At 51.2% G+C, this 117104-nt stretch overlaps 3 protein-coding genes and 1 long non-coding RNA gene across 12 annotated transcripts; 2 read left to right on the forward strand and 2 right to left on the reverse strand.

Moving 5' to 3' along the window:
• Positions 1-2750: 2750 nt before the first annotated feature.
• Positions 2751-23865, forward strand: FGF1 (fibroblast growth factor 1). 3 transcript variants are annotated; one of them, XM_039559615.1, is made up of 4 exons: positions 2751-3026; positions 18989-19181; positions 22453-22556; positions 23265-23865. In XM_039559615.1, exons 2-4 carry the CDS (start codon positions 19013-19015, stop codon positions 23454-23456), a joined length of 465 nt encoding a protein of 154 aa, XP_039415549.1. In that variant the 5' UTR covers positions 2751-3026; positions 18989-19012; the 3' UTR covers positions 23457-23865. The 3 variants fall into 3 exon arrangements, with proteins under 3 accessions (XP_039415549.1, XP_039415547.1, XP_039415548.1); XM_039559613.1 differs by having other exon boundaries at positions 2753-3026; positions 23262-23865; XM_039559614.1 differs by lacking the exon at positions 2751-3026 and adding an exon at positions 5512-5617 and having other exon boundaries at positions 23262-23865.
• On the reverse strand, positions 14178-64826 carry LOC104689476. 7 transcript variants are annotated; one of them, XR_005603052.1, is made up of 8 exons: positions 64707-64826; positions 42823-42950; positions 42216-42298; positions 34148-34327; positions 29823-29959; positions 21229-21347; positions 14973-18042; positions 14178-14888 (listed from the first exon to the last, which is right to left on the reverse strand). It is a non-coding gene; the product is annotated as an uncharacterized LOC104689476 (long non-coding RNA). The 7 variants fall into 7 exon arrangements; XR_005603053.1 differs by adding an exon at positions 42623-42707 and having other exon boundaries at positions 14178-18042; XR_005603054.1 differs by having other exon boundaries at positions 14178-18042; positions 34148-34312.
• Positions 64827-64940: 114 nt separating this feature from the next.
• Positions 64941-79020, forward strand: SPRY4 (sprouty RTK signaling antagonist 4). The gene is made up of 2 exons (XM_010399595.4): positions 64941-65129; positions 74667-79020. The coding sequence occupies exon 2, from the start codon at positions 74713-74715 to the stop codon at positions 75607-75609; it is 897 nt and encodes a 298-aa protein (XP_010397897.1). The 5' UTR covers positions 64941-65129; positions 74667-74712; the 3' UTR covers positions 75610-79020.
• A 20463-nt stretch (positions 79021-99483) lies between these two features.
• On the reverse strand, positions 99484-115390 carry NDFIP1 (Nedd4 family interacting protein 1). Its single transcript, XM_039559749.1, has 8 exons — positions 115112-115390; positions 106029-106116; positions 105150-105280; positions 104213-104300; positions 103921-104045; positions 102209-102275; positions 101543-101648; positions 99484-99631 (listed from the first exon to the last, which is right to left on the reverse strand). Exons 1-7 carry the CDS (start codon positions 115373-115375, stop codon positions 101545-101547), a joined length of 867 nt encoding a protein of 288 aa, XP_039415683.1. The 5' UTR covers positions 115376-115390; the 3' UTR covers positions 99484-99631; positions 101543-101544.
• Between the last annotated feature and the right edge of the window lie 1714 nt (positions 115391-117104).

A 117104-nucleotide genomic window follows, 5' to 3' on the forward strand; every position in this document is an offset into this window, starting at 1 on the left:
GCTAATGCCCAGCCGAGTAAACAACATTGGGTTCAGTGTCTCAGGTCATTTGTTAAAATACAAAGGCTGGGAGCCATTCCTCGGGAGGAGGGGCTCCCTCCGGGGAAACAGGGACTGGGAAACACCGAAGGGATCCTGGCGAAGGAGCCGGGACTGAGAGTCATGTTCAAGACCACGGCAAACAGAATTACTGTCCTGTGTCTGCCTGGGCGAGCGACAGGCTCTGGCAGAGATCAGGGTGAGAGGATCTTAATGAGGCCCAGGCTCCTGCCTGGCTTCCAGGGGCAGAGCCCCGACTGCACCCGTGCTCCTGCAGGAACAGAACCCACGCCTGGGGCAGCTGCAGCTGCTTTCAGGAGCCCCCAGAGGTGCCCTGGGCCGCCAGATGTGCACGTGGGTGTGGCGCCAGATGTGCACAGGGACAGCTGTGCCCACTGCCACTGGGCCAGAGCGCACGGCTCTGCTGCCACCCAGACGTGCCTCAGCTGTGGATGCTGCACTCTCACCTGCACCTCAGATGCCTCGTGGCTGCTGGATGTGCCACAGCCAGACCAGCTGTGCCCCAGTCCAGCTGTGCTCCTGGCTGTGCCATCGCCCTTTGCCCTGCGCCCCAGCCGTGCCCCTCCATCCAGCTGTGCCCCTCCATCCAGCTGTGTCCCTTCATCCAGCCGTGCCCCTCCATCCAGCTGTGCCCCTCCATCCAGCTGTGTCCCTTCATCCAGCCGTGCCCGCCCCATCCAGCTGTGCCATCCAGCCTTGCCCCTCCACCCAGCCGTGCCCCTCCATCCAGCTGTGCCCCTCCACCCAGCCGTGCCCCTCCATCCAGCTGTGCCCAGCTGCGCCTGCTGCGGTTCCGCGCCGCCCTCTGGCGGCCCCGGAGCCTCCCTGCGCCTCCCTCTCCTGCAGGATTTTCCCGGCTCCGTCATTTTATTCACCTTTTCCTTCACTGAAACCTCTCTTACCTTTATAAAGCGACTTTTTCCCCCCTCTTCCCTCTTCAGCGATTGTTCCAAAGGGGAAAAGTGGCTTTGTAGGAGTTTCTGGGGTCCAAAATTCACCTTGTTATGGTAAACACCCTAATTTGGAGAGACTGCAAGAGGAAAGGTTTGGCCCTGGGGAGAATTCCCCCAAAAAGAGAGCACTTAATAAGTGCCAGAGATCAATTCCTTGTTTCACATAAAACTGGTTAATGGGAAGCAGGAATAAAAAAAACAATTAAATATATATTTAATATAAATAATATTTTTTTATTTAATAGTTTTACATATTTAATATACATTTTAAAAAAATAATAAAGACTGGGAAATAGGCTGGGAAAAAAAAGTGACCTCTAATTTTTGGACCCGAATTTTTCACATCTGTAGCACACCTCTGGAATGACCCATTTCTCTGTAACCACACCCACCTCTGTCTGAAGTCTCATGTGGTGGGTCCTGTCCTTCACCTGTCCCCTGTTGCCACGTGCCACCTGCCCCCGGTGTTGTGCAGTCAGTGCCAAATCAGCTTCTCCCACAGCTGAACTGGGGAGACTGGGCTGAGGGAAATTCAGGTTCCTCTGAGACTCATCACAGGGACCTTTAACGAGTTTTAGTCATGCAAAGACAAAATTTAGCAGCCAAACACGCCGCACCCACTCCTCCCACCACCCACCGTGAAAGGGCACGATGTGACACGTGCACGTGGGGACAGCCACACAGTGTCACACCCCGACATCCCTTTTCTGCCCCACATCTGCATCCTTTGAGCCACAGAGCCAGGCTACCCTTCCCCAGTGCCCCACTGGCTCCCTTCAGCTTTCATTCAGAGGTTCGAAAGACATAAATGGGATAAAAATAGTCAGCCCCGACAGCACAGAGCATGTGGCACCAAGATGTCCCCAAGGATGTCCTCAGAGGAGCCCCCGGGGCAGGCATGGGCAGGATGCAGCACAGGACTGGGACTCCTGCACATGGAGTGGAGGGACCCCCAGAGCCCCCCGGCTCCCCTGTCCCTGCCTGTCCCTCTCCTCCGGCTCCCCGCCTGTCTCTCCTGCCCTGTCCCCTCCTGTCCCTCTCCTGCCCTGTCCCTGTCTGTCCCTCTCCTGCCCTGTCCCTGTCTGTCCCTCTCCTGCCCTGTCCCCTCCTGTCCCTCTCCTGCCCTGTCCCCGCCTGTCCCTCTCCTCCCGGCCCTGGTGGCTGCAGGGGGACGATGGCAGCGCGCCGGGCCGGGGCTCGCCGCGGTTCACTCCAAGGCTGCTGCACGCTCCGAGCATATTTTTAATGTATTTATCTCCCGCCAGCTTCCTGCCAGGCTGCTCTGGGGGGAGGAAACGGGCACAAAGAGGCAAATGGTGCTGGGAGACTCCGGCTCTGCAGCCGTGCCCGTGCCAGCCACAGCCCTGGGGACGCAGGGAGGGGTGGCCGTGGGATGCAGGGACGGCCGGGCCCGATGTGCTCGCCACAGCCGGCTTCCACCAGCCCTGCATCGGCTGCACAGGGCAGGCAGGGACAGAAAGGGCTCTGCAGCAGGAGAGGGACAGGGCTGGAAGCGGGAGGGATGGGAGCCGGTGGCAGGGTTTGTCCCCGTCCCGCGGGCGGGCAGGCAGAGGTCCCGGGAGGGTTTCCGGGAAAGGGGGAGGCTGGATTCAATCCTTGTCTTTCACCTGGGCTGGAGTCCAGCCCCAAAATAGCCGTCCAAAAATAAGATCACATGAGAGGAAAAAAATAGCAAGGCGAAGGATTATCCATCCATACTTCCCTGATCGGTGCGGGTGCAGAGCCGCGGCCGGCGCTGCCAGCCCGGGGCCGCTCCGCTGCCCGCCCCGGGGCCCGGCTCATTCCCGGTGCCGGTGCCCAGCGGCGGGACCCTGCCTGGCTCTGGGGCACCCGGGCGTGCTGCGAGGGGCGTGGGTGTGGTCCTGTGGCTCCGAGGGGTGGAGCGAGGGCCAGGGTGACCCCAGCACATCCCTGTCCACCTCCGGGCAGGTCAGTGGCGCTGCCGCCCAGCTGCCCCCAGCGCTCAGCCCTGCACACCTCGACCCTCCTCAGGTGAGTGCCTTTTCCGGCATCCTGCACTTCCCACCCTGGCACAGCATCACAGATTCCCGGGGGCTTTGCAGTCCTTTCCCAAAGGGTTTGCAGCACGTTCCTGTTTCCTGAACTCCTGGCCAAGCTCACCAGCTCGTCCACGTATGTGGTGCTGAGGAACAACTGGGGTTTCCTTTTCCACTGCCCGGCTCTGGGGCAGGGAGCTGGCAGGAGGCAGGAGGGGGTCTCCACTTCGGTGCTGTTCCCAGCTCGTACTGGGCTGAGCGGTGCCCGCTGAGTCCTCCCAGGAGTACCACCTCAGGAGGGATGGAACCAAAGCCCAGGACTGGGGGATCTCGTGGGTCTCCCTTTAAACGTGCAGGAAGTTTTGCTTCAGTCGTCTCTGCTGTGGGACCGTGGTTTGGGAGGATGAGGAGCCGCCGGGGCAGCGGGGCTGGGACTCAGCTGCCCTCACGGGCACTGTCTGTGTGCGTGGGGCCAGGCAGGGAAGCACCTGCAGCTTCCTCGGGGCTCCGTGGTTAATTATTCACTCTGCTTCCAAACAAGCCCGGGAAGTGTCTGTTATTGACGGCACTCAGAGCCAGGGCACTGCTGAGCGCTCGAGGCACTGAGGTGAGGAGATTCCTTATCACAGGTGGAGGCAGGAGCAGGAGAGGAACAGGAGCAGCAGCCAACCATCAAATTCATCCCGAGAGCCTGGGAAATACCACAGGCCCCTGCTGCAGGTGCTGCCGGGGCTGCCCAGACAGGGCTGGCCTAGGGAGGGCAGGGGGGAGGCAGAGCTGCTGCCACGGCAGTGCCCCCATCCCCACAGTGCCCCCATCCCTGCAGAGTCCCCATTTCCACTGTGTCCCTCATCCCTGCAGTGTCCCTCATCCCTGCAGTGTCCCCCATCCCTCCGGCTCTCGGTGCAGGGCCCGGGGCCACTGCAGCACAGTCGGTGTCTGGGTTTTGGCCAAGCTTCCTCTCCCCGTGCCCGGTGCAGATCCTGCTGCCCAAGTCCATGTTTGCTCTGTGTCTGCATCGCTCCGGCTCTTGGCTCCATCCCGGGGCCACCACCCCTCGGGACAGGCAAAAGGACACAAAATTGGCAGGACACCGTCTGCAAAGCACCGCACCAGGGCTGCTGAGTGCCAACCACAGACAGGGGGCAAGGGCAGCAGGGCAAGTGGGGAGGGCTGGGGTGCAGGGAGGGGGCAGCCCCCTGCAGCTCCGAAACAAGGGGGTGTTCCCTTGAGTGAGAAAACGGAGCAGCATTTCCTAATCCTCCCCACATCCTCACAACCCCCGTGCCTTCCATCCAGGAGAGCTTGAGGCAAAGCCAGGCCTGCTCTTCTGTTAGATTCAGGAATGTTTGGCCATACCTATTTTTTTATTTTCTGAAAAAGCAAGAGGAAATATTGGGCGGGATTATTAAAAATAAAGAAAAAAAAAAAAGTAATATTGATATGGCCGGAAAGCTCCGAGTCCACCTGCGCTGTGGGGAGCGTTAGGAGCCGCCCCCAGCAGGCGCTGGTAACCCCAGTCAACTCGGGAATGTTTTATCCAAACGTCTGGGCTCCGGGCATTTCCAGCCCGGAATGCCTGTCCAAACACACTGGCTCCATGTGAGCCGGGACTAAAAGCCTATTCTGAGCGAGCCTTAGATAACGCAGCCTAAACATCTCCACATCAAAGGGCTCGTGGAGCCCGGCCAAGCGCTGAAATCATCGCTCGGGCTCTGTCAGTGCTCCATTAGTGCTTCATTAGAGCTTCATTAGTGCTGCGGCAGCGACCGCGGCCTCGCACCCCACACAGCGGCACCCCAACCTGCTCCCACCCGTGGCACCCCGTGAGCCCCGAGCCCACCCCCGGCACCCCACGAGCCCACCCCAGGCACCCCGTGAGCCCCGAGCCCACCCCTGGCCCCCAGCAAGGGCAATGCCCCGGCACAGCCCCTACGGCAGAGCCAGCACCGCCACCAGGCTCCAGCGCCCATCCTTGGGGACACGGAGCTGCGTTTTGTCCGGCTGACAGCGCTCCCGGAGCACTTCGGCTTTTAAGGCCGAGCTCTCCCGGTGCCAGCGGGAACGCAGCCGTGCCCGGCAGAGCCCTGTGGCTGTCCCTGCCCCGGTCCCTTCTCGGCAGTGCCCCGGGGAGGGCAGGGACCCCCGTGGGGAGGGCAGGGGCCCGTCCCCGCTGCCCGGGGCACTCGGGCATGGCTGGGATGAGGGAGGTCATCGCCTTCCCGGAGGGTCCTGAGGCACCCGGCGCCGCAGGAATGTCCTGTGCCGCAGGGAAGGGAAACGCGAGGGACAGGAAGGCCGATGCTGCTCCGGCTCCTGGGGGGTTTTGTCCGCTCCTGCTGCCGGGGGGCTCAGCCCCAGCCGCTGCCCACTGCGCTGCCCGGGGGTCGGGCAGGGCGGGCAGGTGCCCGGCCCCGCTGTGGGGGTGGATGCGATCAGCCTCCCCCTTCCCCCCCCGCATCCTCCCGCCGCTCCCCGCCCCGAGGCAGCTCCTCCTCATCCTCACCATCCCCGATCGCTCTGTTCCACCCCGGTTCTCCCCGCGCGCACTCGGGAGCCGCAGCCGGGAGCGCCGCGCAGCCGCCGGTAGGTGCGGGGCGGGGGTGGGAGCGGTGGGACCCGCACCCGGGGCGAGGCGGGCGCGGGCTGAGCCCCACGGGGTGCCCTGACAGCCCCACGGAGACCCTCGGGATGCTCACACATGCCCCACGGCACGGATTCCCACTGGAGGTTCTGGGATCCCCTCGGGATGCTCACACATGCCCCACGGCGCGGATTCCCACTGGAGGTTCTGGGATCCCCTCGGGATGCTCGTAGATGCTCCACGGACACCCAGGGGATGCTCTGCCACCTCCACAGATCCCCACGGGGTGCTCTGGGTTCCCCATGGGATGCTCTGCCAGCCCCGAGGATCCCCACGGGGGGCTCTGGGATCCCTATGGGATGCTCTGCCACCCCCACAGATCCCCAGGGGATGCTCAGAGAGAGGGGGCAGAGGGAGGTTCTGAAGCGCAGGGTCCGGCTGGGATGTGGTGAGGCAGCAGGTCCCTTCTGCAGGACAGCTTTAGGGTGGCAGGGTCTGCTCCCCTCAGTTGAGACAACCCCCCCCCCCCGAAACCCTGCAGGTGCCCCCAGACCCTGGGAGACAGGAGTGGCTCAGTGATGATGGCATCATTCCAAATGGCAATCTCCAAATTACTGCAAATTCACCTGGAGCTCTGGGCAGAAGCAGAAGCCCAGATCAGAATTTGAACTGAAATACATAAAACCACAAACATTTAAAATGGCAAAACACAATATTTGGGCCATTAAAAAAAACCAAACCAAACAAACAAAACCCAGCAAACAGAAAGGAAAATCGTTGCAGTGACACAGCACTATAAATGGTTCATTTTTGATGCAAAATAAATAAATCACAGAACCATAGAACGGTTTGGGGAAGCCACAGCTTCTCTGGGCAGGATTAGGGATGCCCCATCCCTGGCAGTGTCCAAGGCCAGGTTGGACAGAGGTTGGAGCAGCCTGGGACACTGGAAGGTGTCCTTGCCCATGGCGGGGGGAGGGCACTGGATGAGCTTTAAGGTCCCTTCCCACACAAACCATTCTGCGATGATTCCATGATTTATGACTGAAATATCACCACGGGGATTATCCTGATGGACTCGACAGCCCAAACGCCTCATCACCACCATGCTCTGAGCTGTGAGCTGCTCTCTCAGCCAAAATAAAGATGCCAAACACAAGGACAAATTTCTGCAGGCTCGAATCTTCCTGGCTGGGGGTGCAGGTGTCAGGCTGAGACACCGCACGGCCCCAGGGCCACACGGCCCCACTGCCCCCTTCCCTTGCCAGCACCTGCAGCCTCTTGGCTCCTTCGGGCCGTTCAGCAAAGGGGGAAACCCTGATGGAGCAGCAACAGCTCCCTGTCCCTGTTCCTGTCCCTGTCCCCCTTGATAGCAGCAGGTCCCTGTCCCTGTCCCCGTCCCCGCCGTGCCGGGGGTCCCGGGCGCTGCCGGGCTTCGGCTCAGCTGGTCGGGAATAAGGGTAGGGAGCCAGAGCCAGCTGCACGATGAGCTGCCTCAGCTGGGAGTAAGATCAAGGTCTCAGCAGTGGGAGGAAGGCCAAAGTCATTCAGGGAGCTTGGGAGGAAAAGTTCATCCCCTGGGCTGGGGTGGAGCTGGGAAGGAAAGTTTATCCAAAGGGCTTGAAGAGCTCTGGGTCTGGCTGGAGACCTCGGCAGACCCGACCTCCGTCCAGCCCAAATCCAAAGTGTGTGTTCCTGCAAATCCCAGGCACAGAGGAAGCTGGGCTGACCCGGTGTGCAGGGAGAACAATTGGACATTGTGCTGCCTTATCACCACTGAGCCCTGTCCTGCCTGAGGAACCCATTAAACTTTAGACCCCTCTTTGGGCAGCCCTTCCCGTACATCTTGTGTGCCTCTTCAGCCTCCCACCCCTTTTCACTCTCCACTTTTTCTTGGTCTCTGCTTTTCCTTTGGCCTCCCACTTTATTTTGGCCTCCTGCCCTTTTCAGCCTCTGCATTTCTTTCCCCCTTCACCCTTTCTTGGCCCTCTACCCTTTTGCAGCCTCTATTTTTTCTGTCCTTGTTTTTATTTCTGATCAACCTTTTTTTTTTTTCGCTTGCACTCCTCAGCCTTTACTTTTTTTCCTCCCCAGCCTTCTTTGTGACTCCACTTCTTTTCCAGACTCCTCACCTTTAGCCCCCATTTCTCTTTCAGCCTTCCTCGCTTACTCCATCTCCATTCTGTTTTGCCCCTTCATCACTGCCTCAAAACACGTTAGCACTTGCACTGCATCTTCCAAACCCTTTCAGGAAATATTCTCTGGATAAAAGAAAGTATATTCCAGGGAGGTAAAGGCTGCCCTGACCTCCCAGGCTGCCCCTGGGTACCAGCACTTCTCCCTCCTGGGCACAGTGGGCACTGACTCATGGCTGGGGCATTTTTAGGAATCCTGTGTACATTGTCTGGCAGTGCAGAGCTGTTGGGGATTATCGTGGGGGCTGGAGGCCTGGCTGGGTCTGTCTTTCAAATAGAGACTTCACAATAGAAATCCCTTTGCAGAAGAATTTGTTGAAAACCAGTTCAGCGAGGGATATGATGGCTTTGTCATGGTCTCTGCTGTTGATGCAGCAATCCTCCCTCTCCCCCTCTGGTTTTGGGAGGTGCCAGGTTCAGTTCCTGTTTCTTCCCTTGTTTCCAGCATCAGTATCTGTTGGTTTAAAGCTGTTGGAGAACCAAAGTAGAGGCTGGGGCCATGCAGAGCAGCTGCAGCAGCAGTCAGTGACTTGCAGGTTTTATATCCCCCAAAATCTGTCGGTGCTTAACAGGGCAGGTAGCACTGCCCACCAAGGCATGGGGACTTGTGCCTCATGCCAGGGTTTGAGACAGCTCTGGCCTCCAGGCCTGAGGAGGCAGAGGCAGTCTGCACCTGGCACCTGCAGTGACAAAACTCTGGCTGCCACAGGTCCTGCTTTTCTCTCTAAAACCTGGAATAACAAAAATGCTTCATTTTCATCTGCTGAAGGTGGCAGAGAATGGCTGAGACAGACCCTCACAGTGCCAGGGTTAATATTTAGGAATTCCCTTCAAGAACAGCCAATACACAGCCAGTGCTAAATAAAGCTCTATTAACCCCAGCACAGCAGCATAACACACACCCGTGGTCCGGCTGAAAGCCTAACCTCAGTTTTAGTGAGGTAACAAACCCCATTCTCCTGGGCCTTAACTCAGAAGTGAGCTCAGAAAACCCCCTTTGACTGAGCTCAGAAGAACCCACTTCCCCTTCTGTTTGTGCTTCCTGACCCCCCCAACCACCCCCCTTTGCCCAGGGAAAGCACTGGACAGAGGAGGCTGCTGGGGAAAGGACCGAGCTGAGATCCCACAGGCAGCTTCCCATGCCTGTGGCATCAAAGCCTGGCAGCTGTCCCTGAGGACAGGGCAGAGAGGGGTTTCACAGGGTGTGGGAACCAGGCTGGCTGCTGTGCCCAGGTACCACTGACTCACGGCATGGCATCTAAAACCCTTTTGTTCCCTTCAGACTCCTTTTGGGAGTGGTGCTGTCTGCCCTGAGCCATCCTGCCAAGGATTTGCCCACTGCCCACAGCAGTCTGGACACACAGTTCATCCATGACTCACGGCCCACTGTGCTCACAAAGTCTGTCCTTGCTCCTGGCTCTTAATTTAGATCTGGGTCTCAGCCTTGATCTTGGCTCTTTCCTTCCCACAGCTCTGGGGCTGGTAAATCTGCCTGTCTCACCTGCAGACCAGCCTTGCCAGCTCTCACCTGTGCAGGGACCCTATTTCTGCAGAATCACAGAACTCGAGAGCTGTTTAGTTTAGAAAACCCCTCTAAGACCATCGAGCTCAACCCTTCCCCCAGCGCTGCCAGGGCCACCACTAGCCCCTGTCCCCAGGTGCCACATCCACACAGCTGTTACAGCCCTCCAAGGTGGAGCCAGCCTGGCAGTGACCCTGTGAGGGGCATGGTTGCCCATCCTGATGGATGCTGGTCCCACAGGGCATTCCCAGCCCAGGGGGTCAGGCAGGCAGCTCCCCCAGTCTGCATGGCCACCTTGGGGCATGGTCACCCCCACCTGCTCTGGGGGCCCCCAGCTGCACACTGAGCCTGTCTGCCCCGTGCTCAGGCCACGGAACAAGAGCAGGAGCCTGAGGAGTGGTTTCCCTTCTCCGCTCTCATCCTCGCTCCAGGGCAGACAGGAGGGGGAGATCTTTACCGTGACAAATCCCACTCTGTGCATCCCAGGATGAACTCCAGATCCGAGCTGTCTGCTTATCCCAACACTCTCTGCATGCCATAAACCCCCTGGAAATGATGTTGGTCACAGGAGCTCAGTGCCAGACAACCCATCTGCTCCCTGCCCCTCTCCCTGGCACGCGCTGCCCGGGACAGTCGCTGCGGGCACAGGGACCTCCTGCATCCCTGTGCCATCCAAGCGGGACAAGGACAGCCCTGTCGCCCTCCATGCATTTCCACACCCCCCAGACCCGGCACAGGGCCATTCCTGTATCCATGACTCGCAGACCCCAAGGCTGCCCTGCTTTCCCCCGCTCCAGTTACGTGTTCCCCAGAGAAGTTCCTTGTTTTTCCCAGAGAGATCCATCGCTACTGCTCCGACAGCTGCACAGCCCCACAGGACATGTGGGTGTTGTACACAAGAGTACCCAAATGTGTACTTTTTCACTGGAATTTCCATCTCCCTTGATACTTGATTCTCTATCGAAGGTCAAATCTTGGACATAAAATGCAAGTATTTAACTTCAAGTAAAACACCCTCCCTTCCCCTTCTTTAGTATTCCCATTGCTGCCAGGTGTTCACAAAACCTTCTGACTGACGGGAAGAGTCACTGGCTGCCAGACTGCAAATGGGGATCTTGGAGTTCACACCTACCCTGGTGTGGACGTGATCCTCCACAAAGCACAGGGGATGCTCACTGACTCCCTGGGGATCCCAGTGCAGGGCTGAACGTGCAGCTCAAGAGTAAGGAGAAGGTAAAAACCCATTGGGGCTCTGGGTGTGGCACGCCCAGCCAGGCAGGGGGCACAGCAACTGCTGATCCCCAGACTCTGCCTGGTTGTCCCAAAGGGCTTGGTTTAGTTTGGCGTTTTTTTCCAGTTAGACAGTCCAGGACATCTTTCTGTCTCAATCATCACAAGCATCACAGCAGAGCAGCTGGGGCTGCCCCTGGATCCCTGGCAGTGCCCAAGGCCAGGTTGGACACTGGGGCTTGGAGCAGCCTGGGACAGTGGGAGGTGTCCCTGCCGTGGCAGGGGTGAGACTGGATGGGCTTTAAGGGCCCTTCCAACCCAAACCATCCTGTGATTCCATGATCCTTGTCCACATCCCTGTGGGCCAGCCTGGCCCCCCAGCTTTCCCCTGAAGCAGCTGTGGAAACACCGGACACAACAAACGCCGCGGTGTCTCTGAACTGCCCACTGCAGAGCTGGAAATAGCCAGTGTGGGTGCCAGCTTGGGGCTGAGGTTCAGCAGGTTGTTAAAATTGCAGCCTTCTGTCCTGCACCGTGCCCTTTGTGGTGCTTTGTTGTTTACAGAGGTGAGAAGGGGCAGAAGAGCTTCCAAAAAACATCCCCTTCCCTCTGAGGGTTCTGTAATGGAAACCCAAGGCAGGGCTCTGTTTTCCTTGGAGCAGCACCGCCTGCTCCTGCTGCTGTCACAGCCTGTGGCCACACGTGTCACAGCAAGGACCAAACAGGTGCCCAGCTCTGCAGGGAGACAGGTGTCTCATTGTGTCCCTGTCTGGGACAGCAGGACCAGAGTTAGGGCTGTACCTTCCACAGGGTCTGGCAGGTCCCGGTGAGTGACTCACGCTCCTTCCCAGGCCAGAGCTGAGGGTGACAAACAGGGCTCAGTGTCCATGGCCTCCAGAGCCACCCACTGCCACAACTGAGAATTCCCCAGTTTTTGCCTGAAGAGCACAGCTCAAAGCAGTGACCTGTCTGGCTCTACAGACCACAGGAGGTGGAGATGCACAGCTGCTCTCCATAGTTTACTCCAGTGACTACTTAGCCACACTGATTCCAGTTTTCTTGCTGACCTACTCATCTGCACTTAACAAGATTCAGCTCTGAGCTTGCCTTGCTCCGATCTTTCATCTGAAACACTCCTTGCACACTCCTACATGCTGCAGCTTTCACTGGAAGGCATTTTCTCCAGTCCCAAAGTCATGCAGATAAGAAAATTATTATTTATTGGAGGATTTTCCTGGTAATAGCCATTATTAACTCAAGCTTTTATTGCACTGTTAATGAGCAACAGCCTAAGCTCCTTACTCAAGCAGCCTGGAGGGAAAAAAACCAGGAGTTGGCATCCAGGGGTACTAGAGACTGAATTTAAAATAAGACTTTGGGCAACAGAATTAAGAACAGGATTCTCCCAGCCAGTCTTACTTAGATGTTAAAAAGAGCAGCTGTGCAGCCCTTCCACAAACACTGCAGGACGAACACCATCAAGTCCCTGCACAATTTCTTAGGAAATCACTGCTGAGCTTATGGTCAACCCAGAAGCCAAGTGATTTTCCTTGGAACAGCCCAGACCGAGGCTGTGCTGGAGGAAGTTGGATTTCTGAGCGATGATATGTCTGCTGATGGTTAACCACCAGGATGGATGTGGGGTTTCATTTGGCCTGGAGATGAAACCTGCGATTCCAGCATCCTCTGCTTCTCTGGGGAAGGACAGGGAGTAAAGGCTGAACCCAAACTCCAACCCCAGTTTTGAAGCTGGAGCCAACCCTCGGCTGGGCTTGGCCACTCTTCAGAGGGCCAGCTGCAGGAAGTGCTGCCCGACACCATGAGAGCATTCCTGCTTCTCGCTCCCAATCCCAGCCCCGTGAGCATCGGCAACAGCCCCGGAGATGTCGGACCCGTCTGAGCGCTGAGGGGGTGGCGAGGGCTGGCGGCTGGCGGAGGGTGACCAGGACACTGAGTGACAGGCACGTACCTGGACGGGGCCTCAGCACAGGATTGGCTTGGGGTGGGACTTGAGGGCTCAGAGGGGACATGGTGTGACAGGAGAGCCAGATCACCCCTTGGATTAACAGCATGGAGAGAATTTCTGGGGCTGGAGTTTGTCATTTAGCGTCATCCGTCCGTCCGTCCATCTGTCTGTGGGTGTGTGGGGCAGCCACACCTGCAGCGCCAGCCCAGACAGCCACAGCCGGGGCTCTGTGGTCTGACTCTGTGCCCAGTGTCCTGCACGGACGCCGGGGGCGGCTGGCTGGGGGATGGGGACACTGCAGAGCCGGCTGAAGTGTCACAGGCCGCACATCCTGCTGCGGGAACTGGGCAGCGGGTCCTGGGCAGGGAGGGATGGGACCCCACTGCAGGGCCCCCCCAGTCTGGGGCTGCCGAGCAGGAGCCAAGGGGCACACGGAGTGCCCCCTGTCCCCAGGGGCTTCCCACATCATCACAGAACACTTCAGCCAACACCTTATCAGTGGTTTCCACTCCCTCCAGATGCCTTTCCCTGGGAAGCCAAGCACGGGCAGAGCCGGGGAGGAGAGGTGCCCACAGCCCTGCCCATAACCGAGGTGGCAAACCCAAAACAAGGCACCGGTGCCTGGTGCATCGGCCCTGAGTCCTCAGCAGCCTCGGCAGCACGGAGCCCCCTCCTCGGGTGACAGGGATGAGACTGGTGTCACTCGTGGCGCGTCAGTGGCTGCTCCCAGCCAGCTCCACGTGCTGGAGCAAGGCAGCAAAGCGCTGGAGCAGGAGCGATGCTTTGCACTGGTCTCGGCACAAGCCTGGGAGAGGGAAGGGGCGCCTGGGAAGGGCCGACAGGACCCGCTGCACCCGGCAGGGAAGGGGAAGCCCGGGGTGTTTGCGTTGCCTCTGCTGCAAAGCCCAGAGGTGTCCCCTGGGAGCAGCGCATCCCGCAGCCCATCCTTGGCTGGAGGGACTGAGCGTTGGTGATTCTCTGTCCGGGCTGTTCTCCCCATCCTGCAGGTCCCACGCACCCGGCTTGCTCTGGGAGACAGGGCTCAAATCCGGGACGTGAGGCACAAATCTGTGGGATCTGTGTGTGCAGCCAGTGCTGCTCGTGTTTGTGTCCCGGCTCTTGGTCCGAGCCCAGACAGGACACAGGGGCAAGAGCTTCCTGGCAAAGCTTCTGCTCTGGGCTGGATTGACTCCTGGAGCTGGAACTGCAATTAAGTTAATCACCGGATGGCAAAGGGCCGTGGGTGGGAGGTGGGAGAGGCGGGAAGGGAATTAGAAAGTGCAGAATCTCCTGGTTTCCTGTCTCCCCACGGACACCACCAGTTCGGTGGATGTTGCACTGGCTGTTCCAGTGAGAAGCAGCAGCTGGGCTGCCCCGGGCTCAGAGCTCTGAGGAAGCCATACCTGGCTGCGGGGAAGGAACGGAGCTTCCCCTTGGGCATCCCTGAGGGCACAGGGCTGGGATGGGTTAACCCCGTCCCTCCCGTGCTGCTGCTGTGTTTGTCATCGGCCATTAGTGACACCCACTCAGGAAGCTGCTGAAAGTTTCAGCTTTACACCCCCTCTGTTTTACCTGCCACAAATCCAGCGTGACTCAGTGGAATGGCTGTTTGCTGGTGGAGAGCAGGAGATGATGACAGCAGGCATTAGTTAAATTGATTTCTATGCTTTTGGTCACACTTCATACAACATATTCCACTTGCAAAGGGTACAACCTGGCTGATAAGTGTTTCATTAAGCAGTTAATCACATCGCTAGAGATAAAATCACCTGGCCATAAACAAGACTAGAAATGAGCCAATGCATTCCACTGATACTCACAGAACGATCTATTGCATATTTATCATATGCTTTGCCTAATCATTTATTAAGTCCCTCTAAGAGGATGTACAGTCCAAGGAATTCAAGCTGTACCTTGCACTGCCAGCCCCCGGGGGGGGAGGCAGCCCTTGCAGGCTGCCCATGCTGATGATAACCCCAGACCCACCGAGCTGATCCTGCAGCAGCCAGAGCATGAGGAAACCTCTGCCTGGTCTCTAATCCTTTCCTGGATGAGGAAATCCATCCCACACAGTGGTTCTCTAAAACTTATGATGAATAAAAGCCCTTTTTATCTGAGAGATGTTTATCCCAGGTAGTTCTCAGATCACCCCAAAGCCCACAGGAATCCCCAGAGAGGCAATTCAGAGCCTCAATTCCTTAAAAATATTCTACCTGTTGTAAATGCTTTCCATTCCTATATGGAGCATCTGAGCTGCCTGGGAAGTGACTGTTCTGTTCAGGTGACTGCAGTCAGCAGTGGGAGTGGGAAAGGAGCCCTCCAGGAGGTGATGCTGTCTGATCCCAGCTGAGTCACACGTCCTGGAAGAAACAGCATTTCTGCTTTAATAGAGAAAATAACACTTTCCAAAGTGAAACCAACTGGAGTGTTTCCACTGAACTCACCGGAGCCAGGTTCAGGAGACACTGATCTCATTAACTGAAGTTGGGCAAAACCCCAGGAGACTCCTGGGTTTAGCAGCTTCTCATCTCTCTGGAGTTCTCTGTGTGATCTTTAGCTGATATCTAAATGACAATTGTGATTAACTGCACTTTTCAGTACCGTGGCCACTCAGAGGCCATGCAGAACATTTCTTTCCAAGCCTACATAAAGGATTGTGTCCAAAGCCAAGGACAATTTTGATGTATTTGAATCAATCCAATCTGGTTTTAACCCAGTAGCTGAGATACTTTGGCTTTCCTCCGTGTAGTAGCCAGGTATTTTGTACCTAAGGAAAAAAGGCTCACCTTAGCTGGCTGCCTCTGGGTTGAGCCTTTGCTGGCCACTAAATTTGTGCCACAGGAGCCATAAAAAAAAACAAAACACAGAAGTTCCTGGCAATTCTGACACAAAAAAACCTTTCGGACCATTAGGAATCCCATACGTTCCCATCAACACCACCTTTGTCATGCAAACAAGTGCTGTGTAGTGAAGTCTGAATCAGCTCTAAAACAGACAGAAAAGGTCCCCACTCCTTCTATGGCTCCCAGCATGTGCTGTTATTTCAGAGCTCACATGCCTGATATTGGCAGCACGACCAGCCCTCGATGCTCAGAGTCAGATGCTTGCAGAGTTTGGGATTTCACATCAAAGCCACTGGTCTGGCCAGTGATAAAGTTTGGAACCAACCCCAAACTTCTCAGAATTTCACAGCTATTCCAGCCCGGCGCTGGGCTCCTCTGCCTCGGAGCTGTAGGGAGCCAGCACCGCACAGCCACCACGGCTCAGCAGGACCTGGATCAAATGAACATTCAGGTTTAACTCACTTCCTAAGTCTTTTTTTACCTTCAGAAATTATTTCTGATCCTTTGGGGCGCTGGCATCTCCATCTAGGAGAAAGAGCTGGGTGCCCTCAGCTCCCCACACCGCAGACAGAGCTGGGGCTGTCCTGGAGCAGGTGCCCTGGGCGCAGCTCCCAGGGATTCCTCCTCAGTGGGGTTTTCTCTCAGGCAGCACAGCAAAGCTGTTACACAGGGCTGGAGGAAAGAGGAGCCACAAACACAGCTGCTCTTGGACAAACAGACCCCAACTCAGCTCCAACTCCCTGTCCTAGTGCGACCAGCGGGGTCAGCGCTCAGCAGCAGCCATTCCCCTCTTACAGCAATCTCCTCTTGGAATATTTTCCTTTCTCCATGGAGCACCAAGTAACTGCTGGAGTGTGGTGTCTCTCAGCTTTGCATATTTGAGAGAGCTTTCCGTTCTGCTTTGAGTTATTTAATAGCATTGTTGGGCTTCTACCCAAAGAAATAAGGCCCTTTATGTTGTCTTTGGTTCAGGTTCTCTCTCTCACTCGTGCTTTTTAATTCCCATAAAAACCTAACGTGTTCCTGCCAAAAGTGTAATGGTAGGGCCATGAGTGGTGGTGTTTGTAGAGGAACAACTCCACGGCCATAAAGTCTGAGAACAGCGATAGTATTTAGCATGGGGAGGCAACAGGAGTGGAAAAGTGTTCATTGAGCTTTGCTGGGGCAGTCAGGGCAGCTGGCGAGCACTGGCGTCTTCCTAAAAATAGCAAAAATAACCTTAGAGGAAATAAGTGATGATGAAGAAGCCATTTCCAGTTGAGCTGCTCTGGTTAAGCTGCCTGGAGATGCCCTCAGACCTTGAGGTGACTGTGGGGAGCCCCCAGCCTGCTCCTCACCCCTGCTGGCTGCAGAGTTTGCTGAGATCCTGATCAGAGCTCTTGGATCTGGGATATTTGCTTCTCAATACCATCCATTATCAACCCAGGAGACTGCTGAGTGCCTTTCACCCTCACATAAAGGTTCAAGAAAAGCTTTGGTTCTAGGAAATTACCCAGTGCTGCCGTCTTGATGAAAGCTCAGTGGAGGACAGAGCCCTGTGTGCCACCCTGCGTGACGTGGGGGCTTTCCTTCAGAGAAGGCTGGCAGTTAGCAAGGAAAACTGAACTGCTGCATGAAAAGTATGATGTCTTGGGAGAAAAATTAATTTAGGGACCAGACTCTCTAAGAAATACTTAATTGCACCTGACCATGGAGTTAAAAATAAAGATTTTGAGTCTGTATTTGGCAGGTCCATCACCTGCTTTGGAAACCACCAGGAGCCACAGAGCTTCTGAGGCTGCATCTCCAACCTCATGGCAATAGGTGGGAGCTGGCCTGTGTTGGCACTCCAGAAAGCACTTCCCAAAATCCCATTCTGTGTCAAAGGGGGCATCTGAGAGCAAGGGCTGAAGTCTGTACGAAGCAGAGTCGGTGCAGTGGCTGGGGGTGCTTTCAGCAGCAGCCACACAGGCTTTATCTCCAGGGGTTCAGCTTTCGGCAATCCAGCTTCCAGAGGTTTTTATCCTCTGCAGGCATCTGGGATCCATTGCCAGGAGTGGTTTCCCCTTCTTGCAGCTGCATTTGCAGACTTTTTAAAATACTAAAGGGTTTAGAGACAAATGTTTAGAGGTTCTCTGTACATGTGCATGTGTGTGAGCATGTCTGTTGCAGAGTTGCCACCCTCAGTATCTCCCAGGGCCCTCCAAGCCCCACAGCAAACCCACAGTGTGGCCCTGGCTCCATCCCAACGCACCAGTAGCACAACTCAGTGCTAAAGAGACATTTTTACAATCTATAAACACATATAAACAGTGACTATAAAATATTTTCCATAATACAGCTGTGGGAATACATGACATTTAAAGCAATTTCCTGTATCTAGATTTATTCTGTGCCATGTCTTTTTCTGTTCATAAATCCACTTCTCTCTAAGCACTACGGAACTCTGTGTATGAAAGACAGAATGAATTCATGGCAGATTTTAAATGTAGTTTCTAGGCAAAAAGCATGGATGCACCTGTGGGACTCTGGCCCCCACCTGTGGCATCTCCTGATGCCACGTCTGCGATGGCACTTCTGTGATGGCACTTCTCACCCTCCAACATCCACAGCATCTTTCTTTTATTGGACTGGTGATGCCTTCAGGTTTTGGCACAGCATCTGCTTAAATACGGACTGTGACCACAGTCTCCTGCAAAATGAGGTTTCAGGATGATCTTCCACTGTCCCAGGCTGCTCCAAGCCCCAATGTCCAGCCTGGCCTTGGGCACTGCCAGGGATCCAGGGGCAGCCACAGCTGCTCTGGGCACCCTGTGCCAGGGCCTGCCCACCCTCCCAGGGAACAATTCCTTCCCAATATCCCATTTATCCCCGTCCTCTGGCAGTGGGAAGCCATTCCCTATGTCCTGGCACTCCAGACCCTTGTCCAAAGCCCCTCTCCAGCTCTCCTGGAGGCCCTTTAGGCATCGGGATGCTGCTGGTTGATTCATGGCATATCTTAGACTCAAAATTCCCATTTTCCATGTGCTATTGATCAGTGTCTGGGTAAATCTCCTGCTCAGCCCAGGCAGGGAAAGCTCCTGCCCCCTGCTCATCTGCCACCCGACCCAGCGTGTGTCCTGACCTTTTCTCTGTGTGTTCTTGGGCCAGGTGAGCTGCAGAGTGCCAAGAGATGAGCAATATTTACTACCTGACATGCAGCGGGTGTTGCAATTCCTGGTCATAATTGTGTTTGAGCATTATAATAGTGGATAGAGAGTTATTACCTGGGCTCCCTTCCCGCCTCTTGCGGGTTCCAATCAGACACTGGGTGTTTTTCAAACTGGTTTTCTGAGTGTGTAATTTTAGCACGTACGTCAATAGAAAGGAGAACAAAAACAGAATTCGCTGTGATAAAATTAAAAGGACAGAGTCCCTCCTGGCCAGCCCCACCCGGCGAGGAGACAGCCCCCCGCCACCTCCCACGCTGGGGGAGCATCACCTTGGGCTGTGTCACAGCGCTGTGAATCACCTGCCCCAGCCAGCCCGGCCACCGGGACCCCCGGGCTCCCTCCCTCCCTCCCTGCCTGCCTTTAAAGCCTGGCAGCAGCAGCGTGTGCCCAGCACTCGGTGTCACCCCTGTGTCACCTCTCTTGCAGCCCGGCCCTGGGAGAGGCTGCGGGATGGCCGAGGGGGAAATCACCACCTTCACCGCCCTGACGGAAAAGTTCAACCTGCCCCCGGGCAACTACAAGAAACCCAAACTCCTGTACTGCAGCAACGGGGGCCACTTCCTGCGCATCCTCCCCGATGGCACCGTGGATGGCACCAGGGACCGCAGTGACGAGCACAGTAAGCAAACCCCGGGGGCTTCTTGGGGCGCTCCTTGCCCTGTGATTCCATCAGCTGGGAAGGGAGGAGCTGGGGAAAATGGGGTCTGGACCAAGGTTTGTGTGACAACACAGCTCCCAGGGGCCAAACAGACCTGCAGCTCATACACGGAGCAGGGGAGGTGTCATATGTGTGCTGTCAAAGTGTAGATAGAAAGGATATAAACAGATATCTCAAATGTGAAATCTGACGCTGGCATCGTCTCCTGGCAGGTAGGCAGACACAGGGGACACAGCAGGGCTGGGCCACACACGGGCAGCTGGCCCTGGCAGGAAGGGCCCAGGGCAGCCTGGCATCCCACACACAGCATCACATGGAGCTCTGGGCTGTCTTTGCATTGTCATCTGTGTGCCACAGCCGTTGAACAGGTCACTCTTGCCAGGGTCTCCCCTTACCTGTCCCCACCCCTGCAGTTGGTGACCGTGGTGGCTCCAGCCCGTGGGACACTGGGACCTGTTCCTGGGAGGAACTGCTCCCACAGATGCCACCACTTGTCCTAACAAGGAATCATTGGAAATTTTATGATTTTTGGGCTCTTGCATTACCAAAAACTCTTCAGAGGACTTTTTAACCCAATGCCCAGGAGAGCTGGACAGGCCACACAGTAAAGCCCCTGCAGGGCTCCGTGGGCAGCGGGGCTGGGCTCTTCCCCTCAGCTCTTGGCAGCAACCTGTGGGTGCACCATATCCTGAACATTTACTGGAATAGGACCGGGACCTGCCAGGCTCCTATCTGGTGAGAAGGAAGGGCTGGGAGTAGCCAAGCCAGCCTTACAAAGTGCTAAGAAAAGCACTTTTATTTTCTTCAAACCACAAACGCACATGTGGCTTCTCCCCCAAACTTAACCTTTCCTCTCGCTATTGTTGTTTTAATGACAGGCAGTTTAGAGCCGAGTTTTAATTACAAACATTTTCTCCCCAGCACGAGGCAGTGCTGGGGGATGGATGAGGATGAGCTCCCTGAGGCTGGATAAACACAGAGTGGGGCTCCAGCCTCCAGCCAGGAATAAACATGGCACGTAACCCCCAAACCCCCGGGAAAGGCAGCATGATGACCTGAAGGATCTGAAAGACAGGACTGGGCTCACAGACCCACGAGGAGAGGTGGTGTGAGCTCAGGCAGTGTCTCTGCAGCATTTTCCAGAGTTTTGCTGGAGTCAGAAGGGTAGGTCAGGATGAAGATGGCCTCTCCTGGGACACGGGGAGCTACCGAGGACAGGAGCATCCACTCCCCGTGCCCCAGCCTCAAGCTGTTGTCTCACAGCATGGATGCTGTCACATGGCCCAGCCCTTTTCCCTCTGGAAGAGCAAATCCTTCACCTTGGAGTGGTCCCCATGGCTGCGCCGTGCCTGTGGGCAGTGAGGGCAGGCAGGTCCTGCGCCCCGGCTCGCTCACACCTCCCTGGCTGCTGGCCTGGGGCCACGTGTTTGCAAAGCTCTGCCAGAAAGGAACCTCCTGTAAGTGATCTCATAAACTCAGATATAGGAATGCACTAATATTTACAGAGGAAACTCCTGGAAGGGCTGTGTGCCAGTGGAGCAGCCCTGTGCAAGGTGCCCTGCTCTGAGCACCAGCGGCTGCCACGCTCCTGCCCCTGCGCCTGGAAAATGATGGAGCTGCTCAGCAGCATTCCCTGGAGTGCAAGAGGAGCAGGCCGGACCATGACTGGCACTCTGGGATATTGTCACCCAGCTGGGACAGGCACTGCCAGCCCCAGGGAGGGACAAGACACAGAAACACCCACGGTTCATTGGGAAGACAGCAGGGACAGCAGCATTCCAGCCGCACTGGCACTCTGCAAACTGCCCATGTGCATTTTACTCCAGACAAATACCAAGAATTCTTATTCTTCTCTTAAATGGCCTCAGAATCAGGGAGGATCTCTAAGAAGAGCAGAAGGAGTCGCTCTCTCTAAGCCTTTGTTGTCCAGCCCTTCGTCAGGATCCACTTCCTGCATCCTTTGCGTGGGCATTCCAAGCTTGCACCGTGGAATGGAAAGAAAACTTACCTGGACACTGCAGATTCTTCAAGATGAAGCTCATGCTCATTTCTACAAAAAGTCTCCTTTTCCCACTTTAATCTCATTAATCCATGGAAGGAAATCTCTGTACAGACCTGGAACAGAACCTGTAAGAATTTAGTGCATGAGCTCCTTCCCCAGATCCACCATTCTCCCTCCCTCTGTGGCCAAAAAACTCAACAACCCCATGGGCAGCTGGAGGGACCCTCGCTCCCCTCTCTCAGGGACAGGTTTAGGACAGTATCATCAGTTTCATCCCATTTCCCTCCTTTCCCCCTGGACTGCTCCTCGACCAGGTCCCGAGCCTGCAGCACCTCAGGGAATGCAGGTGGGCTGGGGCTTTCCCAGATTCCCAGCCTAAACCAGACCTGCACTGGGACTGAGTGTTCCTGCAAACCTGCACCCACACAATTTCCTAATTAACCATCATTTACTGAGCAGGAAATGCCAAAAATGAAGAATGTGAACCATTGCAGCAAAGATTTCACTGAGACGGGTGTTCTGCCAGGCCAAGAGGTAACATTGCCTTTTACCTCATCTAAATAAGGATAAATAAATTAAATATAAACAGGAAGGAAGGAGACATCCGTTCATACTTCATTCAAACCAACCTAAATATTGTTGTTACAAATCTTATGGAAAAAAGCTGCCTACAAGATGGAAATGATCCCTGGGAAGAACTGGAATTTGCAAGGCACTGTGACTGCAGCCACAGCCTTTTCTATTTCCCCATTCCCCATCTACAATGCACTGGATAAATCCAGCTGCAGCACACGGCTGGACGGGATGCTTTGGATCAGGGGTTTGCAGTGCAGGCATCTGCAGGCTGCCCATCCCTGGCTTAGCTCTCAAAATACTTCTTCATGTGTCACTCCTTAAGTGTCTTGTCAAACCACATGAGAAATTCGTAAATTAGAGCCAGAATTAAAACCCCAATCTCCTGTGTCCCATTCCAGCGTCATAACCAAAACGTTGCCCTTCCTTTGATGCAAAATAAGGGAAAAATTGGTCTTTGGTTCCTAAAGGATGGCTGTGGGGTTTCTTTGAAGAAGAGGGTACAAGGAGACACTTTTATTACACGCTGTACTGCTTCCTATAAACTCCTTATAAGCCAGGCTTCAGAACAAAACACCCCACCAGCCTTCCTGGCAGCTCTTTTTCCCCCCTTTTCCTACTTTCCTTTCACTGTCGTTGTTTTTTTTTTACTCCCAGTTCAGCTGCAGCTGAGTGCAGAAAGCGTGGGGGTGGTGCACATCAAGAGCACCCAGTCGGGGCAGTACCTGGCCATGGACACCAACGGGCTGCTCTACGGCTCGGTAAGTGGGAGGATCCCGTGGGATCGGACACGGAGAGGGCTGGAGGTCTGCAGAAATCTCGCAGCCCTGAGTAATGCAAACCACAGGCAATAATTAGGCTCTGTTTGTGATTCTGGCAGCTGCACGGCCCCTCTGCATCTGGCTTTATTTTGGGGGGAAATAAATAAATTACCAAATAATGCTGTTTACTGCCCTGCCTCTGCCAAATATTGTATTTCCTATCTGACACTTGATAAATATTGTGCTTCATACCTGGAGCAGCAGCTGCTCTGCAGCCCCTCGGCAGCTACCACCTGGTGTAGGTGTCCCTGCCCATGGCAAGGGGCTGGAGCTCAATGGTCTTTAAGGTCCCTTCCAGCCCAAACCACTCTGGTTCAGTGCTCTGAGCCTGCAGGTGCCACCACACAGCTCAGGGCAGAGCAGGAGCCAGGGCCAGGAGCAGCTTATGGAGCACGGGGCTGACTTGTCACTGCCAATGAAGATTCTCAGGTCACAGACACCTTGCTGCAGGAGTGGCCCAGGGAACTAAATCAAGGCCACTTACCCCACACTTTAAATATGAGCTTTGCTGGGGTGTGGGAGTCTCAGAGGTGGGTCTGGATGGCACCTTAGCGAGGAGAGCTGAGCTGGGATTGCCACGGCAGGAACATCCCCCTCTCCCCGGCACCGCCCCGGCTCACTGTGCTTCCCCGGGCTGTCTTTCAGCAGTTACTGGGTGAGGAGTGTCTGTTCCTGGAAAGGCTCGAAGAAAACCATTACAACACCTACGTCTCCAAAATGCACGCGGACAAGAACTGGTTTGTGGGGCTGAAGAAGAACGGGAACAGCAAGCTGGGCCCGCGGACTCACTATGGCCAGAAGGCAATCCTCTTCCTGCCACTGCCCGTCTCGGCCGACTGAGGCCGGCCCAGAAGCTCCGAGATGACCCCAAATCCCAAAACCCAACTGCTGCTGCCTCCTTAGAGCTCGTCAGAGCTCCAAGCTTTAGGTCAAGGCTTTGCCAAATCTAGCCAAAGCAGAGTCCCTTTGCTCTGCACGAAGCTTTGCAGAGATGAGGGGATGAGCCCTGACACCCCCTCAAGGTCCACGGGGCCTCCGTCCTCCTGCCCCCAGCCATGTGCCTCTGTGTGCCACATCCCTCAGCTGTGTGCCCATGTGTTCCATGACCCTCAGCCGTGTGCCTGTGTGTGCCATGACCCTCAGCCGTGTTCCCGTGTGTGCCACATCCCTCATCTGTGTGCCTGTGTGTGCCATGACCCTCAGCTGTGTTCCTGTGTGTGCCACATCCCTCAGCCGTGTGCCTGTGTGTGCCATGACCCTCAGCTGTGTTCCTGTGTGTGCCATGGCCCTCAGCCGTGTGCCTGTGTGTGCCATGACCCTCAGCTGTGTTCCTGTGTGTGCCATGACCCTCAGCTGTGTGCCTGTGTGTGCCACATCCCTCATCTGTGTGCCTGTGTGTGCCATGACCCTCAGCTGTGTTCCTGTGTGTGCCACATCCCTCATCTGTGTGCCTGTGTGTGCCATGACCCTCAGCCGTGTGCCTGTGTGTGCCATGACCCTCATCTGTGTGCCTGTGTGTGCCATGACCCTCAGCCGCGTTCCTGTGTGTGCCATGACCCTCAGCTGTGTTCCTGTGTGTGCCATGACCCTCAGCTGTGTTCCTGTGTGTGCCATGGCCCTCAGCCGTGTGCCTGTGTGTGCCATGACCCTCAGCTGTGTTCCTGTGTGTGCCATGACCCTCAGCCGTGTGCCTGTGTGTGCCATGACCCTCAGCTGTGTGCCTGTGTGTGCCATGACCCTCAGCCGCGTTCCTGTGTGTGCCATGACCCTCAGCCGTGTTCCTGTGTGTGCCATGACCCTCAGCTGTGTGCCATGAACTAGGCAAAGCTCCAGCCTCAGACCTTGGCCTCCCTCACAACATCAGTAGTGTGTGTTTCATGCTCGTACCTGCCATATGTTATTTGTATTTATTTATTAAGTAAATATGTCTCTTCTACAAGCTGCTCATAAGTAATTCCAGGCACCCTGACGCTGTCCCAGTGTCCCAGTGAGGACGGGGCAGTGGCACCGACTGGCGTGAGGGTGTGATGTATAGCAGCAAGGGGCTGCACAGGAGTGGCAGAGCACCGCACCCATTCCCAGAGGGATTCCTCCCACTGCCTCCAAATCTGGCTAAATGGGGCTATAAAAATGGCACTGAGGCCCCTTGGTGGCTCCCAAACCCTCTGTGAAGCTGAGTTTCTCCATTGCTGGCACAATGCAGATCTCCCAAGCAGCTCAAGAGCCACTCGCGCTAGGTGAGAACATCACCAGAACACCACACTGCCATGCTCCACCCAGAGCATCCACAGCTCCTCTGGAAAACCTGTGCCAGGGCCTCACCATCCTCACAGGGAAGAATTTCTCCCTAATATCGAATCTAAATCTACCATCCTTCATCTTAAAGCCATTCCCCCTTGTCCTATCCTGCCACCAAGGACAGGGACAAGAGACAAGTTCTCCCTGCTCCCAGCAAACCCGGGATCAGCCATCCTACATGGAGGAAGGAATAAAAGGCACCCTGCCTTGCATATTTCTGCAGCAGCAATTAGCCACTAATTGCTGCACTTTACAATTGCTCTGCTAATTATTCACTCCTGAACTTCTGCACTTGCTGGTTCCCAAATCTTCTCCCCGGCACTGACAGCATCTCTGTAATCCCAGTGCTCCCAGACAAACTGGAAGCTGGCATGGGAATGGCAGAGCCATGGCTGGCAAGGAGCACGTGCCAGGTCCTTGCACCTTCCCTATGGCCTGTCAGAGCTGCTTCCCGCCTGTGGGATCCATGTGGAAATCGAGGGGAAAGGTGGATTCTGCCAATCCTGCAGGTCCCAGCTGCTCCTCTTGGCCAAGGGAGGGACCCAGCCACTGCCGATGGCCCTGGCTCAGCTGCTCTGGTGGGGCCAGCACGATATTCCAACGGCAAGCACAAAGCCGGGCTGGACAGAGGGGTGTGGACAGACAAGAACACCCACACTCTTCCTAAACACCGTGGTCACTTTCCCTGCGAGAGGCTGGGCCGTCACTCAAGTCAAAAAGTGAATTAATGCATGAGCGGGAGACCCAGGTTTCTAATTAAACTGGAAAGTTGGACCGTGTAAAGCTGGATTTAGCCGTGCTGCCTTGCAACACCTCATTAACCCAGGGCACTCTCTCGTTAGGCTTCTGCCGCTCCGAAACCGCCCCCGCAGGTACGGCTGACACCCAGCTGGGGAAAAAGTCAGCACCTGCTCTGAAAAATAATCGCCAGGGAAACCACAGTAATTGCTTCAGACAGATGGACAGGCCAGCATTGCCCGGAGAAACCACGCTCACCTCGGGGTGTTTGTCCTTAGGGTGAGAGGCAAAAAGGGAGAATTATAAGATTTCATAAAATCGTTGCGAGTGAAGATCTTTCCCGGTAAGTGCTGGGAGCCCGAGTGTGCTGTGAGAGGGGGCTCCTGGGCAGGGCCGGAGACACCGCGCAATGAAGACAATAAATAAACCCTGCCCCGCAGGCTCCGGGCCGGCAGGCGGGAGTTGCGCGTCCCCTCCGGGATGCCCGGGAGGTGGCGGTGCCGACGCGCCGGGAGCGCCGGCGGGGACCGGGCGGGGACCGGGCGGGGACCGGGCGGGGACCGGGCATCCCCCGCGCTGCCGCTGCCGGCGGGCGGACACGGCAGCGCCAACATCTGGCTCGGCATCTGGCGCACAAATGCAGCGGGAGGAGCTGCGGCGGCCCGGGACGCGGAGGGTCCCCCCTGTGCCGCTGCTGTCCCGCTGGCCGGGACCCCCGTGGGGAGCAGGGCTGTAGAGCGGGGTCACGCTCCCGGCAAAACCGCTCAGCCCACGACGTGGCTTCTCCTTCCTCTCAGCCCGTGGCTGCTTTGCCCGTGAGACAGCGCCCGGCCCCGGCCCGAAGAGCCAAACCAACCCGAGCGAGGGAGCCTGGAACAGTCTGTTATTAAAGTCTGGGAACTGATGGGAATCCAAGCAAGAGGAAAGCTTGGGTTTCTGCTGCTTTCCTGTGGTTGGCATTTTGGAAAGGCTGCCGGAGGACACACACGTCTTGGGACGGGAGCTGTGGGACACAGTGCTGGCCGCCACGAGGTCGTGCAGCATCGTCCCGTCAGAGGCTCCGGCAAGGACCGAGGGATCCCCGCAGTCCCGGCCTGGCCCCTGGTGATGCTCATCCCTGCAGCTCTCCCTGGCACTGGGGTGTCCCCCCCCTCCACACGCCCACCCCCAGATGTGGTGTGTGTGATCCACACACCCACCTCCGCTGCACCCCAGAGCTCCCTCCCCACTGGCCCGAGCTTTCCTGGAGCACAGGTTGTGCCAGACCCCTTCAGGATGTCCTGACTGAGACAGGCTCTTGGGACAGCACATCTATTTCCATTTGTGCCATGACTCCGTTTTTAGAGCCAGGATCTCAAGAATTCCCAAGCTGTGGAGGGAGCTGGGGTAAACCTCTGTCCAGGGTAGAACAGTGTAAATCTGTTTGTTAAAAAGGAGCGATTTCCATGAGGAAGGTCCCGTTGGGAAGAGTGGGGAGATTTGCCAGAGCAAAGCCTGCCAAACTCCTGCCTCACAGCACCACCACGGTTCGTGCAGGTTGGGCTCTCTCTCAGCACGTGCAGCAATTTGTTCTGGCTAGAGAGGGCGGCTTGTGGCAAGTGCTAATCCCAGCTCTGGGATCGAGCCCCTCAGGAGAGAGGAGGGGCCCCCACTCCCAGCCCTGGCTCCTCCCGAGACACTGCCCATCCAAAAGCAGCAGCTTTGTGTAATCCCTACACAAAGAGGTGGTCACTGCTAATGCATTTACCTGCTTAATTTTCTCCCTGGCCCTTCCTGCCTCTCAGGGTTTTCCCTTCCCCACTGGCTCGGAGCTACAGGAAACTCTGCTTCCCACATTAAGCAGATTGTCTGCAGCAGGACAGGCAAATGCATTTATCCCGCTGAATTCCCGAGCTGTGACACCACGGCGTTTCCGGGATATGAATCCTCTGTCACTCACATCCTTCCCTGCCCTGTTTCCGGAGCGGAGCCATGACACGCTGATCAATTTATCACCCGAGGCACGGAGCATCTCCAGCCCCCCTGGCTCCCAAAGTGCTTCCCCTGGGACCATCTGCTGTCACCACCAACCGCCCAGAGGAACGCTGCTGCTTGTGGTGACCACCAAAACATCTCCCACCCCCCTGCCCGGGCTCATCCCTGCCCAGCACAGCCCCACATCAGGGGGTCCTGGTGGTGGGACAAGCTCAAACACTCCCCACCACCCCAGATTTACTGCTTTCTGCAGAAATTGTCCCAGCATGGGTTTCCTCGTCTTGCAGGAGGGAAGGTGGGAAGGACATGCACACCCACGTGTGCCAGAAGAGCCAACCTCTGCAACGTGCCTCAATTAAAAAGGGTTTCTAGGCTCAGATTAGCAAACGTTGGCCTAATTTGGAAAGGAAGGGCTCTGTCACAGCACTGCTGGGTGGGACACTGGGCAGGAAAATCATTTCCAGGCACAGCCATAAAAGTTACAACTTGATAACTCAGGCTGCAAGGTTTGTGCTCCTTAGAGAACAAAGCCTCGAGCTCAGGTCCAAACCCTGCTCTCCAAGGACAGCTCCAGCTTTCCAAAGCAAATCCAAGTGCAACTCAAAGCCATCTGAATCCAATCGCTGCTCACTCGAGCAGATCCCCCTTGTCACTGAGCACGGAAATTCAATATATGGGAAGAACTTGCAACAAAAAACCGAAATTCTGTTTATTTTCCTAGCAGGAGTTTGGCCTAAACCCTTCACTTTTGGAAAGAGAGTCAGTAACTCTGTCACTTCTTTTTTTACCCTCCTTTAATTACTTTTCTAACCTAAATGAGAACCAAGAGGAAGGCTTGGGGCACCACCACAGCATCTTTGGCCAGATGTACCCTGGCCAAAAATGTGATTCCAAAATGAGACACTGCGTAATGAATTATAACTAAAACACTGTTTTACCAATTTTCCTCAGAATCTGGACAGGTTTTCCCCAATACCAAAAAAATCATATTTTCTTCTAGCCAAACAACCTAAGAAAGAGCTTGGGAAGGGCATCCACGAGGATTGCAGATGTTTTGCGTCCAAAGGAAAAGGGACACGGACACCGTGCTTTGGCTGTAGCTCCAACACCGCGAGGAAACCCTCGGCCCAGCTCAACCCACACTGCTGTGCTGGGTAACTCAGCTGCTTCACACGTCAGGCTTTACCTTCTGTGTGCACCATGCAGTTTACATTGTGTTAAGCCCACCTAGACACAGAACCATTTCCTCCTGTTAACAGCCCCGCTGCTCCTCGCCGGCACCGCGCACGCCGCTAAGCCCCGGCGATTAACGCTGTCTCCACCGAAGAGCAGAGAGGCCCCCACGGCTCCTGAATGCCCTCTGCTCCCCCAGCCTGCTCTGGGCTGGGGTTCTGGAACAGACCTTCCTCCCTCCTGACGCTTGTGACACATTAATTCATTCTGTGCCCATGGGATGGGTCCCAGCGTGCGCAGAGCAGCTCCATGGACCAGCCTGCTCCCCCAGCCAGGAGCAAACCCTTTAAAACCACCACCTCTCCTTCCTCACTGAACTGCAGGCTTTAACCTCATTTTTTTTAGTAAAATCCTTTCTCTGATGTCCCTCACTGCTCTCTCAGCTGCTGCCCACATTCCCAGGTCCTGCTGTCTGGCACTGCCCTGCTGCTGCCCACCCCATCTCCCAGCTCACCTGCCCCTGTAACCAGCCAGAACTTACACCCCACAGAAGAGTTAAACCAGCCTGGAAGTTGCTTCTGCCCCACTTTGCTGCCTGAACACCATCCAAATGCAATTCCACAGCACAATAACCCTGGTCAGGAGCAGTGAGGTTCTGCAGGGACAGACGACGCGACAGCAGCAGCACCGGCCACCCTGTTCTCTCCAGGATTTTCCCCCAAGGCCATTTCCATTCACAAACACAAATCGGTTTTCTTTCCCAAAGCTGCCAGCGCTGAACCCCCAGTCTGGGCTCTCCCCCCTCCCAGGCTGTGCTGCCTGGCCCTGTCCCCACACTTGTCCCCTCAGGGCACAGGGACCCCAAGGAGGCCAACACAAACTGCACTGGGACGCCACACATAGCACTGACAAATCTGCAAATAAGTGTTGAAAATAAGAAGAAAAGAAGAAATAAAAGGACCCAGAGGAAGGAATCTTCTCGGGGAACAGCTCCATCTGGGCTCGGCACCAGGGCGCACTCACCACATCACTGCTGAAGGGTCGATGGGTTCTGGCCAGCGACAGAGCTGCTGGCCCCGGCCCCGCAGGGATTCGGCCAGTTCAAACGCTGAGGCTGCAGGAATTCTCTGCTGAAACGGGGGCCACACAGCCAGGGATTCCTGAAAAAAGAAAATAGGTGGGTGCTTCCCTCGCTTCCCTGCCCTGGCCAGGCTGGGAAGGGTCCCCAGCAGCAGGAGCTGGGGGCTGTGAGCAGCATCACCTCAGGTCTCTGTCCCACAGAGTCACCGCTTCCTTCCTGTGCTTTATTTATCCCACGTGTTTGTTTTCTATACAGTTTGTCCTGAAATATGGCAGTTTGGACTTTCGAGGCTTTCCTATTCACTGGGGTAAACCCCACATGTGGGATGACAAAGAGATGGAATCAGCCAGTGCTGATTCTGTGCTCTGGCTTCTGCCGGCTCCACAGAGGCTCTGTGGGCTTTGGGGGGTTTTGTTTCTTGGCATTTTTTTCCTTTTTTTTTTTTTTTCCAACTGAACTGGTGCTTTTAACACTTCCTAGCTTAAATCTTTTCAAAAGTTAGAAATAAAAATTAAAAGCTCTGCGGAGATCTACTTTTCCAGGTTGTCATGAAAATAAGAGAATCTCTCAGGATGCCCCGGGTGATTGCTGGGATGTGCCAATAGAACAGCCACCACAGGTCCTGTTCTGGGGGTGTAACAATGCTCCCCCACCTCACCAGGACCTTAATTCTGGGTATTTTGGGACAGAGCTTCTCTGTGATGATGACAGCAGGATGCTCAGCCCCAGCTGAAGCAGTGCCATGACCATCCCCCAGCCCAAGGATAAAGAACAAGAATTTAAAAAAAGGGAAAAAAAACCTCTTTGAAATCGGTTTTAAGTAAACAAAAAATTGATCTCACAAGCTTCAGTAACCACAAGCATAAATTTGGGGTTGGCTGGGCTCTGTTTTGCTTGGGTTCCTCTGCATCACATATGAAGCCTATTTTAGGATGATTTGCTTGAGCGGTTCAGCACATCACCAGGGCCAGCAAGTGCTGCACAGTCACCCAGGAGCCACTGCTGTCCCCATGGCCACAGGGAGAGGCACAGGCACAGCAGGTCTGCAGGGCAAACAAAGTCCCTCATCCCTTGGGCTCCTACTACCATGGGCAAGCTCTGGCACGAGCTCTCCCACTCAGCTTCTCCTGCTGCTGGCCACGCTCTCGACTACACTGAGCCTGCTGCCTGTTTTTATCCACAGCCTGGAAGGAGGCCCTGGACGCCTGTCCTTGCCCCAAGACAGGCAGCGGTGGCAGCTGTCACCTCCCCAAGTGCGGGGACAGAGGCAGAGCTCGGCCAGAGATCTCCACACTCCCACAGCTGCGACCGTGCGAGCTCGGCTCCAGGGGAGGGAAAGCAGAGCCCTGCCCGGGGAGTGGCAGGAGAACTGCAAAGCTGCAGGGAACAGCATCTCATCACGGCCTTCCGGAGAGATAAGGGCCCGGGGGCTGCGGTCCTTGGCCGGAGGGAAGGCAGGGGACTGCTGACAGCCTGGCCCTGGACACTCCTCTGCTTCCCAGCCTTCCATCGGCTCCAACAGCAGCTTCTGCCTGCCCCGAGTTCCCTCAGCGCTCCCAGGCTCAGGACACACTGCCATGGTCAAAAGTCCCTCCTTCCCTACCTGCTGGCAAAGTGGGAGCAGGCAGGCAGAGCTGTTCCCTCATCCTCACAGGAGAGGGGAGGTCCGGCTTGGCTGGGAGCAGGACCCCCAGGGAATGGGGCTGAGGGGAGCAGGACCCCCAGGGAATGGGGCTGAGGGCAGCAGGACCCCCAGGGAATGGGGCTGAGGGCAGCAGGACCCCCAGGGAATGGGGAACGAGCTCAGAGCTCGTGGGGATGGATGGAGCCCAGTGCAGAAGCACGAGTCCAGCACAGAGCAGTGCAGGCTGTTGTGAAATCCAGGTATGAATTGCCAGGGCTGACACATCACTGCTGAGGCTGGAGGCCACATGCAGCTGGAGCTTTACCTGCCCTGACAAAACCAGCAAATCAAACTCACACCTATAAAACACCGGCAGCTCATCCCCAAGTATTTTGCATTCAAAGAATGGCTGCTGTTATCTTCCAAAACTCTCTGATTAAAATCTCTGTCTGACTGGCACGACTGCAGGTTGGCTGCATTTATTCATTCACCATGAGTGAATTGTTCAGTTTCCCAGAATCCCAACGCAGAAACCCTCCCCACTGAGATGAACAGGACGTGCTTTTCGTGGTTTAGCAACTGTGCATCCTGTGTGTCCTTCGTGACAGCCATGAGCCCCACCACAGCTCCCTCACTGCTTTAAGCACATCTGCACTTTTGTAGTAATTCAATATAAATATATATTTATATCAGGTCCAGGAGTTGGACTCAACGATCCCTGTGGGTCCCTTCCAACACAGGATATTCTGTGGTTCTGTGATATATTTGTCATACGTTCAGGAAGGCTGACTTTTCAAAGTCTTGCAGGGCTTGGAACAATAATCAGGGAAGGAGAAGAGAGAGACATCTCCCATCTTTTTATGGAATATAAGTCCCATCTCTATAATTATAGGGATAGGTCTGATATTAAACTCAAGCTACGTGAATACAGGAAAAAAAAATCAGGATTCTACAAAGAAAATTCCATACTATTGCTGTCAGATTTTCACATTTCAAGACAGATAGGAAAAGTATTTCTCAGCTATCACAGGAAATCATCTGGAACTGGCTCAGGTGTGAGCACCACCTTGCACAGAACCTGGATCTCTTCCCCTCAAAACAGCAGCTCCAACCCTTGTGTGTTCTTTGTGCATCCCTGGATGGAAAGAATAATTCCAATTATCCATTAGCTGTGATTATTTGGAATTAGTGAGGTTCTGTATTTTGCTGCTGGTTCTTAAAACCTTGCATGGTTGGCTGAGGAAGCCTGGGGATGGCCCAGGAGGTTTCTTAAGTTCAGTTTATATCAAGATATTTAACTTTTTAATAAATTTTTTATGCTTCTGCCAATTTTGTTCAAATCTAATAGATCTCATCTCTCTACCAGCAGCATCTGGACTGCTGTGGAAGAGCAGCATCTCCATGGACAGACGTGAGGGGGCACAAGGAACAAACCCCCTGTCCCCTGGGCTTGTCCTCCCACATGGCAGCCTGCAATGTCCTACTCCAGAGCACAGGGGCTTTAGCCACCTGCTGCCAGCGGGAAATGACAGTGACAGGGAGAAAAGGCAGATTTTATTGTGTCTGGAGAACTGCAGCTCCGTGAAGCTGAAGTATTTAAATAGACAAGAATCTTTTGTCCAGGAAACTGAGCACTAATAATAACATTTCCTCCTGCAAAGAAGGCTTCTTCCCAGCTGCTTTCCACGGTCTCTGCCTCCTCCTGTTCTCTGGCACTGTCCCAGACCTTGTCACCCCCCTTTCCCCTCTCAGGCTACAGAACACCCCACGGTTTTCCAGGCTGCCTTCACTCCACTCCCCAGCTTTCCCTCCTCCACCAAACATCCGGAGTTTCTATTTGATTCCCTGCTCTGTTTTCTCCTCCAGGCTGTCTTGGCAAGCACACACCAAGAAGAGGAAGCCTCTCCTCTGGCTCTGGTGCCCAGAATCATGGCACACCCCAGTTCCCCCATCCTTACTGGGAGAGCCTGGTGCTGCTCATACAGACATCCCACTCAGAGAGCACAGGACACCAGCACAGAGCCACCACCAGCATCTTTTCCCAAATGCCCACAGCTTCCCAAAGCTATAGGGAATTTTAAGAGGGATGAAAGAGGACACAGCCCAAAATTCCATCTGCTCATCAACTTTCCAAACCCTGGCCAGAGCATGGAGGTTCTCCAGCTCTCCAACCAGCTACAAATTATTGAATTATTCATTCATTTCCTATGGGCACTCTTCCCAAGTCAGCCCTAAAGAAAATCCACCCCAGGACACCAGTGCAGTGTGTGGGTGTTGGGATCCACTGCTGTGGCAGCAGAAACACACTTGGGGTAGCTGGGTACCTCATCGAGAGAAGACAGGGAATTTCCTGGAGCAGGGACCAAGCCCTAATTGGTTCCTGCCAGCACAGAACAATGTGCTGGAGGAGCAGCAGCCATCCTCTGGGAGAGCAGTTGTGGTTCCCATCCTCTCCTCTGGAATGACATCCCTGTCCCCATGGCTGGTGTCAGACACCAGTGGGTCCCAGGAGCCAAGGGCTGGGGGTCCCCTGGGCCCATCCCATGGGAAAGGAGCTGGCCTTGCAGCCCCTCACTGGGACAAAACAACGAGAAGAAAAGATTGAGTGGTCAGAAATGAGATCTTTTGGAAATCAGGTCTTACCTGGAGGAAATGTAGGGCTGAGGGAGCTGTGTCTGGGGTGGAAATGAGGGGTTAGAGCAGGGGGTTGTGGCTGCTCAGAGATCTCAGCTCAAATCCTTCCATATCCTGCTGCTGTCAGGGGAGCAGAGGGTCTCAGCAGAACCATGGCTTTGCAAGGTGACAAATCTGAAAACCAAAGTTCTGGGTGACAAGAGGAATAGAAAGAAATGAACAAAAATAAAGGGGTTTAATGAAAATGTATCTTGTTTTGATCTTAAAGAAGTTGAAGAGGCAGGACACTTCTTACCCATAACTCAACAGATTTACTGGAATTAATTTAAGAACAGAAAATTCACAAATAGAAAAAATATCGTTCAGTCAAGACTGAAGTGTCCTGACAGTGTTGGTGCAAAATCTTGGTTGGTTCTACTAAAATAAATTGGATTTAATGTTGGTTTGATCTCTTGAGTTCCACAGGACCACAATCCTACCCTGCCCTCAAGCCAGCCTTGGAGCAGAGGATGGCAGTGGAGTCAGGAAAGCTGCAAGATACTAACAAAAATATGGAAATTGGGGTCCAGGTTTCCATACACAAAACCCTGAAGAAACTGGATCCCAAGTGCCAGTTTTAATTAAATACCAGCTTGAAATATTATAAAAATCCAGGAAGTAACATGTAATTATGCATCTACCAAGCTGATGACTCAAATTATTTTATTGATTTGAAATACAGTGTGTCCAAATGCATTTTACATATGTAATAAACTTGTTAGCTTAACAAACATGTGGAGACAACACTGAAATCTGTGTCTGATTTTAGAAACAAGTGGCTAAATCCCTGACCCATTCATCTGCATGAGAAAAGGGAAACAAAGGCTTCGCTCCTTTTATTTTATTTTATTCTTACACAAGTAATGATTTAGAAAATGTACATTATCATCAACACTATAATCACCATCCCGAGCCTGTAATTCCACGAGGGAAGCCTGCACTGCACATAAACTAAATCTACTGGGGGCTGTTGAAGCTTAAGTTCCTTAAGAATTATTTTTAAGTTCCTCTCCATCAAGGATGTTGTAAGTAATGAGAGCAGCTGCAGTTGTGCCTTTTTAGAAAGTGTTCTCCCAGCTTGTTCTCGAAAAGCTGCTTTAAAGGTCGTGATGCTGAGCCTGTGGTGCCTGGGCTGGCTGGTATAAAGGAACTGCATTTTAGCTGGCATCTGGCTGAGCTTATATTTTCATTTGTAAAAACTGAAAAACTCTTAGAAGAACTCCACAGCCTACCAAAATAAAATGTTCTTCTTGAAAACTAGTTACGAGTTAATGATAATTCCACTTTGGGCAGGAAGGAAGGGTTTAGGCTGGACATCCCCGGGTGAGTGGGGAGGATGTTAAACCACAGCCTGCTCAGGTCCCGCTCCCAGCCCAGGCTCTGCTCAACGGGACAAAACCCCCCATTTCCAGGAGATTCATTAAACATCTTCCACGGAACCAAATCACTTTTATAAGCACTAAGTAATTCTGGATATGGGAAAACTTTCTGAATGGAGTTCAAATCCAGCTTTTCCTTTGATACATTCCTAGAAGGAAACTCAAATATTAAACCCTGAGAAATGTAGACCAAACCATGTAAAAGCTGAGACATCCTTGGTAAGTACAACGGGATCCCTTATGCCAGAGATACAGGGAAACAATCACAGACATCACAGCGAAACTCAAATTCTGATTTATCCCCACATTTACCTACAGCCAGGGTACAGTTCTGGTTAGAGTGTCTATGTGTGTAAAATACAGATATTTACCAACTTTAATGAGCTTTGGAGTGATCCTGTGTTGGGAAAAGAAAAGGTCATTATTTGGAAGGACCTGCTGTAGCTCCCACATGAGAAACAGGCTGCACAATAACCAAAAGGGAGCTGTACAAGGACAGAGTACAACCTCTCCTCTGCATGGAAGGAAAACTCACAGTGTTATTCATTTCTTCCCAGTAAATGTCCAGATTTAAGATGGTTAACATGGATTAGCAAAGGTTTAGAATCTTGGAATCCTAGAATCCAACTTTACTTTGCCTGTTTCTTCACTGACATAAATCATAGAATCCCATAGAATCAGGGAATGGTTAAGGTTGGAAAAGACCTCTAAGATCAGGTCCAACCATCCATCCATCACCATCACCATGTTCACCACCAAACCATGTCCTTGAGTGCCAGACCTGCGTATTTTTTGAACACCTCCACAAGTGGTGACTCCACCACTGCCCCGGGCAGACTGTTCCAATGCTTGACAAACCTTTCCAGGAAAAATTTTCCTAATATCCAACCTAAACCTTCCCAGGGGCAATTTGAGGCCGTTTCATCTTGGCCTCAGGGACCCCAGGGCAGGCACAGGACTTCTGCAGCTCCACAGCTTTATACCAGGACTTATGTACCAGACAGAAACAAAGAGCTCATGAGAGCCAGGCAAAGCTGGAGAGCAGAGCAGTGCAGCACCTCACCAGCTCCTGCCCTGGAGTTGGGATGTGTCCAGCTCTGCTGGCCCTCAATCAGGGTACCTGAGGGATCACCACCTTGGAATAGGGGAATGAAAATGAGATAAATGTGTCCTGCTAACTCCTTTGCCAACAGCCCACATTAGCTGGGACGTGCACATAAAAATCCCCGACTGTCCCTCGTCCCCTGCAGAGCTCCGGAGCTCCACCACGTCCTGTACTCATAAATGTTTCATTGCACTTCTGGAAAACAGGCGCTGCTTTTGAGCAGTCTATGAGACAATATTGTAAACAGCTCAGCTATTCTCCCCTCTGGCCTTGGCAGAGCCCAGAACAATGCGCATTCAGGGATGAAAACCCTCCACCTTGGGCATCCCGATCCAGGGATGCTCAGCGTTGCCTTCCCACCGCGCCAGGGAGAGGTGATGGGGCTGGATGGAGGGTCATGGTACAAAATGAGCCAGGCAAGGGAGAGGGCTTCAACTGAGCAAGCCCACGGCCAGCAGGGATTGCATGATTTAAGCTGGAGCCAGTGAACACCCTGGGCTGGATGCGCCCGCCTGGAAAACAAAAAAAAATCCAATAAAATGGGCAGATGGTCCTGGAGACGTGGGGGGAAGGGGACCTGGAAACAAGGAAACCAGATATTAAAAAATGTAAATGAGAGGGAAATTATAAAAAGCATAAAGCTCCTGTCCCTGAGGGAACAGCTGTGTATGCTAATCCCTCCTGGGCTGCTCCTTTTGGATCTCCCTTCCTTCCTTCCTCCGTCCCTCTCTAATAGCTCCCTTGTTCCTGCTGGACAAAACCGGCCCTTTGTGGCTGCTCTCAGAACAACATTAAAAACAGGAATAGGGAAATTGTAAACAGGAGGCTTTTGGCCTACAGGCCAAGGCACACACCGGCCTCTGAGGTCTACTTCATGCTAAGCAAAGAAACAGATCTTTGTTGCTAAAGGGATTAGGGCTGCGGGATTTCGGAGGCTCGGCAGAGGCATTCAGCTGGCCTGAAGTGGGGGCTTTGTAAAGAGATACCTCCATTATGGCCCCGCCAGCGGAAACGGCTCCCACTCTTTATGCACCGGGGTAATGCGATATTGTTGGGGGCTGAAGGGCTCTCCTGAACCGGCCCTATCTGCTCAATGGCAAATTCTTTCCCTGCTAAATGGATGGGGGGTAATTACCTTTACTGGGGGGCAGGGAAAATGCCCATCTTTAACCCTTAGGTGCTTTAGTAAGAGCCACCACAGCCAGAGCCCGCGGTCGCGATGATGAGCATCTACCACCCGCCCGACTTCTATCTCCAATTCCTCCTCAAGCAAGCAAGCACACGCCATAAAATATCCACCACCTGCATTATTCCAAGGCTCCCTTAGCCCACCTTGGCTCCAGGGTGCCAATAACCCACACCACAAACCCCAGCACAGCCCTTGAGCAGAACCATCCATAGTATCACATTTTCCCACTGCCCAGGGTTAGTGCCCTGCGTGGGGTTTGTGGTTGGGGTTTTGGCTGGGGGTGGCCTTTTTCTCTTTTTTTTTGGCTTTAGAAATATCAACCAACTCCTTCCTGCTGAACAATAACCTACATTCAGGTTTGCATTAAGATTATCCCTCAGCTGCACACAGCCCACACCACCTCTATGTGAGTATTATGGATTTTTCCATAGTTGACTTCTAATTAAATTCCCCAGCTGAGCTCAAGAGCCATGGGAAGATAGGCATGCTCACCAACAGCATGGTGCTGCCAGCCCCTGTGCTTCCAGTGGGAATCTCTCCTGGAAAAGAAAGCAGGGAGCACTGAGCCTGCCACAGCTGAACCGTCTCCATCGGCACAAACGAACTGCCTTCATGTTTGTAGGGCATGGGACATCTGGGCATGGGTGGTCACACTTCTCTTAATGGTGACTAAGAATTACTCCTTCTTTTCCCCCAAAACCAAGAGCATTTGCAACTGGAATGTGGCTCTGGTCTGGAAATAGAACAGAAGTTCACTGCAGAATTTAGAAAGGAGAATAAACACAAAATAATTTTCATCGGGGGCTGTTGGAGATGAGATTTTGCTCAGGCTGTACCAGCGTTGCCAGTGACCTGCTGCCAGCTGTCACCTCTGCCACCCACCCTTCTCCAGTGCCACCAGGGCATCCTGGGACCATGTGGGGAGAGGGAAGAGCTGGCTTTGATGGCACTATTCTAAGCCATTCCAATTTTCAGAGACACAAACTGGTCATATTGGAATGAAGTTCCTTAAAACCCATTAATGTGAGGTTTACAGGTTTGCCTGACAATAAAAGCTGACTAGCATGCAATCCATCTTTGATTTTTTGTTCAGGCGCTGCCTGAATTTCAGTCTTCTCTTTTTTGGCTCTAGTTTCAGACTCTCTTCCCAGGAAAATGTTTGTAAAAATAATTTGCTATAATTAGAAAAACATTTCATTGGAAATTCATTACTGGAAGCCTGTCCTGCCAGTGGGAGCAAAGCAGGCTCCAGGACACCTCTTCTGGTGACATGTTCCTGCTGAACTGACAACCCAAGTGACGCCCATGTTTGTGGTACAAGAGCTGGCCTTGGAGTTCCAGCTCCCAGAATCAAAGGATTATGTGTGGTTTGCTACATCTATTAAAAAGATCTGTTGACTCCAGTCCCTGTGCCTGGTGAGAGTCCTGACTCCCAACGAGAGTGGGAATAACAAGAGCAGGATATCTGTTATTTTGAGGGTATTTCGTGTGGTACCTGCTCAGGTGTGGCAGTGCCACTGAGATCTGGGGCTGTACCTGTCTCTAGAACTCAGTGTTTGGCCTCAGAAACACAGACAGAGCCTCTGCATCCTGCCCTGGGTAACCTGGGAGCTACCTGCCCTTGGGAGAAGGGGGAACATCATGGCAAGGACCAAGTGAATTTGGATGATGTCACTTAGCCCAATTGATGCCTGAGTTTTTTGTGCCAGAGCTCTGAGTGAGGAGCTCTGTTATCCCATGCTCCCCCTGGGGTCACCACAAAGGCTCCCCACAACTGGGGAAACCAGAACTCCAGCCAGGGATCAGCGTTCCCTTCACCATCCCTCTCTCCACCCCTTTGCTCCGATGCAGAGCCCTCCGGATCCAGCATCCCACCCACGCTGCTGCAGCACAAATCCCTCTGCTCTCCCCAGCCCAGAGCTTCACTCCCAGCAAGGAAAAGCACAGCTCGCTCATGTTTGTTAAAAAGGGAGATGGCACAAAAAGGCAACTCCTGATCACATCCCTCTGATCTGGGACTCGGAGCTTGGAATATCCCTTCAGGTCCGGGACTTTCCAAAGGCAGAGAGCAGGCTGAGGGCTGAGGGATGGTAACTCTCTGACCAATTACACAGTAATTAAAAGACCCACCAAGAAAGCTTTGCATATGGACTTTAATTATTACACCACAGTCCTGCCAGAAACACACAAAAGAGGATCTTGGGCAGCTCGGAGGATGCATATGGCTTGTGTAGGTGGAGAGACCTAAGAGACTGTTACTTTGGGTAGGAAGTGGATTTTCCCTCTCCTATAATCTTGTTAAATTACCCTGGTTTTAAATCAATGATTTATATCTCCCTCTTCAAATCCAGAGGGGGAAAAAAACCCCAAACCCTCTCTAAACAGCCAGTGTGTGACAAGCAATACATTTTCACTTTCATTTACCCTCACACTGCAAAGTTCACTCAGCAAACCAGAAGTGTTAAAGGAAAATACTGGGAAGGACTGGTTAAAAAGAAAACCTTGGCTGAAGTGAGATGGAAAACAGATTTCCCGGGTGAGGTAAGTATCAGAAAATAATACATAATGTTAGACATCCGAAAAGGGAAGTAGGAAAATATTTAGGAATTTGCATAACCATTTGCAGCCTAAGAAAAGCACAAAAACCCAGTTTCATTAGGAAAGGACACTGCAAACAGTGCCAGGAGGTGCCATGCTCCAGGATCTTCCTGGGAAATGGCCATATCCTGTGCCCAGCACTGGTTTTCTGGGAGTGCCTGTGTGGAGCTGGCTGAGGATTCCCAAACAGATTTTCATTTGCCCTTTGGGTTTCAGGGAGCCTCCCTCCCTCCTCAGCCAGTTTGCATCTGTGCAGGTCCTGCAGCTTCCAGGGGAAATCATCTCTTAGCAACACCCACAAAAATAAAGTAAAGTAAGACCCGGCACAGACCTGGAGCTGAGGCCACGCTGCAGCCCACCTGCAACAGGGAGCACTCCGAGTCTATCCAATTAACTTCTCTTCAACCCTCCAGCTTTGTGGAAGCCCCACTGTGCTGCCATGGAGCACCAAGCCTTCGTTATTTGAAAGCCAACCCGGGCTGCACTAAAAGAAGGGTGGGCACAGGTCGAGGGAGGTGATTCCCCCCTCTCTTCCACGCTAGCGAGGCCCCACCTGGAGCACTGTGTCCAGCTCTGGGGTCCCCAGCAAGGGAAGGACCTGGACCTGCACCAGTGAGTCCAGAGGAGGCCACAGAGATGCTCCAGGGGCTACTGCTCCAGGAGCAAACAGCCCCATGCTACAGCCCGAATGCCCCGGGTGAGGTGTCACCAGCGGTGACAGCGGGGAGGAACCGCGTGTCCCAGCGCCACGAGGAAGCACCGACATCACCCACAGATGTCTCCAGCTCTGCTGACTCACTGCTCTTCCCCCCAGCAGGAACATCATCCCAGCCCCGGGAGCGCTCCCAGCGCAGCCGTGTCCCTGGGGCTGCATCCGGGGCTGAGCAAGAGGGGAACTCAAAAAAGCCCCTTTCTGTTTCTGGTGGAGGTGGATGGAAATCACCAGGCTCCCAGTTCCCATGGGAAGGCACTAATAACCTCCTGGACACTGCCACATCCTTTAACAACCGTGCTATTATGGGGTGCTGAGCGAGCAGCCATGGGGCTCCTTCCCCACCAGGCACTGCCAGCACGGTCCCACCGTGCCCTGGCACGGCGCAGGATGGGACTTTGTGTGCCTGTCCCCACTGCCCACGGCGTGTTTGGAAAGGAAATCCCCCCACGTGGCCTGGAGCACCGTGAGGGAAATAAAGCCATCTGTTCCCTGAGACAGGCCAGCTTCAAACCAATTAATGTAAAGAGCCTGTATTAAAGGGTCTCTCCTCGATGCAAATCCCCTCTTGTAAACAAACCTTACCGGTCCCAGCCCCGGTCTCCAAGCCAAGTTCCAGTCTGATTAGTTACTCCACATGCCTTAAATTCCCCCTTACTGTTACCAGTGAATAAAACTATCTTTTTGCTGAGATGCATTAAACACGGACTGAATTTCACCTTGAGGTGTCCTTTGCAGCAATAATTAGTGAAACTGGGACTTCTCTGGGTGAAAAACAAGCAATTTAATTTGTTTCTTGGCAGTAGTTGTCCTCCAGACCACCACCCACACAGCTCATCACACACTGAGTTTTATCTCCCATATTTGCACCATTCTGGACTATTTTTGGGTGCCTGCCTAAAGCAGAGCACAGAGGGCAAGGTGTGTAGTTCAGTATATTAAAAACAGGAGAATGAATTAATGAGAAGGGAGTTCAGCAACAGTTTTGTGCCATTCTCTGAGCAGCAGCCCTGGAAAGCACCTGTGGGGAAAGCACTTGGTGCGGGTGAGCTCACCTGGGCAGGACAAGGGCTGAGAGTTCCTGCAGGAACACACACTATGGACTCTGGAAAAGCACTGGGATGAGGAAACAGCCCCCCTATGGAGGAAATGCATTTGTTAACTGATGGTTTAAACGTGGGAGCACCAAACTGGAGCCACAGGCTGCTCCTGCACAGCCCAAGGAACCCCAAGGAAACTTCACGGCTCCTCTGAGCAGAAGCCTTCCCTCCCTCCACCAATACCCACTTTCTTTTCTCAGGTAATTAATTTGTCTTCTCAGTCTTTCCATTTAAAGACACGAGTCTGAAAGCTCCTCAAATTGTATCAGAACCTGGGAAAAGCATAATGTGCATCCCAGTCCTTCCCAGCTTCATCCCTGCCCCACTCTGCTCCCCACAGCAGGGATGTGGTTCCAGCTCACCTCCATCCAGCATTATAAAGGGTTTGATCCTGAGTTGCAACCAGCCTGATTTCTTTCCCTTGCTTTGTACACTTTTCTTCCTATTCTGTTTAAAAATAGACAGGAAACTGATAAAATCATGAGAGCTACCTAAATATGAAGCTGTTTATACCTCACTGATTTGCGTTTCTTCCCTGTAAAGCAGAGTCTGTAGATGTTACCTGCGACGTTCACACAGAGGCTTTGCTTCTCATCTTGCTTCGAGTCAGGTCCCACAGTCTTCACTCAGGAGAAGTCCCTTTCCCCCAGCAGTAATGGAAATTTCCCAAACATGGACAAAATGATGGTGCTGCAGTAGAAGACAGTAAGAGAAGAGAGGGAGATGCATTTCCTGAAAGCAAAAAAAATAAGCTTTTCATTAAAGGTGAGCTCTGCTGCCAGCCCCAGGACTTCGAACCAGTTCAGAACAAACATCTCCCCGTTGGCCTGGAGGAGCAGAATGGGAAGTTTTGGTCTTAGAAAAAAATTCATGAAAAAGTGAAATTGTGGATGCCCTGTGTCTGTATGTGGGGCTGAAGCTCCCGGGAGCTGCTGAGCTGCCCTGAAAGCAGTGCAGGTAACCAGGGAATCTGACAGCCAGGGAAGAGTCAGTGCTGGGAACACTTGTGATTTTGGCATTGAAAGTGTTACGGAAAACTCGCCATAAAGTTCCTCTGAGGCTTTAATTTCCTCCCCCCAATCTTCCTTTGATTTTGATCCCCTCCTTTCCTCATGGCCTTTGAACTCTTAAAAAGGCACTTTGAAGAGATGTCATAAAGCAGGGGTTTATTCAGGAGCTCCCCTTTGATGCTCCTGCTCCGCGTGTGAAGTGCGGCCCCGCAGGATGCGGAGCCAGAGGAGCCAAAAGCCGACACAGAAAGGAAAGGGCACAAAAGTAAAAGTGTGGATGTGGTGTTTGGGAACAGCTCACGGACACAGGCACAACCCCACCCTGGATTCTGGGCTACAGGGACCTGGTGTGGTCACACCCAACCTGCTCCTGCAAGGGGGAAGCGATGGGGATGAGGGAAAGGGGCAGTGGGCTGGGAGTCCCTCATCCCAAAGGCCATCCCGATCTCCCCACAAGGTTACAGGTGTGTGGCAATCCCCCCATGCCCGTGTGATGTCCCCAGCTGTGTCAGTGTCACTTGGAGTATCTCTGGCACCCAACCCCCAGGGCTCAGCTCAGCCCAGCAGCTCCAGGAGTCGGTGCTGGGATCACCCTGCAGCCCTTCCCATCTCCAGCTGTCCCAGCCATGAAAGGTCCTTCTGTCAAACACACAGAACAGTATTAAATAATCAAAAATGTAAATAGTCCTGTGCACACAAGCTACCAAGAACAGGCCTGCAGCTTCCAAGCCCAGCCCACGGGAAGCTGATGGCACCGCCAAGGCAGAAGGCAGGGTGCAGAGCTCACCACCAGCACCAGCTCTTCAGACCTAGGGAACATGAGCACTCCAAACACCCTTTCCATACTGGACTAGCTCAGAATCACAGGAGCATTAAGGCTGGAAAAGCCCTCTAAGACCATCGAGCCCAACCCTGCTGCAGGCCAAGCTTAGGCTGGGTGACTTTCTTCCCGTCCTGAGCTTCTTTCTGAATTACAATGGGACATTTCCAGAGTGCAGCTGTTTGTGCAGCACAGGCCCCGTGGCACGAGGCCACCGGTCGGAGCCTCTCAACTTTGTTTAACCTTTGCATAGGGAATTGCATTAACTCGTCCAAGGGAACCTCTCAGCAAGGGAGAAACAGATGTTCAGGCATTAGATAAGCTACGAGCAAGTCCAGGGTGTTTATCAGCAGGGACGTGGGGTTGAGTTTGGGTTTGTTATTTTTAATGGGTGACCAGTGGTAGGAATTATTCAGGAATAAGTGAAAACTATCCTGAAAACTGCCTGAAGGGCTTCTGAAAGGATTTTTTCCTCAGTTGCTCCTTCTTACCTGCAATATCAATTTCTGTTCTTTTTTTTTTTTAAATTACAGCCAAGTATCTGCTTCCAGGACTGAATGCAGATGCAGCTGGAACAGGAAATTTTAACTTGCTTCCAACCTGGGAATTTTGCACTTTAAACTTGAGATAAGGAGGGAACTTGGTTTTAAAGACACACGTCCCCTAACAAAAGACAACTGTAGTTCCAGAGGGGCCACCCCACAGCCCTCCTGAGAAACCAGTACTGCAGAAAATGGCAACATCTAAAGAGCTAAGCATCCCTAGTGTGCATTTATTAAATTATCCCCAATTAATACACTCCTAGAATCACAGAGACACAGAACAGTTTGGCTCGGAGGAGACCTTCAAGATCACCCAATGCCACCCCTGCCATGGGCAGGGACACTTCCCACTATCCCAGGCTGCTCCAGCCTGGCCTTGGACACTGCCAGGGATCCAGAGGCAGTCACAGCTGCCCTGGGCACCCTGTGCCAGGGCCTGCCCACCCTCACAGGAATTAATTTCCTCTCAATATCCCATCTAATCCGGCCCTCTGGCAGTGGGAAGCCATTCCCTGTGTCCTGTCACTGCTTGTCCAAAGTCCCTCTCCAGCTCTCCTTGAGCCCCTTTAGGCTGCAATATTATATGCCCATATATACACACACTCAAAGGAGAAGGAGATTTGGGGACTGACAAATTCTCTACACTTAGAATTTTCCTCCCAAAGCATTTGGAAGAAGGACCAGCCCCTCTGTGGTGCCATGTGTTATCACCACCCAGGCAAAGCCACAGCTGCACTGGCACTGCCCAGAAGTTCTGACAGAGGACAAGAGAGACAAAGCAACCACAGCTTTTCCTGGTGCAGCCAAGGAGCCTTGGGAAGGACCACGGCAGCCTGGCTCCTCCTGCAGCTGCTCCCTTCACACGACCAGCCTTGAGGAAAGCAAGCAAAGAGAAAAAAATGAGGCAGTGAATGAAAAATGAGTATTTTGTGACGGGCATTTTGTGTTACCAACCTGTGGCAGATTTTTTTAAAGGCACAATCAAACATCTAAAGCTGCAAATATAAAAGCTGGCACTATGGAGAAAGCCAGCACCCAGCTACCCAAACATCACCCAAAACTCAGGGCCTGAGGTTTCCATCCTCCTTAAGCCCTGCTCTCTCACTCGCATGGAGCATCTCCCCAAGGACCTTCCCCAAGAGGAGGGCAGGGAGCAGAGAGCTGCCCTGCCACAGCCAAACCCACTCTGCAGCAAAGTAGGTCAAACTGAAATGCTTTGCTCTCAGCTGAAGGTCACCACTGTCTCCCCAGCCTGCTCTGGGAAGTTAAGTGTATTTACATTGAGAAGATGTGGAGAGGTTTTGGAGCTGGAAGTGGTTAGAGGAAAAACAGGCCATTAAAGAGAGCAGGAGCATGAGCCTGCATCCGAAATGGTGAACGCCAAGGGAGGAAAGAATGAAAAATCCCAAATAACAGACATTTCCCTCAAAGGGCAGGAGTGTTAGAGCTGCCTTCCCCACTCATGGGCAGGCACTGGGAGGTGTTCCTGTACAAACTACAGCACTGATGAGAGGTCTCGGGTAGCATTTGCAGAGGGCTTTGACATGGAAAGCCCAAATTCCCCTTTACGGAGGCAAAGTCTGACAAAAGCATAATGGAAAGAGGCTTCACACAAACCCACGCAAACTTTCCAGCCTGCCCTCCAAGTGGGAGCACTGGTGTTTCCATTAAGTGCCTGGAAGCTCAGAAAGCTTCCGGAGGAAAAGTAAACTCATGATTAGACTGAGCGCGACTTTTTCCTTGGATTTCTGCAGAATTTTTACAAGGAGTTTTGCAACAGTAGCAGGGATTGCCCCAGTGCACTTGTGGGTGTCTCTTCTGACTGCCCCACAAGAGGAACACAGATGTAGCCATTTCAGAGTATTTGTCTGAAATCATTGTTGGGGAGATCTGTCAGATGAGACTCCATGTAGAGGCAGAATCATAGACAAAGTCACAGAACTATTCAGGTTGGAAAAGCCCTCCAAGATCATCGAGTCCAGCCATTCCCCAGCATTGCCAATGCCACCTCATGTCCCCAAGTGCCACATCCACATGGCTGTTAGATCCCTCCAGGGATGAGGACTCCACTCTTCTTTCAGGGAAGAAATTTTCCCCAGTATCCAACCTAAACCTCCCCTGGTGCAACTTGAGGCCGTTTCCTTTTGTCCTGTCACCTGTTCTCGGGAGAGGAGACCGACCCCCACCTGGCTACAGCCTCCTGCACAAAACAGGTAGGAAACAACCCTGGATCTGAAGCCACACTGAACTTTGGGAAAGCCCAAACCTAAAGCAGGCTGCCTCCTCTGCCCCGGTCTCCCCAGCACGATCCCACCGCCCAGGGGGACTCCTGGAAGCATCAGGCAGGGGACACATCTTGACACAGAGGTTGCATCATGGCCATCATTCACACATTGTACAGACCATCTCCTCTGCTCCTGTGAAAGCCACAGCACTGCCTGCACAGGAGAGTTATGTTAGAAGACTAATTAATGTATTTTGGCTGTCTCCTAATGAAACTCGGCAGCTGGAAGCAGGCACGGTGCCAGCACCACGTGACCGCTCCGTTCTCCCTTGGACTCGGTTCAGGAATCTCTCTGCTGAAGTATCCAGTTGTCCTGCACGACTCTTTTTCCCCCCAAACTGAACTAATCAATGTCTGGCTGCGAGTTACCATGGAGGGAGGGGGAGAAACATGCCTGGAAAAGCTGTTGTACATCACCCACGGTATTCCAGCCCCGCTGCCATGCGGCCATACACAGGATTCCACTCCTCCATTTATCTTCCCGCGAGCAGAACGGCTGGAAGCGGATGAGTGCCTGCCATGGAGGGCAGTTTTGAGTGAGGTTATTGCATTCTTGACTTAAGCCCATTTTTCTGGTTTCCGTGCAAACGTCAATGAATTTTAAAAGGCGGCATTCAGCCCCGACGTTCCGATTCAGACCAAATTCAGCATCTCTCTGCAGGGGGATTATGCTCCTGCCTGGCAGAGGGGAATCCATTGGATTTCTTCTCCTCTCACCATTACAACCCCTGACTGTCCCACACATCCCAGTTACCTCCATTTGTTGCTGCACCATTCCCATGACTCCAGGCAGGAACACGCACTCTAAAAGCACAGGAGTATAACTGCTTGCACCTCATACACGAACACACACACGCGCACAGGTGTGTGCCGGCACCGAGCACGGCAGGAATGTAAATACATTTTACTCCTAATTATGGAAAGTACTTTGGCAGGAGGCGGCCAGGGACACAAAGAGCTACTATTGAGGTTCCTCAGGCTGTGGCCCCCATTCAGCACACAATTGACAATATTTAGACAGCATGGGCTGGTTCCTTCCTTCGCAAGGTAACTTCCTCGTCTGGCAGCCCCGGGCGGGCTGTAAACGACCTTGTGTTTGAGGACAGTGTCAAATCAAATAAGTGGGCGAAGGCAGCGGCGCCTGCTCGCTGCTGCTGCTCCACCACCATCCCCTGCTCCCTCCTCTCCACCCGCAGCCCCTCGGGCTGAACAGAGCTGGAAGCTCTGGCAGGAGATGCTCCCATGCTGCCCAGCAGGGAGGCAGCAGCCAGGGAGCACCAGGCGATCCTGCTGCACAAAGCAGGGACAAAAATTATAATAAAGACTTACTTATTAATTCCAAAGGAATTTCATCTGGGGGGTTGTCTGTCTCATCTCTCCCCTCCCATTTCCAGCCTTCCCCTGGCAAACTCTCACCTCCAAGATGCTCAAAGATTTGCTGGTCTTTCACTGGGCAGCTTCACTTCCAATCCCCTCCACCCTGTCCGTGCCCTGTTCCAGTCTGGCTCCCGTAACACAGAGGTCCAGACCACAAGGCACACTGACTTCTGCAAGTCTGGCTCTAAAACCAAATAAAAAGCTTTTCATTGACACTCAAGTGTAGGTGCAGCAAGTCAAAAGCCTTATTTTCATGTTTTACAGAGCTCCCACCTGAATAAATTCATTTTAAGTGCCACTTTTCCATTTGTGGATTATGAAAGGTTGGGAGGTCTGGATGCCATCACCAGGGACCAAAAGGCAATATATCAACTACTGCAGGAGCCTGTCAGTGCTGCTGTACCCCACGGCCACGGGCACTGCAGAGCCTTGCCAAGCACTGCCCCTGGTGACTCCAAGCACGACCAGAGCCCTGCCTCGGACACACGGACGGACACATGGACAGATGGACAGCAGCAGGTCTGCTGCTCACAGGGTAGGACAGGCACATGGCCATAAAGCAATAGTGGGACTTGAATGTGACATGGCTCAGTGGAAGAAAAATCCCTACTATAAAATATTTCCTAATCCACCCACCTTCCTGCTCCCGTTTGGAGCAGAACGGCTCCATTGTGCTCTGGGGTTTGCTCAAGGCAGAGCCTGCACAGGGAAAGGAGGGGCTGCACATCCCTCAGCATGAACACACCCCCCAACCCAACTGGGGCTCTTGCAAACACCCAGTTTAGATCCAGGTGTAGCCCATTTCCAGCTATAATGCACAGCATCACCTTAAATTACAAATCACATGTACCTGTGGGTGTAAGTGCCTGAGGCAGATTTGGCACACCAACAGCTATGGGAGAAATCTGGAGAAATACAGTGGCATGAGATTGTTGGCTTTGCATATATTTAATTTTCCAGCCATTTTTAATCATATGGAACCACAGCTTAGGGGTGTTGGAGCATCACTGCTGCCAGCCCAGAGGACAGAGTGGCTCTGTGTGTCCAGCCATGAGATTTGAAGCTCTGTCCACAGTGGGAACATACACCATCCTATCGAACTCACAAAACATCAGCAAGCTCAGCATCTTCCAGGGAGAAGGATCACCAGGTTTAAAATCAGACCAGAAGCAAGAGGTGCTCCCTGTTTTCTCCCACTCAGCACACAGAAAGTTTTCCCCAGCCCTTGGTGGGTCTCGAGCAAACCAGGGAAGGTTTGAGTTTATTCCACTCGTGCAAGGAAACTCCTCTGACAAACCAAACAGGGGTTTGGCAGAGGAGCTGCAGCACCATATGGTTCCTCACTCCTCACACACACAGCCCTCCACAGTAATGCAGGGACAGAAGCACTAGGTGGCAAAAAAAGCCAACAGGTCCTTATTTGTTACAATCTGGAAATGAGCATTAATGTCTCCATGAAATTCTGGGAGTTTAATAACAACCATGATGGGTCTCAGCCCAGGACCAGTGTGTTTTCTTGTTCCCAGTGAAGGATGGAAGTGAGGGCTCACAATCAGACAAAGAAAAGGGGGAGAAAGGGGTTAAACCCCAAATTGTTACTAAATAAATAGTACCAAAGTAGAAAAAAACATCTTGCTGGATTTCTGAGCACCACTTCCTTCCTGGCAATGGCCATGTAATAAAGCATCAAAATAAACAGTAATCGAAAAAATAAATATCTGGAAATGGTCTGTATTCCAGATGAGAAACATCTGCAGGGGTAGATCAGCAGATCTTTTCTCTTTTTCCTGGGCAATTAGTTGGACAATTCTGCACTCTTATAGGTAAAATTATTCTCCCAGCCTCTTCTATCACCTCATAAATTAAATCAGCATTTTTGCAAAGGAAGGTAAAATCAATAAATACCTCTGGATAAATAAGAGCATAAGACTCCCTCAGATGTAGCTGAGCCATTCTCCTTGGGACCGTTTCCTGTGCAGCTCTGCTCATTTCCAACTGCGCTTTCTCAAAAGGATGGGGGGAAAACAACAACCCTCAAATGCTTTAAAATTTAAAAGTAAGATTATAATTTTTCCTGTGCTAAAACGAACATGAGGTTAAGGGCTGGATTAGACCAATGGATCGACTGTGTGACTTGTTACAGACCATAAACAGGGACAGTCCCATTAATTTTGGAACCACCACTGCCAATTATGAAAGCATTGTGCTTGCCATACACATCGATTAGAAAAGCTGTTTATTTGAACTAATAAAGCAGTAAATGAGCTGAAATTGTCTTTTCTTTATTTTTAATATGATAAATGGAATAAACTATGAGTACATCTGTTCCAAGCTCCTTCTCTAAAACATGTTATGTCTGAAAAGCCTGAAAAATGTTCTTTTCTATTCCAACATTTCAAAGTAATGATTTTCTGCAAAGCATCACCTACAAAACATCCATCAGGCTTACACAGTTTAATCCTCATTCTGCATTTAGCTCCCTTTCTGCTAAACCACATTACATGGGGAGGAGAAAATGGGCATTAGCCTCCAGATAAATCATGGGCAGCTCTGGCTCAGCACCCCAGGGTGCAGCTCTCTGAGATGCCACAGAATCGTGGAATCATTTAGGTTGGAAAAGGCCTCCAAGATCAAGTCCAACCATTAAGCCACCACTAAATAAAGTCCCCAAGTGCCACATGTACATATTCAAAGTGCCAGGGTGATCTCTTTCAGACAAATCTGTATTACAACAGTAGGAAGGAGCCAGAGGGCCAGACACAAAACTGTCTCTCTTTTAGCCACAAAACTCTTTTCCCTCTCCCATTATCACTATTTTTTTAAACCTTGCTGCTCTGAGCCTCTCCCAGCAGGATAAACCCCTGGTCACCTTGAGCAGGAAAATGCACACAAACCTCTCGGATTTTAAAAACATTCCCACCAAATAGCAAGGAAAAGTCCCTCCAGCATCTGTGCAGCACTGCAGCAGTCCTTCCTCCCCTGAGACACCACACCATTATTCAATAGAGTAAATGCTGAACTTTTTTTTTGGCCAGGCACTGAGATGACACAGCACATCAAGGCAAATCCATATTCCAGTTTTGGGATCTCCCAGGATCAGTCCAGCTGGAGCTGGGAATGCAAACCTGCTCCCTGCACTGCCTCAGAATGGGAGCTTAGTAAAATAGCAGAGAGAGGAAAAAAGTGTCACCAGATAATGAACACCTTATTTTAGGCTGTGGTTAAGTAATTTGCTTTTCTGAGAAGGGAGGTTTTTTATTGTATTTAGTGGGGTTTTTAGGGCAGCCATGGTGAAGTTTCTACATAAAGGAAAAGCAAACAGCTGAAGAGCCCTCGCTGGGCTTTGATCCTCCCTGCAGTGAGCAAACCATGAAGTGATTGTTAAATCCTAATCCGATTTAAAACTGCTTTTGAATGCTTTAGGGGAGGAAGTGCTGGCTCTCACCATCCTGTCCAGCCCAGGGGTTTAAAGCTGTGTCACTGTGCCTGTGCAAAGCCAGGATCCCCCTCCCAGGCAGCTGCTGCTTCGGCCCAAAACACCCACCCTGAGATAAAGCACATTAAACTAGTTATATTTTTAATTCCAGAAATACCATTCAAAAGGAGTCAGGATTAAGCAACCTGCAAAAATGTAACACAGCAACTGCCAACCAAACTTCAGCTGCAGCATCTTCCCCGTGAGAGTCTCTCATGACATGGTGGCAGAGGAGTTTTATGCCACCTATTGTTTGTGCCACTACCCTGTTATTCTCTGGAGCCCTCTGGTTTGTAGCCAACAAGGAGATTATCTCGAAATGCAGCTGGGCACAGGTACACCTGTAGCCCAATGACCCCATTATTACAGAGTCAGAGAGGTGTAGGACCCTGCCAGACCAGGGGCTGCACAGCCAGAGTGACAGCCCTGGTTTCAAAGGGTTCATGAAGGAGAAAACCGGGAACACTGAAGATTTAGGATGCTCACATCTGGATTCTGTCACTGTAGCAGGATAAAACAAAGCCATGATCCAACCGTCTTTGGTCAAGTGTGGATCAGAAGATGAGCAAACACATCCCAGCTCAGCAAGTCGTTATTTTCTGTGTGTTCAGTTCACCAAGAGCCTGGTAGGAGCAGAGATTTCAACATGAAAACCAAGGCCCCAGGACACCAGGATTAGAAATGTGCTGGCAACTGGCAAGATATCAGAACACTTTCCTTGGCTGGAGCCAAAAAGCAGCAATTTTGCCTGGAACTGGTTATAAATCCCAGCTCCAGAAAAGCTTAAGAGACTGAGTGTGATCACTGACACAGGAGAACCAGGACACGGGTGTTGGCTCCAGGGACAAGGGATAGCATGGATCTTCAGGGGAAAAACAAGCTTCCATGTGCCAGTGCAGGATGGCTGCAGCTCTCCTGGTACTGGATCCCAGCTTGAACATGGCCTGAGAGCTGCTTCAGCCCCACAGTGAAAGACTTCATGTTCTCCAGGACGTTTCAAAAGGCAGGAACAAGGAAAGGCAAGAGCAGGACCCTCCCCTCCCTTCCAAAAGCAACTTCTAAAGAGCAAAATGACCTTTACTTCAGGGGAATGTGCTTATGTAGCAAGACTGTTACATTTTTTGAAATGATCTCTTTTCAAACAATTAAAATCCACGACCCACACCATGTGCAAGGCCGCGAGTCAAATCCCTGCTTTACATCACACACGGCACTTTTAAATGACATCTCCTTTTTCCGGGGTGGAAAATCACAGTCAGCATTTGTATATAAATATTATTACACAGCTTGAATGTGGAAGCCAGGAAACAGAGAGTGCTGCATGACAACGTGCTAAAAATTCCTTGCTGCATTTTTTTTGCGTGGAGAAGCCAGCACTGTTTGTACAGGGATCCCATTGTCACCCACGGCGCTGTGCTCGCGGCAGCTCGCCCAGGACCAACACGTCCTCCTGCAAGCAGAGCGAGCAGCATGTAGGAAATTGTCTCCTGGGCTCCTGATACTCATTCACTGCTCTCCCAAAAATTACAGATCCATTTAACCTGTGCATACATTAGATGCCAGGCTGTTGTCATGCTCTGACTACTCACCTGCCTAAGAACAGGAACACAATAATTAGGAGGGTGAGCTTGTCCTCCAAAGAGAAGCAGATGAAGAAACTGCTGGCACACATTCTTTAAAGTAATAATAGCATTACTTATCTTATTAATATTGCTGTATTCTAATGAAAGTACATTTTATTAGACAGATTTTCAACCTCAACAGTCCCCTTTCATAGCTCACAAGTGGCTGACAGGGCCAAAGGCTAGGACTGGACTTCGTTTTGGGCTAAGATTAAGCTTAGGGTCAGCTTGCCATGCAGTAGCTTGAGCGTGTCTGAGTGGCACCAGATCCTAATTTCTCCTGGGACACTTTAACTTGTTATTCCAGGGCTAGAGAGACAGCAGTTAAATAGCCCAGGGCTTTTCCATCTCCAAGGAACAAATGACAACACCTGAAACTGAAATCGCCAGCCTCCAGATCATCAAACCTTAATCCCTCCATATCAAATGGTCAAGTCCTTGCTGCTAAAAATACCCCAAACTGGCCAACGCCGGCTCTTCAAGCATCCAGAAATAGTGGTTGGTTTTCTGAAAGCCACACACTTCCATGTGTGCACAATGTGCTGCTTGCCTTTGAAAACAAAAACACTTCCACAGGACATACACACTGTTCCACTAGAGCAGTCGATCCAACCCTGAGGCACAAAAACCTCCAACAGGGAGAAGCCACGTCTGGCACACACCGATCACAAACAGCCAACAAAACACGGGGCACTTTGGGGCTCCTGAGCACTGACATCAAACTATTCCTGTCGGGAAGCACCAAGATAATGAAACACGAGCCAGGAAAGACACGTGGCACGAACACAGACACCACGGCACGGGCAGAGCGTGCAGCCCCTCGCCAAGGCTGTCCTTAAATCATCTCTTCACTTTCCTGCTGGACAAAGCAAAACCAACTTGTCAAAGGTGCTGAAGCTACTTCAGACTTCCTAAGAGAGCCTGGGACAGAAAAGGGACACCTGACACTCCCTGGAGAATATTTTAAAGAAAAAAACGTGGTTTGAACCGTAAAGTGCCTGGGATGGGGAATACAGGAAAAGTGGACTAAGGTGGGGGGTTCCATTCAACCTGTTGTTTCACTGCTCTGCAAATCTCCCTAAAATTCCTAAAGATGGCAAAACCTTTCCCTTGGGAGCTTCCAACCTCAGAGCCCGTCAGAAGAGCCCACAGAGCTGGACCAGGGCCTCTGGCCCAAAATACCCCCAGGGTCAGATCAGTAGGACAAATCCACATAATTTCATTATTCATATCACTGAATTTGTTGAGATAGGACAAAAAATTTTGAAGGTTCCCTGCCTCTTTGGCTGCCAAGTTCCTGTCAGGGATATCAATTCACAGATCAGCTATCAGAATTTAACATTCCTGGCAATTCTGGGGGCCAAGATTTGATTTGATTATGAAAATTCAGGGTCATTTCCAAACTTTATCCATTCTGGTTCTAATTACTTCAATAACTGAGACAAGTTTTGAGGTGAAAACTCAAGTCTCTTTCAACACATGGTTTAATGAAAAAAAATTCACAAAATCAAAGGTCAAACAGGTCAAAATAAGTACAAATAACTTTTCCCTTCTAACGTTAACCCTTACAAAGGGTACTGGACATAACTCGATGGACATGGGAAGTGCTCCCATCCATTAGATGGACAGAGGACTTTGCTTTAGAACGGAAAGAGTGGGGGTTTAGACTGGACTGAAAGATAAGTCTCGAAATTCCCAAAATTTCAGACCAGTAAGGCATAAGGCTTATTTTCACACCAGTTTCTCCTCCCTAGTTCTCTGTTTCCCAAGCACTGTCCGTTTGTCCCCCAGATAAGCAAAGGCCCTACACGGCTCTGCACCAAACGCCAGCGAAGACGTGCCCAAGGACTCGGGAGTGTTTTCCCTCGGAGGAACTCGGCCGTCACATCCCATTCCATTTGGAACTTGGGCTATTTTTGCCCTGTGCATCATCCAGTGCTTGTCCTCGCTGGCTCTCGCCTGCCAGGACGATGACTAACTTTCTCCCTCCCCTTGTTCCCTCCACCCCTGAGAACGTTCACATCCATCTGGTGTTTCTCACAACAAAATATTTTTCAGAGAACCAAAACACCGTAAAAGAGGATCAGCCAGCCCCCCACGCCCGGCCCGGCGCCCTCCTGGCTCCTGGCAGAGCTGGTGCCCTTCACCCCGGGCTGGGGAGGCTCCCCCCGACCCCAGCAGGGCTCTGCAGGGTGCCCAGGTGAGGAACCCTCCTGCACTGCACAGGCCTTTCCTTCATCAATTCGATCCTGTTCGTTGTCTATGGTTTAATTTACTTCCCATTTCAAAAGAAATGCAAGAGAATTCAAGGACAGTTTGGGTTGGAAGGGACTTTAAAACTCATCCATTCTGACCCCCTGCATGGGCAGGGACAACTCCCACTGTCCCAGGCTGCTCCAAGCCCCAATGTCCAACCTGGCCTTGGGCACTGCCAGGGATCCAGGGGCAGCCACAGCTGCTCTGGGCACCCTGTGCCAGGGCCTGCCCACCCTCCCAGGGAACAATTCCCTCCTATCCATCTAACCCTGCCCTCTGGCAGTGGGAGCCATTCCCTGTGTCCTGTCATTCCATGCCCACCTTTCCACCTGTTCCAACCACACAGCCTCCCTTTCCCTCCCCACCCCAACAGGAAAAGGAGACTCTGGAGATGCTTTAACCAAACTACCTGGATCCTATTTGAAGATCTGAAAGCTAAGGAGAGACAGAAACAACAGGATGCTATCGAGTGAATTTGAATTAGTCACATTAATTTCAAATACTATCTGCTTTTGTTCTCCAGCAGCCAGGGCTAATCACTGTGCTAAGGAAATGCATCCCCTCCCAGGTGTTGAGCTGGTGTTCTTTGTGCTGCAAGTCCCTGACACTGGTGAGCCCCCCACTTGTAGGAAGGAAGAAAACTGAAGGGAACCAGGAACAGCAGAGAGGACGAAGGTGCCTGAAAAACAGCTCATGAGGAAAAAAGAAAAAAAAAAGGCAAAAAAGAGATGCTTTTGAGATCCATTAAAGGCAAATCATTTAACATTTACTTTTCCTTCTGGTGCTGTTCTAAGTTTCCACATTACTGCACCATTAATTAGGCAAAACTACAGGAAATGATGGGTATTTTGACAGAGCATCGACTGCTGGACTCAGCCCAGCAGAGCTGTCATAACATCCTGATATACAGCATGAGGGGCTGTGGGCTGGTGGGGCTTTTAAAGAAAAAACTAAACCACAACAGAACACTAAACCCCAGTAATTCTGTCAGAGGCAACAGGTTAAGGCCACAAAGAAAAGTGGGGTTTAAGTGCAAAAAAAAATTTCCTTTGAAATTGCATATTTTCCAGTCTGTAACTTTTTAATGGATATAATCTGGGTATTTTCAAAGCAGAGACAGGAGGAAATTAGTCAGGAAAATATTTAAGTGTTAGAATATGGTAATTACAGACAATTATGTGACTCTGTAATACCCAGTGATACTTCAAAGAGGGAAGGGTCGGGTAGATTTTGTTCTACTGCTGTGCCCTGTGGAGGAGTAAACACATGAGGGACGGAAAACCAGGGGAATCAGAGCTGATCTTGCAGGGAGAGACAGATTCGCCCTCGTCCGTGTGGGGCTGGGGTGAGGTGCAAGCCCCCCATAAGCTCCATCAGGGCCCCACAACCACCATCAGCCCCCTGGACCATTCACACCAAACCTTAATCTGGGACAAACTCACACCAGTTCCTCAAGGAATGGCACTTCCCTAAAGGAACTTTAACTTGGAGGAGTATTTTCGCTTGCAATTTATTTTAGCAGTTATAAATCATGAACGAAACGTTACATTCCAGCCTTTTCCGTTGTGATGTGTGTTACAGATCCACCAAAAACCAAACCCAGTTAAAAACGACGGCATGGGGCTGGAGACAGGAGCCCCACAAACCAAATCAGTGTCACAGGGCCCAGAGGAGCTCTGCTTAAAATATGCAGTTAATTAATCCTCACCCATCCAGCGAAGAGCTACAACCCAGAATGATTTTATAGCATAAAAACCCCAACCCAATTGTTTCCCACCAGCACAGCCCCTGCCACCACAGCACACAGACATCATCTCAGTGAAGTCTTTACATTTTAAACCTTAACCTCAGAAAAAACAGAAATTACTCCACAGGAATACCTTTAACTACTGCAGCAGCTACACTGGGATTAAATATGTGCCTTTTGGTTCCAAGTTTCATAAACTTCAGGCCAGAAATGCAAGAGGAAAAAGACATTGGTGGTGCCTCGGTGATCAAACCACTGTCAGCCCCAGGGATTTATCCACTGGCACTGCAGGACTTCAGCTTTTCTTAAAGAAACAGCCCCAACATCTTCCCCAGCAAATCAAAACTAATTGGACACAAAAAACGTTTGAAGGCTGACAACAGATTATTTACCTGAAGAGACCTCAGAGATCGTTTGGACATAGTTTGGTTTTGGGGAAAGCTCAATTCTACAGAAGGAGGAAAAACAAGAATGTAACAGTAATTTATTTGATCTTTTATGCTGATACATTAATTCAGCATGGCTGTTACTCATCAGCATCCCAGTCTATCTCAGGTGGGAGATACAGACCTTATTCCTGCCAAAATAAAGATGGATTTGCTGTCTGCTTTTGATCACTTCAGTATACGTTCAAAAAACCGGTTGATATTTAAGTGTTTGGTTTGCTGTTCATTAATTACAGCATGAAGCCATGCAGTGAAAAGTTATGTGGCTTTTGAGGAAGGAATTAGAGGGTTTTCTGACCAAAATGTAGCTGGATATCAGCTGGGGGTTTCAGGGATGGATGCAGCATTTCTTCAGGCTGCTGTCAATAATTTGTAGCTCGGTCCATGGACTGGAGAAGCGAGAACAATCCCAATACCCGGATTTTTCAGGCTCAGACTGGCCTGCCACAGCAACACAGACACCAAAAGACCTGTAAAGCTCATGCTGCGTGGTCAGCATGACTTTTAAGGTCAGGACTTTTCCACAATGCTGCTTTGTTTGCCAGGGAACACCATTTCCTCCCTGTGAAATTTCATTTCTCAGTCCCAGGTGAAGTGATGGCTGCTGAGAGCCCTGAGCCTGCAGGTGCTGCCTGCTGGCATCAGTTCTTCCCTGGCATTGGAAAAACAGATATCCACCTATCTTGGGCCCAGAAATCCACAGGAAAGACAATTCCCAGCTGTGCCAGACCGGCAGAGAGAGGCTGTGCCCTGCCAGGGTACCACCTGGGGCACTGGCCACACCTGGGGCCTTTCCATCGGCATTATTAAGCTGCAGATGGCCAAAGTCGCTGTGCCTGCCCTGGCACACCTGCCAGGGGCCCCAGACAGGGATGCCCCACAGAAGGGACCTCTGCCTGGTCACACCCAGGGGTCCCAGGCACTCGGAGGGAATGTGGATAGCAGCACTTCCCCTGCCCTGAAAATACGTTTGCATTTGTTCACTTAGTTGCTAAAAATGCTCGAGTCACATGGGAACGCCTGGGAATGCAGCCCAGGAATTTCGTTTGTAAGCAGAATTGTGTTTCTGGAGACTATTGACCTGAACCGTAAATAAATATTCAGGAAAAAAAATATGGGCATATTCACAATTTATGGTCCTTGAGATGATCGAGTCGATCAGAAACAGGTGAAATATTTCCCTCCCTCATCTACTATCAAGTGGCTGAGTCCTGCAGGTTGGAAAACAACCCACAGCCCTTCCAAGAAGATTGAGCAGCAGGTCCAGTCTCAGACCTGGAGCCCACGATGGGAAAATCCATATCTCAGACTGAGAGCCTTGGCCTGATAGCGAGCGCTGCTGCTCTGCCAGCTGGGCAGCAGGAAGGATCCCAGCAGCCTCAGAACCCTGCTCATCCATCACAACCAGGCTGGACCTGCTCTCTCCCTGAGGAGTTCTACCTGTGCAAAGCACAGTTCTGCAGAGCAGCCAGTCCAAAATCCCAGCCCTGGTCAGGTCCCAGCTTCAGAATTCGCATTTATCTCAGTGGAATTTTTTATGCCAGGGAAAGGCAAATTGCTCTGATATACTGAGTTCAGCTTTTGAGACGATGACACAGCCAGCACACAGCAAACATTAACCAGGAAACATCTTCAAAGCAGCAAAACTCCAAAAAGCAAGAGCAAAAGATGGGACATTCAGGTGGAATTAAAGTTGCCAGATAAGCCAGATATATTGCAAAAAATTAACAACTATAACGCCCTAACCCTCAAAAAACCCTTATATAATCTATATGCCCAAGGCCAGGCTGGACGGGGCTGGGAGCACCCTGGGACAGTGGGAGGTGTCCCTGCCCATGGCAGGGGTGGAACAAGATGGGCTTTAAGGTTCCTCCCAACCCAAACCATTCCAGGATTCTATGATTTGCCATTTTCCGAGTCCAAATTTGCTGCACAGACCTTTGTTCAGGTTTGCTTCAGGTTCTTTTATACCACTCACAAGGAATTGGTGCAGAATTCCCACCACAGGCCGTGGCTGCAGCACTAGTTCAAGACTAAAGAGCATGCCTTCCACCTGACTAAAATCTTCCCAAGCTGGTGCTCCCAAATTTCCATCGCTTGTGTTAAAACCCAAAATAACCCTGAAGGCTGCTCACCCAGGTGAGGCCACAGAGCAGAACTGCAAGGGGAGGAAGGAAACAAAGCAGTTGGTGTTAATTATGCAAAACAAGATGTGACTCCAAGGATGTGAGTAATGTCTGGATACAACAACAGGTGCCTGATAAGAGAGGAGGAAGCCCAGACCTTTCATGTGTGCCGCAGAAGCGGCGGCTGCGAGAGCTCCATCGGGAACAGAGATAACGATTCTTAGCCACCCCCGGGGCAGCTGGCAGAGTTTATGAGGTGATTTCATAACAGGAGTGGACGTGCTGCCCGTGCCAGGGGCCTGGCTGCCAGGGAGAGGCCCCTGCTGCGTGCCAGGGCACTTCAAGGCAGCAAGATAAAGCTCGGGAACACTTCCATGGAGCAGCCCCACATGGATGAGCCCAGCAGTGCCCTCCACCCACACGAGCTACAGCGAGGTGACATCCAGCCATGACCACCCCTTTCTGGGAAGCACTGGGCTTCTCTCTTACTTCCCACAGAGGCTGCGATCTAGAGGGAAGCTCCTGAGAGGTGGTGCTTCCCACAGGCTCCATCAGTTCCCATCCTCCCGGATTCTGCCAATCTCACACACTCAGCCCTGTGAGAGTTGCACCCAGTACCTCCACAGCTCAGCAGGCACTGCTGGTTTCTGTCTGGCACCTCTTTTGTGGCACCTGACTTCTGTTTGGCATCTCAGCACGCTCCCATTTCAGGCTGTGCCCGAGAGCCCACGATCCCACTGTTTTCCCAACACTTTTGTGAATCCACAGCAACCCCCTCTCACTCATCTCCATGACAGAGCAGCACAGTAACTGCTGGTTGCAATGCACAAGGGGAGGAGAATTCCTATAGCAACATCCAAACAGTTTCTCTGACTTATGTATGACAAGTATTTGGCACAATGCCCCAGCATTTATCAGTAGGAATGATCCTTCCTACTCTGCCTATGGCTGGAGGCATCACAAGCCTCAAACACATCGGGAATATGGGATGCTGCCCCAGATGGGTTTTGCAACAATGCATTTCCACGCAAGGAGCATATTGTGTCAGTGGATTAAAAGAGAAACATTCAGTTTTCCAGGTTTTATCAATTATTTCTAAGAGGTGATAAAACCTGAAATTCTCTTTTTTCATTTTTAATAGGAAAATTTAATCTACAGCTTCCATCCTTATAACATGCACAGGAATGGTCAAGTAAATAATGAGAAGGAAAAGGCTCTTCTCCTTCTATCACCCCAGATAGCAAAACCACCCATGTGGGCATCCTTTGGTTCCGAGAGGCCAGGCCAAGGTTACAAACCACCTCCTCCACAACAACCTGCGCCCTCATATATGCCAGCAAATCAGAAAATTCCACAGGCAGGATCAGCCGGGACAGGGAATCAGCTCCTTCCTCGCGCCGCAGCGCTGCTTCCACGCCGAGCTACCGTGAGGCTCCGACACCAGCCAGAAAGGATTTGGAGGAACACGAAAACCTCAGCAGATAAAGTCTACACATCTGCTCCTGATCCAGCTTAAAGATAGCAGAATGCCGAGCGGCCCAAGATGTAAGACAGAACATGGCTCCACATTCCGAGCGCCTCTGAAGCCCGAGTTACGCGTTCCCCAGGGGGTTGCACTTTCACTTTCCTAAATTGCCTGCATATTTGCTTTTTTCTGATGGCAGATTAGGAACCATGCATTTCCTTAAACCGCCAGCTTTGGGCCAAGACACACACGCCCTGCCTGGAGCTCTGCCAGCCCACACAGCAGAGGCAGAGCTGGAGAACCACGTTCCAGTGCGAGCCGCTCCGAGGGGAGCCCGGCAGCTGGTGACTGCCGGGCACTCACACAGACCCAGCTCTCCCGGGCCAGGCAGGCTGTTCCCAGGATGTACAAGAACTAAATTAAAGAACTTTAAAGACAATGCAAGTGTGGCAGCGCCACAATTCATCCCAGGGAAGAAATCACTATCAAAAATCTGCAGCCGTTTCAGGGTTTAAACGGGCATGAAATGAGCGAGCAATTAATTTCCTGCACGAGGAAGGAGTGCAGAGTTCAGTATCAGCAGCACTGCCAACATGTATAAACTTCTTACATGTCCTGGGATAAGTGGTACTTCCCTTAAAGCCTCAGCTTCCAGAATCCCACGGTGATAGCACAGTGTTCCTCCCTGGCACTGCAGCAGCCCCAGAGCCCTCACAAGGAGCCTCCTCCCCAACAGGCACGACCTGCTTTTTACAGCGGCATGAGGAGATTTGGGAAGCAGACAGAGCACCAGCAGAGGTGGGGAGACACCATCCCTCATCCCTCCCCTGCTCATCCCAGCGCAGCAGCACAGGCATCATCGGCTCCTCCTGTTTGCAGAGGGACTCCACAGGAGCCAGGAAGCCCCAGAGTGCCGAGCATCCACCACCCTCACGCTGGGCTTTTGCCTCAGTGACCCCCAGCTCAGCTTCTGGATCCTGACCCAGAGCCAGAGCAGAGCCCGCTGGTACAGACGGGAACGGCAGCTTGGAGGAATCCATACACAGTTCCAAATCCACACACAATTCCAAACGCAAAGCCTTGCATGCCTGAGCACAGCAGCCAGGCTAAGATCTAGCAAGAAACACCTTTGTCCATAGGGGAGAATTAGTCAAATAATGTTTACAATACATCTTAAGGAAGAGGAGAATTAGCTCCAAGATTTACAGTCTTGTAATTCTCTGCCTGAAAAGGTTTCATCAATCCACAGCCATACCAGCAATATTCCCAGTTTTCTCTCCCTAGAACTACACAGCCAGACCCCATTTCCGCCTCGCCCCTTCACACATGGATAATAATTTTTGTTTCCTCTTTTCAGTTTTATTGCTGGGGGGTTTCAGGAAGGCAGGGGCTGGCAGGGCTGAGCCTGGGGCTGCTGTGGGATTACAGCCTCGGCCAGCACAGAGCAGCTCTGCCGTCACCTGCCGGGGGCTCCTGGGGAGATGCTCAGCGCACTGCAACAAAGGACTTCCCCCGGGTATTGTGCCCGTGGCCCTGGAACACAGAACTCGGCATTCAGAGATAAAAGCCTTGAATTCAGAAGCGCTTGACTCTCCCACTGCTGCAACGTTACAGAAACTGGCAGCACTCAAATCAAGGTGCAGAATTTATCCCCTGCCAATGGTGTAAAATGATGGGATCAGAGATTTTTGTGCTCAGGAATTTGAGTCTCTCAGCTTCAGGCTGGTTTCCAGCACTAAACACAGCACGATGATTTTTTTTTTTTTTTCATTTTTTCTTCTATACAAGCTTTTTTAAAGTCTCATTTTCTTCCATTATCTCTTTATTTGCCAATTTCCAAAATCACAGACATCAAATTTCTCTGCCTGCCTGTCCTTCCAGCAGCATTTCACTGCAAAGAACACAACCACTAACAAAGCAACACTTTCACCAACCACCTTCTCTTTATTTTCAAAAACACCCATCTGATAGGTCTGAAGACCAGTAATATTTTATGCAACCCCCTGGAAAAGCTGTTTTTTAGGGCGTCCCCATCTTCCGTCCCTTCCTTGTTAAATTGCATTTGCCCGTGACCCATAACACGGCTCCCACTCGGAAACGTCTCTGTCCTCAGAGACAAACACAAGTAAGTAAATGATCAGCCTCAGAGCACAGCTCTTGGGGGGAGAAATCTTCTCTGGAGAAAGAAATCTCCCTTGTTTTGTATCTGCGGCAACATACGTTGTTTGTATTAGCGCTAAATAAATAAATAACGGGGGATTTTTCAGTGTTGTGCAAGCTTTGAAATATACACGCCATAAATACGGCAGGAAATGAGCAGGGCCTTGGTTTGTACTCTGCAGATGACTCTTCACAGATATTAAAATACATCATTAACGCATTTTCAGGAAAGCAACCTGTCTGGGAGGCTCCTGGGGGACCGCACGCCCCGAGGCTCCACCTGCAGCCGCTTCCGCGCCAGCTGGGAGCGGATTCTGCCTTTGCCGAACGGAACTGAAGCACGGAAGGACATTTCAGAGCTCTCGGCACACGCTTCGGGCAGGGCTTTCAGGGAAGCCCGACACGGAGCAGGAGAACAGCAGCGCTTTGCTAAGGATGGTTGGAAAGTCCGGCTCCGAGGAGCTGCGGAGCGCGGGGAGAGGTTCCCCAGGACGCCCCAAAAGCTGAACAGGGGCAGAACTGCAGAGCTGAGAGCAGCACATCAATGGCCTCACGTCCATGGAACGGGAGCAGCTGCTGGCGCTCGGTGGGTGCGGGTAACCTGCGCAGCTCTGTCCCACCTCCTCTCCTCCTCAGGAGATAAGAGCCATAGAATAAACCCACAGGTTGCACATACAACACGCAGTGGGGTTTGTGCTCGCATTTCCACCCAGATACTGCCACGAGCCGCCAGGCACAGGGGACGGACACGGGTGTGTGACGATGCTGCAGTGAAAGGAACGAGCCACAGCTCTCAGCACCGGGAAACGAAGCCGGGCGCTAAAGGAGAACCATCCTTTCATTCATGCTCACACACCCCAAAACCGGGGATCGCCGGAACCTCCAGCCGAACGTGCCCCTGTCCCCCGCCCCCCACTCCCAGCGAGAAGCGCTCCCCGCGCTGCTGCCCCTCGCCCCGCTCCCGGCGGGATGCGGCCGCCCGGGGGGGCGGCTGGGGATGCCCGAGGGGCCGGGGGCACCCTCCCGGCTGCTCCCCGGGATCGGGCCCGCAAAGGAGGGGCTCGGCGGTGCCCCCCCGGCGGTCGGGAGCGCGGTGCCCCCCACCCCCGCCGTTACCTCCAGCCCCGGGCGGGGGGCGCGGTGCATGCGCAGCTGCCGCTGCCCTTCATTCATAAAAAAAAAAAAAAAGAAAGGGAGGGGGGAAAAAAAACCCCGGGAGCCGCATCCGCGCTCCCCTCCAGCCCCCATTCATAAAAGGCAGCGGAGCATGCGCGGTACCGCCGCGGTGCCCACCCATTCATAGAGTCGGGCGGCCGCGCATGCGCAGGAGCGGCTGCTGCCCTCCCATTCATAAAATAGCCATTTTCCCAGGCAGGCGGGTGCAGCGCCGCGGCCGCCGCTGACAGCGCCGCGCTCGCAGGTCCCTGCCCGCAGCTCCAGCCGCTCCTGCCAGGATTCTCCCAGGTCCGGCCCCCTCGTCCGCCTCGCATTTGGGATTAACTCGCCTATGGAGAGATGGTCTTAGCTGAATTATTTAAAGTAAGTACGAGATCGGCGCTTGCGAGCAATTGTTAAATGTTTTAAGTAGAAAAAGCCAAGCCTGCTCCCCGAGGGAAAATCCTGCGCTCGTTCTAGATGTGTTCGGCTGCTCCTTACAGATCACTGATCATGAGCATATTTCTGGCTATGACTTTTCTAACAGTGATTAGCTATAATTATATACAGGGGAGAGCTGCCTGGTGCTTCCCAGCCTGAAGGAGACTTGGCATTCTGGAGAAATATCCTGTTTCTTGCAGAATTTCCATTTGTGTCCCTGCGTCTCTGATTTATACCTCTTTTCTGCGTTCTCCCATCAACATCTGCATTTGCTGTACATATATGGCAGGCAGGTTTCAGCACACTTGGGTCGGGTTTGTTTGCAGGCTTTTACAGCAGAATAAGGCGCTTTTTTCTGCTGATGGGATGTCTTCTCCTCCATCCCTTCTTCCATCCCCAAAAAGGAGCATAAATACATGGTCACCTGGGCTGACAAGTCAGAATTGGGTATTTCTTGCTTGGGAATGGATTATCCTCGTTTCCTCTCTTTTCCAAAGCCCTGTCTTGTGAGTGTCAAGTAGTTTTTAGCTGTCTCCATAATAGGACACTTCAGAAATCAGCCACTCGTGTGTCAGACCCTTCCTGCATGACCCTTGCTCTTCAGCATTTTATTTCATACAAGTCTTTTTTTCATTTTTTTGGCCTCAGTGCCTTATTCCATCAGTGTTCTCTTCTCTGTCTTGCTGTACACTTGTTTTAAATCCGGATGGATGATGTATTTTAAAGGCTAGATGAGTAATAAAAATGTGTACCTGGAATAACTTCATCTGATATATGAAATATTTTATATATGGAGGAAAAACCTGTGCTGGCTGCTCCTCTCTACCAACTGCGTAGCAATGATAAGCCAGGATTTTATTTTCTGGTACCAGTCCTGGCGTCACAGGAGAAAGACAAGCCTGGAGACGACATGTTCTGAAAATTCATTATCAGGAGGGGAATGGAAAAAGCAGAAAGGGGCACATAAAAGACACAAAGGTCTTAGAGGAAAGCAGGACTGGGAATGCAGAGCTTGGAAATGGCAGTGCAAAGGAATATCACGGGGGGAAAAGGCTTCCCTCTTTTACCTCCAGTTACCAAGGGTCTGATTTCTTCATTTAAACCTTTTCTAGCCCCAAGTTTTTCTTTTAAAAATGAAGGGGAGAAAGAAAGAGAAAAGGAAAAGCACCCCTGCATTATCCAGAGTGGAAAAGGCACGTTCTAGATTCTTTAAAACTTCTCCAGCTGATGCCTTTTCTCCATACCATGCCAAGGGGACAGCATGGCAAGGAATTGCTGTTTAATTGGCTAAAGAGAAGCGCAGCTTTCCCAATATTAAAGCTTCCCCTCTCTGCCTTTATTTTGGGTTAAAGAATAAAGCTCCAATTTGTGCACGGAATCACAATGATCCTGATGACTGGCTTCCCCCTTGTCCATATAAAAATGAATGATAGCAGGAGGAGGGGTTGCTCTCAGTTATTGGAACCCCACTGGGGATGTCTCGTTGATAAATGTGCCCTTTTCCATGGGCTACTGTGTTTTCCCTTGCTGGAAGGGACTCTATATTGGGATTATAAAATTAAAAGGACCATTTCTGAATACTGCAGTCCTTTTGAAATTCTCCATGAGGTATGTGCAGGGGAGAAATTATTTGTTCTCCTGAAACAGCAAAACAAAAGCTGTTTTCTTGGAATCATGACTAATTCCCAAACCATACTGGGAAGTGCAACATCTCAAAAAGCAATTCCTACCCACCCCCCCACCCCCCCCCCCCAAAAAAAAAGAAATTCTGCTATCAGACTTTGGTGAAATAAAATTCACATCCCTTACAACACTACAGCAATAATTAATAACCAGTTCTGACAGTTTTCGTAAAATTAAATGTGAAAGAAAGGAATTCATTCATCATATTGCTATACAACTTTCCAGCTTCAGCCCAGTAGTAAAAACTGTGTTTTTATAGGCAAACAGTTGCACAAGTGTTGTTTTTTATCCTTTTTAAATGCAATACAATATATTTCCTCAAGAAAAATCTAAAACCCTTCTAAATAGGTTATCATTTAGTACCATTAGCTTAATAGATCATATCTGAGCTTAGTTTTCTTCCCTTAAAATAAATGTTTTTGTCCAGTAAAAGGCTTTGACTGAGAAATTCGAGTCCCCAGAGATCTGAATGCTAGCGGGCCAAAATGTGCTTTATTCACTCGCACCATAGGAACAGACTTTAGCTGGACAGAGACAGCTTCTTGGAAGTCTACAGGTCTCATTTCCCAGCTCCTGAATTTCCACACTCTGGCAAGAATTTAGTGTCTCGTTTTAAAAATGGCAGGTTTCCCTAATAAGCTTTCTAATTTTTTTCCTCCCTTATTACTTGTAGAGAAGATTCTAGCTGCCCTTAGCTAGGTAAGGCTGCTAAGGAGGGGAACAAAAAGAATGAACAATGAATGAATCAATATTTTGTCAATATTAATACACACTTCAGGGAAAAAAGGCATTTTTTTCCTTTTTTTGAAGCATTTACAGCTCAACTCAAAATCCAAACAGCCTAACTCAGTCTTAATGAACTCCAACCTTATGAATTATTCTTAATCCCACATTAAAAACATGTGCTTGCTGCAAGGTCTCCTTTAACCACCTCTGAGTGTAGTCTTCCTCATTAAAAGCTTTAATTGAACCCTTTGGCTTGCAGCAAGGGTGTCCCTTGTCACCGCTGGCAGGCCTGGACAAGAGGATGTCCTTAATCCCAGACAAAGGCAGGGGCAGAATTTGTTCCCTTATCTCCAGCTCCTCCTCTGCTGGGCTCCAGGGAGCAAATCCTTTATTGATCACTTGGGTGGGAGTGACTCCTGTCCTGTCCCCTGAGCATCCCTGTCCTGTCTCCTGAGCACCCCTGCCCTGTCCCTCAGCCCCCTGTCCTGTCCCCTGAGCATCCCTGTCCTGTCTCCTGAGCATCCCTGTCCTGTCCCCTGAGCGTCCCTGTCCTGTCCCCTCAGCCCCCTGCCCTGCCCAAGGCTCAGGTGCAGCTCTGCCCAACGCTTTTAGAGGAGCTCTTTAACCAGGCCACCAGAGGAGACAGACTGGCCGTGACAGATCGGATTTTGCACTGGTTACCATCGATTCTGAGCTGTGTTGCCTTGCACAGGCCTTGAAATGTATCTGCCCACCCTGGCATGATACTGCTTCGAAGTGTATTGCTTTCCATTATGATCATTTCTTGTATTAAGACTAAATATTCTAGTGCTTTTCTCGTTTTCTGCCTCCTGCACTGTATTTTCAGAAACTCGTGTGTCCTATACAGCAAAGAAAATAAACCAATTTCTGCAGTGCATTTACTGCAACTATTGCTGCCTCTGTGTCAGTGTTAATGAGTGACTGTCACAACTCTTACAGAGACTAATTCAGCTTTTGCATTGATAATGAACTCATAGAATGGTTTGGGATGGAAGGGACCTTAAAGCCCATCCAGTGCCACCCCTGCCATGGGCAGGGACACCTCCCACTGTCCCAGGCTGCTCCAAGCCCCAATGTCCAGCCTGGCCTTGGACACTGCCAGGGATCCAGGGGCAGCCAGAGCTGCTCTGGGCACCCTGTGCCAGGGCCTGCCCACCCTCACAGGGAACAATTCCTTCCTAAAATTTACCAGGTCCAATCTCAGTAATAAAGAGAAGGTGTGATCCTTCTGTAGGTGCCAAGATTCAGAGCTGTCTGGTCTGACCCGAAGCAGATCCCCAGAGGAGCAGCTCAGGTCTTACCCCATCCCAGTGCAGGGCTCAGCCTTTCATCAATCCATGACAATTTCTCCATCCTTTCTTCACAAAAGCTTGTGATGCTTCAGTAGTTGGAAAATTCTTGGAAACCTGTGATTGAAAATTCATGTTGAAATACCAAATTCACTTTATTCTGTTTATGGTTGTACTTGATGATCTTAAAGATCTTTTCCTACCTTAACAATTCTGTGCTAAGAAGGTACCTTTTGTGCTCCAGTGCTCTCCATGCCCTCAGCACCACTATAATTTATATATAACCTATAACCACTTTAATTTATGAGATATATTATATATATAATGGTCCTAGAGCTGGCCAGCAGCCCCTGGCAAAGGGCAGCACAGTACCACTGGCAGGTCCAGCAGCTCCCTGATGTTACAGGGCACAGTCCAGGATGCAGAAAGGAGCCACCAGTGATGTCACAGGACATGGAGAGGACAATCCAGTGCCACCAACCCCAGGAGAAATCTTGATTTGCTGAGGCAAACAGCTTTTCCTGCCGCTGGTGCTGTCAGACACAACAGAAGGGACAGGCTGCTCATGAGGTGTAATTAAGGTGTAATTAATTAGAAAGAGACGAAGTGGCCCCTGATCTGGTGCACGCAGCTGACAAAGCACAGAAGGGTTTGGTGGCTGCGTCACCTCCCTGCCCGCCCCAGGGGTCTCTCTCAGCAAACACACCCCAAGGGCACATCTGGGGCTTTTTGGTGTTCTGTGACATTGGAGGTTCCCTTTAGACATTTCCATGGCAGCATCTTGTGTCCACAAAGGGTTGGGCAAAACTGTGGGACCTTGTGCCTGGTGCAGGCTGCAGAGGAGGAGCTCATGGAAGCTTTTCCCATTTTCCTGCTGACTGCACTGGGGATGTGTCAGTCCCAGGTTGCCCAGGATTGCTTCCACATGGGACCCACCTCTGGACTTAAGTTCCTTATTCACATTATTCTTTTATTACCACAAACATCTTGGATGTTGTTAAACACGTGAGAAAGAACTTATTAAGGTTATTAACTAATGGGTGACTCTGACAGTTATGGACATTATGTATTTCTGCACTCGCTGCGTGTTTAAGTCAAGATCCATTTTGTTTTTCAGTAACTGGAAGATTTTTGTCCAACTGAACTCTGAAAATAAAGATACTGGAACCTTATTATTTCAAAACTTGCTCTGAAGACATTAATGAGAATGAGCTTTCCTGAGGGTTTATGTGACTTTCGCATGGAATTGCCTACAAGAATGTAGCTTTCTCTAAAATCATGTAGGCAAGTCCAAAATCCTATTAAAACATAAAGTGCCTTTTGTTTTAATTTCATCTGATTTCAAAATCCTACAAAACTTCTGGGTCAGCAATAATGCCAAAACTCTACAATAACAGTTGGTTTCCTACAACTCTAGGACTTGCAATTACCCAGTACAACAGTAATTTTAAATTGGCCATATCTTGATGAAGAGAAGGAACAAACGCTGCAACACGTGTATGAACTTGACTTTTGAGTCCAATTTTACTCCCTTGGAAGGAAGTATATTTTGCCTTGAAAATTGTATGTGGTGAGTGACTGTACAGTCATGGGGGAAGAGAAATTTTTCTCTACATGGGAGTTTGCTGACACGTCTGCCTTGAAAAGGACTTCATTGTTTGCCTCTAAAGAATGAAAAATTCCCTATGTAAGAACATGGTTGTGAATTTTTCTTCCTGTTGTCTACTTTAAGAAAATTATCTGTACAGTTGCAACCAGTGCATTTGTGCCTGTGTTAATGCTGTAATATATCTGTAATTACCTATGATCAAAAATTAATTAATTTTGTGTGCTGTATGGTTTTTTTTCCTCAACTGAAATGCCATTTACAGTCAGGATCAGTGCAGTGGACAACAAAGGTTACATCCCTCAGCTCTCGTCGTCTTTCAAGGTCTAAAGTTTTGCCAGGTTACCCCAAACATTCATTTTGATTTGGGATCTGGTTGGGATAAGCTTTATAAATGCAGTTTATAGGATACCAGTGTTGGTGCTCAAGGCAATGTTATCCTTGCCAGCAAACAGCCCACGTGTGTGGTGGGTTTTGGGGGGGGAGGTGAAGGAAATGCTGCCCTGCCTCTGGGTACACATCAACCAGCAAAGGTCAGGTTGTCGTGTCTTGGAGGATGACCCAGGGAAGTCACAAGGACCCATCAGGTATCCAGGCAGGCGCATCTCAGCCTGTGACACTCCACAGGAGCACTCTGCCTTCTTGATGTCCTTCTGCTCCAGCACAAATCCTTAACCTGAGGACTCGACTGGATTCCTCTGTGCCAGCACAGGTGGGGCACTCTGTGCCCACAGAGCTGCCCAGGGCCCTTCCCTGAAACCTCCCCTGTCCTGGGATACAGACATGGAGCACAAGCAGCTGAGGGAAAGGTGCTCACAGCACAATGACAAAAACTGGAGCAACTCCACCATGAAATACTGCCATGGTTGTGATCCATGGGGAGAGGAGCCTCCTGGCCGGATGAACAGCACCCAGCTCACTCTGAGTTCAGCACTCGAGGTGTTTGACCTGGATCTGTCACCAGCGCTCTCGCTGCACTGCTGGAACTTCTGGTGACAAGGCCAGCAGCAGCAGTGTGGTCATGGTCCTTGGAAAATTCCATAAGTATCAGAAATATTTGTCTGTTAAGCGTGGCAAGAAAGGGAAGAGCAGTCAACTGTGGAAACCCTCTGCTCAGGAGAGAGAGGGCAGGGCAGAAGGTGAAGGACCATATGTCCAAGCACCAAAACCTGTCAGGCTGCACATCTTTGGTGGTTTAAAGGTGATCTTCAGCCAGAGAGATATTGTGTCCAGAACAGGGGTCTGGGAACTGGGAGAGCTGGGTCTTACTTGGCTGTTTTCCCTCCAGAGGTTTTATCCAAGTAGATCCTGTGCCCAGATATCTGCAGGGTCTGAGTTCACCTTGTCAGGCTTCCCTTCCCCTTGTCTTGCAGAAATAGTTTGTCTATTAAAAAGACAATTTGAAACTGTATTACAGGGAAAAAAGAGGATGAAAAACTTCCATCATTAACTCTCCTGAAGTGTGGTGTTTAGCCCAGGGTCCATCTCCTTTCTGTGGTAATTAACTGAAATCTTGATTAGCATTAGCTCAGATAAGCCATCTTTAACACCTGCCTGCATGAGGCCCCGTCTGTGCACGGGAGGTTGGGTGTTTTAGGGGCAGCCTGGCTCTAATCCTTCCCCAAACTGATCTGCTGACACCACTTCCGTGCCATGGCATCACTGGCCCTGCACCGTGGCAGACTGGGCCACTGCAGAGTTAAAGCCCAAGTGCCACCTCCAGGGGCTCTCACACGGTGCCACCAGCGATGCAGAAGCCCCTGGATGTGCCACCCTGGGGCAGAGGTGCCATGCTGGGGACAGGCAGCACCAGGGCACTGCCCGGGCTGAGCAGCTCTGTTCCACAACCGTGCTGGCACCTTAAAATAAATGGTGCTCCATGGATCCAGTGGAAATCCGGTAAATGAAGCAGATTCCTGAGAGCTGGTAACAAGTGGGAGTGAGCAGAGCCCTGGAGAGGCCACGAGGGCAGTGCTGGCAGGGCTGAGGAGGAGCAGCCAGGCTGCTCTGCCACCTGCAGCGCTGCCACCATTTCCTCCAGCTACCTTCCATCTAAGATCAGCTCTGCTGCACTTACTCTTGGCAACCAAAACAGCTGCATCTCTCTCCTTAAAAAAAAACAACCCCAAAAAAACCCAGTGGAATCAAAGTCTCCTTGCAAGTGTAACACACAGCCGATACAGAACTGATGATTTTGCTAAACTCTGACTTGAAGCAAATACTTTTTATATCATGACACTGGATTCTGATGCACAAAAGAAAATCAAGTTCTTTTCCCTCTGCATGCCCCACAGTTGTCAGAATCATTGCTTCTCTTTGTTTTTTACATACAGTAACTAGGAATAGATGCTTTACAGACTCTCTTGTTCCTCCAGTCAGGATGTCAACGAGCTATGAATAATGAAATAAAAAAAAATTCCAAATGAATGGCTAAGGCCCAGCAGAGGATTTTAGCTGGGGAAGAGAAGCAGCATAAGGGCTGCATGACAATAATCATCATTACTGCTAATAAAGCATTTCTTCCTGCTGGTGGGGTGCAGGGGACAAACGGGGCCCGGCAGGCCAGACGCGGTGCCGGACCCGGCATGTGCCATCCTGCCCACGCCCGCCCTCCCTCCTCCTGATCGCGGGGGAGCTGGCACATTTCCAACCCCAAATGCCAAATGATCCATCAAAGCAACGATTTACAAATATAAGAGTGGACTCTGGTGGCATTTTTCAGGGGGTAAAAATGGGCTTCCCCTTCTCCTTCCAAAAGTGCGGAATCCGTTCATGCTCTGATTTTTGAGGTGCTGTGTTAATTTTAGGGGAGGTGTGCTCTTGCAGAAGTGCACACACATTTACACACACACTTCTCGTGCATTATTTGGTTGTAGTTGGCTGCAGTTTTTTCCTGACTTTTTCCCACTGCTGTGATATTAAAGTCATAGAATCACAGAATCATTTAGGTTGGAAAAGACCTTTAGGATCATCGAGTCCAGCTGTTAAACCAGCGCTGCCAAGTCCAAATCTTTCACGCCGTTGGAGAAGGTTAATTTGTTTGTTGAACACAAACAACTGGCAATGCCTTAAGCTGTTCACTACTTCCTTTTTCTTGATACCAGCAGCTTTTCCCCTCCTGGACCGAAGCTTTACTCACCCCTTCTTTCAACTGATCTCCAGCATTATATTATTTATGAATAAAGGTCACCCCGTGAGGAAATGGCACATCTACTAGAAAACAATGTGCACTTTCTAAATTTGAACTGAGTCGTTTCCGTTCTTTGATTTAAGTTTAGTTACTTCCTGTGGTTTCTTGTCCTACGCCACTGCTGAATCTTTGGATTGACTCCAGGATAAATTGCACTCTTTCAATGAAATTAGAAACTGCGGCAATGACGGCTCAGCCAGAGCGGCTGGTAAACAGCACTTCAGCTAAATATTAGTGCACTTAGTGGGCTGCACGAGTGTCTCATTACCTGTGTGAGGTGATGGATCCAGCCTGAGCCACGTGGGTGCTCTCCTGGGAGCTGCACCCTTGGCTCCCACCCTGGTGTGGCACCAGACAAGGTGCTGAGCGAGCACTTCCAGCTCCCACGGGAGGATAAAGGAGCCTTTGGAACCTGTGGCTCCCCATGGAGAGGGGATGCTTCCACACCAAAATCAAGGCATCCTCCCACAGGCAGATCCTTGGTTAGCAAGGACAGGTGCTCAGCCCCACGCTCAGAAGCACCTTTGTACCAGGCCAGTGCTTCCACGAGCCACAATCCTGCATCAGGTTTTGTAGGGATTGGGATCAATTGGGAAAAGCCTCCAGAGTTTAGATGGGTCATTTCAGGCAGTTTGCTGACAAAACCACACGTGAATATGCACCACAGCCGCAAGATGTACCTTCCCTCAGTAAAACCATGAGTGGCTCTTCAGGAGCCTGCAGTGACCGCAGCCCCCCCAGGACTGGAGGAGCTGTAGATGGCCAAGGTCAGGGAGAGGGACACGGTAGGCACTTTGTACCTGAGTGTTCTGCCACCCTTGGACAGAAGTTTACCTTATAAGACCTTCAGCATAATAGCCAGCCTCAGTAAGGAGCCCTGTTGGGCTGGGCTTGCAGGATACCTCAATAATGATGCCCTCTCTCTCTCTCCCCCACCCCTGTTCTTTCTCCTTCCCTTCCCCCAGGACACTTAAGCACAGATTTTGCCCCAGTAGTCAGACCGCTTTCTCAATGGAGTCCCGGATTCCCCACAACATCACCGTTGTCCCCAACTCTGTGATGGTGCAGCCCTTGCTGGACAGTCGGATCCCCTACGGGCGGCTGCAGCACCCGCTCACCATCCTGCCCATCGACCAGATGAAGACCACCCACATCGAGAACGACTACACCGACAACCCCAGCGCCTCCCAGCCACCAGCCCAGAAGCGTCCCCGAGCCCCCCACGAACTGGGCTTGAGCAGCCAGCAGCACCCGCAGCGCTGCGAGCAGGATGTCACCCACCCCTGGATCTCCTTCAGCGGGCGCCCCAGCTCCATCAGCAGCAGCAGCAGCACATCCTCAGACCAAAGGCTCCTGGACCACATGGCCCCGGTGCCCGTGGCAGAGCAATCCTCCCCCCGCGCCGTTCGCATCCAGCCCAAGGTGATCAACTGCAAGCCCCTGGACCTGAAGGGCACCGTGTCTCAGGAGCTGGACAAGCACTTCCTGCTGTGCGAGGCCTGTGGGAAATGCAAGTGCAAGGAGTGTGCCCTGCCCCGGACTCTGCCGTCGTGCTGGGTGTGCAACCAGGAGTGTCTCTGCTCGGCGCAGAACCTGGTCAACTACTCCACCTGCATGTGCCTGGTCAAGGGCGTCTTCTACCACTGCACCAACGAGGACGACGAGGGCACGTGTGCCGACCACCCCTGCTCCTGCTCCCACTCCAACTGCTGCGCCCGCTGGTCCTTCATGAGCGCCCTGTCTCTGGTGCTGCCCTGCCTGCTCTGCTACCTGCCAGCCACCGGCTGCGTCAAGCTGTCCCAGAGATGCTACGACCAAGTGAGCCGGCCCGGATGCAGATGCAAAAACACAAACAGTGTCATTTGCAAGGCATTGCCTGAGAGCAAAGGGGCAGAAAAGCCCTTCTAATAGTTTGGGAGGACAGAGTGGGAGGATGCTCTGCGGAGCAGGGTGGTGTTGGCTCTTTTTAATAACCTGTGTTCTGAAGAGAGCGTTAGCCTCTTGCCTTCGGAGAAAGCAGAAGCAACTATTTCCACAAACTGAAGCACTTTGGGTTATTCAGGGATTTTGGAACTGGTCACAGTTTAAACAAATGGGGCCAAAGGAGGAACGTTAATAATGCAGAGTGAAGGCTACAAACCCACGTACATCATGAAGTACAGCTCCTGAAAAACTCCCGCCTTGGACGGACAGCTGCTCACCAGGCCTGCACACCACAGGAACCATTAACTGCTCGCTTGGCAGGCACCGCCTCACAACCAATCCCCATTCCCAGCTGCAAAAAGCTGCTCTCAATTCGGATTTGGGGCAGGCTTCTTGTTTCCTCTCTCCTTCCAAACCCCAGCTCGCTCCCAGCAGCCTGTTGAAGGTGATGGGGGAACTCCCTCCGCCCTCCTTCCCTCCTGCACACCACTCCAAGGGCTGGTTGCACACAAAGTACGTGTTTCTCAAAAGCTTTCTGTGTCCCTCAAAGATTTTTGAACCAGAAGTGAAGCTACATTTCATTCGTTGAAGGGTCTTTTGCCTTTTGGGTGTATCCCACCCCGGCCCCACTGGTTTGGACTCTCTTTCTAAAGCAAGATGGTAGCAGGGCTGCCCCTCCCTGGAGGAATTGCAGCAGGATGCGTTCAGGCCGTTGTATCAACACCGGGTCCTCCTGCCTGTAAGCTGATCCACAGCATCAGGTTTCACTCAATGGAATATGAGTTTTCCATCACCAGGACAGCCCTGCTCCAGGAGGATGGTGGCCGATCCCATTTCCCCCAGGCCCGCGCTCGCTCCCCCGAGGCCGGAGCAAAGGGGGTTTAACTCACGCCACAAAGCGAAGACAGGCGGGGTCTGTTTCCCTAAACCTCTTGAGCTCTGCTAAGAAGTCACACAAACCTAAGTGTACGATGCACATAGGTGTATTTTTCTAGGGATCTCAACCCAGCACCTCCTCTCCTGGAACAAGCTCTTCTTTGCTCATTGAATATTAAGATTTGGTTTTGTCTTGGGGGTGAATGGCATTTGCTCGAAGTACAGCCCGTTCCCCCACCCCTATTGCTGCTGTTTGACTTTTGCCTCTTCTGTACAAAAGTGTCTTCTTAAATGTAAAGAATGCTTTTAATGTTTATTTTAGTGTTAACACACACTAGGGAAAGCCAGGGGAAGGAAGAGAGTGCAGTTAACAAATGTGCCCGTGGTTTTCAGCACACAAATATTGGCTCTGTCCGTGCACTCATCCTAGGGCTGGTTCTACTTTCCCCAAGGATGCTGTAACCCCTCTCGACAACTACAAGGTGCTAAACAAGAATCTTGGTCCAAACGTGCAACACTCTAATGAGTAGGTAGGTACTTGTTGCATGCAGGAAACTGACCTAGTCTCTCTTGGTGTTTTTAATTAGAGGAGATTTCCTCAGTAAATGCACAGCAGTGACAGTGAAATGTCATCTCTAATTAGATAAGCAATAGGCAGAGCTCGTGTAGCATTTCCAGGAATCCCGTTGGCCTGGCTACGACACAGCCACGGGTAGGGGTTGGCAGGAGCATCCTGATGGGAACTCTGGTGGCTTTGGGTTTCAGAATTCAGCTCAGCTGGATGACTCGGGGTTTAGCTCAATTGAATTGTAGATATTTATTGAATGGGGGAGTTAAAAAATTAAAACAAAAAAACCAACAAACTTTTATGTTTATAACATTTGCTAGCTTGTACATGCTGAATCATAGAAAAAAGGGTAAAAATGTCTGTTACCAGATACCAATTCCTGTAGGGTAGCCTCATGTTAACTGTATGTGGGCACCAGGAAGCAGGTGGGGATCCAGAGCTATATTTATTACCTTGCACAAATTGGAGGGGAAAAGATAAAAGGAAAACCAACCCCGAACTAGCTGAACTGTTGGTTGAATGTATAAGATATTGTATTTAATAAGAAACCATTTTCCTAAGATACAAGCAAGCTAGAAAAGGCAGCAGGAGAGGTATTTACCTGCTGCCCTCCTCTGTTGGGACCACACGTGTCCAAATGGCCTCCACCCACGGCTGCTTTGCCTTTTTGACCCTCTGTTCCTGGGGAACCTGTGCTGAAACCTGCGCTGGCAGAGCCCAAGGCTTGGCTGCATGGTCCTCGTGAGCAAAGACCCCGCTGGAGTGGTCGCCACTGTGCCAATCTACACTCATGTACATACTCCCAGCAATCCCAGACGGATTTCCTCTCATTGTACATAGCTGTAAACTATTTCTCCATTGGTTTGTTTTAATATCTAAGCCCTGTAAGCCGATGATGCCGTGCTGGAGCCTGTCAAGCATTGTGGATGTGTTAGAGCAGTGGTCAGTGTAGCAGAGTGATCCTCCCTCCCCCACCAGCTCTCGGCACGGCCACTGGACTCTGCTCCAGCAGCTCCCGGCCCTGGCCTGGCAGGAAGGTGCTGAGCCCTGTCTGGAGCTGGGAAAGGGCCAGGCTTGGCCCGAGCCAGGGCTGTGCCAGAGGGAACAGCTCCCGTCAGTAACGTTGTTATTCCCACTCTTCCCCATCCCAACAACTCCATCCCCCCATTCCCTTTGAAGGTACTTGGGTCTCCTGCCACCCCGGAGATGTACCACGGGCACGGTGCTGTGTCACCACGTCCCAACCCATAGCTCTGCCATCCTCCCGCGGGTCAGGTGCCCCTGCTAACGAAGGGACAGCTGCTAACGAGCACAAACCCTGCTGGCTCTCCAGCCATGGCACTGCTGTGGGATGGCCCTGGAGGCAGCAGGGCAGGTACCCCCTGGGACAGGTGCCATGCTTGGAGGAGGAGGAGGATGGCAGGGCACCTGCACTGCTAATTGCTGCAACTCTGCTAATTGCTGCAGCAGGTTCACACCGGGGTTTGCCCTCTGCCCCACACAACAGTGCAGACATCGAGAAGGGGACCTGAGGGTGCTGGCAATGCCACACCACATTCCCAGCGGGAGCAGAGCAGCCCCAAGAGACAAACACACCGTCACCACAGCCCTGTGCCAGTCCCGCCGGGTGCCAGGAGCAGATCCCAGATTTGGTGCTCCCTGGGCACTGGCTTTGCCACACCGATGAGCCCTCGCCCATCCCAGCACTGGGTATTCCCTTCCCCTCCCATGCTTAGACACCCTGAGAAATATTTGTCCCTTCTCCTCTTACCACCCCCTCACATGTACACCCTGAAAAGTTACCACAGAAGGTTTTTCTTTGTATAGAATATTTATTTTGAAGCTCTATTTTAATAGTATTTATTTTAGAAAGTCTACTATTGTAAGAGTTCTTCTGTTTGTGAAGAAAAGCAAGTACTGATGAATGTACTGATCTAGAAATTATATATATATAAAAATATATATTGTTAAATATATAAATGGCTGTTGTGGTTCTTTAAAAAAAAAAAAAAAAAAAGCAAGAATGTTTATAGCAATTATTCTAAAAATACAAGCAAGCAGAGAGGAGCCCAAAATTGGTTATTTGGTGCTCCCCAGCCCTGCCAAGGAGCTCAGGGTGACGCTGGGGTTGCTCTGCCCCATGGCCTGGCACATCAGGGGCTCATCAATTAATTATCCCTCAAATCACCTGCAGTGGGAAGGGGCAGCTCCTCAGTGAGCAGGAATACCCTGCTCTGTGAACTTGTAGGACCAATCCTTCCCTGCACCTCTAGAACATGCCAGCCTGGAAGTCAGGCTGCTCCTTCCACGGGGCTCAGCCCTCAGTGTGACAATGGGATCGACATTAAAGAGAACCAACCCCACCGCACAGAGGGGCTGTGCCGACCCCATCCCACAGAGCCTCCCTCAGCATTTCAGACCCACTTCCAGCTCTCCTGCTTCTCCTGTCCACGAGCAGAGCTGTGCTGCCCGCACCAGAACAGCCCCACCGGAGCCATGTGTGGGTGCAGAGCATCCCCCAGCCCCAGCCAGACCACCCCAAGGTCCCCTTTCAACATCAGGGCAGCCAGAACTCTCCCAGCTCCTTGGAAAAAGGCAAAAAGCTGTCAAGGACCAAATCCCTGGGTCCTTGCTCACCCTGCCCAGCCCCTGAGCCACATCCTGGGGCTCCCACCCACCACCCTTCCTGCCCCCAGCTCCTTGTGTGTCACCAGCATCACACTGGACTGCTAAAAATACAGGATCCGGGTTATTTTTCACCATTCCTGTTATTTATTTGCACACGCTGTGGAGCTGTGACTCACTGGAAGCCGTGCCATGTTTTGTGTCATCACAGAGGTAACCCAAGTGTGTTACCTGGCCTGAAATAATATTGTTGAAACAATAATGTTGAATTAGTCACTGGATCAGATAAAGAGACAATAACTACTCTGTGCAGATCACGACATCTGATGCCAAAAAATTTGCAATAAGGAAGAGATACTGAATTTGTTGTGCTGGTGGCAGTTCTTCTTTTTTTTAACAAACAGGCTGAGCCAGGATGTATAAATTTAAATCAGAGTTTGGCAACACCAACTGATGTCTTGCACATAAAGCTTTAAAAATACCAACACGATGCTCATGCCTCTCTGCTGGAAGCGAACCAGAGCACTTGGCTTGATTTGAGTAGTAGATGTTAAAGCAATATTTTTGAAATTGATCAGAATTATCAGCTTTTTTTTTTTTTTAATCCTTTTTTACACCATTTTCAATAATTGATCATCAAAGGAAACCAAGTCCAACTCCCCAAGCACAGGTTACAGAATGGCAAAGAGATGCACAGAGCTCAGAGTACAACAGACTTCCCAGGCCCCAAGGCAAGCCCAGCTCTTGGATATCAGACCTGAAAGGGAATTTCTAGTGAATCGAAACACCCCAAAAATACCCTAAATCACTGTATTAATTGTGAGAGAACGGGCTGAAACATACAGAAATTACAAACGTACAGATGTGAGTGATGCGATCGAGCAGGTTGCATCCCTTGGTCCCTTTCAACCCAAATCATTCTGGGATTCTACAAAATGAGATTAAAACATTTTTTAAAATGCCATTTAAAAGTCCTTTTCTAAAATATATACTTAATAAACATGATGAGATTTTCCAAAAGGTGTAGGAAACACCCTGGACGAGATGTGAGGTTTGTCAGCACTGCCAGCAATGGGAGGAGGGGAGGGGGAGAGCAAACAGCAGGGCAGAAGCTGCACCCACCCTCGAAGACAAACACTGTGATAATACAGCTTCACATGAGAAATAAATTTTAAACCAATTCAAATAAAATACCCCTACCTTCTCCTCCCCTGGCAGCCCGAGGTGGGTGTTCTGGCCGGGGAGCAGGACACATTCCTCTCTGGTGAGCCGCCCCTGCCGGAGCCAGGGGAACAATAGACCTGGAGCGACCTAGGGAGCAGTGCCCCGCTCCAGAGCCGGGGTTCTGCCAGCACAGGGAGACTCCAGCTCCTCGCCATGGGGGCCAGCAGGGTGGGACCCCCAGGCCACCTGCACAGCCCCCCTGGCTCTCAACCACGCAGGGTGTCCCCAGCACACAGCTCAGTGGCGCCCAGAACACCAACCTGCCCAAGCTTCTCCAGGAAAGGGAATTTTTTTAATTCTCTGCCATTATACACACTTTCCTACCGTGTGCACAAAGAGAGCCAGAGTGGGATTATTTGGTGTCCCTCAGCGAGCACCTCTGCTGTGTTTACATGGGAACTGGGTAAGGGATTCAAGGGCTCATCTATCTTTTACCAAAAACCGGGGTTATTAAAAGTCATCAAATCATGCTGGCAATCAAGCTTTTCTTTTATCTCTTGGGTTTCCAGGGGTGCTGCAGGGGTGAGCATGGCAAGGGGGCTGCACTGCTCCCAGCAGGCACCACCTCCCACAGTGCCATTCCCAGAAATGGATCATTTCTCTCACTGGGATTAGTGGTGTGTGGACGGGGTGATGGTGGCTGAACCGGGAGGGAGAGCCCCATTCCCCAGGCAGCCAGAGCTGGCTCCTCACAGAGCTCCACACCAGCACATGGCACCCAGGGATGAAGTTTGGCCTCTTTGTGGGTGGCAGACAAATGGCCAGGACAGAGATAAATTGCCTTTGCACTTTGTTTTACTTCCTCCCCGTAACAACCTCCCGTGGGAGCACTGAATCCCTGGGCTCCCGCTCCAGCCCCTGCTGAGCGCCGTAAAACTTTAGGGATGTCCTCAAGGAGCTGGGAATGGCCCCAGCCCTTCAGAGAGGGCTCCCACATGGAGCAAACTTTCCTTTTCAGGGGAAGGAGGAAATGGCTACAGAGGTCAAGGCAAAGCCTTTCAGCAGGGTCTCAGCCCCCCTCATGCACCCACACAGCCTCGACAGGCTTTGGGACAGAGCCACCCCAAACAGACACAGGGTCCAAGCTGGACACCAGGTTTTGAGGCACAAAAGGGGCTGAAGGGGCTTCACAGAAGTTTCTGATTGTGCCCAGGCCACCAGTGCCCATCACAGCCCTGGACACCCAACAAGGACACAACAGGGCTTCTGCTGCTGCAGAGAGAAAGAAACAGCCAGCAAGTTGAGAAACAGCAGCCAAAGGTGGGACTGGAGGAGATATTCTTCAAAAGATGTTAAAAAAAAAAAATAATAAAACTCCAAGCCTCAGACCTCTGAGTCTCCCCGGTGTAAACAGCTGCATTTATTTCCTGTGGGCTCAGCAGCCCCCCAGCAGCAGCCTGGGCTGGATGAGGCCTCAGGACCCAGAGCTCAACCCCACCACAGCCTGTTAAACCCAGAAAAGAGCCAAGAACCAGCCAAGATTTTAAGGTTCTAAGGTTTCTGATCACTCTGCCAAACTCTTGCCACATCAACCCCCACCAGCAGCGAGGGACTGGGCAGGGCAAGCATCGCCCCAGCACCTCCTGCTCCCTTCCAAGGCCAGCTGGACTCTGCAAACCCAAGCAAGGTTTGTGCTCCCAAGCACAAAGGTACAGGAATTTCTCCATAAAAAGCCTAAAAAGTTTACTCTTCAGTATTCCTGAAGAGAGGGAAGAGTGAACCGCGGCTTCCCATTAGCACCACACCGCTGCAGCTTCCATTGACTTTTTCCTGCCCTTACAACAGGGAATAAATAGAAGTTTCTGCATGAAGAAACTCTTATGAATAAATCATTCAGCCCCGTTCTGCTCAGAGCCAGGTAGGTCTGTGATTATGATGTGATGCCATTATGTAACCGGGTGCTCCTAATCACAAACACAATATTCTCAGAGCACGAAACTGGGACGTGCTGCACCACATCCCTTCGCTCCAGGTATGGCTCTGGAGCCTCCAGCCACACGTGGAACAGCAAAATCCTCCACCCAGAAATGCCCTGCTCTGAGCTGGCAAGGAAATGCTTCACATCCCTTCAGGGAAGTCACTGTGTCCAAAGAGACACTAAAGAATGAATGAATTAATTAAAACTCCATCCTTGTTGGTACAGTATTTAATTGCTTTCCATGTGGAGGGTGAGCCATTAGCACAGATCCTCCACTTCCAGCCCTACAGGGTCTATAGTCTAACAGGTCTAGAGTCCCACGAAAGCCGGGTTTTCATCATCTTTCATGTCTGAGGATGAGGAGTTACAGTTCTGTTTTCCTCAGCAGCAGCCTCATCCCGCTGCTGCACCATCACAAATTGCTTCAAGGCTGGCACAAACCCGATCTCCTGATACTCCTGTAAATGGTCCTTAGGAATACAACTAAATTTATCTTTTTCTTTGCAGCAGTCTCTGCATCCCCCACTAAGAAACCTCCAGCTCTGTTGGGGCTTAGAACCAGATAATCTTCAGAGTCCTTTCCAATCCAAACCATTCTGTTTGACTTGGGAATTTCACAGGGACCGAAGCACAGGACTGGTGCAAGGCCAGTGGCATTGGGTTAGTGAGAGTTATGGACAGGACAAATCCCAGCTCCCTGAGGAGCCTCTGCAGCCGCGGTGCTCCTGTGCCTGCAGCTCCCCCTCCGCAGTGCCAAGGAAGCATCAGGAAGCAGCTCCCACCTGCTTTCAGCAGGAGAGAGTTTTGGACACACAGCTTTGGAGCGAAGGGAAGGTGGGGGTGGAAAATAAGACCAGAGAGGGCTCGATGAAGTGTGGAGTTAAAAAAAATGGCTTGGGAGGACCCCATGCTGGTGGGAAGCAATGGGATTTCCTGCTGGTCCCTAAGACGGGAGCAGAAAGTGGGGTTTAGGGCTTCAGGGAGGCAGCAATATATCCTAACAATCCCTCCTCCACAGGGTGAGCCTGGCTGAATGCTGCAAAGGAAACCCAGAATGACAAACAATTGTAGGAACCTGAAAACCCCAGTTCCTCTGGATTTCACGGGAAGTGCGATTTTCAATCCTCTGACCTGTCTGTCTGAGGGGAAGTGGGCAATAAATAGCAGCCTGGTTGTTATCAAGAGGATGTGAGCTATTTATAAAAAATTCTTGGGCTTTTTGAACTCTGTTTAAAGAGGCAATATCCTTGGCTTGGGTAATTGGGGGACTAAAATGCTAAAGCAAACACGATTACTCAGTCACCTTGGGAAAGTTTAGTGCTTACTTGTGTTTCTGAATTTTTGAGCATATTTAAACAGCTGCACTGGTATTGTCCCCACATCCAGAGGGGAGCAGGAAAAGGGCCTGTGCACAGCCCAGGGCTGCCCCTGGCTCATTCAACCATCACTGGCTCAGCAATCCCAACAGCTGATGGTTACATGGCTTAACTAAACCGAAAGTCCAGGCTGAACAGGGCTTGGAGCAACCTGGGATAGTGGAAGGTGTCCCTGCCCATGACAGGGGTGTTGGAAATGGATGATCTTGGAGGTCCCTTCCAATCCAAACCATTCCATGATTAATTAAAAGTACCCTACATGAATGAGCTGCCTTGTCTGAAGAGGTCTCTATGTGCCTTACAACATGTTGGCTTCCCAGCAGGATTTAACCATCTCCAGCTCTGAGGCAAGGAGTGGGTGTCAGCTCATGCCCTCTGCAATAGCAAGGGGGAGGTTGTGGTGGGATGGCAAGGGGAAAACAAAAGCAAGATGAACCCAGTGTCCACACAAAGCACTAAACACCTCCTTGCTCAAGGAAACTCATCCCGGCCCTCTGACAAAGGATTGGTTTTAACTACACCAGGAAAAACTGCTGGGACAATCACCACGCAGAGATGCTCCCAGCTTTCAGAGAACCATGGCTGGGAGCACCGAGAGCCAGGATGGGGCACAGCCACCCTCAGAAGGGCAGTTCACTGCCCAGGTCACACTGGCCACGGTGGCCTGACCCTCCCAGCACCTCATGAGTGGTGCATTTGGGGTCATTGGACTGAGGAGCTTTGAGCACAACCCTCGGAGCTGCTCCCGTGCTGGAGGTCCTGACCCTGTTCCATGCAAAGCACCGACTGACAAGCACCAGGGAAGGGTCCCTCCCACCCAGCCTTGCTGTCCCAGGGTCCACATGTCAGGATGTGGCACCAAACAGAGCCCTCAAGGGTTTCCACTGGCTGCTGTCTTATTTTTGTGAGCCCAGCCATCAGGCAGAAAACATTGCTCCTGTGTGGGAACCACACACAAAGTGTCCTGACAAAATGATGGCATCGCCTAAAATACACAAACACGCTCAAAAGAAGGAAAGCCATGAAATTAAGGATAACAAACAACAAAGAGAAGCTCATACACAGAATCTGTTAGTGTTTATGAGTCACTGAGGCCTTCCTGTCTCCTCTTATAAATTGTGGGAATGCACTGTGGTCCATCCTCTCCTTGAAAACCACCGAGGTGCTATTTTCCTCAGAGCCCAGTGCCAGGGCCGGGGGAAGACACTGCACAAATGAAAGATTTTTTTGGGGTTTTTTTTCCCTTCTTATTTTTTTTCTTCAAAGTAGGAAACCAAATCTGAGGAGCAAATGCTGTGGGGTGGGTAAACAGAGGCGAGTGCAGAAGCCTTGGGGATGAGATCATCGAGCACCTTGGCCCGGCACTGTTTTCCTACGGTGAGGGGCTTAACAATGGAATGGATGGGAAATGCCAGGAAAAGTTAAAGAGCTTTGGACACCAGGTCTTTGTAAGAGCTCGTTCTTTATTATTAATAAAGAACTTCTCCCCATCTTCCTTCATTGCACCCTTCAGCAAATGAGGATTTTCTCTCTTAAATAGAATTCTTCTCCATCTCAGCATTTTAAAGCTCTCCCATCATGTCTGTTCTGCTGCACCCAGGCTGCCCCACCATGCCAGGACACTGGGACACCAACCACTGCATCACACCTTCATGGCCACCACCATCATCCAGTGGAAGGTGCCCCTGCCCATGGCAGAGGGTAGCACTGGATGAGCTTTAAGGTCCCTCCCAACCCCAGCCAATCTCATCCTGTGATAACCCTGAGCTGTGATCACCTCAGAGCCAAGGTTTCCCTCCAGGCTGCTGGGGCTTTGCAGGAGGGCCAGTCCCACCCTCGGACAGGACAGGAGCTCAAGCCCCAGGTGCTCCCAGGAGGAAGGGCCATCACCCTTTGTGAGACAGAGCCTGTGCAAACCCTGCTGTGTCCTGAGGGAAGGATGCTCAGCCCATGCATCCCAGCTAAAACTGGAATGCACAAACTGGAACCAGGAATAGAGAGCTTTGAGGGATTTTTATGTGAAAACCTCACACAACAAGATCCCAGACGGCTTCAAGAGAAGCCACCGAGGCTCACTCCAACCAGGGCCAGCCCTGAACAGCTCATCCAAGCTGCAAGTAGAGCACTGGCTACACATGGGTACATTTAGGGACTCTCAGCACCAGCTTCACACGTGGAGATAAAAATACAAACAGGATTGCAGGATAATAAATAAAAATCCTTCCCTGTGAGAGTGGGCAGGCCCTGGCACAGGGTGCCCAGAGCAGCTGGGGCTGCCCCTGGATCCCTGGCAGTGCCCAAGGCCAGGCTGGACGGGGCTTGGAGCAGCGTGGGATAGTGGAAGTTGTCCCTGCCCATGGCAGGGGGTGGAATGGGATGATCCTTAAGGTCTGTTCAACACAAACCAGTCTGGGAATCTGTGCTCTAAAATGGTGCTTGATACTAAATCCCAACACCCACCCTTGGGAGGGCAGCTCAGAACCCTACCCGGCACCTCGGCATGACAAACACTGCCCAAAGCTCAGGGGAGACAAAATCTTGTCCTTTACTGTCAAAGCTCCTTCCTTGCCCTTTTCCTGAGGGAACACCACCAGCCACTGATGGGTTGTGTGGTTTTTCAAGCATTAATGGAAGGACAGAGTGGAGCAGGAGCTTCCTCAGCCTGGAGCAATTCCATGAGTTGGAAGTGCTCAGCAACACCTCCGCTGCCATTTCTGCTCAGAGCACATGATCCCATCTGTCAGCTCAGAAAACGCTGCTCCTGCTCCCTCTGGATTCCTTGGTTTCTGCACCACAAGCACTGGAAATGAAATTATTATAGTAATGATAATGCTACAACAAAAAGGCTACCCCCAAAATTACATCCTTTGGAAGGAACAAGGGAGTTAAAAACCCTGAAATGCCAGCTGTGAGTGTTATAATTTGATGTTTGCACCAACTAAAGGACACGTCTCAGCAGCCCCTTTCAGCACTAATAACATATCCCTGCCAGGGCAGCCCCAGGCCAGGGGACAGGCAGGGACCCTCCTGCCAACAGGGCTACAAACACCAAAAAGAAAGGATTCCGAACTACAAAAGAGGGAGAGTGGAACCAAAACAGGGGTTTACAGCTTTTTTGTAGCACTGCAAGTGGCTGCAGAAGGAGCAGAGCATCTCGTGGGCACCAAGATGCACCCAAAGAGAGGACGGTGCCTCTGTGAGATGGGGGCCTGGAGTCAGATTTTCTGTTCAGATTTAATCAGTCATTACTGACATAAAGGGAACAACTTTCTGAAAGTCTCTTTCACTCCTATCTGCACTGCCAAGCTCCTCAGGGGATACCTGTGACTGCAGAGGCAGCCCCAGCACCCAGACTGGGCAGCGCTGCAGCCACGGACACTCATCCAGCCAGGAGCCACCGGCCCCTGAGCCTCAGATTTATATAAAATCCAGTGGAAAAACACTGGTGTGGGATGTGCTGGTGTCCCAAAGCCCCTGTCACACACAGCATCTGCTCATCCCCACGGCAGAACCTCCAGCCCATGTGGCAGGGCCGGGAAGGCAGCGCTGACAGAGACCATGAATAAAACAATAGGTACCACTCATCGCCCCGAGGGCTTCCTCATACCGGGACCCGGCTTCCCTGGAAAACAAAGAACAATTCCCTGCATCATGTGTGATGGGTCTTGGGTTTGGTCCCCAGTACAAACACACACACACAATTTCTTCTTTTACATTTTTGCCTGATGACGTGCATGACAAGCCTAATAAAAGCCGAGACAAATAACCCAAAACACGCAAAAATGTGATACTGTTTCCTATTAACATCCAAAGCACTTCAGTGACTGTAGAGAGAGAAACTGCATTAAAACATCAGGGGGAAAAAAAAAAAAAAGAAAAATCAACCACATATGGAAAAAATATATATGTAGAAGCAGAACATATGCATGTACACGGGGAAGATAGTGGGGCACTGCCCAGGGCTGCTCCATGTGGGCATCCCCATGGGCAGCTGCCAGATGCTGCAGCTTCAGCCCCAGCTACCTCAGCACATCCAGAATCTATCCCTGCCTTTGAAACCACCACAGCAGGACCCTGGAAAGCCACTGGGTCCCCACCATGGGGCTCGGGACATCCCTCCCCATCCCGAGGTGCCCGCAAGGCGCTGGGCAGTGAGGGCAGCATGGTGAGATGGGCCCTGGCACCACAGCCCCGCACATCCCACTGCACCCCGTGGCCGGGTCCGTCACCCCCCTCCTGCCCCACAGAGGTCACTTTTTGGGAGCAGTTGGCAGCAGCAAGAGGCACCAGGGAGCTGCCACAGCACCGAGCAGCAGCCTGGTCCTGGGGCAGGAGCCGGCCCCGTGCCCAGCCTGGGGCCAGCCCTCGCTGAAAAATAACCCCAGTGCCGTGAGGGAGAGCGGAGGGAAAACCATCCGGGCTCAGCAGCGCCGGGAGGACGCTCTGGAGAGGTTTTTCTTGGCAGGAGCCGATGGGGCTCTCGCTTCCTGCCCGACGGGGGGACATCCCCCCCAGGGACGGCACAGCCCGTTCGTGTCCTGCTCCCGGCTGGACAGCAGGCTCTCCCCTCCAGCTGCACGGCTGTGCCGGCCAAACAAACAAGGAAAACCCAAAAACTACCAAAAACCACCAACAAAACCTCTCTACTGCAACCGGAACACGAGCAGCACCCGCTTTAAACCTGGAGTGCTCCTCTCTCCTCTCAGTACATTGATGATCTGCCTGTGGGTCTTGAAAGCCTTTTTGTCATCAAATGACCCCAGTGGCTGCGGGAAACAGCCATCAAAACTTAGAATCATGATTTATACATGAACAGCTTTGTACAGAAACGGGAACAGCTCTCCCAGAAGCTGATAGTGGACTGAAAACAATCTTTTCCGACTCTAATTGTGCCAAGCAGCTGCAAGAAAGAAATACCAGCAGGAACGGAAAAATGTTTCCATGTATTTTCCTGGGCTGGCTGCCCTGGCAGAGCCCGGGGCGGGGGCACAGGGAGCCCCCCCCAGGTGCCTGCAGTGGCCAGGGGTGAATGTTTAAGGATCATCTTGCTGCAAGGAGCAGCCGCCGGCCGGGCTGGGACAACGGGAGTCGGGCGAGTGGAAACTGGCCCCGCTCCGCGAGGCACAATCCAGGAGCTCAACTTGAAACCACTTCCTCTACCTCCCAACAATGCACAGAGGAATTTCCACAAATCCCAAGGCTGCCCTGACTTCCATTTCTAAACTTGGAAAAAGAAATACCAGGACATTCCTTTGTTGTTCCAGCTCACTCGCTGTTTGATCTGGGGTTTTTGCTCCAGCTGAGCCAATTAAAGAATCCCAATTTCCCCTGGAAAAAAAAAAAAAAAAAAAAAAAGGAAAAAAGAAAAAAGAAAAAAGAAAAAAGAAAAAAAAAGCACAAACCAGTAACAAACAATGTGTTTGCTTCTTTGATTTTTAACTAATTGTTTTCAAGTTGAACCGAAACCTGCCACCTCATTTGGGTCCATGTGGTTTGATGCTTAAATAGCATTTTGGCCAGAAAGATGAGTGTGATAGAGGCATTTCCAACTGCATTCCTGCCCTCTGGAAGGAAACGCTCCACTGCTGCATTTATTGGATGTGGCTACTTGGGATCACATAAACAGCTTGAAATACAAACACCCCCAGCCCAAGCCCAATACAAGCACCCCCCAGAGTGCCAGGGCAGAAACTCCTCAGCACTCACACACTCCTTGGAAACATTTCTGTTCTTATTTCCTATACATTCTATCTACTTTTCTACATTTATAGGAATTTCTATTTCTTTTTAATTTTACTTTCAGTGGATTTGCCCTTTCCATGTGCTGTGCCACCCTATCCTGATCCCTGCTGCCTCAGTCCTCCCTTCCTGTCTCCCCCCTTGAGAACCTCAAGGGAGCTTCAGCAGCACTGAGGGTCAGATCCAGGTGCCGAAGCTGAGCAGGGATGACACCTAAAGTGTCCAAAAAGCCATGTGGATGTGGCACCTGGGGACACAGACAGTGGTGGCCTTGGCAGCACTGGGGGAATGGCTGGACTTGATATCTCAGAGGTTTCCAACCTAAGTGATTCCATGGCTTTGTTCTGACTCGCAGAGAGTTCAACTGCTAATCCCAAACCCTGCCACCAAAAACCATCCCACAGCCACCAAACCACAAGCAAACTGCAAAGCTGGTGGGTGATTCTGGCCTCAAGAGCAAGGAAGCATCTCTCCTTCTGCCAGGAAGGAGGAGACACAAACCTTGAACCTGAGGAGGAAGGAGCCAGTTCCTGTTGTTCAGCTGGAGCAATTAATCACACGAGTAACGAGAGAGATGGGAAACACGCACAGGAGCTGGGCATGGAGAGGCAGCACGGAGCCAGTGCCACAGACTGCGGGGACAGAGGCAGGGAGAGGCAGTGCCTCCATCCCCTCACAGAGCTGGGGGCTGCAGAGCATGGCCATGGCCCAAACCCCTGGGCTGAACCTGCAGGGGTGGATCTAGAGTGGACACAGACCTTCGTGTCCCCAGCAGCCCATAAAGGAGATGCTGCAGTGCAGCATCAAAGTGATGCTGGGCATCATTAGGAAAATTTTCTTCTCATGCTACAACAGAAGCAAAGCTCAGACTCCTTTTGCCTTTTTTTTTTTTTTTTTTTTGTAGTATCTTATCATCCAAGAGCTCATTAGCCAGGAATTCCTCATGCTGTTTATTTTCCATCTGTCCATATGTTCCCCACAAGCTCAGCCTCATCTCTGTTTTAAGTTTATACTTAGCAGCAGTAATTGGAAGGGATGAACAAAGGCACGAAGGAAGGCAACGAACACACAAACAAACTGCCCAGATGTTTTGGATTCCTGCATTTCCCCAAGAAGCAGGATCCTTAATGTTTTGATCATGTCATCACAGCACAGAGCTACAGTCCAGGGTACCACTGGCTCCTCTCTCCTGACTCTTGGCCTCAGGGACAGGAATTCAAGCCACCACGAACTACCCAAATCTGCTCATCCCACAAGCAAAAGTGAAAACCTGGGATGAGCCTGATCAGCGCCAATGCCTGCAGTGGGCTTGTCCCAGGATGGATTCCACCTCAGACTTTGAAAGGACCAAGACAAACTCCTCAATTCACACCACCTGCTCCTAATGAGGATCAAGAACTCACGTGCCTCCCAAAGCATTATTTGAGCTGTTTGTTATTTCAGTGGTGCTTTTTTAAAGTTTTATGCCAGTTAGAAATAAATTTAAACTTAACCAAAAGAAATCAGTTTTTTTAATGACAGGACAAAGGGGAATGCCCTCAAGCTGAGAGAAAAGAAGGCAGATTTAGGCTAGGTGTTAGGAAGAAATCCTTCCCCGGGAGGGTGGGGAGGCCCTGGCACAGCTGTCCAGAGCAGCTGTGGCTGCCCCTGGATCCCTGGAAGTGTCCAAGGCCAGGTTGGATGGGGCTTGGAGCAGCCTGGGACAGTGGGAGGGGCTTTGAGGTCCCTTCCAACCCGAATCAGTCTGGGATTCTACATAATATGAAACATGGCTTTGCACTGGTTAAATTAAAGTGGTCTATGCTTGCTTGCAAATAAGGCCTTGGTTTTCAACACAGCTATTGCAAAACTCTTGGGACAACACCGAGATTCTCCACAGAATGGAAAGAATTAAAATAAGAAGTCCCAGCAGTTGTGCAGGGCCCAAGGAGCCACGGACAGCCTTGATGTTCCCATTCTCCACCTTCCCTCCCATGCAGAACACGGAGTGAGAACAGGACAGAAGATTAATGAGAGGAAAAACTGTGACCACAGAAAATAGAGTGACTCATGCCCGCTTCATGGTCTTCATTTCTAATCTGGAATAGTAATTTACTGCAGGACCAGATTAAATCTGTTTCTCCTCCTGCTGAGCCCGTGGCCGTGGGGATGCAGCAGCCCACACCGGGAGCACTGGCCACCGCCTGGTTGAAGCCAGCCTCAAAATTATCCCAGCTCTGCCTCAGCCATGCACCAGGAACACAGGCTGGGGGTGAGGAAAAGCAACACACACCAAAGAAACCCCTCATGCTCCCTCTGCTTCCAAAAGGCAGCAGAGTCCTCCAAATACCACCTCTGCAGGCTGGCAGGAATCAGCTGGATCCAGGGAACTAATTAAAGGGAGAGCACTAAAAGCAGACTAAAGACTGGAAATCATGTTCTAAACTCACATTAGGATCGGAAGGGGAACTTCCCAATTTGATGGGAGAAAGCAATTTACTTCAATTAGCAGGGACATAACCGGAGCAGTTGCTTAATAGGAGTATTGCATCTCCAAAAAAAAGCAGCTCCCTTAATTGCATCCCTTGGCACTTCAGAGCTCCCACAGCCTGCTTTAGGTGAGGTGGGGTGAAAGAACCCCTCGGTTCTTTCCTTTCAAATCTCCTGCTGGGATTTGAGCCCTGTCCCGGTGCAGAGGGCACACACTGGACCAAAGAGGAGATGGCCGAAGGGGGAAAGCAGCAGGAAGAGCCTTTCCCTGCCTCCTCCTGCCGGCACAGCGCTGCCTGCTCTCTCCTGCTGGCAGCTGGCTCAGGCTCTGCCAACGTATGGATGAGTCATTCCCAGCAGCTTCAGGAAGTTCGGGCCTGTAAAGTGCTTCTTCCTCTGTGTTTCCAGCTGGGAGGTTTGGGGTGGTAGATCCGGGTCTGATCGAAGCCTGCCACAAACCAGCAGTGCTGCAGTGCCAAGGACAAAGGGCTCTGGCACCCCTCACACCTGTCCTCACATCCCAGCCCCAGGTTTAGCCCAAGTGTTTTGAGGCCACTTTATGTCCTTTGAGACGCAGATTGAGAGGGCTGTAAAATTCCACCAAGAATTAGGAGCTTTTTTCATCCAAAAAAACTAAAACCAGCAAAAGACACTGACATAAACACCCACACGAGGCAGGAATTAAGCACAGGAATTAAACTTCATCCAGAAGCCCCAGTACAGAGTTCTGCACCCCATGCCACAGGAAACCACTCCCTAGGAGACATTTAAAACTGAAACACCTGCCCAAGGCTGAGCAGCTGCCCCTGTGGGGCCAGGTGACCCCCTTTGGGACTGGGTAACCTCTGCCCAGCTCTCACTGCCCACCCAGCAAACCACCGTGGCACCCAGAAACAGCACCAGAATCTTTGCTTCCCAACCCCAAATTTATTTAATCAGCGCAAGATCTAAACCCTCTCTCCTGAGGGAACTGGAAGAGGATTTGCCCTCCCAGGCTCTGTGGTCCCTCTGTGCCCAGCCCCAGGTCTAATCCTGAAGCCAAGGGTCAGTCTGAGAAGGGACCTGTTCAGCTCCATCAAGAACCCACAGGACGTCCCACCCAAAGGGACAGACCCCAGTCCACGTCAGCAGAAGGACTTTGTGTTGCTCTCACTTACCTCGGTGAGCTGGGAAATCAAGCAATAGCTCAGACAAGTCCCTGCACAAACCAAGAGCGCACTCCATGGCAAAGGATGGTGCTGGCACAGGTTTCAGCTTATCTGGGGTCCCAGAGCAGGGTTGGGGTGCAATGGAGATAGGTTTTCCCCCAGAGAAAGTTCCCACAACCTACTGCGGGTACAGAAGACCCAGAACAAGTAACACCCACCCAGGGCTGGGGCGTTTGGGCACCACCACCCACTCACAGCTGTGGGAGGGAGTGGGCAGTGATTGCAAACACATCACAGCTGGGAGCACTGAGGGCCCAGGTGGGGTGGTTGCAGTGCTTCCCTTCTCCCCATCCCGGGAAGTGCTCAAGGCCGGGTTGGACGGGGCTTGGAGCACCCTGGGACAGTGGAAGGTGTCCTGCGGCAGGATGTGGAAGGAGATGAGCTTTAAGGTCCCTCGCAATCCAAATCATTCTGGGATTCTGTGATTTTTGGCTGCTCCATGCTCCTGTTGGAGTGTCAGAGCCAGTGGCAGGAGTCCCATCTGCCATGGTCCCATCTCGCTCAGAGGCAGCAGCAGGACAGCCTCAGCTCCTTCATCCCGGGACATCCCGGGACAGTAGGATGGGCTGTTCCGGGACAGGATGATGCTGCACAGGGGAGCCACATGCCAGCACCTTGCTCCCAGCCCAGAGCTGTGTCTCCATCCCATGCAGGAGAGTTTGGCAAACCCCAGCTGTGGCAACCTCCGGGCAGCCCCGACTTCCCTCCGGCCGCAGCTCGGGGGCTGCCTTGGCACGGGGATAAACCCTCCGAATGAAACCCAGGGCACAGTAACACACCCAGATCCCTTTAATCGAGCTTCTACGATGGCGTGCGGGGGCTGGCAGAGAGAGGAGCAGGAGCAAAGATCCCAAAAATATTAAAATGCCTCAATCTGCAGGCAAAAGTTACCGGAGGCGTCGCGGTGGGGACGGGCAGGGAGGGCCGGCCCCGCGCTCCCGCTGCATCCCGGCCCCGCCGCGCTTGGCCTTTGCACATCTGCAACCCCTTTGCTTGCCTTTCTTCTTTTTTTACTCTTCCCAGATCACTTTAAAGGTCCAGCTTAGGGCATAATTAGCAAAGCAGTTAAAGTGGCGACCTGGCGAGGGCAGTGACCTTCGGCGGTGGCAGGAAGCGGCAGCCGTGGGTGGGCTGGGGGCTACAACACCCGCCGGGCGCCCAGGAATCAGCACTGGGTTGTAAAATCTCCTCCTCCATCCCCCGGCACAGCCTCGGTGCCTTCATCTGCCCAGAGAAAATGGTCACAATTTTGGTGACATTGTGATGTTGAGCTCCCGTCCCGTGGGCTGCACTGGCACCGCTCGCTCACGCACACGATGCCCCATCCTTGCTCTGTCCCACAGCACCAGGGACAACCCAACATCCGTGGCCAAGGACTTCCCAGCCCCACTCAGCCGCCAGCACCCACCCACAGCCATGGCACTGCCCCCATTGTGCGGGGACGCTGTGGGGCCACAGGGCCACGTTTCCACACGGGGCCATCTGAGCTCCCTTGCCACCACCACGACCTTTGCTGGTCACAGATTAGGGGCTGGAGCCGCTTGGATTTGTTTGATTTCTGTTGATGGTTATTAGGCAGAGGAAGTGCCAGAAGGGATTTTGACCTCGAGTTTAAACCTACTCCAATTAGAGCCACTGAGCCTTTAATTACCGCGCTCCGGCCACTTTGGTTAAAGCAACAACAAAAACAAACAGAGAATCTGGTCGAAGATGGGCTTTTCTTCTCATGGTTCCTCTGATTTGCCACTTTGTTCCTGTGCTGTGTGACTGCGGCATGGGCCGTTCTGGGCCAACAAGCCCTTCGTGCTGCCTCCAGACCCAGAGGTGACACTGCTCCAAGGTGACTCCCACAGCCAGGAGACACCCTGCCCTCACCCACTGCCCCTCACGCCACCCCTCAGTGCCCCAAGGATGCGCCAGTATTTTCCCTGGGGCTCCCACCAGAGCAGGCAGAAGAGTATGGACAATGGGCAGACCCCACTCCTTTCCTCTGTGGTGCCCCTACCTTCTCCACAGGCAGATTTGACTTCTTCCAGCATGGGCTGTTCTCCCTTCTGATGAGCCTTCTCCCCTCGGGTTGCTTTTCCTTCTTTTACGGAAACTGGAAATCAGATCTCAAGATGCCCTTCCTACTGGCTTGGGTGGGAAGGGACCTTAAAGCCCACCCAGTGCCAGCCCTACCATGGGCAGGGACACCTCCCACTGTCCCAGGCTGCTCCAAGCCCCAATGTCCAGCCTGGCCTTGGGCACTGCCAGGGATCCAGGGGCAGCCACAGCTGCTCTGGGCACCCTGTGCCAGGGCCTGCCCACCCTCCCGGGGAACAATTCCTTCCCAAGATCCCATCCATCCCTGCCCTCTGGCAGTGGGAAGCCATTCCCCCCATCCCATCACTCCATGCCCTTGTCAATAGTCCTGGGGACCCTGAGCTCTCTTCCCACCACAGCACAGCAGCCCCGCAGTCGTGTCTGCCCTCCCCAGCACCCAAAGCCTCCATTCCCAGCCTGGCTGGCAGAAAAGGCCAGAGGTGTTTACTTGGTCACTGCAGGTGACCACAGCCCTGCCACTTACGTGGTGTGAAGTGGCTGAGCTGTCACAGACCCAAAACAAGTATTTGAGCCTGGAGTCGCTGTGAGCCCACACCAAACACAGCGTGGGTTCTCCGGACCCCGGCACCCACTGTCCCTCCCCGTGCTCCCGGAGCCTCTGTCTGTGCAGGAGCATGGAGCTGGAGGTGTCTGCAGCTTCAGGCCACCAGGAGGAGGAACAGGAATGCCAAATATTCCAGTTCTCTGGATATCCAAGCCCAAATAAGGCCTAGATGCCAGGAGAGCAAACACGAGGCTGATCAACCAAGTTTGGGCAAATGCGATTTAGAGTTCCCCAATGCTGCAGATTTTGCCTTGTAGGATAAAATTCCTAATTCTGTGTTCACTTATTCCTGTTTAAAGAGGAATCTGGGGAACCCCTCTCAATCTCTGTCAGCCCCAAGTGCTTGTTTGTGGGGACTGTACATTTGAGAAGTTCAGCTGTGAACCAAAACTAGTTTCATGGGTCAGGTAAGTCATGAAACTACCAAAAAATAAAAAAACCCACCCAAAATATAATCACCATTTCCTGACAGGCTGGCATTGCTTGGTTACAAAAATGATGGACACCTTGGAGATTTGTGTTAAGCCTTCCATGGGAAGTGATGAAATTCCCCCAGATAATTTGTGTTTGTCATCGATAACCAGGTGCAATAACACATCAAAACTCAATTAAACACCATCCTACAGCAACAATTGCTACAGAAGTGACATTTATTGACAGTCTGCTGTATTTACAGGTTGAACATAGTAAAACTCCGAAGTGAATGACCACTTGGCAGAAAGCACAGGAGTGCACATTAAATCTACATTTCCAACGCATCAGAGTCTCTGCTAACACAAACTATAAAAGCAAGAGTTACAGGTATGTTAGGAATTGTCTCAGAAGTCCCAAGCCAAAGAAAAAAAAAGGCCTTTGTTTTGCAAGATGATTTTTATACAAAGTTGCAACGTGATCTTTCCATTTTACACTACGGACTTGTTCCGTGAAAACCCTGGAGAGCCCAAAAAGTTGGTGGTGCGATAAAGGAAAGGATGCTACAACACCGAGAATACAGACTGTTAAAAATTAATACTTGTGCCACCTCTAAGTTCCCAACGACACCTCGGAGTCGGGACTGCAGCGACCCCTTTTCCTCCACAGGCCCCCGGGTGCTGGGGCATGGCAGGAGCGCAGCCTCCCCGTGCTGTCACCTCAGCTCCCGAGTCACCCCTGCGCTGCCGGCGCGCGGCTGGACAGGACACGGAGTACAGGGGGTGGGCAGGACAGGACATGGTGTACACGGGCTGTACAGGACAATGCCCATCTGTACGGGGTGTGGCATATGTGGAGTGCACAGGACATGTTACATGGGCTGCACAGGGCACAGCATGACATGGGTTGTACAGGACACGGTGTTACACGGGCTGTGCAGGACACGGCACACGTGGGCTGTACAAGACACAGAACACACACACTGGGACAGCGTGTCACACAGGCTGTACAGGATGTGGCACACACACACTGCACAGCACAGGGTGTCACACACACTGCACAGCACATGGTGTCGCACAGAGCACATGGTGTCACCCACACACTGCACAGCACAGGGTGTCACACACACTGCACAGGGTGTCACACTGCACTGCACAGGGTGTCACACACACTGCACAGCACAGGGTGTCACACACACTGCACAGGGTGTCACACTGCACTGCACAGGGTGTCACACACACTGCACAGCACATGGTGTCACACAGAGCACATGGTGTCACACACACACTGCACAGGGTGTCACACACACTGCACACACAAGGTGTCACACAGCACAGGGTGTCACACACACACTGCACAGGGTGTCACACACACTGCACACACAGGGTGTCACACAGCACAGGGTGTCACACACGCTGCACACGGTGTCACACACACACTGCACAGGGTGTCACACACACACAGCACAGGGTGTCACACACACACAGCACACGGTGTCACACTGCACTGCACACGGTGTCACACACACACAGCACAGGGTGTCACACACACTGCACACAGTGTCACACACACACTGCACACACAGGGTATCACACACAGCACACGGTGTCACACTGCACAGGGTGTCACACACTGCACACACAGGGTGTCGCACTGCACTGCACACGGTGTCACACTGCACTGCACACAGTGTCACACACACACTGCACAGGGTGTCACACACACACTGCACTGCACACGGTGTCACACACACACTGCACACGGTGTCACACACACACAGCACAGGGTATCACACACACGCACTGCACACGGTGTCACACTGCACTGCACAGGGTATCACACACACACTGCACAGCACAGGGTGTCACACACACACACACAGGGTGTCACACACACACACTGCACATGGTGTCACACTGCACTGCACAGGGTATCACACACACACTGCACTGCACACGGTGTCACACAGCACAGGGTGTCACACACGCTGCACACGGTGTCACACTGCACAGCACACGGTGTCACACAGCACAGGGTGTCACACTGCACAGCACACGGTGTCACACTGCACAGGGTGTCACACTGCACACGGTGTCACACTGCACAGGGTGTCACACTGCACAGCACACGGTGTCACACTGCACACGGTGTCACACTGCACAGGGTGTCACACTGCACAGCACACGGTGTCACACAGCACAGGGTGTCACACTGCACAGGGTGTCACACAGCACACGGTGTCACACTGCACAGGGTGTCACACTGCACAGCACACAGTGTCACACTGCACAGGGTGTCACACTGCACACGGTGTCACACTGCACAGCACACAGTGTCACACTGCACAGGGTGTCACACTGCACACGGTGTCACACTGCACAGCACAGGGTGTCACACAGCACACGGTGTCACACTGCACACGGTGTCACACTGCACAGCACACGGTGTCACACTGCACAGCACACAGTGTCACACTGCACAGGGTGTCACACTGCACACGGTGTCACACTGCACAGCACACGGTGTCACACTGCACTGCACAGCCCAGGCAGAGCCGGGCAGCTCCCAGGCTGGAGGAGGAACTAAAGCAAGCCTGGCCCCTGCTGGCCCCGGGATGGCTCCTGCTGCCCGAACACCACAAACTGCGGCTGCACGGCTTCATCAGCACGTCACAGACTCACTGCAAGAGCTGCTTCCAACATTAGCCACTAATGAGTCAACAATTACAGAATTCTGCGTTAATTATTAAAATTTTACACCTAAAAACAAATAGAAAGAAATGCTTCTTTTTTTTTCTTTTTCCAACAGTACTTTTATTTATTTATTTTAAAGCAGGTGATTATTTTTTCTTCTGCTCCAGAGCCTTGATTCACTTCCTGCAGGTGTCCTGCTGCTTCTTGGGGGGGATTTCACTAATGCAGGAAGACATTTGCCAGAAAACATCTGTTGGAGAAGGATATTGAACACCGAGAGTGCAGTCAGAGGGTTATTTTGGATAACAGGAGGATGTCGTTCACACAGCACAGGATGTCTAAGGGCTTATGAAGTGTCTCAGCACACAATGATGTGACTCCAGCAAAATGCTCAGGAATTTGTGTGTATTTTACGGGGAAATGCCAGGATTGTGTCCATTACTGCACATGCAGATGGAACAGTAAACTCCAGCTTTCCACCACGTTGTATTTTCTGGTTTGCACTCATTATTCCCCTCCTAATTTTCTAAAAATGATCCCTGCTCTAAAAATAAAAATAACCCCTCGCTGTGCCCTTTCCATCATGCCCTGAAGAGGAAATCTCATCTTCAGGACAATAATAAATTAAAAATCCAAGTCTTTTGTGGTTTCTTCACTCAGAATTCAGGATTAAAGGTTTATTTTCAGGGGAAGTGTCTAAGTTGTAATATTTATGAATTATTCTGGACATTTATCTCAGCATATCTAAAAGGGAAAGTGTTTTTCAAAAATGCTGTAAAATGACACATAAGTAAGAATTTAAACACTCTACACCTCCACAAGCAAGGAGTGAAGCCAGGTCTCTAAAACTGTAATTTGAAATTTCAAACATAGGAAAAGTCTACGCAAAAAGAAACCACAGAGTTCCTTTAAGAAATAAAAAATAAAAGTTTTGGTAAGGAAGCAAGATTTAAAAAAAACCTGTCCAGTCAGACAAAATACAGAGATAAAGCTGATTTTAAATGCTCACATTATGTGACCATAAACAGGGGGAAATCAACCCTCTGGTGACTCAGCAGGAATCTGGGAGGATATTACAGATCCTGGAGGAGGTCACAAACCAGAACTTTGTTAAACAGAACTGAAACACGTAAAGAAATTGGCTGAACTATTTTTACACACTATCATCAGAGGAAAACACTGCACAAAGGCTGTTCTGTCCTGCAGGTTCTCCTCACAGACTGGAAACGAAGCAGAATCGTGGGCAATTTGCAGTTTCTAAAGGGAAGTGCATTTGGAAACCCAAGGCTCGGTTTTCAAATCTCAACAATTTAATGACCCCCAATTTAAAGCTGGGGCTGGTCTGGTTTCTTTGACTGTCCCAGCTGCAATTGCCTCTGTCTGGGGAAATGGGGTGTTATTATGATATTTCTAAAGGGAGCATCATGTTGCATTCCCCAGCTGGGAAGCAACCTATTCCAGGATTTCCTTCCCCTCAGGGAGGGACAGTTAATGCCAGGCCATTATCTGCTGTGAGCAGGAAATTACACTACAAGACTTCAGCTACTTAAGCCTCCTCCTTTAAAGCCCCATTAAAGCAGCCAGGCTGAGGTTCAGCACTACAGCAAAAGACTCCCAGGCACTCAGGTTTTTGCAGGATGCTCAGGCAGGGCAGCTCAGGTGTGTGGGAGAGGTCTGAGGAGAGCAAAGGTGTGCAAGGGTGTCATTTCTTCAGGAACCTGGCAGCAATTTCAAACAGCAGAATTCAGACAAATTGCTCGTTCTGGGACAGAAGCCAAAGGCACTGGCACGTCCTTCTGACAGCGTTTTGTGACCTCTCCTCGGGTTTGGGACACACCACGTGTCTCAGGCATGTGATTCATTCTGAAAGACACTTGCCAAATACACTGCAGTACCCAGGGGCAGAGGTTTTGTTCTCACAGTATCTAGTCACGGAATCAAATGAATGTACAATTCCTCACAGCAAAAACTCAGGGAGAAATGTCCAGTGTTCCTCTGCCTCCCACAGAGTCAGGCTGGGCTCTGCAGACTCAGGAGCTGGGCAGGGAATACCAAGAAACAACTGCTCCCTGCTGCCTCGAGTTCTGAAAATATTCAAGCAATGGAAAGTGTAGCCTAAAAAAGTCACTAAATAGAGCTAAAACCAAAGCAGAAAATTTACCTTTAGTAAATAAAGAGAACTCTGGTTCTGGGGAGAGTGGAAAACGTATCTGGCATCTTCCTGACCTTTGCGTAATTAATAAATCCTCTGAGAAACAGCAGAAAACCTGGAGGGGAGAGACACATTTGTCCAGTTAACACAGGTGTTGCTTCTTCAGTGAGAGGGAGCAGCTGAGCTCCCTGCCACCACTACAGAGGGACCTCCTCACTGGGATGCACAGCAGCTGATCACACACAGTCACTATTTTTGGTAGCAGTAACACCTCATCTTTCCATTGCAGGCAACTTCAAAAACAAACTTTCCTTTGAAAATCACACCACTTTTGACTCCGAACAAGATCCAGTCACTCCCAAAGCAGGAAAAAGAAAATAAAATGATGAAGACAACAATCCACTCTTCCATTTAAGATGCAAGAGCAGACACAACACCAGTTACAAGCATTCTCTTAACTTCTGGATGATAGCAGGATGCTGCCACCAAGAACTGGCAATAGAAGGACAATGTTTACACATGCCTTTAAAACCTGAATGTGTTCAGTCAGAGGAGTATGAGGGTCACATTTCATTTGTACATCTGCACACACATATTTAACAGCCAGGAATGCTCACAAAATCCTAACTGCACTTTATAGAGTTTTTAAGCATCTTTCCCCCGCCAAACACTCACCTAGTACAAGGAAGACCCACCAAAGCCAGTACTGGCCATCAAAGTAACCGGGAAAATAGGTGGAGAACTGAAAAACAGCCAAAAAACAATACAGCTTAGAGCACACGGAAGTTTGTGAAGCCAAGTCTGTTCCCACCAATTTCAGCAGTAACCAGATGAAGGCTGCACACAAGAGATCTCATGGAATGCCGCATTTCACCAGCTGCAGGAACAGGTTACCTCCATAAACTGTTATTTGTGGATTTTCTGCACACTTCAGCCCAGCTCTAACAAGGGGAACGGGCCAGATTCAACACCCAACTATGAACTCCAGAAATCAGTGGGGCACAAGGACACTACTGGGCAAATATTCCTGGTTTAAATTGTGTCCTGGATGCTTATAAAGCACAGCTGCAGTTTGTGAAAGGGCAGAGCAGGCTTGCAGCAGTGCAGCACATTCATTACACTGTCAGGTTGCATGGTGTAACAGGTGGGAAAGAAATCCCACATCTGTGGAATCCACTGACAAGATTCCCAGTTGAGAAAATTACTGCTATGAAACGAAAGGTACCAACACTATTAGAGCACTGAAGTTCACAGTTCCAGTATAAATACAGTATAATTCCTTTGGGTTTGTTCTGTTCAAGTTTAAAAACCTACCAGAAGATAAACTTGTGAAAGTTTAAATCCAATCCACAGTTAAATGTCACCTCTTTCTGTCACATCTCCTAATCCAGCAAAGAGTTCTGAACACCTCTGTACCAAGATGACCACAAAAACTGTCTACAGGAAAGTGAAGAGATGCTGTATTTACAAATTAGAATTCCCAGCCCCAAAAGACAGGGTAGGAAGTGACAGCTCTGACATTAATGCTCTCTACTTCTGCTTACAGCCAATGAGCTGCTTTGCTTGAAATTCAACTTTCAGCCTGGCATATCTGTGCGCCATCATTTCACGGGCTCCAAATAAAGATTTCCTGAGGGAAATATTTTCTCCCAATCCCTCCAAAAACCGTAAGAGCCAAAAATCCCAGAGCAGGATGGCAGCCTGCTCCTGGTCGCTGCTCCTGTGCCGCAGGGATGCTGCACCAGAGGGCACCCACGGCCTTCTCCCACTGCTGCTCCCAACCCTGCTCCTCCCCGCGTGCCTATTTCCCTCTCCTCGTCAGCTATCCCACATTTTAGAGAATCTCCTTATTTCCAGAGGACAGCCTAAGGCACAGCAGGCTGCAGGGCTGGCTTTGCCTGGCTTAATGTTTTCCCAGGATCAGAGCATTGCTGCTGCTCAGCACAAAGCCACACTCTGATGCAGGACAGTGGCTCTGTCAGACAGACACACACAGAATGAATCTCAGAATCCCAGAGTGAGCTGGGTTGGAAAGGATCCTACAGCTCCTCTCTTTTGCCACAGACAGGGACACCTTCCACTATCCCAGGAATCCCTGTCCAGCCTAAACTTGGACACTTCCAGGGATGGAGCATCCTCAACACATACCTGGGAGTGCAATCCTTATTTTCTTTTACTACAGTAATAATTCCAGAATATAAACAGGATATAATTATGGAAAAAAAAAAAAAAAGAAAAAGCTCTGTTCTTAGTGAATAAATGGATCAAAAATTATTTCATTATTTAAAAACCTCTAAATTTATCACTAACTTCAGTATGAGATAAAAACCTACTGGGGAAAAAGAGTATCAGTGTCTGTGTACGTGGTTTTGCACAACACAACTCACCCTGACAATCAGGATCCACTTAATAAGAGATAGACCAAACCCAGAAATGGCCCCATATCGTCCTGCAGCTGAAGTAGTCAGACAGAAAGACAGGAAAAATCCAATCCAGTTGAAGAGGAATGCCACTGAGAAAGCAGGAGAAAAGCAGCAGGTCAAGACACCTTTATATTCCAAGGAAAAAAACCATAAACCCCTTGCACACAGGTTTTTCCTGGTGCTACAGAAACATAAATGTGACCCAAACTATTTTGGGTCACTGCTTGAAAAAAAGTTCATTCCATCAGGTACTTACTGAAGAAAGTCAGCATGAAAATGCCATCATTTCCTATCCTCAGCTGGTCAGTGTCATCAAAGTCATCTCGTGTCACAAAGTCATCATCCTGCAAAGCAGAGAGAGGCAGCACATGGGGGAGTTAGGTCAGTCCAGTCCACACAGCAACCCCAGTTCTGGGTGTGACTCTTCAAGAAAGGGCTGGAATCCTAAATCTCAAAAGGCTACAAATGCAAAAATGAAAAAATTCCTGCTTCTCATCCTGAAATGGTGCAGGGCATGAACTGTTATCTATATAACAGGAAATGTATCTTTATTTTTAACATAGTCAAGATCCAGCATGTTCTTGTTCTCACTGTGAAGAATTCTTCTATTCATCAAAAAATTATCATCTCAGCAAGGAATTTGGCTTCCGTGAAGAAGTGTAATGAGCAGTGGACTTCTAATGCTAGCAGGGGTGGAGGGAGTGGCTGAACAAGAGATAATGTAGGAAAAACAAAAAGAAATTAAGTCTGACAGAATGGTTTTATCGTCCTTGTATCAGCTACACTGACCTCCAGAAAAGTCAACTAAGTAAGAAGCCGGAGTATCAAGGGTAGATATGCCAGACAGCTGAAGAATTAATCCTAAATCTTTTTTAACAAGGAAAAAAACCCAACAAAAACCCCAGTGTCAGTGCACAGGGATACAGTACAGTCCCTCTGTCAGCTTGCCAAGCTAATCTGGCTAGCACATGCTGGCATTACTGAGATGTCTGACATCATCACAGTGCTCAGAGGAAAATTAAAAAGGAAAAAAAAATAGCCACAGGACTCTTGGGAGCATGGAATATCACCACCCCAGAAAGCTTCAAAAACACAAAAAACCCAACACGAATTAAAACAGTCATGGCACATGACGGGCAGGAGTTAAAGCTGCAATTGTACCCAGCAGCACAGGGACAGCCAGGGACACTCACCCTGCCAGGAACCAAGGGAATGGTGGCCTCAGCCTTGGTTCTCTCGGCCTCGTCGTAGCTGGGCAGAGTGGTGGCCACGTTGTAGGACGGCGGCTTCGGGAACCCTGACTCATCCTTGTAGTCAAAATAAGCTGCACAGAAACAGTTACACAGGAGGTAACTCAGCACTGCCTCAAGAACACCGGGTTGGGAATGAGCAGTGCTCCAGGCGATTTCCAACGAGCCCAGGCTGTTGAAGCCTGTCCCCTCCCCACCCTTCCATCCATTCCAGCCTCCTGCCATCCCAAAGCAGGAAGTGAAAAGCACAGGAACACCTTCTCTGATAGCCAGCAATCCACAGAACACTCACTGAACATGCCTGCCTGTACTGCTTAAAACAACCCCACATGCTGTGCCTCTGCCGACCTGGACACTCAGAAACAGTCATGTCTCCAGATCCAAGTGGTTATTAAACTTATTAGTGACAGGACAGGAGGATGATTCAAAGTCCCATCCTTATGACCAAGTACTCAGTTATTGAAAAGTGCAAGAAAAGTGAATTCTTTAAACCCTTTTAAGTAACAAATCCTTTAGGGAAGGGGCACAGCATCATCCAAATGCCAAATAATGAGAGAGGAACCACAAATCCTTACAGAACTTTGATTTTTAACTGTCTTCAATTTACTGAGAACACTGTGAACTGTAACCTGAACACCCTTTGATGGGATGACATCAGACGAACGCAGCCAAATTGCATCTCCTAAACCACAAGTACCAACAAGCTGTGTGGATCAATCCTGGTCCCTGCAGCTTGGGAAGGTGCTGCAGAGCCAGCCGTGGATGAGGAGAGCAGTCAGTGACAGCAGAGCAGTCCCAGCTCTCGTCCCCAGGTGAGGGTACCTGTGCTCTCTGCAGAAATGCTGCTGTAGGGCGGAGGGGCGTCGTTCACCACCGGCACGGCCTCGCCCGGCTCCTCTTCATTCTGCAGCTGAACAGACCCACACACCACGGGTTAGGAGGGTTTCTCAGAGCTCTGACACCACCCCTGCAGCTTTAATTGCACACAACAGACTCTTCTGGAAGGAGACTGTTCTGCAGCACCACGGGACATGGAGCAGCTGCTCAGCCTCCCTCCCAAGCATTCCCACTTGAAATGATCCATCTTCCATCTCAGTTTTAATGTTGTTTTTAAATCCTCTCCTCACACACCCGGACTCCAGCAAAGCACAGCACACAGCTTTCCAGTACCTCTCAATTTCCCTGGCACTTCCTCAGCTCACACTGCTTAGGAGCTGCAGTTGCATCAGTTTTAGTCACAGAAATACAGTGAGATGCCCAACAAAAGGCTCCATTGCTGCCTGTGGCTTTGCTAAGGAAGGGATTTTTCCATGGATACATTACATAATGATGCACAGAAGTACGAATGTTGCCATTTCCCTTCAACCTTTCACACTGCATGACTGAAAAGGAACCGGTTTATTTTGTGCACTGTGCTTCCCACAGGCTCTGTATAAATAACCAGGAGCTATCACAGATCCAGCATCACTCGCACGAGGCAGGTGTGCCATGGCAGCTTTGATCAGGGAAGCAGCAGTACCAGGCCAGAAAGGAGGTTACAGCTGCCATCTCATTTTTCCCTTCCTTCCATTTCTCATCATCTCAGCAGCAAAGGCACTGAAGTTTTCTGCAGAACAACTCACCTCAGACAAGCACCTCGGGACTGAAGCACTGGGCTGAGCGGGAGGCACTGCCCTCGTTTGAAATCACCACTAAACAATGTCTCCTCCAGCTCTGCCTCCTGCAATCCCACATATTTGCTCCTGAAGCCATCCAGGATATTTTGCTTTCTTTGGAGAGACATGTTGCCATTCTCCTTAAGCATTTAACACAGGGGGTGGGGCGTAGGGGGTGTTCTTATCTTACTTGTACGTCTTATCAGGGGAAAATAAATCAGCTCACACTCCTAAATGCAGATCTTGGATATCCAACTGTTCTATGGTTTGGAGTTTTATGCCTTTTGCTGCTTAAGATCAAAGATCACAGAATCACAGAATGGTTTGGGTTGGAAGGGACCTCAAAACCCATCCCATTCCACCCCCTGCCATGAGCAGGGACACTCCCACTAGCCCAGGTTGTTCCGAGCCCCGTCCAACCTGGCCCTGGACACTTCCAGGGATGGGGCAGCCACAGCTTCTCTGTGCCAGTGAAAGGCTATAATCTATACTCTGTTCCAGATCACACTATATCCACATCCTCTGTGAAAGTCTTCACTGGGCTTAGCAGATGACAACACGAGTGGTTCTGCTGGCAGGTCCAAGGGGTCAGCCGAGAGGGGGGAAGGGAGGAAATGACACTGGGAAGCACCAGGAAAAAATCAGGAGCACTGTCTCCCATCCAGCTGCAGCAGAACAGCAGAGCACCACAGCTCTGCATTCCAGCTCCCCTTCAGCTGGAGCTCACTCTGCTCCCCAGGAACATTTTCCAAAGAGAATAGGTGAGGGGGGGAAACGCCTGCTGGTCAGACTCAAGCTTTGTGGGTAAGAACTCCTCACATGACAATGCTGAGCCATTTCCTTGAAGAAGGAGAAATCAGTGATCCGGATGAAAATTTAATCCGTGTTCCGGCAGAAGCAGCTCCCAGCACAGCTGTCAGCAGGACACATCCCCAGCGCTGGTCCCTGGCCAGATGTGAAGCAGAGCAAACAATCCCAGGGAGTGAGGCCCTGGGGCGGAGGTGGCAGGACCTGCAGCTTTACTGAGCCCCAGGCCAATGAGCAGGGACAGGAGGAGCTGCAGCAGCTCCCACCACAGCGAGGCACCTTTGTCTTCTCAAAGCCTTTCCAAGAAACAAAAATGCCTCATTTTATAAACCCCATGGAGCTCGGCATTAGAAGTAAATGAAACTGACTTGAGAAGTAATTGCCTATTAAAATATGCTTTAAAAATTAAAAAAAAAAGAGAGACAGCATTACTCCAAAAATCCCAGAAACCCTGCACAGAGCACGAGGGGCAATGAAGGGACAGAGAAACACAGAACCAAACTCCTTGATTGAGTCTCTGCCCAGGGAAGCTGTGGCTGCCTCATCCCTGGAAGTGTCCAAGGCCAAGGCCCCAAGGATGGGGCTTGGAGCAGCCTGGGATGGTGGAAGGTGCCCCTGCACATGGCAGGGGTGAAATGAGATGATCTTTAAGGTCATCCCAAACCATTCTGTGATTCCATAATTCTCCCAGCTCTGTAGTTTTTTAATTCTCAGAAAATGCTCCACCATACCTATTGTCAGTCTACCCATGAAAACTCAATACTTCTTTTCTCCCTCTGCCTGTGCAGGACCTGGTCTATTAAAAGGAGGAAAGGCTCTGTCACACCTGGGACACTCTGGGTTCCACATGCCCTCCAGGTGAGGGGGTGGCAGAAATTCAACCCCTGATCCCTGTAAGAAAGAAGGCAGGTACAGCCTGAGAGCACAGTCACCAGGGAGGGGGGAGGAAAGCACCACATGTGACAACACTGGAAGAGATGAAATAAAAGAGGACACAGATATTGAGTGGAATATTAACTCCTACCACTGGTTCTTCTTTCAATAGTAAAAAGAAATACATGTTCTTCCACCAATGCCATGTGGGAGAAAGCAGCTGAATTCACCACTGCCTTCAAACATCACAATTCAAGTAATGGATAATGACACCAAAAATGCAGCTACTTTCTAAAGTTGAGCTCGAGGCTGTGGGAGGTTACAGTTATAGAAAACATATTCTTCTTCTAATGGACAAGGTACACAAATGCCTTCCAGCCTTTTTAATGATTCCAGGCATCTAAAATTCAACTAAGTGCCTATTAGCAGAGCAGGGAGGGTTCATGTGACAGGAAGAATGACTCATCAGGCCTCGCACTGCTGCCCCGGCCTGGCCCCGGCTCCCACCTGCCCTGCACAGCTCCAGGTACGGACTCGGCTCCCAGAGAAAGCCCCGAGGCTCCAGAACCAGAGAGCCTGGTTAAAGCAGTGTCTGACTTCAGGCTGTTCTGCTGAGGCTGTGGGGTAATTCTTTCCTAGATTCACTGATGGATTTTAGCTTTTCAGGCAAGGTTCTGGTATTTGTGGCATTAAAAAATAAGACAATCTTTACAGCCGTGCCTACAGTTATTAAAACAACAGCTGGGCTGGGATTTTTTCACCAGACTGCTAAACCAACAGAAAGTTGACTGATAAATATCCCACCCAGGGATATTTATTTTCAAAAAAAAAAAAAAAAACCCAAAAACCAGCATGAGAAGCCTGGCACTGAGCAGAACATCACGTCTGGTTGCCACTTGCCCTGACTGAGACCTGTCCCACGTAAATACACAACACATCAGCGTGAGAGTTAAAATCTTACAAGCTGTTTGGAAATATTTCCATGTAAACTTTGAAGAAAGCATTTCCAATAAATACATTGGTTAATTCTTCCAAATTTCCTAAACTGGCATATGGGCTGCTCACATAGTTTTGAATCTTTATTTTTTAACTCCCCTTTGCCAAGCTCTGAGGCTGCATGTAAATATTCTTTACACAAAAGCAGCATCATTACACTAAATCAGCATTACTACAAGCTTGGCCTTAGCAATAGATCACATATTCCATATCTTCAGCCTTTTGGAAGCAAATTAAAATCACTGCCAACTCTGAAAAGGAGAGTTATTTTTACTGACTTACGCTTTGCTTAATTAAACACACCCTGATTTAAAATCCCGACTTTTGTCTGATGTTGTTGCTAATTCCTGTAACTTAGTATCACCTTATTAATCAGCAGGAATAATGATAAGCTACCAGCCAAGCCAACCCACACCCTTCAGCCCTCTCCCTGATGAGCAAATAACTGTTTTCTCCCATAAGCTCTTCCAGCCCATTTCCCCAGAGCAGTGACAGCCCTGAGCGTCTGCCCCAGCTCCTGCAGCTGGCACAGGTGTGCTGAGAGCCTCTCAGGTGACACATCTGGCACCTGTGCCAAGGCAGCCCTTCCTGGGGAGATGCTGATGCTCCTGCCCCAGCTTCGTGCTAGGGAACCAGCCCTGAGCAGAGCCCATCTCTGGGGAGTGACCTCCCTACAGTGCCAACCCGAGGATTTCCTCATGGAAAGGGCGCTCAGGCACTGGCAGGGGCTGCCCAGGGAGGTTTGGAGTGCCCATCCCTGGAGGTGCCCAAGGAAGGGCTGGAGGTGGCACTCAGGGCTCTGGGCTGGGGCACAGCTTGGACTCAAGGGGCTGGGAGGGCTTTTCCAAACTGAGTGGCTCTGAGATTTGGAGATACTCCTCCCTTTTAACAAAGGACTGAAAACTGTGCCTCCACTCCCAAACTCCACCTGTTTTTTCCCAGCTGGAGCAGCTCCCTGGCACCCAGTGAGCACACACGGAGCAGGAACCAGCAGCAGCATCCAGCTGAGGGGACAATGGCAACGACCCCATGAGCCACCAAGGCAAAAACACAAATCAAAACCTATTTTATGTCCATAGAATACAACCTGTGCTCATGAGGGTGTTGTTCTCTGACTCACTGCAGCCAAGGGCCTGACAACACAGAAATGCTCCTCAATCCTGGGAAATAAGCTGGTCTAATTCCCTCATTTCTGTTCAAACAGGGAGTAAGACTGATCTGGAGAGACTGGAAACAAGCACTCAGGCCAGCACAAACCTGTGCCCACACACTGGCCTTAGACTTGAGAGATCAAGGTCTTAATATGGAAAAAGTAGATTTTAATCTTGGATAGCTGTAATTAAATTTCCCACACTTAAAGCATAAGGCCTTCTCATAATATTTAGAATCAGATTAATGTTTTTCTGGACATTAGGGCATCACAGAAAGAATTTTAAACGTTTTAAAATATCACATTTTTTGAACTGTCATATGAAGAAGGTTAAGTTTATCTTCAGTGGAAAAAAATCCCACTGTGCCACCGTATATCAAATTTGGATATTTCACAACAGGCAGGAACAGAATGATTGGATACCCCTTACTACTGGGTTTTTCTCACCCGTCCCAATTACAAAGGATCAGAATTCACACACACAGAACTTTTGCTCCTTGCTTTCTGTATGGTTACTTCTAAGTCATGATGCCAAACCCACAGAAAAAGGTTCCTCATCTCCTGGGAGCACTTAACAACCCAAAAGACCTCAGGGATTGTTCAGGGATTTCTGATCGCCACTGAATTTTAGTGATGAGAGAAAAGTCACCAAAAAAGCCCAACTCAGAGTCCAACACCATCCTGATGCTGGAGAAAATTTAAAAGTTTGCATGCAAAGCTATTTTCTCCTGCTACACAAGCTGTGAAATGACCCTGGCCTGCTGCTGTTTCCCTGCCTCTCCCACATCCTTTGAGTTTTAGGGACAGAATGTTTTTAAATTCTGTAATTACTTTTTCACACAGAATCACTAAACCCTTGCAAACTCACCTGACAGGTACTGTTACCCACAGAGATTTCAGAGGAAAATAACCAGATTTTAGTCGCCTGAGCACAACCCAGGCTGGACACAGAGCAGCTTCAGCACAGCCTCAGAGCAGAAGCTGCACAATTTTACTCTGCAATTTTTCTAATCTTTACTGCATTCATGTCTATGGCATCTCCTATTTTACTTAAAATAAAATAAAATATATAAATAAATATGCAAACAACCTACCCTGCAACTTTTCTTACCATTCTTATCTTTAGTCAGCACATCTTGCACACTGCAAGGACCTCGCTGAGGAGACAGTCACTGGCATTTCTGATTCTAACTGCTGACATGAAAAGATTTGGGATGTTCTCATTTTTTAGTTTCAAACTGTGTGCCCATTTCAGCTGCAAAATTAAATACAAGCTTAAGGTACACACAAGGCAACAACTGATATCTGCCTCCCTGTTCCACTCCGGCCTCCCCAGATATTAAAGAAGCATTGAGGTCCTTCATGGATTTAAACCCTATTCCCATTCTATCTCCAGCAATGTATTTCTTCTACAGTTTTCACAGAACAAAAAACAAACAAATGGAAAAATCTTTCTTCCTTATTTTTCCCATCGACACCTCCCTTTAAGGAATGATTCATGATCCATGTAAACCTTCAACAAGTGGAACAGGAAGAAACAGCACTTAAAAAGGAATATATCTTCATTATTTAACACTCCCACCATTTCCTAGGTGGGTTTACATTACTCATACACCTCACATATATTTTCGAATGCTCCAAGTGCAAAGCATGCCTGGAAAACACAGAGTGTAAATAAACCTGTTAAAGCTGGGCTATTTTTTCCAGAATGAAGGGTAATTTCTATTCCAAGGATGAAGAACAGTTCTGCCAACTGAACTTTCAATCCAGGGTTATGCTGGAAAGGCTTTAAGCCCCCTAATCCCAACAAGATCCCCATATAACTTTCCCAAAGGCAGACTGAAGTGACAACAGTGTCCCTTTTGGGGACATTGCCTGAGTAACAGTACCAGGGTGGGCTGCAGCTCTCCTTCTTCCCAAACCTCTCCATTCCCACCTCCACAAGCACAGCCCCAGCACCTGGCCTGCAGAGGAGGATCCAAATCCAGCAGTCTGACCCTGTCCCAGCCCTGCTCCCCATGGAAGAGACTGGGAAAGCTGAAATCCCTTCTCTGGAGTTTTAGTTTTATTTTACATGGAGCTGCACTTCCTCAGCATGTGAGCTCAGACTCACATCGCCCAAAGGCATCACTGCAGGCTGGTTTTTATCAGACTATCTAATGCCTGAACAAAGCCATGGGCTAGGAAGTTGGCTTTGGAAAATAAATCAGTGCACGCCCCTTGCACACTGCCCGCGTTGGGCGTTGGTGAACAGACACAGGCTGGGAGTTTGCAGGGAAGAATGAGGCTGCTGAGGGAGCACAGCCCACATTCCCACATCCCACCCGCAGGGCTGAGGAAGGGGTGGGAGAGGAAACACACAGGTTTCAAACTCAGGTATCCAGTTCTGCTGTGCTCAGGTCATGGTCATTAACTCCCACCTTTTTTTCCTGAAAATACAGGCACTCGAGGAATCCTACAAATATTGTACAGGTTCCATAGTGCCCACACCTCACCAGCGCTGCTCCCACATACACACGGATACATCAGGAACCCTTCCCAAAGTGAGGGTTACACATCTCTGGCATGCTTGGACAGTCAATCACATTTACCAGTACAGGAACACCTACCTGCATAACCAACTGCATTAATGCACTACCCCATCACCCCAAAAAATCAAGCTTTAAAAATTCCTCCACTGCATCCAACAATTTAAAGGATTAAATGAGCTTGTTGAGAATTTCTCCAGGCTACCTCCACTGACTGGGTCCTGTATTCTCCTCTAGCCCTTGCAGTTATCACTTCGCTATCAGTTTCTCTTCCTTGGCACATGGTACATTCATTATTGTACATTCACACAGTAAGTTTCAAAATATGGGAAAAAAATTGACACATTCAATGCTACAGGGACTCTCCCACTCTCTCATCCTCTCTTTATCTAAATCCCAACTCCATCTCCACAGCTTGCAGGGTTTTTGAAGCAACACAAGCATTATGAACCAGTTCAGTGACAACACACTTCACAATATGAATACCTGGGTTCTGGCAGAGGGTGAGGAAAGAGAAGCAGTTTCTAAACAGCTGCACAAAAGTAAATACATTTACATGTGAGAATCTGCCTCTCACTCCAGTTACACCAGTGGCTCCACAGGCTTCCACTATGTGCTTGTCTTTAGCAGAGCAAATCCTCTGGCACAGCCTGGCTCCCTAATCTCCACAGGGCTCTGCAGATGAGTCTGCCCTGGCTCTGCCCGAGGTGTGAGCAGACACAACACTGAGCTGGCAAACAACAGCTTTACACACCCCTCTCTGAGGAAACCAGGAGTGTGTGCTTCAGCCAGGTAACCCCACGGCAATGGGGTCCTTCGGCGATTCTGTCACCCATCCCCATGGCTCCGGGCAACAGGACACGCCGCAGATCCCTTGGGAAAAGGCATTTGTGGAGACACTTGTAGGGGTCAACACCACCAGCAGGACTCTGCCAGGAAAGGCGATTAGTGCAGAGACCTGGTTATCTGTCCCTAGCAGTTCCCAGAACACAAAGAGATTTGCCATTGTAAGCGAGCACATCTGTTTTGCACTGGAGAGAAAAAAAAAAAAAAAAGCCTAAGTTTTACTTAACTTCCACATTTCCAGTATGTAAAAACACGGAGACCTGCAGCTGTCAGATGAGACAAGTATTCCATCCCATGGGAGGGTGTATCTCGAACTCTGCCGAGCGCGAGCCTACCCACGCTGGGAATGCTACCCAGGAAAAGTCACAACACAGCGACTTCTTGGGAGAGCCTCGGTTCAGCAGGAGCGAGCTGTCTGCTGTTTTAAGGGATTTCTCCATTACTTTAAGTAAAGAATTCTACACGTCTGATGTCAGAAAAGCGCCTGCCAGAACTGGGTCACACCGGGGGGCCCAGCCGACACCCGGCCCTTCCGTGGGGCCGGTACTGCAGACAAACGGGAGGCTGGAGGAGCAGAACGACCCGAATTCCCGACGGAGCTCTTTAACGCCAGCCTCTGGCCTAGGGGGGTTTCACAGGAGTCCACACGTAGAAGATGGAATAAAACTAACGGTGACCTCGGGACGATGCAGAACGAGACCGTTCCCTGGGCGGGGGGGGGGGGTCGCCGGCCGTGGTGGGGAAACGACCGGCGGGGTCAGCGCCCTGCGCCAAGGTCGCCCCGGGACTGGGCAAACACCGGCCCCGGACACACCCGGCCGCGAGACTGGGCAAACACCCGGCCCCAGGACAGAGCAAACACCAGCCACGGGGCTGGGCAAACACCGGCCCCGGGCACACCCGGCCCCGAGCCGGCGGGGTGCGGCTCCGCGGCCGATCCCGGCCCGACCCCCCGGGGACCCGCGGCCTCCGCCCCGGGCTCTGCCGCCAGCACAGGCCCCGCTCCCGGCCCCGCCGTCCCGGGAGCCGCCCGGCCCCGCCGCCCCTCACCTGCTGGTAGCGGCCGGTGCTGGGCTCGGCGGCCGCGGCCGCCATGGCGCTGCGGGGTCGGTGCGGGCGCTGCGCAGGCGGAGGCGGCGGCGGCCCGGTCGCTGCTCGCTGCGGGCTCCGCTCGCTCCCGCCCTCCCCGTCACGCTCGGCCGCGCCGCCTTCCGCCCCGCCCGCCGCCGGAGCCGCCCCGGGCCGCGGGCAGCGTTCCTGGAGGGGGCACGGAATCACAGAACCGCCGAGGCTTGGAGAGACCTCCAACACCATCGAGTCCGAGCTGTGCCCCATCCCCACCTTGTCCCCAGCCCAGAGCACTGAGTGCCACCTCCAGCCCTTCCTTGGGCACCTCCAGGGATGGGCACTCCAAACCTCCCTGGGCAGCCCCTGCCAAGGCCTGAGCGCCCTTTCCATGGGGAAATTCCTGCTGCTGTCCACCCTGAGCCTGCCCTGGCCCAGCCTGAGGCCGTTCCCTCTCCTCCTGTCCCTGTTCCCTGGGAGCAGAGCCCGACCCCCCCGGCTGCCCCCTCCTGTCAGGGACTTGTGCAGAGCCACAAGGTCCCCCCTGAGCCTCCTTTGCTCCAGCCTGAGCCCCTTTCCCAGCTCCCTCAGCCGCTCCTGGGGCTCCAGCCCCTTCCCAGCTCCCTTCCCTGCCCTGGACACGCTCCAGCCCCTCAATGTCTCTCTCGCCATGAGGGGCCAGAACTGGACACAGCACTCGAGGTGCTTCACCAGTGCCAGCACAGGGGACAGGCACTGCCCTGGTCCTGTTGGACACACTGTTACTGATAACAGGCCAGGTGCCATTGGCTCCTTGCCCTCCCGGGCACACACTGGCTCATGTTCAGCTGCTCTCAACCAGCACCCCCAGGTCCTTCTCTGCTGGGCTGGTTTCCAACCAGGGCAGCTCCACTGGGGCAGGAGGGTGACCAGAACCAGCCCAAAGCCAGCCCAGCTCTTTGGGGAGACCCAGCTGCTGGCAATGGGAATGCTGAGAGCACTGCCGGAGCTACAGCAGTGACCCCACAAGCTCCATGCACTGTATATAATGTACATTGTGGAACTCAAGTATAATTTTCAGAGTGGAAGCTGCCATAGGATGTGTTAGTGAAAACCCAGGGAGTCAGGAAATTGATGTAAAGCCATGCTGACAAACAATGCTGCCTCAGCAGGGACACACCAGGGCCAGCACTGAGAAACCAGCCCCGTCTGAGCCACGCTGACCAAGCCTGGGTCACACATGACCCCTCCCATCCCGGTCCCACCACACGGGCAGGGAACAGGCCAGCAACTGCTGCACCAAACACGAGGTATCGACCAACTCCTCTGACAGCACCATCAGCTCTTCCATATCCACAGGGAGCAGATGGTGTTGAGCTCCTTCCTTCCAAAAGGAGCACGTGTAGGAAACCACGCAGCAAGAGAAGTTGGTTTATTCTGAGTTCTTCAGTGTTACATTGGCCAAAAGACTTCTCAGCTTGTGTAACATTTGTTTTCTACATGCGCGGTTCAGCTCTAGTCAGGCTTGCACAAAATTACCCCCATCAATCCCTAAGGTGGATGAGATTTAAATATATCAGCTTTAGGATGAGGAAGGCTGAATCAGCCCCGCTGGGATTCCAAACTGCAAATTCAGAGAGATACAAGCGTTGAAGCCCGAGGACATGGTTTTGAACTGCACACTCAGTCATAAATACAGGCCTCAATGCTCATTATTCCGTACCATAATCAGCCTGGATTCTTTTCTTCCTGTATTTTGCCTTTGAGGGGTAGGGAATTCATCGATGTTTTAGTGAGATGAATGAACATCCCAGTTCTCATGCTGAAGGAGAGGCAGGAACCGTGAAGGATTTTAGCCATGAATAACCTCAAAGAGTGACTCCTGAGAAATGCTGGAGACACAAGGACAAGGCAGGGTTCTTGCAACACAGGTGCCTTTGAAGGAGCTGCAACAAGAGCTGCAGGCACTGACAGGCTCTGGTTTCACCTTTCCACAAGA

This window comes from Corvus cornix, chromosome 13 (genome assembly GCF_000738735.6).
Source record: "Corvus cornix cornix isolate S_Up_H32 chromosome 13, ASM73873v5, whole genome shotgun sequence".
In the NCBI taxonomy this organism is placed as follows: domain Eukaryota; kingdom Metazoa; phylum Chordata; class Aves; order Passeriformes; family Corvidae; genus Corvus; species Corvus cornix.

Bases quoted from the DNA above. Each gene is read 5' to 3' on its own strand.
- FGF1 (XM_039559613.1), top strand. From the start codon at position 19,013: ATGGCCGAGGGGGAAATCACCACCTTCACCGCCCTGACGGAAAAGTTC. The intron at 19,182-22,452 runs GTAAGCAAACCC...TTTTACTCCCAG, and splicing joins GGACCGCAGTGACGAGCACA to TTCAGCTGCAGCTGAGTGCA. The intron at 22,557-23,261 runs GTAAGTGGGAGG...GCTGTCTTTCAG, and splicing joins ACGGGCTGCTCTACGGCTCG to CAGTTACTGGGTGAGGAGTG.
- SPRY4 (XM_010399595.4), top strand. From the start codon at position 74,713: ATGGAGTCCCGGATTCCCCACAACATCACCGTTGTCCCCAACTCTGTG.
- NDFIP1 (XM_039559749.1), bottom strand. From the start codon at position 115,375: ATGGTGTTGGAGGTCTCTCCAAGCCTCGGCGGTTCTGTGATTCCGTGC. The intron at 106,117-115,111 runs GTGAGGGGCGGC...GGGTCTGTTCAG, and splicing joins GCACCGGCCGCTACCAGCAG to CTGCAGAATGAAGAGGAGCC. The intron at 101,649-102,208 runs GTGAGTGTTTGG...TCTCCCCTCCAG, and splicing joins GTGGGTCTTCCTTGTACTAG to GTTTTCTGCTGTTTCTCAGA.